The sequence below is a fragment of the Engystomops pustulosus genome, chromosome 8, assembly GCF_040894005.1.
Source record: "Engystomops pustulosus chromosome 8, aEngPut4.maternal, whole genome shotgun sequence".
Classification (NCBI taxonomy): domain Eukaryota; kingdom Metazoa; phylum Chordata; class Amphibia; order Anura; family Leptodactylidae; genus Engystomops; species Engystomops pustulosus.
Window position 1 is genome coordinate 36,006,303 of NC_092418.1, and position 121,896 is coordinate 36,128,198.

The 121,896-nt window shown below is 41.3% G+C and overlaps 2 protein-coding genes across 6 annotated transcripts; both read left to right on the top strand.

The window, feature by feature from the left end:
• Window positions 1–3,001: 3,001 nt before the first annotated feature.
• Window positions 3,002–10,965, top strand: CEP20 (centrosomal protein 20). Of its 4 annotated transcripts, none has more exons than XM_072120651.1 (5): window positions 3,009–3,164; window positions 4,751–4,948; window positions 7,101–7,185; window positions 8,310–8,416; window positions 10,749–10,965. In XM_072120651.1, exons 1-5 carry the CDS (start codon window positions 3,137–3,139, stop codon window positions 10,823–10,825), a joined length of 495 nt encoding a protein of 164 aa, XP_071976752.1. In that variant the 5' UTR covers window positions 3,009–3,136; the 3' UTR covers window positions 10,826–10,965. The 4 variants fall into 4 exon arrangements, with proteins under 4 accessions (XP_071976755.1, XP_071976752.1, XP_071976754.1 ...); XM_072120650.1 differs by lacking the exon at window positions 3,009–3,164 and adding an exon at window positions 3,319–3,441; XM_072120654.1 differs by lacking the exon at window positions 10,749–10,965 and having other exon boundaries at window positions 3,002–3,164; window positions 7,101–7,190.
• Window positions 10,966–56,668: 45,703 nt separating this feature from the next.
• On the top strand, window positions 56,669–121,687 carry MYH11 (myosin heavy chain 11). 2 transcript variants are annotated; one of them, XM_072120655.1, is made up of 42 exons: window positions 56,669–56,822; window positions 59,204–59,559; window positions 66,646–66,802; window positions 82,347–82,374; window positions 89,262–89,364; window positions 90,886–90,906; window positions 93,803–93,895; window positions 95,133–95,196; window positions 96,352–96,450; window positions 97,026–97,169; window positions 98,055–98,150; window positions 98,654–98,772; window positions 102,199–102,351; window positions 102,702–102,875; window positions 102,966–103,139; window positions 103,241–103,355; window positions 103,479–103,672; window positions 105,340–105,461; window positions 105,636–105,705; window positions 105,868–106,028; window positions 106,527–106,635; window positions 106,765–106,896; window positions 106,978–107,184; window positions 107,308–107,445; window positions 107,977–108,100; window positions 108,392–108,563; window positions 108,774–108,986; window positions 109,572–109,716; window positions 109,992–110,198; window positions 110,278–110,382; window positions 110,485–110,637; window positions 110,791–111,039; window positions 111,122–111,334; window positions 111,507–111,719; window positions 111,913–112,074; window positions 112,163–112,291; window positions 112,376–112,464; window positions 112,919–113,042; window positions 113,120–113,328; window positions 113,605–113,713; window positions 114,432–114,604; window positions 120,734–121,687. In XM_072120655.1, exons 2-42 carry the CDS (start codon window positions 59,221–59,223, stop codon window positions 120,873–120,875), a joined length of 5,943 nt encoding a protein of 1,980 aa, XP_071976756.1. In that variant the 5' UTR covers window positions 56,669–56,822; window positions 59,204–59,220; the 3' UTR covers window positions 120,876–121,687. The 2 variants fall into 2 exon arrangements, with proteins under 2 accessions (XP_071976756.1, XP_071976757.1); XM_072120656.1 differs by lacking the exon at window positions 90,886–90,906.
• The last annotated feature ends 209 nt before the right edge of the window (window positions 121,688–121,896 follow it).

Sequence of the window (121,896 nt, forward strand, 5' to 3'; positions counted from 1 at the left end):
AGGCAGGGGGAGGAGATAAACTGTGACATCATCTATTGTCAGTAGTGATGTAATGATGGGTCAGTGTTATCTATATAGAGGTCATTGTACATGGAGGGGGAGGAGATAAGCTGTGACATCATCTATTGTCAGTAGTGATGTAATGATGGGTCAGTGTTATCTATATAGAGGTCATTGTACAGGGAGGGGGAGGAGATAAGCTGTGACATCATCTATTGTCAGTAGTGATGTAATGATGGGTCAGTGTTATCTATATAGAGGTCATTGTACAGGGAGGGGAGGAGATAAGCTGTGACATCATCTATTGTCAGTAGTGATGTAATGATGGGTCACTGTTATCTATATTGAGGTCATTGTACAGGGAGGGGGATGAGATGCCGCTTGGTTCCGACCCCTGGTGGCAGATGAACCAGCCACCTGTCGGCGCTAACTCTTCCCTAGATCATTAGCACTGCCCATAATTTACAGAGGCCACACGAATATGAAGCTTTGAGATTTGAGGAGTAAGCCTGCATACAGGATTTGACAAAAATATAAACGTATAGACAGCACGATATACAGTAGTCATTTCACATAGCTGCAAAAGCCTAGTAAAAGGTTAGTACAAGCTAAATGTATAGTGATCATTGCTATATTTGTGTAAACATCTCATTGGCATTAAATGGCACAATGAGGACATGGCTTGTATAAACGTTGCATAACGATAAATAACATAGTAGCAAAAGTAAGAAGGTACTTTTCCAGTAAAAGGAAAGCAAAGTATGCATTATAGCTATAATAGTCCTTTTTAACTACAAAGCAAACATTTTGACTAAAAGTCTTTTAGAGTTCTCTGCTACGTTAGAGTCCATTCTCTGGGTACAATCCTTGAAGAAACGCGGCGTTGCCTTGATTCATAGCATGGAAACAGGGGCGAACAATCTCCTCTGTGATGAGGGGCACAGTCCTTAGTAAAGAGTAGTTGCATTCAGCAGAGATGGGCGCTTTTAAGCACAACTGGGGAGAAGTCCAGCATTGTTTCTGGCTTAAGAATAAATAAATAAATAAATAAATAAATAAGAGTCTCAGGACAGTTTCTGGCTGACAGTTACTGGGAGAAAAGCAATATCATTTTTACACATCAAAGTGTACAAATTTAGGGCTACAGACCTTGCGCTGGTCTCCCTCTGAGATCTGCGAAGAACCTGCTGCATGGATACCTCTGGTTCTTCACTGTCGTTCTCACCAACAGGAACTGGAACAAAGAATTCAGGTACCTCATAATCAAGCAGGGCAACGGGTGAACACTGTCCATGAGCATCTTGTCTGGACATCCATATGGTAGAATGAAGCTTTTCCACAGGGCCGCTGCAGTGGTTCTGGTGGTAAGGTCCTTAACTGGCAATGCCACCACAAAGTTGGTGTGATGATTTATGATCATAGCGTAGCATAGACATGACTGGACCGCCTTGGCTCCAACTTCACCTGATCTAGGACCAATGGAGCCCATTGGTTATGTCGCTTGGGATACAATGACCAGACTTCCTGCCACCAAAATGGGTAGATCTTAATCGGCTGGTAAGGGTTCCACCAAGGCCTATAAGTCTTGACGCTGGACACCTATGCAGGCTCGGCACCATACCAACGTCTCAGTCCCGGGTTGCAGGCGGTCAGGCTTTGATTGCAAATTTCTCCGTCATGGCCGGCAACCTTTTGTTGCGCTACCAGGACTTGCATCGTTTCTTTAATTGCCTTCCAGGAGTTTCAGGTATCTCCAGTCTCGGGTATCGGCACTGCATCCAGCCGCAGGCCCTGGCAGAGGTGGTTGAAGGTGTCCTCCAGGCTCCATGCATAGTCCTACAGGGTGCAGCCCTGGGTAACACAGCAGCTGCCCAAGTCCGTGAAAGGTGATGAGGCTATTGTGGTCCCTGCGCTGGAAATCCGCCCTGAGTTCCTGCAGCCGTCACTCCACCTTCCTCCTCCCCCCAGATCTCCACGATGTGCACCAACCTGTACTAACACGAGGATCAAGGCCTGGGCATCGTCTTGTCGCACCATTGCAGAGCTGGGGTCCTGGGTTCAAATCCAATCCAGGGCAACATCTGCAAAGAGTTTGTATGTTCTCTCCGTGTTTGTGTGGGTTTCCTCCGGATCCTCCGGTTTCCTCCAACACTCGAAAATATACTGGTAAGTTGATTAGATTGTGAGCCCCATGGGGAAAAATATGTGTGTATCTGGTGTACCAATTTATATATGCTCCATGGGCGTATATGGTGTGCATATGATGTATGGTATTTACTGTATGTATGTTGTCTATATACTTTATGTATTTGTGTATATGCTATGTATATGGTGTGTTTATAATGAGAATAATTCTTTAGTTATATAGCGTAGCCCAAAACATCAAGGGACTTTGGCGTAGAAATAAATGCAGACAGCGACTTTTCACGTGTGAGAATTTGCCAGCTACAGAGAGTGCGCAGGCGTGGGGACAGTAACACTGACGTGAAGGTGGTGTATAGGGGAAAATAATCGCACTTGCTAGCAAGAAGCTAGCATTTGCGTTTATTCCAGGCGCAGAGGCCCTGATAAATACCCCATATGTGTTTATAATGTATATGTACTATACAGAATGTGTAGATGATGTGTATATACCATATGTGTGTTTGCAAGAAACCTGCAGTGGAGCCCCTGAGTTCAGGGTCCAAAAACTGGTAGTTTTGGCAGTCGGGGCTACTGACAGGTTCCCTTTAAGAAGACCTTAAGAATATTGAGTGTGATGTGCCTAAAGTAAAAAACTATACAAATCATATTAAAGAAATGATATTTCTTGCTTACTTTATAAAAAAAATTGTTATGAACTATTGGGTCCATAACATCTGTTATATGTTACATATTTGTTACATAACTATCTGTTATAAAACAAGTGTATAACTGTAAGGTCTTACGGTACTGTTCAATTTTTCATGTGCAAGTGAGCTCAGCAAATATGGCCGCCGCACCGGAATCACTGTTCCCTTTCTGGTTGTATCGGAACATCGCTCTAGTGTCAGCCTGAGATTACGCAGGGGGACGGGTTTGCACAAGTGCGCGTGCGCAGAGCTGTGGCGGTTGCCGTTTGACTGTTACTCACAGCTGTTACTAGAGAGAGAAAGCCATGGCGACTGTGTCTGAGCTGAAGGCTGGTGAGTTGTTATTGTTCACACGGGCGCGTTATACTGTTATTTTTCTAACAACTGGAGATAAAGCGCCCGGTGACTGCTCTGGTTCTGACGGTTCCTTATCTAGCTTATTCCCCACTGAATGCTGTAGTGATATATATATATATATATAATATATATTTATACACAATATTATTATTCCATGCAGTGGTCACTAGTATGGAGGTGCTGCCATGCTGCAGTGGGGCTTCTTCTGGATTCACATGAATGAGAGTAAATTTGGAGGCTATTTCCCCCATATGTAAGTGAAGCATATCCCAGATCAATGCTCCTCATGGTGTAAGAAGTGATGGAGTTACAATGCAAGATGCAGTAGTAATGCGTCGTTCGTGAACAAGCCGGCTCATCCATGCGAATGACGTGAGTCGGCTCACTAAACCTCACCCATAAATGTCTCGCCACGCCCCCTTTAACTCGATAAAATCAGGTTAGAAGTGGAGTGGTGTGGGGTGACTTACTGGCCTGCTGATCTCTATTTTATTTTTAATAGGGAGCAGGTCAGGAGCCAGAAGAACCGGCTCTTCTTAGTGAGTGGAGTCTAATGAGCCACCAAGAAGAGCCAGAATTCCCATCACTATTATGCAGTCACACTAGTGGGCACAGATGTCAACACTGTATCCCCACCTTCCTGTTTGTCCCCCCCACCCCATGCCACCCTAAATTCCCCTACATCTACACCCTTGATCCCATCAGTCACAACATCCCATCAGATGAAATAATGCCCCTTTTATTTTAGTAATAATCAGGCTGGTACCAGCACCAGTACCCCAGCAATGTAAGGACTTCGGGTGATGTCACACATGGCGTTTTGAACCCGTTTTTGGTCCGTTTTGAAGCAGTCCGTTGAAAAACTCATGCGTTTTTTGAAAACTCATCCGTTTTTGACAGGTTTTACGCATGCGTTTTTGGACGGATTGCTTAAAAACGGCCCAAAAACGGGTTCATAACGCCATGTATAGTCTTACTTCTTTACAAGTGATCTGGTGATTGAGTGTGCGCCCACAAGTTTGTTTTTTCAGATTCAGTTTTTTATAGCCAAAAACAGGCGTGGATCATTATGGGGAGACAAATTTTACTTTTACTCCATTCCTGATTTGGACATCAAAAGCTGCATCTGAAAAACTGAACTTGTGAATGCGCCCTGAGGGCGCGTTCACACGATGCACTGTGTCAGGTTTTTTTGATGGGTTTTTGATGCATTCTAAAGGCTTCAGCCTTGATCACATGCAGAAGATACATTGCGTTTCCATTGAATCTGCTGAAAAGCAATGTATCCTCAGCATGTGATCAAGGCTGAAGCCTTTAAAATGCATCAAAAACGTATCTAAAAAATTGACGCAACGCATCGTGTGAAAGCGCCCTTAATGTGGATGAAAAAAGCCCATCCTCTACGTCTCATATCTATGGATGCATTCAAGCTGTGTCTTCCTTTTGATGGTCCACCTTTGGCTGAGTCTTGATATTGGACAAAATGTTTGTGAATTTCCATAGTATTGTACAGTACAACACAGACATCGGAGGTTTTAAAAAAATCTTTTATTTTCTGGTAGTTTTGACAGAAACGCTGGATAAAAGAGGTGTGTTGGGACAGCTGAAGGCTCAGGTCCGTGCTGAGGTGTTTGCTGCGTTGGATGATCAAAGTGAACCTAGACCGGTTCTGTCCCATGAAAATCTTCTAATAAATGAAATGATCCGAGAGTATTTGGAGTTTAACAAATATAAATACACATCGTCCGTTCTAACAGCAGGTAAGCTCCTCACATCGGTCTCCAGTAACTGGTTGCCTTGGGATTAATATGTAGTATCATTAGGGCAGTGACTGTGGTGTCCTGCATCAAGATACCATCATATTATTACATTTGGCTTAGTTATTACCCTCATAGGGTCTCTTCCCTTTGGGCCTAAAACCTTCAAGGGGGCAGTTTTTGTGTGTGTAATATATATATATACACACATAAAAAATTCTGCTCAGTACACTGCTCAAACAAAGGGAACACATAAATGACACATCCTAGATCTGAATGAATTAAATATTCTCATCGAACACTTTGTTCTGTAAAAAGTTGAATGTGCTGACAACAAAATCACAAAGAAATCATCGATGGAAATCAAATTTATTTAACCAATGGAGGCCTGGATTTGGAGTCACCCACAAAATAAAAGTGTACAAACACACTACAGGCTGCTCCAACTTTGATGAAATCTCTTTAAAACAAGTCAAAATGAGGCTCAGTGTTATGTGTGGCCCCCACATGCCTCTATGACCTCCCTACAACACCTCGGCAACCCACACAAGTGGCTCAGGTAGTGCAGCTCATCCAGGATGACAGATTAATGTGAGCTGTGGCCAGAAGGTTTGCTGTGTTTCTCAGCATAGAGTCCAGGAGACAGGCCAATACACCAGGAGACGTGGAGGGGGCTGTAGGAGGGCAACAACCCAGCAGCAGGGAGGAATAGGAGAAGCACTGCCAGAGCCCTGCAAACTGACCTTTAGCAGCCACAAATGTGCAAATGTCTGCACAGTTGTTAGAAACTAACTCCATGAGGATGGTATGAGGGCCTGATGTCCACAGATGGGGGTTGTGCTCACAGCCCAACACCGTGCAGGACGCTTGGCATTTGCCAGAGAACCCCAGGATTCGCCATTGGTGCCCTGTTCTCTTCACAGAAGAGAGCAGGTTCATACTGAGCACATGTGACAGACATGACAGTCTGGGGATGCCGTGGAGCAGGAGGTCATACAGGCACGTGGAGGCCACACACAATACTCAGCCTCATTTTGACTTGATTTACGGACAAGACAAAGACATCAAAATTTGAGCAGCCTGTAATGTGTTTTTCCACTTTGTTTGGGTGACTCCAAATCTAGGCCTCCATGGGTTAATAAATTTGATTTCCATTGTTTTTCTTTTTTTTTTTTTCTGTGATTTTGTTTTTGAGACATTCAACTTTGTATGTTACAGAATATTCAATGAGTATATTTCATTGATTCAGATCTAGGATGTGTCATTTAAATCCCTGTGGATGCGTCCCTTTATTATTTTTTTTTATGCATTGTATATACATACTAAATTCTCTAGAACCTTCCTGGTCTCAGGGGCAGCCAGTGGGGGCCTCAGCAGTATCTTATGTGAATGAACAAATCATAACTATAATGTGCAAAATTACTGGGAATGCTAAATGCAGATATTGTGGATGCACCTTTCATAACCATATGTTCATAATCTTCATATAGCGCCATCATATTCCGTAGCGCTTTACGAATCGTAGAGGACATATACAAAAAAAATACTACATTATAAACAGTCATGGGGAACAATAAGAATGAGGGCCCTGCTCTAGAGCTTACAGTCTATGAACTTTATGTTAATGCTCTGGTTATTACATGAACTTGTGACCCAACCTCCCTGCTACAGTGCGATAATACTGTGCATCTTTTTAGGAAGGCATGTAATGGCCAGAGACCCCAGGAGCCCAGAGGGTGGCACTTGTTCTTTATTAACATACAAATAAAGTTTGTTTTTATACAGGAGCGTTTCTCCTAATAAACATTTTATTTCTAATCACTAATTGTTAAAAACACAAAAACTCATGGTAGTTTTTCTTTAAGGCATAACCAAACGTTCACACATTTATGAATATTGTGTTGGAAATTTTTAGTTCTTTTTTCCAATGCTTTAGTCATTTATTTTTCTTATTCTAAAACATTTACATTTCATTATTGATTTTCTAGCTTGGCCTTTATGGGGAAAATCTTTATTCAGTGTGTACTTCTCAGCCAGACTCTTATTGTATGAAATTGTCTTTGAGTCATTTATATGTACAACCATCTTTATGCTACAAATTTCTTTTCTGTTACTTTTTAGATATTGCTATAACAGAATTATTTTTGTTTTACAGAAACTGGTTTGTCTGATGTTCCACTGGACCGTTGTTTTCTATCAAGAGAGTTGAATCTTGTTGAAGACTCTAGTGCTCAGTCAGTGTAAGGTGCAAGAAATGATCTAGTGTGGCTCTCATCCCAATTTTCACACTTTGTCAATCAAAAGACAGCGTCTTAACCCTTTCACGACCATACAGCTGTATATGTATATTTACACATATGAGGATAGGATAAAATGATTCCAGCATCGAAAAATAATATCACTTCCTTTATTGGTTACATCTTTAAATAACAGACAAAGGGTTACTGCCACCCGAAGCGGCTGACCTGCTTCTGGTAAAAAAAAAAAAAAGTATTGATGCTCTCAATCATACCAAGACTATGGGGATCCAATACCTTTTTTTTTTTGCCTAGAACGTGTAGGGTGCTTGGCGTGGCAGTAATCCTTTGTCTGTCATTTTAAGATGTAACCAATAAAGAAAGTCATTTTTTTAATTTTTTCGGTGCTGGAACCATTTTTTTGGAAAAGGATCGACACTGTACATATTTATAACCATATGTTGGTAAAAAAAAAAACTAAAAGTTTAATGGGGGAAAAATGTCAAGGAAGCACATCTTCACATTTTTAGATATCTTCTAATGTCATAGAAAAAAAAAGCTGAGTAAAAATTATTACGATATGTAAAGCTGTTCAAAAGATGGCGTCATTACGGGGGCAGACCTTGGCCCAATCGCATATGCTTTTCTATGGAAACGTATGCAGCCGGTAACCAGAACCCGGTGTCTTGCATTATAACAATGCAAGACACCGGCTTCTAGTTACCGATCGCTTATGTTTCCATAGAAAAGCATATGCGATTGGGCCAAGGCCTGCCCCTGTACATTAGTGCTAGGTACACGTGACCTCGCCCTTAAAGAAAAACAGAACTGCAAAATTTGACCTGGACATTCAGGCATCATGAAGGGGTTAAGTGGGTTGTAGGGAATTTGCAACTATCATAAGAAATGTTTGTGCTTACCCCTGCGCCAGCCTCAATGGGATTTTCCAGGATTCTTGGAAAACCCCTTAAAGGTTGTATAAGAATCCCAGTAATGATGTTGCTGAGCTGCACATGCCAGGGCAAGGTTGTTATAAGCAGCAAATGTTGACTGTTGCCCAATACTCCTTAGGAACGCTCTGCATGCTCTCCCATGTATTCTGCTGACACGTATTCTTGCTTTTACAGACCGGTCCTGTATGGAATGCTGGCACATTTCTTACACGGACACAAAGAGGTGCCTTGTCCCTCCTCACAGAGGCGCGCGGAGAGCTCTGCAGACAGAATATCAAAAGGTAAATCATAAAGTCCATTTTATTTTCTAGCAGTGATAACAATGCACTTCCAAACAGACAGGATCTCTGCTCTTATGGGTCAGATTATAGCCGGATTTGGAAAAGGTAATGGTAAGCTGAAGGCCATAACCCTTGTCTTTGTATAGCATATATTCCTGTTGGTCTGAATGCTGTATTAAAGTTCATCCATCTTATAACAGAATGGCCTACTGCTAAATTAGGACATCGCTTTATAATCACTACAAGGTGCACCCCTGGGGCCCACACTAGTCCTAAGAATTAAATGGGCACAGTGCTGCCTTCCTTTCTAAGTTATCCCTGCACAGCTCTGCTCACAGACACATGGTGGTGGGGGAAACTTTAGCCATGCTGCAGTTCAATGTCATTTTCTGGGATGCCATAGTGCAGTTAAAAAAAACAAAGTAAAAAAAAGTAAAAAATGTTTCCCCTCCTAATTGCCGCCCCATGACTGACCACTAAGTGATGGAATGTCCTAGCAATATGTCATCACTTCATAAGATGGAAAGCTCTGTAAGTAAATCTTTCTTAAACATAAACGTCTTCCTGGCACCTGCTTTACTGTTTCCTTTACCATCAAAAGCCATCATAATAAACCCGGGCCACTTACTCATTACCAGACACACTGACTGTGGTTATCTTCTTATACTTGTCATCTATGGCCTCCTTCCTTCTAAAAACAAATTATGCTAATGAGTCTGAAGGGCTGTTGGGGTAGTTACCAGAGCCCCTCTGTGCTGCAGCTTCACATGCCATTATACTGTTTAACTTTACCCTCTGCATAATGTAAGTCTGAGGAAATACTGTTCTAGTTTCTCACGGAAACCAATCAAAGCACAGCTTTAACTTTTTTAAACAAAAGCTCAGCTGGTTGGTTTCCTTAGGCAAATGGAGCAATTCCGCTTTAAGAAACTTCTGATAAATCTCCCCCAATATGCGCATGTGGCAGGATATTAGAGGAATTCAGACACCTTTATCTTTAATACCTGGAGAACACAGGAAAAGTAAAAATGTTTGGACCCTAAACCATAGCTAAATATAGGCATTCTTTCAAAATATTAAAAAAAAAAAAAGTTTCCAGTGCATCTCCTGGAACATTATGTGGCGCCATTATGGAGCACAGCTTGTCCCGCAAAACTCATTTACTGAATTGCATTTAAGTGGCTCATGGTTCTCTACATATTAATGAACACACTTCTGTTCTCAGTGTTTTGGAAGACCTGTAATGATTTTTGCTTCAGTTACCAGTAGGGGGAGCTACTGATCTGTTTATATTAAACCTTTGCACTATAGAGCAGACTTGCAACTTTCCTGCAGGATTTTTCTTTTACTTTTCAGATTTTTGCTTTAGGAGTAGAATGTAGAAAGTCCAAACATCTCTGCCCTGTCGTGTGTAAACTTGTCAAATCAATGTATAGGTCTTTGTTTAGGCTACTAACCCCAGAGAGGCGAGGGGTGGAATGTGCTGCCCAGATTTCTCATTCTTTTCCCTTGGCATTCCTTGTTATGACTTCTGTGCTTGGGCTGTGGAGACATCCATGTCCTATAACCAGGGACAAGTCTGGCGTCTCGTTTAACATCTTAAAAAGTTAATAGTAGCAACAGGTTAATGTAAAATTTTCTTAAATTGTAAAAATTTTATAGTCTGATATTTAAAAAAACAAAAAACAACTAGTTGTTATTTAGACAAGGTGCTAGATGCACACAGGAAGATTTCGGAAGACTTGTGCTGCCATTAGACCTGTTGTGGGGTGAAGTTTTGCAGGGTACAGCCAGGGCGTAACTACAGTGGTAGCAGCTGCTATGGGGCCCACAGTGTCAGGTGGCCCCATCATCCAACCTGATAATAAAGAATGGAGGATGTGAACCATTATAAATATCTATATCCACATCTGCACATTGTACAGCATAATGTGCATATAACATATGTAATGTATATATGCAGTATATGTGTGTGTACATGGTCTATTTGTGTGGGTACAAGAGTGTGTAAATACACATAAATATAATTTGTGTGTGTATGAGTAAAGAACTGTATGCTTATGTATATAGGTAGATAAATGTATGTGTATATATGTGAGTTTAACATGCATATTTGGAAGGGGGGCCGCATTCAGAAGTCTGCTATGGGGCCTTGCCTCTCCTACTAACCCCGCTGGATACAGCAGTTATTGTGATGAAAGCATAGGTTACTTTCTAAATAATTTGTGCACTCATTTTAAATATTAATGTACCGTATTCTAATTTATACATTTTTCTTTTGAGTCTTACCCTTCCACTACTTTTTTTTTTCTTTTTGTTTTGTTTTTTTTAGGTAATCTTCTAGAACCAACAAAATATATGGAGCCAAGCACTTCGCAATCCTACCTACTCCAGGGCTCACACAGATAATGCATTGCTCTTTATAGCTTGGAATCCGTTTTGGTGAAAAACGGGAATTTGTATATATTTTAATAATTTTGTTGTCATATTTAGCATTCTGCTATTGTTTATTATTATTATGCAATAAATTATTTTGAGTATCTGTAACATCCATGTATTCAGCACATTGATTTGTAAATGTAATTTAACATTATGTAATTGTAATATTTACTATTCCTTGTTGTCATATATGCATTTATTTTAGCTTCTGTAGGTCTACCAATAACTGATATTGTTTGTCTAATTAAAATGTATACAATTTTCTAAAAATACTTCCTGTATCAACTCCTTGTGGTTTTTCTAGATCTCTGCTTTCTGTCACTCTAAAGCAGGGGTCTCAAACTCAATTTACCTGGGGGCCGTTGGAGGTAGATTCTGGGTAAGGCTGGGCCGCATCAAGTTTTCCACACAAAATGCGCTTACAAAATATCATTATTCAGATTCAAATGTCATGGCGTCTCCCAGTGCAAGGAAAGCCCCAAGCTGGGAGACGTGTTTTCTCTATGAACGCGTCCTGTGTACCGAGGGGTCCCTTTAGGACTGTGCGACCTTTTGATCACCTTTTATAGATTTTTTTAAATGTTTTCAAAATGGCAAAAAAGTGCTATTTTCAATTTTGGGCACTATTTTCCGTTACGGCTTAAGCGCAGTGAAAAACCGTTAATATATTTCGATAGATCGGGCATTTTCGGATGCGGTGATACCTAATGTGTATATGATTTTTACTGTTTATTTATATTTATATCAGTTCTAGGGAAAGCGAGGTGATTAGAATTTTTAGGGTTTTTTATTATAATTTTTTTAAAACTTTTTTTATTTTTACTATTTTTCAAACTCCCTAGGGTACTTTAACCCTAGGTTGTCTGATCAATCCTATCATATACTGCCATAGGTGGGGTTTTCCCTCCTCATTCATTACAATGTGCTATCAGCACATTGCAATGAAGGGGTTAAAACGAAACAGCCTCTTCATTCTTCGGAAGACCCGAGGCTGGCGACGGATCGCCGCTCCTCGATGACGGGGAGCGACGATCCTAGGCATGGGCGCCAACATCTTTTTGAAGCTGCTGGTTGCTTTGCCGGCAGCGATCACTGTGAAAACACCCGCGATTGGTGTTAGCACAGATTGCGGGTGTTACTTTGAAGGGTGATGTCAGACGTGGCGCTTTGTCTGCGCTTGCAAATGCAGACAAAGCCGTGCCCCCCGGGGCGGCCTGCGGCCCAATCGCATCTGCGTTTCTATTAAATTAACGCAAACCACCGGCGACTCATTCCCGATCGCAGGTGTTTCCATAGAAACGCCAATGCGATTGGTCCGCAGGCCGCCCCGGGGGGCGCGGCTTTGTCTGCTTTTGCAAGCGCAGACAAAGCGCCACGTCTGACATCACCCTAAGTCTTTGCTGCAATATGCAGCAAAGACTTACCGGCTATGGAGAGGGTTCAGCCCGTGGGCCCTCTCCATGCAGTAGGACCCGCTGCGCGCCGTGAACCAGTTAATTATTTCATATGCTTCCCCCCCCACAATGAATTATATTATATCCTCCCCAACAATGAATTATATAATATGCTGCCCCCCACAATGAATTATATTATATCCTCCCCAACAATGAATTATATAATATGCTGCCCCCCACAATGAATTATATTACATCCCCCCACAATGAATTATATTACACCCCCCCCCCCCACAATGAATTATATGATATCCTCCCCCACAATGAATTATATGATATCCTCCCCCACAATGAATTATATGATACCCTCCCCCACAATGAATTATATGATACCCTCCCCCACAATGAATTATATAATATCCCCCCCACAATGAATTATATAATATGCTGCCCCCCACAATAAATTACTTCATGTTCTGCCCACCGATCCCCTCTCTCCACCAATGAATGATTTTATACAATAAGCCCCCACCATGTTTTTACTGCTGTTTGATGAAAAAAGAAAAAACCCTCATACTCACCTCTGGCTCCCGCGGCTTCTTTCCTCGTCCTGCGTCCGGACAGGAAAGGGTGCGCGGCCGCGTGATGACGTCATCGCGCGGTCGCGCATCCCAGTTCATGGAGCGATGTGCGCCGGGGTGGTTTTCCGGCCACATCGCTCCAGTAATAGTGCTCGAGCGGCCGTTTCCGGCCGCACCGAGCACTATACAGTGACGGGCAGGAGCTTCCTGTCCGGACGGACGGAGGCTCCTGCCCGACTGCCAAGGCGAGCCCTCTCCATGCTGCGCGACCAGGTGGGGGCCACAAAATATTGTCCCGCGGGCCGCGAGTTTGAGACCCCTGCTCTAAAGGAAGCTTCATTGTTTTCTTCCCGTAGATAAAACCCAGTCCAGAGTCATGTGATGTACTAGCGCTTGACTCGTTATATCCCTGGTCATGTGATGTCACACAGGTGCACGGCACATTATAGAACACCGGTTATGTGAATTCACGCCGGTGTACCTGTGTGACATCATATGACCAGGGTCCGGCGTTTATCCACTGGAAGGATCAATGAAGCTTCCTATAGGATGACAACAAGCAGAGATCTTGGAAATGGTGAAGAATTGATACAGAAAGTATATTGGAAATATGTTTGTCTTTTCATTACACAAACAATATCTATTATTTGCTTACAACAAGTGGACAGGACCTTTTTAAGTTTACAACTGCTTAATATCTATGTCCCTTGGACCTAAGCCACTCTTTTCCTATTCCAACTTCGCAAGTTAAACGGAGGAAATTCATACACACATCGTAGTTTTCATAAATCTTATAGCTTTTATTCAATTATACTCGCAAATAAAAACTTCAATTGCGGAGATAAAATTCCATGAGGACGCCAGTCCAATGGGGCCAACCCTGGGTTTTCGGTTCAGTAGCTTCTTCTGGGTCATGACTGACATCTGTCCTCATACCACATTTATACCTCATACTTATTTTTAATAAAATACAAAATAACATTTCATATTTGCTTCATATATTTAAATTATATCTGTCCAGTTACTAACAATTAACACTTCTCCCACTCATGTCCTTAGCCCATAGAACCCAAATGATTCATAAAACCCACTGATGAATTTTAAAAACCTTGTTGTTTCTCGTACCCTATCACAGTCCATACAGGCAGTACAGACTTACAGACAACCTCAAGTTACAAACGGATCTCTCGATGTTGGTAATTTACTTTAGCCCCAGGCCACAATGATCAGCTGTAACAGTAATCAAAGGTGTCTGTAATTAAGATTTACTATTAACCCCTTCATGCTCTGCGACGGATATATCCCCCGCAGAGCTATGAAGGCTGAGCCCTCTTCATACAGAGATGGGCTTTGCTGCATATAGCAGCGAAGACTCATCGCTAACACCCACGGTCGGTGCTTTCACCGATTGCGGGTGTTAACCTCTTGTATGCCGCCGGCAAAGAACGCCACTTCCCCGTACGTCATCGGGGGCGGCAATTGGTTGCCATGACAGCCTCAGGTCTTCGCCAGAGCCGAGGCTGCATGGTTTCTGAAAATTCGTTACAATGAGCCAGAGCCTGAGTGCCTAAGTGCTGCAGAATCGCAGGCTGTTACAATGAGCAATGTCTACACCTCTCCCTGCTCCCTCTGCCTGTGTAAACTTGCAGCAGCAGGAAATTGTAACAACCAGTGAAAAGACATCTCTGACATCACAAATAAGCTTTTAAAATTATGCTAATGACCCCGAGGGGCTCTGGGGCTCAGAGCCCCTCGGGCTCATTAGTATATTTTAGAAATAAGAAGTCCCTGGATAACAGATATAAGCAGATTACCACAGTCACGGTGCCTGGATCTATGAGTAAGTGTCCCTGGTTTATCATGATGGATTTTGAAGGCAGATTTTCTTTAATGCATGCTATAACATCACATTAACAGCAACTTAATTAGGAAAATTTCCTCTCCTCAGCTACAAACCATGTAAATGCCACATATGAACACAGTCTGATGTTCTGAGTGACATCTTTATTATAGATAGATCTACAACCATTGGCAGGCGTCTTTGGACACCACCCTGTATACGCTATACTGAATAGTTTTCTTCTTCCTCTGCTCTCTACTCCTGTTGTCTATTATATCCTCTAAGTAATTGCAGCCTTGTCTTTATAAATTCTTGTAATTTATACAACTACATTTTACTACATGCTCCCACACTACACCAAAAGCAGTAGCTGGAGTCGGTAGCTCTGTTACCATCATTCTTGACATGTTAGCTGTTCTATCATACTCCTGTAGATAACACAAGGTTTTCCCTGCAATTTTATTAAACAGTGGCAAGAATTGGGTTCCTGAAAACACACACAGTTAAAAAAAAAAAAAAAAAAAGACACAACACGTTACTAAATAGATCTGTCAGTGATTAGGAACATTCATGTTTACAATCCATAACGCTTCTATGGGTATAATATTTCTTCTGTACTCATATTATGTAATATCCCGAAGTTCAGAGCATTAATCTGCAAAGAGTTTGTATGTGCTGGGGACCTGGGTGCAAGTCCCAGGGTCAACATCTTCAGAGAGTTTGTATGTTCTCTCCGTGTTTGCATGGGTTTCCTCCGGGTCGGTTGTTAAGATTGTGAGCCCCATGGGGACAGGGAATAATCTGGTAAGCTCTGTGCAGCGCTGCATAATCTGTGTGCGCTATATAAATCAAGAATTATTATTGCCTAGACTATATAATATTTGTAACTCAATAGTGAGACATGTTGATGCTTTTTGGATTTTTAGTATGTGAATGCAGACATACACTCTCACTGGCCACTTTATTGGGTACACCATGCTAGTAACGGGTTGGACCCCCTTTTGCCTTCAGAACTGCCTCAATTCTTCGTGGCATAGATTCAACAAGGTGCTGGAAGCTCCTCAGTTGCCGCAGATTTGTCGGCTGCACATCCATGATGCGAATCTCCCGTTCCACCACATCCCAAAGATACTCTATTGGATTGAGATCTGGTGACTGTGGAGGCCATTTGAGTACAGTGACCTCATTGTCATGTTCAAGAAACCAGTCTGAGATGATTTCAGCTTTATGACATGGCGCATTATCCTACTGAAAGTAGCCATCAGATGTTGGGTTTATTGTGGTCATAAAGAGATGGACATGGTCAGCAACAATACTCAGGTAGGCTGTGGCATTGCAACAATGCTCAATTGGTACCAAGGGGCCCAAAGAGTGCCAAGAAAATATTCCCTACACCATGACACCACCACCACCAGCCTGAACCGTTAATACAAGGCAGGATGGATCCATGCTTTCATGTTGTTGACGCCAAATTCTGACCCTACCATCCGAATGTCGCAGCAGAAATCGAGACTCATCAGCCCAGGCAACGTTTTTCCAATCTTCTACTGTCCAATTTCGATGAGCTTGTGCAAATTGTAGCCTCAGTTTCCTGTTCTTAGCTGAAAGGAGTGGCACCCGGTGTGGTCTTCTGCTGCTGTAGCCCATTTGCCTCAAAGTTCGACGTACTGTGCGTTCAGAGATGCTCTTCTGCCTACCTTGGTTGTAACGGGTGGTGATTTGAGTCACTGCTGCCTTTCTATCAGCTCAAACCAGTCTGCCCATTCTCCTCTGACCTCTGGCATCAACAAGGCATTTCCACCCACAGAACTGCCGCTCACTGGATGTTTTTTCTTTTTCGGACCATTCTCTGTAAACCCTAGAGATGGTTGTGTGTGAAAATCCCAGTAGATCAGCAGTTTCTGAAATACTCAGACCAGCCCTTCTGGCACCAACAACCATGCCATGATCAAAGGCACTCAAATCACCTTTCTTCCCCATACTGATGCTCGGTTTGAACTGCAGGAGATTGTCTTGACCATGTCTACATGCCTAAATGCACTGAGTTGCCGCCATGTGATTGGCTGATTAGAAATTAAGTGTTAACGAGCAGTTCGACAGGTGTACCTAATAAAGTGGCCGGTGAGTGTATGTGTTCCCTTCACAGACAGCAAGCAGACGACTGAGAAATGGCTGGGCTGCACCATCGCAGTGGTCATGGGTTGACCACAACATTTATAATGCTTTTTTTATTATACAATCCTTTAATAGATGAGACCAAAATCTGAGGCCCGAAATGTTTCAACTGGACCAAACAAGCATAAGTTAGTTTACAAAAAATAAATTTTTTATGTAGGCGTTCATTGGGAAAACATTTTATTGTAAAAAATAGGTTTTCGTACAATAAAAATAAAGTTTTGCTGTTAGCCTCCGCAGGTCCAGCTTCTTAAAATGTTGACAGTTGTAGGGTGGAATTCTTTACGGCAGCATCATCGCCGTAAACAATAAAATGGAGACGACTTATTGAGGTCTATGGGTGAGTTTTACTCTTTGGAGGGATAGGTAGTGGGAGGAGATAAGCTGTGACATCATCTATTGTAAGTAGTGATGTAATGATGGGTCAGTGTTATCTATATAAAGGTCATTGTACAGGGAGGAGGAGGAGATGAGCTGTGACATCATCTATTGTCAGTAGTGATGTAATGATGGGTCAGTGTTATCTATATAGAGGTCATTGTACAGGGAGGAGGAGGAGATAAGCTGTGACATCATCTATTGTCAGTAGTGATGTAATGATGGGTCAGTGTTCTCTATATAGAGGTCATTGTACAGGTAGGGGGAGGGGATAAGCTGTGACATCATCTATTGTCAGTAGTGATGTAATGATGGGTCAGTGTTATCTATGTAGAGGTCATTGTACAGGGAGGGGGAGGAGATAAGTTGTGACATCATCTATTGTCAGTAGTGATGTAATGATGGGTCAATGTTATCTATATAGAGGTCATTGTACAGGGAGGGGAGGAGATAAGCTGTGACATCATCTATTGTAAGTAGTGATGTAATGATGGGTCAATGTTATCTATATAGAGGTCACTGTACAGGGAGGGGAGGAGATAAGCTGTGACATCATCTATTGTAAGTAGTGATGTAATGATGGGTCAGTGTTATCTATATAGAGGTCATTGTACACGGAGGGGAGGAGATAAGCTGTGACATCATCTATTGTCAGTAGTGATGTAATGATGGGTCAGTGTTCTCTATTTAGAGGTTATTGTACAGGGAGGGGGAGGAGATAAGATGTGACATCATCTATTGTCAGTAGTGATGTAATGATGGGTCAGTTATCTATATAGAGGTCATTGTACAGGGAGGAGGAGTTAAGCTGTGACATCATCTATTGTCAGTAGTGAAGAAATTATGGGTCAGTGTTATCTATATAGAGGTCATTGTACAGGGAGGGGGAGGAGATAAGCTGTGACATCATCTATTGTCAGTAGTAATGTAATGATGGGTCAGTGTTATCTATATAGAGGTCATTGTGCAGGGAGAGGGAGGAGATAAGCTGTGACATCATCTATTGTCAGTAGTGATGTAATGATGGGTCAGTGTTATCTATATAGAGGACATTGTACAGGGAGGGGGAGGAGATAAGCTGTGACATCATCTATTGTCAGTAGTAAACGTAATGATGGGTCAGTGTTATCTATATAGAGATCATTGTGCAGGGAGGGGGAGGAGATAAGCTGTGACATCATCTATTGTCAGTAGTGATGTAATGATTGGTCAGTGTTATCTATATAGAGGTAATTGTACAGGGAGGGGGAGGAGATAAGCTGTGACATCATCTATTGTCAGTAGTGATGTAATGATGGGTCAGTGTTATCTATATAGAATAATAGAAGAAAATAATTGATTTATCGTATTAATATATGCTTAATATTTGGACTTTATTTAAAAATAGGTCGCTTGTCCCCTTTTTTGTTATGGCTACATATTTTTACTTAGTTTACATGAAGTTGATTATTATAATTCGGCATATTCTTTTGTTATACTGTACATGGCTTTTCCTTTGACCCATCATCCGTCATCCTTTCTTCAGCACCTCTGAGGAGTGACTCTCCTAAGAGATATCATCTTAACACAAATTGAAGTACATTGTGTTTCTAAACTCTTGTAACTTTCTGGATTAACAAAACTTTGAGGTTTTGCCAATTTTACATCAATCTGTGGAACACTGAAGAGGTTAACTGCTGACATTAAAGTATTGGGATGTAAGTTCACCAACCTGTTTCTTTCCTGAGTGTAAGCCAAAACTTTGAGAGTGACCATGTATGGGGAAAATACAACAACAATTTATACGTTGCAGTATATGCTTCCCTCCAGCAGACTTCTCTCTTCCATCAAGTTCTCTGCTCCACATTCCTGAGACTTCTCTGAAACATTTTCCATTCAATGGAGCATTAAAATGTTTGCGTCTTGTAGGGAAAAGAAAATGCACCTGTCTTCTTCGTGCGCTGTGATTTGTTCATATAGATTATGGTTTGCTACATGTGTATACATAACGGCAGCTTGTTTTATTCCCATGTTCCTCATTTACAGGAGAAGACATCACCAAGTGCCTGTGTAGATATATATAATATATAGAGAGAGAGATAGATATAGATAAAGAGATAGGTATAGATAGATAAAGTTAGAGAGATAGATATATAGAGAGAGATAGATATAGCTAGATATAGAGAGAGATAAAGATAGAGATATAGATAGATAGATATAGAGAGATATAAAGAGATATAGATAGAGATAAAGAGAGATATAGACATAGAGACATATAGATATAGATATATATATATATATATATATATATATATATATATATCGCTAATAGGTACATTACTATAAGCCTGTGCATTTTTTGTTCTAGAGAACCTGCCAACATTAACATGTAGTCCTAGCTCAAAGAATGTTATCGAGCAGAAGGAGCTGTGTCGATTGTTTATAATGTCCTATCTGCAGGTAACATCCCAAACAATAGGAGAAGCGGAGCACATTGTACACAGAGTCCAATTTGCAGGCCGGATGTTATATAGTTGCAGGAGCTGAGCAGATTGTACATAGTGGGGCACATTTACTTAAAACAGTGCAGTCTGTACTATGTGCAGTTGCCGGTGTAGTGTACAGTGAGCGCCAGATTCACGATTTCTGGCGCACGTTTTTCTTGAATCTGGTGCCCCCTGCACTGCCCCGACAGAGTGCACCTTTACCATGGAGTGTGCGACACACTTCAGTGCAGGAATTTGTGTGGTGTGAAGAATAGTGCAGCCATGACACAATTTTGGTGCAGACACTTCTTAAATACATGTGCATGCAGTTTGCATTGAAATGAACGTGCTAAGTCTGACAGAAAACTGGCGGAAAGAGCTTAGTAAATATGCCCCAGTGTCTTAATCTTCAGGCGGCATGTTATAGAGGAGGAAGACCTTGGCAGATTGTACACAGTGGCTCACATTTATCATTAACCAGTGCAGTCTGTACTATGTGCAGTTTGCATGTGTATAGTGCAGAATACGGCAGATTCAGGAATTGTGGCGCCCGTTCTTCATGAATCTGGTGCCCCCTGCATTGCAACTTTCCTTTTTTGCGCCCTTAACAGAGGGCATGTGACACACTTCTGTCAGACACTGCATGTTAAATGTGGTGCACGGTCCGACTAAGCACCTGAACACCCCTTTTAGTGCAAAATTTTGTATTGCATTGAGTATTCTGCAGCCGCGACACATATGTATCATGGACACTTTATAAATAGAAAAACTGGTGCAGGGGCTTTAATACATGTGGGCAAGTGTCTTATCTGCAGACAGCATGGTATACAGCATGAGTAGCTGAGTCAATTGATATATAGCTTTATGGGGGAAAATCTGTATAACTAGTCATTTATTAATTTATATATTTTTATATATGGTTTTAATCAGTACTGTAAGTGGAATAAATGTGAAGGGAATACATATCTACTGCTCTATAACATGCTGCCCACAGATAGGACACTGTGTACAATTTGCTCAGCTACTCCTGCCATATAACATGCTGCCTGCAGATAGGACACTGTACAATCTGCTCTGCTTCTCCTGCTTCATAACATGCCAGCCTTCACACAGGGAACTAGGCTCCATGTTATAGAACCAACTAAGTAGAAGATTCAGTATAAATTGCATTGTTCAAACACTCTGCTCATTCATTTTCTTCTATTTGGAAATTGACAGACTTCCCTAAATAAAGACATTGTTAAAGGGAACCTGACACCAGAACACTGTTTTTAGCTTCTCCCATGTGCCCACAGTCCATACCAAGCATATCCGAAACCAGTTTTCCGCAGATTTCTGGCTCGTTTTTTTCAAAGAATAACTTTTATAAAACTTTACCTGGGCGTGGGCATTGTTTCTCAAAGTAAGTGCCCCCTCCACAAACAGCTCGTCCTCCTTGATTTTGAATTAAACCCCTCCCACCTCCCTCCGCTACATTCCTCCGCCTCCCTGCATACTCTTGCGGACCGAGCAAGCGATTCGAAGGCTTACACTGTTCGCATCAGATCGCGGACATGCACTTTATCTGCACATGCGCCTGGTTCAGCACAGGGTTGGTAGTCAGTGAGGCGGACTCAGCCGCTCAATGAATTGAATGAACAGGTATGTAAGAATATGCAGGGAGGCGGAGCAAGAAGCAATGTAGCGGAGGGAGGTGGGAGGGTTTTTTTTAATTCAAAATCAAGGAAGATGAGCTGTTTGTGGAGGGGGCACTTACTTTGAGAAACAATGACCACGCCCAGGAGGCAACTAGGCAGGGAGCCAGGTAAAGTTTTATAAAAGTTATTGTTTGAAAGAAACAAGCCAGAAATCTGATGAAAACTGTTTATGGATTTGCTTGGTATTGACCGTGGGCACATGGAAGAACCTAAACACAGTGTTCTGGTGACAGGTTCCCTTTTAATAACATAGTACTTTACTTTACTTTACTCTTCAGCATAAGGCAGATATTTACACCAATAAACTACAAGTTATAGTGAAATTCATATCCCTTAAAATGAATTTATCTGCTCATTCATCTCCATAAAATTCTGATCATGCATAAGCTCCCATATTACATACATGAATAATCCCCAAGAATTGGGCATAAGATTAGTAAACAATTCAAGCATAAAGTCTGGGCATATAAGCAAAATGTTACGTTTACGAAATGCCCTTCTATGACAAGAGAGACGTCTCTTATTTCAAGATCTAAAGCCTCCTTATTAGGCACTGTGAGCACATTTGTGCAGTCTAATAATCTTATGGAAACCATATGTCACTTTATAAGCACGTTTACCAGTGTTTACCAGTGTTGTTACTTGTTTTTTTTTGACAAAACAGGAAACTAATGGGTAAAGGTCCCTATAATTGTTTCTTGTAAAGTGAAAAAAAAACTACTCCCACATGAGTAAAATGAACATAACCAGGAAAACAACATAATAACATAGCAGTCTAATACAGTCTATGGAAGATGTTCATAGGCTGCAGGGTGACTTGGACAAACTGAGTGTTTGGTCGTCCCCTTGGCAAATGAGGTTCAATGTAGATAAACGTAAGGTTATGCACCTGGGGGCTTATAATCCACAGGCAACCTATGTCCTTGGGGGAGTAAATCTGGGAGAGTCCCTTGTTGAGAAGGACCTGGGGTTACTAGTAGATCATAAACTGAATAACAGCATGCAATGTCAATCAGCTGCCTCTAAAGCCAGCAAGATCTTGTCATATATCAAAAGTGGTATAGACTCTCGTGATAGGGATGTAATATTACCACTGTACAAGGCATTGGTTCACCTCACCTGGAATATGCTGTCCAGTTCTGGGCACCGGTCCATAAAAAGGAGGCCCTGGAGCTGAAGGGGTTCAACGAAGAGCCACAAAAATGACAAGGGGTATGGAGGGTCTCAGTTATGCGGAAAGATTAAAACAACTAGATTTATTTAGTCTGGAAAAGAGACGACTACGATTAATTTATATAAATATATGAATGGTCCATACAAAATATGGTGATAAATTGTTTCAGATTAAATCAAGGCAAAAGACAAGGGGGCGCTGTCTTCATCTGGATAAATCAAGGTTTAATCACCAGAGGCAACAGGGATTTTTTACTGAGAACTGTCAATCTGTGGAATAGCCTGCCTCAGGCGCTGGTCACAGCAGGGACAGCAGAGAGCTTCAAGAAGGGTCTAGATGACTTTTTACACATAAATAATGGTTATGTTATATAGAATTGTTTTCCATAAATCCCTTCCTCATCCAATCCCTTCCCTTCCTTGGTTGAACTTTTTTCAACCATATAAACTATGATATAATTGTATGTTGTTTTGCAGCAGTTGTGGTTAATCTTTCAATTAAGACATTTTCCCATAAATTAAATTTGATGGAAAATGTGACAATACAGATAAAGCGTCACTCTGCGTAAGTTGACAGTTGACCTGGAGGTCCCCCACCAATCAACTTAATCAAATTCACTCCTCTGTGCCCTATGCCAAGCACTCAACAATGCAGTGGAGAGTGGCCTCTGTTGCACTTACTTGAGTGTTTTTGGCTCGGCTCCTACCCTAAACTGTGACTGGTCTCTCCTGCTGTATTCAGTGCCCTGTGCAGGAATGTACAGGGTGGTGTGGGCCAGTAAGCACAAGAGGGGCCATGCTACACATAATTCTATAATAGTACAAAGATGCTCGTCACCCCTCCTCCCTCCACGGGCACACCGTGTGCTCACCGCGCCGCCACCATATAGGTCTATGGGGGCAGTGATCTGGTCACGGCCGTGTGAATTGAGCGTGTTGTTTTTGTTACATCATATTCTTCTACATTCTTTTACAAATGACTCATGAACTGTTTGCCAGTTTTATTTATTTTGATGAGTGTAGCAGATCCCTTGAACTGTTGGCATGCCGCTATTGCCTATAGTGCTTATGTATGTTATACATATTTATATCCCTGTAATATCTCCCCTTGTACTAATCCACAGCTGTGCTCCGAATCTAAGCCTCAACCAACCCTTGTAGCCCTGGAACAAGTTTTGTTTTTGTTTAAACTGACTAAAATAAAGCAATGATTTAATTTTATCCTTAAAGGGAAGTTTTACCAACCATCTTGACAGAAAAAAACTGAAATGTAGATATTTTTGCTAATTTACTAAACAAGAAAAACTGAAAAATCACATGGTTATAATTATTCAGCCCCTTTGCTGTGACACTCAAATGTTGTCCATGGTGTTTCTACTCTGTCATTGGAGTCCAGCTGTGCTTAGTTAAACTGATTGGATTTGTCTACAGACCTCACAGCTCACTGTGCATGTCAGAGCACATGAGAATCATGAGGTTTAAGGAACCGCCCAAGTAGCTTAAAGACAGAAATGTGGCAAGGGACAGATCTGGCCACGGTTACAAAAGAATTTCTTCAGCACTCAAGGTTCCTAAGAGCACAGTGACCTCCATAATCCTTAATTAAATGTCCTTGACCTGGACATCCAGCCAAAAGTAATAGTTGGAGAAAGCCTTGGTGATATAGGTATATAGGACTCCCAAGATCACTGTGGCTGAGCTCCAGAGATGAAGTAGGGGGATGGGAGAAAGTCTATCACTTTAGCCCTCCACCAGTTGGGGCTTTATGGCAGAGTCTGCTGATGGAAGCCTCTCCTCAGTGCACGACATAGGAAAGCCGCATATAGTTTTCAAAAAAACACATGAAGGACTCCCAGACTATGAGAAATAAGATTCTCTGGTCCAATGAGATGAAGATGGAACTTTCTGGTGTTTATTCTAAGCGGTATATGTGGAGAAAACCAGGCACTTCTCATCACCCGCCAAATACAATTCCAACAGTGACACATGGTGGTGGTAGCATCATGCTATGGGGGCAGGAACAGGACGGCTGGTTGCAATTGAAGGAAAGATGAATGCACCCAAGTACAGATAGCTCTTGTAGGAAAACCACAGACTGGGCAGAAGGTTCACCTTCCAACAAGACAATACCCCTAAGCACACAGCTAAAATAACAACTATGGGGGTCATTTACTAAGGGCCCTATTCGCGTTTTCCCGACATGTAACCCGAATATTTCCGAATTGTGCCGATTGTACCTGAACTGCCCCGGGATTTTGGCGCACGCGATCAGATTGTGGCGCATCGGCGCCGGCATGCACGCAACGGAAATCGGGGGGCGTGGCCGAACGAAAACCCGACGTATTTGGAAAAACCGCCGCATTTAAAAACGGAAAATGTGTCGCTCGGGACACGCTTACCTTCACTCAGCCAGCCTCTGTGAATTCCGTGAGTTCAGATGCTTTTCAGTGCAGCAGCGCCACCGGATGGACGGCGGAGGAACTACCTTATTAAATCCCGGCCGGACCCGAATCCAGCGCAGAGAACGCGCCGCTGGATCGCGAATGGACCGGGTAAGTAAACCTGATTGACCCAACCCGAGCCCTGACCTAAACCCAATTTAGCATCTCTGGAGAGACAAGAAAATGACTTCCACCAATGTCACTATCCAACCTGAGGTAACCGGAGAAGATCTGCAAGGAAGAGGATTGCAGGTGTTAGAGGCGGTGTCAGCTGTAATATACTCTGTATATGCTCTGTAGTAGTACGTTGAGGGAAGTCCTTGCTGTCCTTGACGTACTACTATGTCAAATGTCGGGAAGGGGTTAAAGAGTTTATTCACTAGACACTTTATCAGGTTCCTTTATCTTTCAGCTGTGAGTGGATACAGGACAAAAAACTACTTATATAAGGAAGAATGGCAGGGGAAAAAGGACACAGGAACATGTTTCTTTAACCCCTCAGTGACCACCCATACAGATTTCTCTGTCTAAGGGGCCTTAGGCTAGGCCGACAGGTTTCTCTGTTGGCTTAACCTAAGTTCTGCACAGTAATATGATACTATTTTGAAAATAAAAAAGTAAAAAAGAAACATAAAAAATTAATAAAAATGGAAAATAAAATTCATAAAAATGTCCCAAAAGCCCCTAACACATATAAAACAATAGATAGTAAAAAAAAAAGTAGAAAAAAGTAAAAAAAAAAAAAAAAAAACAAAGAGTTAGGTATCACCGTGTCCCAAAATGTCAAATCTATAAAGATATAAAAAAGCTTATTCCTGACGATGAACCCCGTAACGGAAAAATGCGGTCAAATGTCCGAATCAACACTTTTTTGCTGTTTTGCAACACATAAAAAAACATAATAAAAAGGGATCTAAAGGTTGCATAGTCCCCAAAATGGTAGCCATGAAAACGTCAGCTTGAAAAAGTTATTTGAGTCAGAATATGGTAAAAGTAATATATTTTTTGGGTACATAAATTTTCAATTTTTGGTAAAATCTATTAACACCTAATAAAACCTATATAAATTTGGTATCTCAAACCAAAGAATATATTAGAAATGCCATTTGGAATGTAAAGTGAAAGATGTAAAAACAGAGCCCACAAGAAAATGGCGCAATCAATTTTACCGCATTTTGAATTGTATTCCCACTTCCCAGTACAAGGGATGGAATATAAAATACCGTCAATAGGAAGTAAAATTTGTCATGCAGAAAACAAGCCCTCATACAGCTCTGTACACGGAAACATAAAGTTATTGATTTTTGAAAACAGGGAGCGATAAACAGAAAGTAAAATGGAAAAAAAAACATCAGTGGCAAGGGGTTAATATGCCCCCTATACCTCATGATAAAAAGTTTACAAATTCTCTGGGATAAAGGTTTGTGGTGCCCGAGGCCATGTTCACACGTGGCATTTTGGTTTCGTTTGGAAACGCAATCCAAAAGCTCTACTCGTGATCACATATTTTGGTAACATTGTGTTTCCAACCTGTTAACTAAACACAAAGTAAGTGCAATCTTACCTCAACGTGTGATCACAGGTGGAGCCTCTGGATTGTGTTTCGAAAAGCAAACAAAATGCCACGTGTGAACGTGGCCTCAGGGGCTCTACAAACACGTCATGGAATCTGACAACCATTCTGCCCTACAAAAGCTCAATGGCTCCTTCCGTTCCATGCTTCACCATGTGCCCTGATAGTGGGTTACATCTACATGTGGGGTGTCCTCTTACTCTGAAAAAGCTGCACAATATATTCTTTTCTACTTGTATTCAGTGTATGTGGGTGCATTTTGTGGCTAAATGAATGTATTAATGATAAATATTAGTGAATTCCAAATCAAACCTTTATTTTGTCTGAATTTCTGTAAAATACATAAAGTTAACAAGCTTCCTACCTGGTGTTTTAAATAGTTTGAGGGGTGAAGTTAATAGAAAGAGGTGATATGCGGGGGGCTTCTATTAACAGAAATTCCAAAACCTTTCCAGGAATGATATGGTCCGTAAAATAATTGATTCTAAAATTTTCTTGAAAATTTGAGAGATTGCTGATCTTTCTCGTGTCGTAATAAAACAAAAGGACACTTGTAAAATGACGCCAACACAAAGCTGAGATATGGTAAATGTTCGTTAGTTACTAATTTGGGTAGTAAGACTACCAGGCTGAAAAACAGAACATTTTGAAGTTCTAAAATGGCAACATTTTTCAAAATGTTTAACAAATTCACCTTTTTTCCTAAATAAATGTTAAATATATCAAACAAAACAAACTCAAAAACACTTGGGTAAGTTAAAGGGGTATTCCTATCCAAGCAATTACATTTAATTTAATTCATTTGCCATATGTAAACATTTCTGCAATTGGATGTTATTAAAAAAAATGTTCCTGTGTGAAGATAATTCCTCATAAATGTAGCCATATTGTCCCTTAGAAACGGGATGGCTTCCTCGGATACGACCACCCCGCACTCTGGCAGCAGTGGGCAGACATGTGCTATTGAGTCCTGCCGGACCACCAGGATTCAGCAATCATTACCACAGGACGGCTGTGCGACATGTAGTAACTCCCGGACATTTCATATACAAAAACCTTTTGTTCCTTTGTGCAATCACTCCAGCAGAGGTGGCCGTATCCAAGGACACAGTCTTGTTTCTAAGGGACCATATCACTGCATTTATGAGAAATTATCTTCACATATGAACATTTTTTTTAAATAACATCTAATTGAAGAAATGTTTATATATGGCAGATTAATGAAATTGAATGTGAATGCCCAGAAGAAAATACCCCTTTAAAGCCTTCTAAAGTTATTACCGGATAAAGTGACACATGCTGGTTTTGAAAAGGCCTTGACCATCAAGGTGCAAAAGAGCTTGGTCACTATGGGGTTAATAAAGTGTATTTCAAAGTTTTCTATTATTATCTTCAGTGATGATGTGCCATTCAGTAAGAACACGGGGGCTTATTTACTAAAAGTCTGCGGACGCACTTTCGTCAGACTTACCGACATTTTCGTGTTTTGCACGGCTGTGACAGGTATTTAACAGGGGATTGTGTCGCACGTGAACAGATTGTGGCGCCGCTGCGCTGGCTTTCATGTGACAGAAATCGGCAGAATTTAACTTTCCAATTGTGTTGCAAGACCAAGCACTTACATGGACCGGGAAGAAGAAGGTGAACTTCGGCGGACCTGAGCAGGGGACCGTCACATGCAGGATATCAGGTGCACGATTTTAGTGAATCGTGGCACAGTGTATGATCGTCGGACAATGCACTTTCTGGGAACTCCTCCGGATGGGTAAGTAAATGTGCCCCATGGTTCTGGTTTTGTGACCTAAGGTATGGCGCAAAGTCGGTGAACTTCTTGTACAGGGGGCTGGATATACTAGAATGCTCCGTTTCAGCAACAGTGAGCTGTTTCATGCATGATCTAGAACAGAATGTTGTGACGATAATATAACAAGGAGAGACGCAGCTGTAGTTTTTATCATCACTGTAAATGAACTAAAGAGCTGGAGATGACTGCTCTATGTAACATCTTTACGTGTGTAAAACCAATTATGTAAGAACTATACACACAGTCAGTATATGATGCACATACCCAGAGGTATCTGATATTTGCTATGTGATAATGGCACAGACACCACATGAAATGCCGCTGCTTGTTTCACAAAAAAATGAAAAAATAAACTACGTTTACAATGAGCATTTTGTGTTCATTGTTGTTCTGTTTAAAAATAAAAAGTTAAATTCGGATCACTTCACATAGTTGTGACCTCAGCACTGTAAATTACATCTGTTCTTACGTTTCTGAATATTTCTTAACATAGATGTTAAAATACACAGGGCAGCAGGAGGGCTCGAGGAAAGCATCCTGGCTATTTTTAATGTCATGAGAACTTAAGGGTCGATCTACCAGGGTTTGTTGTTTCATGATTCGTGCTGTTTTCCAGTTAGTTAGTGGCAAGTTCCTGGTGAATCTGCAGTGTTATGGTGACCTATCTACATTGGGACAGTTTAACTAACCCTGTCTGAGAAGTAGACATAACTTAGACTAATAGTAAAGACAAAATGTACAGTGCAGCACACTTTCATACCACGAGAGCTACACCACAGTCCGAGACCGATCCAATAAGTCCCACATTAAACAGCAAAAAAAGGAGTTAAAAACTCAGACCGGAGCTCCCAATGCTTCCAATACGTCTGCTTTCCAGTAATTCTTCTGTAAATCTTCACTGATGGAAAGATCTTTTTCCAACAAGATGTAGGTTACTATTCAGAACATCTTTGTGGTGCGATTTTTTCTTTTGAATCCACCCAATAATATGGTAGAGAAAACTAGAAAAAATGCAAGCACCAAATAGTATAGTATGATCATAAAATCTTGAAATTTATTCTTAAAAGTTCTACTCACAAGAGCATGTTAAAAATGCGCATAAAATACTATACAAATGGGACGCCAGCTCACTCGCTCGCCCGACCCTGGATTTCATCGTTGTCAGCTTCTTCCGGCGAAACCCAGGGTCGGGCGAGCGAGTGAGCTGGCGTCCCATTTGTATAGTATTTTATGCGCATTTTTAACATGCTCTTGTGAGTAGAACTTTTAAGAATAAATTTCAAGATTTTATGATCATACTGTACTATTTGGTGCTTACATTTTTCCTAGTTTTCTCTACCATATTATTGGGTGGATTCAAAAGAAAAAAATCGCACCACAAAGATGTTCTGAATAGTAACCTACATCTTGTTGGAAAAAGATCTTTCCATCGGTAGAATACAAGTGAAGATTTACCGAAGGATTACTGGAAAGCAGACATATTGGAAGCATTGGGAGCTCCGGTCAGCGTTTTTAACTCCTTTTTTATAACTTAGACTAAAGCTGCATTCATGCCCACCGGGCCGTAGCTGGGTGGGCATACGTCCTCCATGATGTAAAGGAGTAGGGGTGACCCCTCCACTCTCCATAGAAATACATGCGTACGGGCCATAACACAGGGATAGATAGGACATGTCCTATCTTTTTCCTGTGTACGGAGTGGTGCGGTGCTGCACGTCTGGCCATTGCCGTCTATGGGGGGGCGTATATACTGCCACAAGCTTGCGGCCGTACATATGTCCCCCATACAGTAGTGTGAATGTAGCCTAAGTTTGAACTTAATTCAGATGTGGGATGACTCTCTTAACTAAGTTTCCACCATCTATTAGTTGCCCTACTTTGCTCCAGTCCACTTTGCCAACTGGCTCAATTATTCTGAAAAAAAATACTCAATTAAACATAAGCAATAATTAAATAGTTAGATATTTTTTATATATTATTGCATACATTAAAGGAAATCTACCATCAAAATTAGTTAAGATAAACCAGGGACACTTACTCATAGATCCAAGCAGTGTGACTTTGGTGAGCTTCTTATATTTGTGGTCTCCTTCCCTCTATAATTAACTTTTAAAATTATGCTAATGATGTCTGATGGGCTTCTGGGGGTGTTAACAGAGCCCCTTGGTGCTGTAGCTTCACATGGTGTTACACAGTCTTGTCTCTCCCTGTCCCCTCATCACTTCCCCCTCCCTCCACCTTCTGTAATCTTACTCATTAGGAGGGTGGGAAAGTGCTTCTGCATAGTTTAACAGCTGTGGAAGCCAGAGCACAGAGGGGCTTTGGTAACACCCCCAGAGCCCTTCTGACACATTAGCATAATTGTAAAAGTTGATTTTAGAAAGAAGGAGGCCATGGATAACAAATATAAGAAGATTACCACAGTCACAGTGGGTGGATCTATGCGTATCCCTGGTTTATCAATCATTCAGGATTAAACTTCAAAGTGAGAAGCCATTTTGCAAATAATATTGTGTGTCCCGTAAATGTAAATAAATCATTAAGGTTATATGACTTCCGCCTGATGTAATCTGCAGATTCCACATATACTGACTCACCTATACTGATGACATTACTGTCTGGTAAGAAGACAATACATACGTGTACTACCCCATAGTCATCTCATTGTATACAATTGTTTTGGGATTGTACTATATTATAACACAAGGATTTCCTATGCAGCCCTGGTATTGCCCAACAACTTCCAGTCTCCAGCTCTTGTAGTTATAACTCAGACTGATAGAATCCAGTGACATACAAGCATAGCTCCCGAGATTTACCTTTCCATGACTTCAGTGACAGGGTGGCTCTCGCTACTAGTTTGGCTGCATCTTTCACACTGGGGGGTGAAGATGGATGAGCGGGTGGTGGCAATGCCTCTTTTAGGGTATGTTCACACATGGCAGACGAACTGTGGATTTATTTTCCATTTGTATTTACAGGGGTAAAATTCATAGCCTATTACAGTAACAAGAAAATCAAATGAGGATCAATGTGTGCAGAATGAAATTAGCCTTTGCAAGGCCAGTCCAACACAATTTATTCTGGACATAAACCTTGTCTTCAGGCAGGAGATATTGGGTTAACGCGAAGATGATACTAAATTTGAGCTTGGGAAGCTACCCACTGCAATCGCTATAGGTTGGCCGTCATGAATTTGCTGGCAGCCAACCCATTGCAATGTGGATGAGCTTTGACCTCCAAGAACATCTTCACCAACTACAGTATTCAGTTTCAGATTAAGAAAATACTTAGTGCGAATCACCCCCTCATCCTAAAGCTAAGTCACTTATGCCCAGTTACATTTACTAAAGGGCATTTTTTTTTTTTAATGGAAATGTCTTAATTTTTGAAAATAAAGGGGGTAAAACTCAACTTGTGAATAGGAAAACCAGCTCACCGTCCTCATTTCCACCAGATTCCTCCTATGGCACAGGAAGCTCTGCTGACTGAGCCAAACGCATAAAAATCCAAGGAAGAATTTTCCAGCCTGGAGATGTCTGGTGTGAATATCTGGTGTGAATATCTGGTGTGGATATCTGGTGTGAATGTGTAGTGTGAATGTCTGGTGTGGAACATCATACAAATCATCCGAAGTTACAAACACTTAAAAGGTCCATGCATTTCTGGCCTTCCTCAGCCCTTTCTCAGGTCTCACGTCTCATTACTCTTGTCAGGAGAAAGGGCTGAGGAAGGCCTGAAATGCGTGGACATTTTAAGTGTTTGTAACTTCGGATGTTTTGTATGATGTTCCACACCAGATATTCACACCAGACATTCACACCAGATATTCACACCATACATATCCGGGCTGGAAAATTCTTCCTTGGATTTTTATGCGTTTGGCTCAGTCAGCAAAGCTTCCTGTGCCATAGGAGGAATCTGGTGGAAATGAGGACAGCAACAGAGGAAGGAGCCACAATATCAAAGGCAAGGTAGACAGGGGCCACAATGTGAGGGGAGGGAAAAGAGCGGAGAAGACACAATGTGAAGTGGAATATGAGGAGACGGGTCACAATGTGAGGTAGGGTGGGGGGGTTAGGAGTACAGAAAGCTTTCCAACTCAATATTGGGGTAAAATTTAATCTTTACATAAAATTCCCACATCTGTGACACATCAAAAATTACACACAAAAAGCATTGGAAAAATTACTTTATTCAGTTATTTAACAAATTCAAAACAATAAAAAAACAATGCAATATTGGGTAAAAAAACAGAATCCCCCCCCCAAACTCCTGAGCAGGGCTTTATATGCAGAAGTGCATGATATTATATTTATCATACATTGTATATATATATATATATATATATATATATATATATATATATATTATGATATTATATTGAATTACCAATTGTATAATTTAGTAAATCTCCAATAAAGCAAGGAATAATGTAGCCAGTATTAATCAGTACCACAATTATACCATGTGCTCCCAGTATAATTACACAAGTAACTTATGGCAACGCCCATAAAGTACAGAATATGACAGTGATATATTCGAGGCAGCCAGAGCTCACCTTCTTCTTCCCGGTGCATGTAAGTGCTGATCTTGCGACACAAATTCTTTTTTAAATTCCACGGGTTTTCCGAATCCGTCAGGTTGTCCAACGGTCACACCCCCGATTTCTGTCGTGTGAAAGCCGGCGCCAATGAGACACAATCCAATCGTGTGCCCCAAAATCCCGGGGGAATTCGGCGGAAATATTCGGGAAACCCGACAAAAGTGCGACGTTCGGACCCTTAGTAAATGAGCCCCTATGTGTAGATTAAAAGGTGTTACTATTATGGGCACTGAACATCTGTGCTGTTGATATAGATTAAGGCCCAAAATTTGGACTTAGCGTTTAGGTAACTTTTACATGCTGCAATGTGTATATAGAGGTGGTCAGGTGATCTTTAACTGTAATTTGTATCACACAGATCCATGGAATGTGTGTGTGTCTTCAAAGCAGTACACACATATGGCGAATGCTCTGTATGTGGGTTCACATGGGTTAAGTCATAATGAAAGGGGCCGCTTCTGAAACAAGATCCTGCTTTCATCTCAAGGAAATTCGGCTTTTCACAGTTAATTGTTTTGCCCTGTAGGCAGATCCTGATAAGATGGATTGGAAACACCAACACATCCTTAGAATTGAACCTTTACCATTAACTCTTTACTCTCACATCCACGTATGCATTTTTGTTTTTTATCCTTCAAAAGTAAAGAACATCCTTGTTCCTGTGTAGTACATTTTTTTATGGAAGCTTCATGGACATTTATACTGTCCAGCCGAGCCGTTATGTCAGATGCCAGGTATATCACACTACAAAATCTGTATGTTTCAATACAGGTAAAAGTAGACTTCTTCTATTGGAGATTCATCCTGATGTATTTAGGAAACAGGATTACAAGGTGACAAGTGCATACAAGATTGTTATAGCAGTGGACCAATGGTATATTCTTTTGGGCTCTCCTGTTGTTGACACCAGCCTTCTCACAAGTCAATGACAGATTGTGGCTCATTTACTAAGGGCCCGAATCGCTCTTTTTCGTCGGGTTTCCCGAAAATTACCGGTTTGCGCCAAATTGTCCCAGGTTTTTGGCGCACGCGATCGGATTGAGGTGCATCGGCGCCGGCATGCATGCGATGGAAATCGGGGGGCTGTCGGAAAACCCAACGGATTCGGAAAAACCGCGGTATTTAAAAAATAAATGTGTCGCTTGACACGCGCTTACCTGCACCAAGCATACCATGGTGAACTCCGGTGAACTCCAGCGGACTTCAGCGCAGCAGCGACACCTGGTGGACATCGGGCGCACTACCTTAGTGGATCGCTTGAAGACCCGAATCCTCGACGGAGAAAGCGCCGCTGGATCGCGACCGGACCGAGTAAGTAAATGTGCCCCATTGAGCTCTGTTTTATGTTAAAGAAGCCTCTATTAGTGAGACATTGTAGCATTATATAGGGGTTCTACTTTTCAATGGTGCATGTTAACATACTCAATGCATGTAGCTGGGACAAGAATGTGTTTACTTTTCTTAAAAATGTAAGAAAATCTGCTTCTGTGTACTAAGGGTCTATAACCGTTGAGGTCCCAAACAAGTAACTTTGTTTCTTAACTATAACCTTGTATTTTTCATTGTTAGAGGGTATAGATACTGTATATTCACATTTTAAAAGGAACCTGCCATCAAGAACAGACACCATAACCCTTACTCAGACCCCCCCCCCTCCCCGCACACCCACTGCACACCCACTGTGCCTTTGTTGAAATCTGCCTCTTCCCCAAACCTTTTCTTCCTTTGTATATTTTGGCTCCACCCAGCAAAATTGACAGCCATTACCTACCATTTGATTTGATGCATTATGAAGCAAATATACCTTGAGAATGCTGTAGCTACACTGATGCAGGATCATATCTTGGTTAATCCCTGTGCTGAGTGGTGTTGCTGATAAAACAATTATAAAATTATGATAATGAAGCTCTGTCGCTTCTATGGCTGGCTCAGCACTTCCTAGTTATTCACTGCTTCACAGGAAGATGTAATCCCTGGCTTGTGAAGGCAGAATAATTAATTGCTGCACCATCCCCGAGCTGCTGTGTATGAGTCAACCAGCTCAGGTTGATTAGTCATGTCTTGACTAAGCTTCATGTGTAATGACAAACTCCATGTGTAATGTGTTTATGTAGGCAGCCAACTTCACCCAGCTTCTCCCAAGGTCCTAAATATTATAATTGTTTTTTCAGTAAAACCACTCAGCACAGGGATTAACCAAGATATGATCCTGCATCAGTGTAGCTACAGCATTCTTAAGGTATGTTTGCTTCATAATGACGGAAATCAAATGGTAGATTTCCTTTAAGGGTTTACACACTCATGGTCTTCCAGATTTGCAGGATAAAAAATTGCAGTTTTAAGCATTAAAATGAAAGTACTGCTCATCATATCAGCTCAGTTTTTACACATACAAGCTACAACTACCAGGGCACAGCAAGGTCATTATAATAATGGATTTTAACCCAAAGATTATAAAAAATTTAAATTGAACAGATTTTACCATCAAAATCCAGCATGATTAAAAGGGTTTACACATGAAATAAAGTTAAAAATAAACTCTCTAAGCAGACACTTCATGATTCCTCTGTGCTATGAGGTGCTGTGTGATGACACTATGCTTAGATTATCAGGGTACAGGTTTATTTACATTTAGCTTATGAACATTCACTATTTGACAGAGAACACTGCAGTGTGAAGACAAGAGAAGCTGTTCATAAGAAGAATCCGACCATAGACAGAAGATTGAGGGTTGTATCCAAGGACAACCAAAATTGTAAACACCAGGCCTCCTCGAGGCTGGAATTAGAGAATGTGTTATTTTATTATCCTAAGCATATTTAAGAATCATGTCTTCAGGGGAATACACTTTTAACCAGGCACACTTACTCATAGATCCAGGCACTGTGACTGTAAACTTCTTTTATTTGTTTTCGATGGCCTCCTTCCTTCCAAATTTTAACTTTTAAAATTATGCTAATGATCCTGAAGTGTTATGGGGGGTGGCATACCAGAGCCTCTCCGTGCTGTAGTTTCACAGACTGTTACACTGTCTCCCCTCCCTCTGGTCCCTCTGATGTAATTTCACACAGTGGAAGGGGGAAGTGCTCATGCACAGTGTAACAGCCTGTGAATCTGCTCAAAGACAGGCTCTGGTACACTTCAGGAGCCTTTTAGACTCATTAGATTAATTTTAAAAGTTAAGTTAAGTAGGAAGGTCATGGATAACAAATATAAGAAAACTGCCACAGTCACAGTGCCTGGATCTATGAGTGCAAGTGCAAGTGGACGTGACCTGTAAGGGGATCCCTTTAATTTGGGAAGGCTGCAGCTTTTAAGCACAGTTGTAATTTTTGACATTTTCTTGTAATGAGGGGCATCTTAGCTTTGAAGATGAAATGTACCCATAATATTGCCCACTTTTCTACTTGTAAGTTAATTTCATGGATTGATAAGTGCTCCTCATTGGCCCTTTAAAAGTAGCACAAACGCTGTTAATAGCACAGCACTAAACAAGCAGTTTACAAGCCTCTTCAAAATGAGTGGTTTAAAGTCGGCCCCAGTATCCTTCCTAAAGAGCTCCTTCTTGTTCAGTCCATGTTTACTAGTTAACCCAATGCAGCCTATTTTAGTCAACCACAGCCATCTGACGGAGGATTGTGCCGTAGCCCTTTGGGTTTTAACTTGACACCATATTTAGTATGTTACAATGTGGCTGGCCTTTATATTTCATATCCGGTATGTTGATGGGATTCCTAGAGGATCCTTGCTTTCCTTTTTGGGATGTCTCAGAGTCCCCTTGGATCAGAGGGTTGTCATAGGTTGTTTTACTGGGAAGGCTTGGAAAGCTGAAAGTTGCAGTCTCTTTCTAAATTCACTTGGCATTGATGAGGAGCAGAGATGTGCAGCGCCGCTGAATTCTCTCCAGTGTCAGAGAGGTCGGATCTCAGCTCCCTCCAGCACCGGTGCCCCTCATCTGCTTACTATTACCAAGAGAACACGGATTGCTTTTGTTAAACTAGATATTAACATTTAGTATAACATTTTTAAAAAACGCATTCTCGCATGTTTTTTCATGTGAGGCAGCATTTATTAACCCTTAGATGACAGCTGCACAGTGGGTTTTGTTGCACAACAGAAACTTAGTGCACAATGTGTGCGAGTAGTAACTATTCCGCACTTCCTGATTTATACGTATAGATTGTGCAAAAGTTTAAGGCAGGTGTTGAAAAAATGCTGCTTTAAAAAAAAAGTGTTATAAGCTTATTCTACAGAAGCACAATGTACCCAAACGTCCACCCAATGTCATTAAGAGTCACCAGCGTAAAGATAGACAAGGGGGCAGATTTACTTACCCGGTCCTGTCTGCGATCCCGCGGTGCATTGTCAGACGAGGATTTGGGTCTGCCGCAATTCACTAAGCTTGTGTGCCTGAGTTCCTGCATCTGTTGCTTCCCCGCCGAGGTCCGCCGGAGTTCACCTGCGTCTTCCCGATGCTTGTAAGTGCGACACAATTCTAATTGTTAAATCCTGTGCGTTGTCCGAATCCCTCTGTTTGTCCGATGCGCCAAAATCCGATCGCATGCGCCAGAATCCCTGGGCAATTCACGCAAAATGGAAATCGCCGGGAGACCTGACAAAAAATGTGCTCGACGGACCCTTAGTAAATGATCCCCAAGGAGTCCTTGAAGTGATGATATGGACCCATGAAGATCTGATGTCAACATCATTCAGTCCGCCTAAGATTATATGGAGGAACAGAAGGATTTACTTAAGCCTGTAGTGATTCTTCAAGATGTATGGAACAACATTGCTTAAAAAACTGTATAAATGTTTACCTAGAAGAAGGGTGGTCACACTCAATACTGATTAGGTTTAGATTTCTCTTCCGTTTATTCACTTTAATTGATAAAAGTAAAATATTAACAATTCTATTTTTTAAAGTATTCTCTTTTTGATGTCTTCTACATTTATCAGTCATAACATTGAAAGTACCTGATTGATATTTTTTAGACCCCACATTGGCCGCATAAGCAGCTCTGATTGGCACTAAGATATTCAACATATCGCTCTGATGCTCAATTAGAGTTTTTTGGAAATCTGGAAGTACAGTATAGTCAACACAAACTTATCATTGTCATGTTCCTCAAACCATTCCTGGAAGTTTTTGCAGTGTGGCAGGCCACCACCAAATCCTTACATCTTTTATGCAATGTGGCTCCTACTAGGTTTGGTGCTACCTGTCCTGAGAAATAAGTGCTGTTAGAGCTGGGTAATGGTGGACCATAGAAGAAAGCCTGGCACCCATATGATTGTAGCGAGCCTCATAAGCCATCTTGCAGTAATGGCCAACCTTTTGGGCTTGGTATAGCAAAATTTGTTAAAGGAACAAGCATAACTTGGAAGGTGTGTAACTTCTACAAGAACAGTGATGCCTTGTCAGGGTTAACTGTCTCTAATTGGGTTTTGTCTTCCCCCAGAATTCTTGAGTGGTAACTGTGGTGGGTACAATGGCAGCAGGATGGGATTTTGGTAGCTGCTTTAAGAGAATGGTCAGGGTCTAAGGAGCACACACGCCTAAGATGACTCTCTTATCCCCTCGTAAATATTTGAATGGACCAAGGGTTGGTGGGTCCGTCATCTGCCAGGGTGATTGTGGGCCACATCTCTAGTGCAGGTGGGAGCTCTGGCTTGACTTCTTAACAAACTGCCTTCACTTACGGAGGCCATCATCCGGAGCTGGGACAACTCTCCTGCTAAAAGCTCTACCGCCTCTGGGTGATGTAAGCATGCTGAGCAGGGGCTTAACTTGACGGGGTGCAGAGGTTGGGATCGCACCCGGGCCCAAGAGGTTTAGGGGGCCCCTATGGTGTCACTTTCCCATATGAGAAGATTAGTACTATAAACCATACATTATAGTCTGTGCCTGGCACAGACTTTGCACTTGGGCCCATCAGCTTTTAGTTACGCCACTGATGTTGAGTGTCAGCAAAAACGTCTTGGCGTGTCACCTCTGACACGCATATCATAGGTTAGCCATCACTGGCCTTCTGCAATGCAAAATTAATTGGACTGATTGTTTAGGAATAGTGAAGGCCAAAGAAAAAATTCCAATTGTGCTGAAATCTGTGGAGCAAAATTAAGTTCTCTTTACCTAATGCATCAGACCAGGAAACCTTGTTCCATTTCACTGTGGCCCAGTTCTGATCCACATGTGCACATTGTAGGTGTTTTTAGTGGTGGACAGAGGTCAGCTGGGGCAATCTGAGCACGCTGCAGCTACAACCCCCTTATAAAACAAGTTGTGGTGTTTAGACACATTTCTATTATAGCCAGTATTATATTTTACAGTAATCTGTGATAAAATTGCACTTGTACATAAAACAAAGTTGGTCTTTAAGTTATGGACTTCCTTACTAATGTATACAGTACTGGAAACACCCAGAAGACCTAAATGAATATCACCATCAGGGCCAGACTATGGGGAGGGCTCCTGGGGCGCGTGCCCCTGGACCCCCACAAATTTATTCCTAAAGGGGTGCCCCCATAAACCCATGGTGAATTATAGTGAGATTTGGGTGGCCGGGATTGAATCTGGGCAGTAGGGCCAGCGGCATACCTTGCACCTTGCGTCAGGGTGCTAACTATACCATGGTTCTCTGACTCACCACTAACAAAAAATACTTTGCTGCTCCAGGCACAGAGGTCAAGGCTGCGTGCTCTCCAGCCTCCTGTCAGAGAGACCACACTCTCAGCTCTGCTCAGCGGCTTTATGCAGACTGATTAGGCTGCTCCCACCACCTGTGTCCAAGGTGCTGGACAACACAACCTCAGCACTAAGGCCTTGCATAATAGGAAAACCTAGGGGAAACATACCGCCCATCCACAGTTAACCCCTTCAGTGTCTCACATACCCTCCCCCTCTGTTTGACCCTGTGGGGGCGAACACCTTTGGCCATCAGACAGTGGGTACGAAACAGGGCATCGGCATTCCCATGCAGCTTTCCTGCTTGATGTTCTACCGTGAACTTGAAATTCTGCAACATTAGGAACCACCTTGTGACCCTGGCGTTCCTCTCTTTGGCCTGACTCATCCAGGTGAGGGGAGAGTGATCGGTCACTAGTGTAAACTGTCGCCCTATCAAGTAATATCTCAGGGATTCCAGAGCCCATTTAATCGCCAAGCACTCCCTCTCAACTATGCTATAGTTCTTCTCAGGGGGTGTGAGCTTGCGGCTCAGGAATGTCATGGGATGTTCCTCACCCTCCACTACTTGGGACAGGACAGCCCCTAAGCCCACGTCAGAAGCATCAGTCTGCACAATAAAGGTCTTGGTGAAGTTAGGGGTGATCAGTACCGGTCTCTCGCACAAAACCGTCTTAAGTCACTGAAACGCCCCCTCAGCCTCTTCACTCCACTTTACCATTACCGACCTGCTACCCTTGGTCAGGTCAGTCAGGGGTGCCACTATTGTCACAAAATCGGGAATAAATCAGCGATAATAGCCCACTATGCCTAGGAAAGCCCTGACTTGCTTCTTGCTCATAGGTCGTGGCCACTGCTGTATCGCCTCCACTTTATTTACTTGGGGTTTGATGACACCTCGCCCAATACGGTACCCCAGGTAACAGGCCTCTTCCAGACAAAGTGCACACTTTTGGGGGTTCGCTGTCAACCCTGCTGCCCTCAGAGAGTCTACCACTGCTTGTACCTTGGCTAGATGACTCTCCCAATCGTTACTATAGACCAGTGATGGCGAACCTTTTAGAGGCCGAGTGCCCAAAATGCAACTCAAACCCAACTTACTTGTAGCAAAGTGCCAAGACAAAAATTGAAAAAAAAAACAACTTATGGGTGTTTAATATAGGGACTTCTGTAATAAACGTTAAAAAATCCTGGCAGTGTACTGTTGTCCGCTGCTCGCCTAAAACTGTTGTATACTGTTCAGGGGAAGGATTGGGGCAGAGCTCAGGTACACCTGCAGCTGATAACCAGCATTATAGAGAGAATTGCCCCATTTTAATATAGATGTATTTTATTTATAGCTATGTCATATGTCACACATAGGGGTCTGCTGACCTTTATATGTGATCTCAATCCAAGTGGTGTAACAAGACACCAGTGGGCCCTGATTGATAGATAGATAGATAGGAGATAGATAGATGGAAAGATAGATACATAGATAGATAGATAGATAGATAGATAGATAGATAGATGGAAAGATAGATACATAGATAGATACATACATAGATAGATACATACATAGATAGATACATACATACATAGATAGATACATACATACATAGATAGATACATACATAGATAGATACATAGATACATAGATAGATACATAGATAGATACATAGATATGAGATGATAGATAGATAGATAGATAGATAGATAGATAGATAGATACATAGATAGATACATAGATACATAGATAAATAGATAGATAGATAGATAGATAGATAGATACATAGATAGATAGATTGATAGATACATAGATACATACATACATAGATAGATAGATTGATAGATACATAGATAAATAGATAGATAGATAGGAGATAGATAGATGGAAAGATACATAGATAGATAGATAGATAGATAGATGATAGATACATAGATAGATACATAGATAGATACATAGATAGATAGATAGATAGATACATAGATTGATAGATAGATGCATAGATTGATAGATACATAGATACATACATAGATAGATAGATAGATACATAGATACATACATAGATAGATAGATACATAGATAGATAGATAGATAGATAGATAGATAGATAGATAGATAGATAGATAGATACATAGATAGATACATAGATAGATACATAGATAGATAGATACATAGATAGATAGATAGATAGATAGATAGATAGATACATACATACATACATAGATACATACATAGATAGATAGGATAGATACATAGATATGAGATAATAGATAGATAGATAGATAGATAGATATGAGAGAGACAGAGAGACAGACAGACAGATAGATAGATAGATAGATAGATAGATAGATAGATAGATACATACATACATAGATACATACATACATACATAGATGCATACATACATAGATAGATACATACATAGATAGATAGATACATACATAGATAGATAGGATAGATACATAGATATGAGATAATAGATAGATAGATAGATAGATATGAGAGAGACAGAGAGACAGATACATAGATAGATAGATAGATACATAGATAGATATGAGAGAGACAGAGAGATAGATAGATGTGAGGGTGCTGGAAAGATATGAAATAGCTGCATGATGTAGTTTATATTTACAGGATAGCAGGGGAGAATGAGCTTATGCTATACTTTATGTATGTCATTTATTACCTTTCTATACTGCAGCTGCTACATGCTGGTGATTCCTCCCCCCTCCTCTCCTCTCCTATTGGCTGGTTGGGTCAGGTGACCAGCCCTCTGTGTGAGTCCCGGCTTTAGCAGGGGGGAAGGCAGAGCAATGCCTTCCTGCCGACATTACTGTGCTCAGGGGTCCCAAAAGAGCACATTGAACAGTGACAGCCGCTGGACCCCTGTATCTAAGGGCCAGATCCTTATGCCCCTGCCCAATTCTATTATGTGGGAGCAGCTGTATCATGCTGCTCTCTTCTCCCCACAGTGGTTTCTATGGGAACCACAATAACATTCAGCGCTCCCGACAGCAGGAGGTGCGTGCCCACAGGAACAGCTCTGCGTGCCGCATGTGGCACGCGTGCCATAGGTTCGCCATCGCTGCTATAGACTATGATGTCATCCAGGTAGGCCGAGGCATATCTCCGGTGAGGTTTTAGCACGAGATCCATTAACCTCTGGAATGTGGCGGGAGCCCCATGTAGCCCAAAGGGGAGTACCACATACTGAAAAAGCCCATCAGGAGTAACAAAAGCGGTCTTCTCTTTGGCCCTGTCAGTAAGGGGTACCGGCCAATACCCTTTCGTCAGGTCAAGGGTGGAGAAGAACCTAGCCTGTCCAAGTCGTTCTATCAACTCGTCAACTCTGGGCATAGGATAAGAATCAAATTTGGACACCTCGTTCAACTTCCTAAAGTCATTGCAGAACCGTAGGGAACCATCAGGTTTGGGAATCAACACAATAGGACTCGACCAGTCACTTTTAGACTCCTCGATAACCCCCAGGTCTAACATCTGCCTGACTTCTTCGGATATGGCAAGCCGGCGTGCTTCAGAGACCGGGTAGGGTTTTTGGTGTACCCGGATGTGGGGTTCGGTTATGATGTCATGCTTGATGACTGAAGTACGACCCGGTAACTTAGAGAACACATCAACGTTTCGGAGCACAAACTCCTTTGCTTCCTGAATCTGGGCCCTGGAGAGGGACTCCGAGATCCGTACTTCAGGCACCTTGGCATCGAGTACACCTACCTCCGGTGTCACCTTCTTGGGGACAGGTGCCTTTTCTACTCCCACGGCCATCAGGGACTCTCTTTCCCTCCATGGCTTTAGGAGGTTCACGTGGTATATCTGTTCGGGTTTCCTCCTCCCCGGCTGAGATACCTTGTAGTTAACCTCCCCCACTTTCCCCATGACCTCATATGGACCTTGCCATTTTGCCAAGAACTTACTCTCAACGGTGGGCACCAGAACTAGCACTCTATCGCCTGGGTTAAAGGTCCTGAGTCTGGCTGATCTATTGTAGACCCTAGACTGGGCCTCTTGTGCCCTTGTCATGTGCTCCTTCACAAGGGGCATTACCGCCGCTCCAGGTCTCCTTAGCTACATCCAAAAGCCCACGTGGGGAACGGCCATATAACAGCTCAAAGGGTGAGAAACCCGGGGAGGACTGGGGAACTTCACGTATGGCAAACATCAAATAAGGCAACAAACAATCCCAGTCCTTCCCATCTTTGCTGACCACCTTTAGCATCCCCATCAAGGTCTTGTTAAACCTCTCGACCAGGCCATCTGTCTGAGGATGATATACAGAGGTGCGGAGCTGTTTAACCTGGAGTAATTTACACATCTCCTTCATTACTCTAGACATGAATGGGGTTCCCTGGTCAGTCAATATTTCCTTGGGAAGGCCTGTGCGGGAGAATACCTGGAACAGCTCCCTAGCAATATTTTTGGAGGAGGTGTTCCTTAACGGGATTGCCTCTGGATATTGCGTAGCGTAGTCCAGGATAACCAGGATGTACTGTTGCCCCCTTGTGAACTTGACTATGGGGCCAACCAAATCCATTGCAATCCGTTCAAACGGCACCTCTATGATTGGTAACGGGACCAGAGGACTCCCGAAGTGGGACACCAGGGCAGTAAGTTGGCACTCAGGGCAGGAGCTACAATACTGGTTTACCTCCTCCCACACCCCGGGCCAGAAAAATCTCTGCAGGATCCTCTCTCGGGTCTTCTCAGCTCCTAAGTGCCCTCCCAGCACATGTTTATGTGCCAAATCTAGCACCAGCCTACGGTGAGATTGGGGTACTACAAGTTGCTCAACCTCCTCACCCCGTACCTGGTCAACCCTGTACAACAGTTCCCCAACAATCACCATTCGGGGGTATATTTTGTCAGCCCCTGGTATTTGGAGTACCCCATTTATCACTTTAACATTCTCCCGAGCTTTAAACAAGGTAGGGTCCTGTAACTGTGCAGCCCCAAAATTTTCACGGGAAATCTCAAGTTCCGGCAGGTCGGCTACCTCCTCGTGGCCCTCGACCTCACCAGGACCTCTAGGGGAGAGAATTCATCACATGGGGTCACCCCTACTGCTGGCGTGGGAACATTGGCCTCCATTATCTGCAATAGCACCTGAGGTGATTTCTTCGTCTCCAGAGGTCCCAAAACACTGGTAAGTCTCTGCCGATAATAGCCTCATGAAACAGGGTCCCCACCACCCCCACTTCATGGGTAATAGTACCACAAGGGGTATGTAGGTTGATGACAGCAGTGGGATATTCGCAAGTGTCCCCATGTATACACAACACTCCCACTTTCCGCCCACTGTACAGTACAGGATCAACCAAAGTTCCCCGCACCAGGGTGACCAGACTCCCTGAGTCTAGCAAGGCTTCCACTGTGTGACCCCCGATTGTGACCATACACACTTGGGGTTCTGCATCCGTGACCGACTCGGCTGTCAGAACCGGCCGGGCAAACAGTGACACTCGCCGGGTCTGGTTCCAGTCCATTGGCTTCACTGACAGTGGACAGTTGGCAACAATATGGCCCATTTCATGGCATCGCCAGCACTGGATACGGCTATGACCTCTGTCACGAGCCTCACTGGGTTTCTGGGTATCCACGCCCCTCAATGATCCCAACCTGACCTGTCTCCCCTTTTCCTCAGTAGCAGTCTTGCCAGATGGTTTGGTGACCTTGTCACTGGCACTGCTTCATGTGGGAGAGGTAAGTAGAAGATCCTCTGTAGCCCGATATCTCTCTACTAGGGACATGAGTTCCTCAGCATTTGTGGGACCGGCCTGTCCAACCCATCGCTGGAGCCGAGAGGGCAGAGAACGGGTGAACTTGTCAAGAACCACTCTCTCTACCATCTGTGCTGGGGTGCAGTCCTCTGGTTGTAGCCACTTCCGGACAAGATGGATCAGGTCATGCATTTGGGAGAGTGGGGGTAGTTTTTCTGAGTATGCCCACTGGTGGACCCGGCTGGAACAAACTTGAACAGTGACCCCAAGACGAGCCAGAATCTCCGCCTTTAGCTGGGGGTACTCACGGGCCTCCGTTTCACTCAGGTCGTAGTAAGCCTTCTGCGCTTTGCCCGTCAGGAACGGTGCCAGGACATCCGCCCACTGCTCAGTTGGTAACTCCTCTCGCTCAGCTACTCGCTCGAACACAGTGAGATATGCCTCCACGTCGTCGGTCGCCGTCATTTTTTGTAAAGCCTTTTGTACTGCAGCCCGTGCGGAATGCTGGACAACCGGGTACCCTTGCAAACCAGTATGGGACCCCTCAGTAGTCGTCGCTTGCGGTGCTGCCATAATGCCAGAAAACTTTTCCATCATCAGCTGGAACATGGCTCGGGACTCTTCCTGCTGCTGGCGGGACCTCTCCTCCTGCAGCTGGAACATTGCTTGCTGCTGGCGGGACCTCTCCTCCTGCCGCTGGAGCATGGCTTGCTGCAGCTGCCGATTAGCCTGGGACTCTTCCTGCTGCTGCTGCCGATTAGCTCTGGCCTCCTCCTGCTGCTGGCGTGACCTCTCCTTCTGCTGCTGGAGCATGGCCTGCTGCTGCTGCTGATTTGCTCTGGCCTCCTCTTGCAGGTATTTAATAAAGTCCTCCATCTTGGCTGTATCCTGCAATTTGCCTGCTGCTTTCACCCAGGCCATGCAATGTTGCAGGATATAGCGAGCTTTTCAGGTGTGTGTCTTTTTGAACTGCCCGCAATCCGAAGCACCATATGTGGGAGATTTGGCCCAGTAGAGACCGTGGTAGCGGGGTGCTGTGATGCAGTTCAAGACAGGGACACCAAGGTACAGTCCAAAACAGGTCTAGCCTGCGTTTATTGCAGCAGGAACAAAATAAAAGAGCCTTCACATTCAGGCAACAAAACAAAATAATATCCTACCCGTCAGGGTGCTAACTATACAATGGTTCTCTGATTCACCACTAACAAAAAATACTTTGCTGCTCCAGGCACAGAGGTCAAGGCTGCGTGCTCTCCAGCCTCCTGTCAGAGAGACCACACTCTCAGCTCTGCTCAGCGGCTTTATGCAGACTGATTAGGCTGCTCCCACCACCTGTGTCCAAGGTGCTGGACAACACAACCTCAGCACTAAGGCCTTGCATAATAGGAAAACCTAGGGGAAACATACCGCCCATCCACAGTTAACCCCTTCAGTGTCTCACAATATATACATACTTATACATACATATACATATATACATACATACACATATATATATATATATATATATATATATATATATATATATATATATATATGTACACATCTATGCATACATACATATATATATACATACTTATATACACTCACCGGCCACTTTATTAGGTACACCATGCTAGTAACGGGTTGGACCCCCTTTTGCCTTCAGAACTGCCTCAATTCTTCGTGGCATAGATTCAACAAGGTGCTGGAAGCATTCCTACGAGATTTTGGTCCATATTGACATGATGGCATCACACAGTTGCTGCAGATTTGTCGGCTGCACATCCATGATGCGAATCTCCCGTTCCACCACATCCCAAAGATGCTCTATTGGATTGAGATCTGGTGACTGTGGAGGCCATTTGAGTACAGTGAACTCATTGTCATGTTCAAGAAACCAATCTGAGATTATTCCAGCTTTATGACATGGCGCATTATCCTGCTGAAAGTAGCCATCAGATGTTGGGTACATTGTGGTCATAAAGGATGGACATGGTCAGCAACAATACTCAGGTAGGCTGTGGCGTTGCAACGATGCTCAATTGGTACCAAGGGGCCCAAAGAGTGCCAAGAAAATATTCCCCACACCATGACACCACCACCACCAGCCTGAACCATTGATACAAGGCAGGATGGATCCATGCTTTCATGTTGTTGACGCCAAATTCTGACCCTACCATCCGAATGTCGCAGCAGAAATCGAGACTCATCAGACCAGGCAACGTTTTTCCAATCTTCTACTGTCCAATTTTGATGAGCTTGTGCAAATTGTAGCCTCAGTTTCCTGTTCTTAGCTGAAAGGAGTGGCACCCGGTGTGGTCTTCTGCTGCTGTAGCCCATCTGCCTCAAAGTTCGACGTACTGTGCGTTCAGAGATGCTCTTCTGCCTACCTTGGTTGTAACGGGTGGCGATTTGAGTCACTGTTGCCTTTCTATCAGCTCGAACCAGTCTGCCCATTCTCCTCTGACCTCTGGCATCAACAAGGCATTTCCGCTCACAGAACTGCCGCTCACTGGATGTTTTTTCTTTTTCGGACCATTCTCTGTAAACCCTAGAGATGGTTGTTCGTGAAAATCCCAGTAGATCAGCAGTTTCTGAAATACTCAGACCAGCCCTTCTGGCATTAACAACCATGCCACGTTCAAAGGCACTCAAATCACCTTTCTTCCCCATACTGATGCTCGGTTTGAACTGCAGGAGATTGTCTTGACCATGTCTACATGCCTAAATGCACTGAGTTGCCGCCATGTGATTGGCTGATTAGAAATTAAGTGTTAACGAGCAGTTGGACAGGTGTACCTAATAAAGTGGCCAGTGAGTGTATATACATACATATACATAGAAGTTACCTTACTTTTTTCTTCTTTTACGGTCCTGGCAGGTTCGGCCCTTTACTCCTGGGGGGGCCGAGGAACCCAGGACTGGATGGGATGGGAATGTGTGGGGAGTGGGGGAACCCAGAGCGGACAGGTGGGGCTGTGGTTGGGGGGAAGTGCCGGCCAGCGGGAGGGCGAATGTGCCGGACCAGTGGAGGGTGATGTCATGGGGAAGTGCCGGGCGGGGGGTGTGGTGGGGGGGGGGTGCCAGCGGGCGGGGAAGATGTGCTGGCGGGCGGGAGCTTGTGCCGGGCGGCGCTTGGAGCCTGACGTCGCCCCCAAATCCAGCAGGAGGCGCACCGCCTGAGGCGAGATTCTCAACTCGCTTCATGGCAGGTGTGCCCTGCTTGGGGGCATGGCCAGATAGTGCGGCCTTGGGCATGCCTTGTTCAAGAAATATGGGGGGGAGAGGCTGATGCAATGGTTTCTCCCTGGGGTAACCCCTGAGGTGTCTGTAGGATGAGTCCCTGGGTGATGGTTGGGGAAGCCCGTGGTGGTAAGCAGCTTGATCCAGGGATCAGACGGAGGCAACGTTGTGCAAATCAACTTACAGTTATTTATTCAACAGCAGGCAGTGGCTAAAATGATAACAAGAAATAACAACGATTCTCAAGCTGGAAGAGTCATGGAGAACCCGTCCACAGGAAGGTTACAGAGTTACAGAGTTGGTGCAGATGGAACTGAGTCCGGGTGGTGGAGCTCAGTTCTGGGCCTCAGTCTCCAGACTTGCCCTGGGTGCTAGGCTGTAGGCCTGAGGCACTTGAAGTACCTGGGAGTAGGACAGTGGCGGTGGTAGACAGACCATGAGGTCTGGTTCGGTCTGCAGACTCTAGCAGGAGACTAACTCCAAGGTGGAGTCTTTCACTATGACCATATGCTTCCGCCCAGCAGGGGTTTATATACTCCCCTAGTCAGGTGGTAGCACCTCTCCAATCACCTTCCAACTTGCATTACAGAGACATCATTGGACATCACATATCACAATGTTAACTGTTGCCTTACCAGACAGTAGCTACAGCTACAATTACACAATATTCCAAGGGAACCTGTTTTAAAAATATATATTATACAAATATATACATATTTTAAAATATAATTCTGTGGGAGCCATACAATGGGGCACATTTACTTACCCGGTCCAGTCGCGATCCAGCGGCGGGTTCTCCGACGCTGATTCGGGTTCTGCCGGGATTCACTAAGGTCCGTGCGCCGATATTCACCAGGTGTTGCTGCTGCGCCGAGGTCCGCCGAATTTCAACTGCTTTTTTCTGGTGTATGTGAGTGCTTGATCTTGCGACACAAATGGCTTTTTAAATTCTGCGGTTTTTCCGAATCCTTCGGGTTATCCGGTGGCCACGCCCCCCGATTTCTGTCGCGCGAAAGTCGGCGCGATTGCGCCAAAAATCGATCGCGTGCGCCACAATCCCGTGAAATACAGTGCAAAGCGGAAATATTCGGGAAAAACCCGACGGATCCGCGGCTATATACAGTATATAGCTCACCAGCCCCCCAGTATATAGCCAGCCAGCCCCCCCCAGTATACAGCCTAAAGCCCTCTGTATATAGCCAGCCAGCTCCCTAGTATATAGCCAGCAAACCCCCCAGTATATAGCCAGCCAAAGAGTATATAGCCAGCCCCCCAGTATACAGTCAGCCAGTCCCCCTAGTTTACAGCCAGCCAGCCCCCTGTATGTTGCCAGCCAGCCCCTTCCCATTATACAGACAGCCTAACCCCCTTGTATATAGCTAGACAACCCCCCAGTATACATACAGCTCTCCCAGTTTACAACCAGCCCCCACTGTATATAGCCTACGCCCCCAGTATACAGCCAGACAGTCCCCCTGTATACAGCCAGCCCCCCCCAGTATATAGCCAACCCAGTATATAGCCATCCCCCTATATATTGGCAGACAGCCCTCCAGTATATATTCAGCATGCCCCCAGTATATATCCAGCATCCCCCCAGTATATAGCCAGCCCAACCAGTATGTAGCCGGCCTGCCCACCCCCAGTATATACCCATCCAGTCACCCAATATATATCCAGCTCCCCTATACATAGCCAGCCAGCCCTCCCAGTATATCGCCAGCCAGTCACCCAGTATATAGCCAGCCCCCCTATACATAGCCATACAGCCGACCCAGTATATAACAATGTTTTTTTATTTTTCAACCGGACCCATCAGTCAGCCCACAGGGATTTCTCCTGTGTCTTCTGGCCAGTCTGTGAGCCAGATGCGGCCATCAAAAAAGCCAAATCTAGCTCTTGAGCCATAGGTTCCCGACCCCTGTCCTAGAGGGTTCATGGCTCAACCTAACAGCTCCTGACCTGGAGAGGTCGCTATTTGGAACTACCAGCCTTCCTATACATTGGCAGAGGTGTTGCATGAGCCTATATAACTACTATCACGCATGAATCTAAAGTCTCAGCTGCCTGAGGCAAGCTATAGAACAGCGCCCCCTCCATCCCATCCAGAAGTAATATATCTAGTTATTTTATTTTAGTAAATGGGTTCTCCGTGCTGTATCTAACACCCATGTTGACATGAATAGGTATGAATAGACACTAATTTTAGTTGCCAGGTTCTGCTTCATAGCTTGTGACTGCACCTCTGATGCTGCCCCCCATCTTGCTGTAGGTGGTTCTGCTTGATTCAAGAGGCTCAACTTGCCTCATTGTTGGTGCACCTCTGTCTACTATATCTGTGTCAGGAATCAGGGGTAGTGGACCCACTGGACCACCGCGGACGATGATGTAAGCCGACACCTGGGAGTGGAGACTAAGTGGCACCAGGTTTTCACCAGAGCCCTCCGCAAAATGGGTTGGACTTGCTGCGGCATGGTATGACCAGGTTGCTCCACAGGCGCAACTTTGTCTGCGGTAGTGGCCAAGGCAAGGTACAGGATCAGAAGGCAGAGACAGAGTCGTGGACAGGCAGAAGATCAGGACAGGCAGCAGAGGAACAGAGTCAGGGACATAGCAGAAGGTCAGGGCTGGCAGCAAAGGAGCGAAGTCAGGAACGGAGCCAAGGTCACAACAAAAACAACATAAACACAAGTGACATCAGGAACAAGCTTCCTCTAAGGCATAAGGCACGAAGATCCGGCAGGAGGCACAGGAAGAGGTCGGGAATCTGGGAAGGCGGTCGGAGGCGGGGACGTGCGCACCAGAGCGAGGAGATCGCCGAGACCGTTGAGGTGAGTGAATCTGCAGTGCTCCGGGGGCACATGGAGGCACACAGAATATGTGCTGCAGGGGCACCCGAGACAATCTGTACAGGCAGTCCCCGGGTTACATACAAAATAGGTTCTGCAGATTTGTTCTTAAGTTGAATTTGTATCTAAGTCGGAACTGTATACTTTATAATTGTAACCCCAGTCAAAAAATTGACTATTGGATTTTAAAAATGTTGGATTGTCATAAGATCTAGTATTAACAATAAAGCTTAACTGCAGACACCTGTGATAACTGTTACAGCTGTTTATTGCAACCTAGGGATAAAGTACAATAAATTACCAACATCCAGAGGTCCGTTTGTAACTAGGGGTCGTCTGTAAGTCGGATGTTTTTAAGTAGGGGACTGCCTGTACTGCCAACTGCCAATGTTAAGTTTCTCATTTACAGTCTGTATGCCCATTGCTATTATCTGCTTACTACATATTGTCACTGTCACAATGTAAATGTATACATTTTATAACCTATATGTGTACAATATCCAGGACTACTATTATTGTTATAACCAAAACGTCTACTAAAGCTGTTGTTTATAAATGTGCTAATTTATATGTGTATTGATATTCATATAGTTCCTGCAGCAGAGGTAGTTTCTGCAGACAATGGAAAGGGGGGGGGGGGGGATAAGTGCTTCAGCCCATTACAGTCTGTGAATATGCAGCAACAGGGAGGGGCTCCGGTAACACCCTTCTGGCTCATTAGCATAATTTTAGATGTTGATTTTACAAAGAAGGAGGCCATAGATAACAAATATAAAAAGATAACCATGATCATGGTGCCTGGATTTATGAGTAAGTGTCCCCGGTTTATCATGAGGAATCTTGCTGGTAGATTTCCTATAAATACATGAAGTTTGCAATAGCAGTTTCTTAAAATTTTTGAAAGTCGCCTGAAGTGACCTGTATGGTATAGAGCGCTGGTTTGTATGCTCAGCCTGTGCTCTTTACACTTATATTAGACGTCTAGGACATCTTACAGGACATCATAACCCCTTTGTCGTAAATTTTTTTTTAAAAACTAAGGTTGACATTATTATAGCTGGCATCAGCTATAATAATACTAAATAAACTGAACATCTTCTTCCGGTGTCTCTAAAAAAAATTTTTCAATCCATCATTGCAGATTGGAGCGTTTGGGCCAATGCTGGATAGTGGTATGTGCTCTTACTATTAGCATTTTAGTGCACTAGGGGCGGGGTAAATGCAACTTTTTATTATACTGTCCATCATATTATTGCCCATATTATTACCCTTCACACAATGGTTGTCATCTCCCATAGAAATAAAATGTAAAAAGGAAAGAAAAAAGTGCACCAGCAGGTAAAGTCATACCTCCAGTGCATAAAGATAATAATCATATTTCCTCTGAAAGATCACTGGGAAACAGAAAAGGCTTGTCTGGAAAGCTTATACAGCATCCTATACAATGATTTTGGAGCTGGGGGACTCGCTTTTCAGTTCACTTTTACATGTGTCTGAACTGTATTTTCTAGAGTATCTAAGCAGACACGCTGCCCAGAAGGGACTGATACACACTATAAAGCAAGTCAATATTTACTTTACAATTATTTTGTCTGGTTGCATTACTCTTATTATTGTTTTTATACCTTATTTATGTAGTACTGTGTAGACATGTCAAGCTGCACAGAGATTTCATTCCTTCTCAATCTAAGGCAACATTCACATAGCATCTTTTGGACACGTTTAGCGCATATGTCAGGAAAACACCAGGCATAAGCGCTTGATGTGCTTGATACTCAGTATACCTTGCATCTATCAGGAAACACAGAATGAAGAAACGCAGCAGACTGATTTTTTTGTAACTGCTTTCTGCTGGATAACAAAGTAAATGCTCAGCGGAGGCCTTATGGAGGACGGATGCAATAATATGTCCTCCAGCCCTGGCCTCTGCTGATCCTACACTGTGGGTTGTTCCACTGTGATAGAACTGTCCAAATATGTCACTTGGGTGACACATTCGGATTTGCTACTTTGAACATTGTTGGCAAGTTATAGCTTAGATAATATTTGCATGATGTGTACAGTGGTGGGTCCCAAGAACACATCCACGCCTAGCTTTGGCTCACAATAACTGATGCAAAAAACTGCTCAAACAATTATGGTGTGAACTGAAGCTAACTTTATAGAGTGAAAACAGAGCTATGTGTTTCCTTAATGGAACTCTACCATGAAAATCACTTACTCATAGATCCAATCATCGTGACTGTGGATTATTCATAACCGCCTTCCTTCTAAAATAAAATATTAAAATGATGCTAATGAGCCAGGAGGGCCCTGGAGGGTGTTACCAGAGCCTCTCTGTGTGATGTAACTGTACAGGCTGTTAAAGTGTTCAAACAGCACTTCACTCTCCCACTGTGGGAGATTACAGCAAGCAGAGGGAGGGGGAAGTGCTGAAACTTTCTGTGCAGTGAGATTAAAGCAGACAGAGGGAGAGGGGAAGTAGTGATGGGAATAATGGCTCTTCTGAGTGATCTGGCTCATTAGGCTCAGCTCACTAATGGGAGCCGGCTCTTCTGGCTCCTGAATGGCTCCCTAACTAAAATATAATAGGGAGCCGCACGCCAGTCACCGGACACCACACCACTTTTAACCAGATTTTATTGGGTTAAAGGAGGCATGGTGAGCCGGTTAGGGGCAGGGTTTAGTGAGCTATCGGCTCACTGACTGGAGCCGACTCAGGTAATCATGAACAAGAGTCGACTCTTTGTGATGGCTCATTTGCTAACGACCCATCACTAAGGGGAAGTGCTGAGGGAGCAGGGAGGAGACATTGCAACAGCACACAAGGTGGTTTTTGACCTCTTATTAGGCTTCTGAACTCCTCCATGTTCTCCAAATTGTTTACTCCAATTTAAATTGACTGCTAGATCTGTCAACAGATAAAACAAGGATTATTAGCAATACAAGCAAGAGGAAGAAGAGACTATTAAGCTGATAAAAGAAGACTCATGTACAGCTTCCAATTAGTGTATTTACTCCATCCAGTTAGTGCTATACTGCTCATAACTGTTGTGTAATGTCCTCCATGTTGCTTCTTCTTATGTGAAGGGGTAGGGTCTCTAATTCTATATGTGCAATGTATGGGAAATATCATAGAAGCTTTTGTCCATCCACCAGCCTTGGTGCAACTGCGAATTGGAGATAGAGCCTTCAAAGGGAAAAACTGCACCAAAATTATACACAAAGTAACCTGAAATTGTGTTTTTCATCATATACAGAGATTTGACAGCTCCTTCTGAAAGGTTACTTAAAACAACAGGTACACATTAGGCTCCTTTGGTCTAATATGACGTTCCATGAATTGATCATGTATTACTTACCATTACCGACACACAACAACACAGCTGATATTTTTTCAGTCCTTTTGAAGAAAAGCCCAAAAATGACATCATCCAGCATGTATAAACAGGATACAAAGTGCTCTTTATCTTATAAAGCTGGTGTAGCCTCCTACAACTACTATGTTCTGCCAGATATACAAAAACAGAATCCCTTGTAAGTATGAAACAAGAGATTGCTGCAATATGCTGACTTGGAAGAAATGCTCAAGGTAGTCGGGGATTTGCATGTTTACACAGGGGAATACAACTACTTTTAAGGGCTGTTAAGCATTAAAGGGGTTAAATGGAGGAGCTTTCCTTATTTATGGCATTATAAGTTTAAAAGACTCCCCTTTCCTTCAAAACATCCCTCATCCTCTCTCCCTACCCTGAGAACAGACAGCCCCTAACATAGAAGAACACAGCGCAGAAAGAGTTCCCGTCTCCTTATTTGGGAAGATGGAGTCATATCACCACAGAGTTTTTTTTTTCCTTTCTCAGGAACATGCATGGGAAGCCCCCAGCTATAGCCGCCCTCTCAGTGAGGCTGGGAATCATACACTCCCCACTAGGGAGTAGGACGTCTTCAATCCAGATGTGGATGACAGACAGCATCCCATGTGTTCCAATATATTACAGTGACATGTTTAACATTGATATACTTATATACAGTGGTAGCATTATAGGTGCACTTAAAGGGATTGTCCAGCAACTCACATGAAAATTAAGTTTTCCCCTATCTACAGGATATGTTGCTGATCCGTACGGACCCCAGTTTGTGAGGATCAAGAGAATGGGGGTCTGGTCTGTACCCCAAATGAACAGAGCTTCTGGTCACGCATTTGCCCTGCTGCTCTATAGACTTGTATTCTATCTCCCTTTAAAGTTACTCATGTATGTATATCCTAAATTCCTACATAAACTATGCAAATTCTATCTACTATTTGACAGAAATCAATGGATAAAATCTAAAGTAAAAAGTTACTATGTAGTGCCCAACTATGTTTCTTTAAATTGAATGAATATTATATTAATGAGATAAGGGGAGATTAATCAGGGCTGGTACGCCAGTTTTCTGGCATACAAGCCCGGAAATAATCAGAATTGATAGTGAACCACCAGTAATTTAGATTATTTCCGCCTTTATGCCACCTCCATGCCAAGAGGGCAGGCCCCACACCTGGGCGCTCACTATGGCCTGCAAACCCATAGCCGAAAGTTCACAGGTTAGGGAGCAATTCTACGCTCAGCCAAGCCGCCGAATATATCAGAAGGCCAGAGCCACCAACATATGATAATTCCCCCCTTATGATAAATATTCAGTCATATAGACTTGGCAATGAATACAATAATTTATCAGAAGTATCTGAGAGCAACCAATCAGAGCTCAGCTTTCATTTTCCCACAGCTGGTTATAAAATAAAAGCTGAGCTCTGATTGGTTTCTGTGAGCAACTAGAACAGTATTGCTTTTAAACACTTCTGATAAATCTCCCCCATTTCCTATAACTACAATATGGTACATCTGCCTAGATGGCAAGGCATAGCTGCAGTCTGTATTTAGTCTGTTTAAATAAACTGGAAAACTTTACATATTTTCCTATATAAACTTCAGAAAAGTTCCCTGAACTTTTTCCAATACACGTGTTGTAGAAATAAAATAAAAAATTTAAAAAAAAAGTTTGCATTGATTAAGTAGAACACATTTTACAAAATGGGGAATTTTCAGCCAATAGCATAGCAATGGTTAAACCCCATTCTGGTAGCTGAAAGGTTAATGGGAAATCTGCACTGTACTAAGGTGCCCTAGACAGCTCCTACCTAAGAGCAGAGGATGAGCTCCCAACCCCTCCCTCCATCTCTCCCTAGACTCCATCCCTCCCACTGTCTATATAGAGGGACTGCATACTGAAGGGGAATTTGGACTGTCCCAGCTGTGAGCTGTACAGGTTCCAGTCTCTGTCTTCAATTCAACCTCTGCTTAAGTAATTGGATATCTGTAAGTAAGCACCATTGTTATTACCGTGGGATAGTGGCATTGTTGTTACAAATTATTATAATGTACAATACATAGAGAGTATGGAGGGGTGACGCTGTGGCTGAGAATGGGTTAATTGTCAGGCCGTCACCTGGGCTTGTAGTTGAATGTGTCATATGTCAAAGGGTTATGCTTTGGTTATCATATTCTGTGTTAGGATAACCTTGCAGGGAAAACAGTTCAATGCATCATGTGAAAGAGTCAGATTTTGAGCACAATGACGGCTTCTGTCACAGAGGTCAAAGTGCAGCGAGTGAGATATCTAGGAGCAGGTACATCCTGTATAGGTGCTACAGCAAGCCAATACATGTAAACCTTTAAATAATGTTCCTCTTTGTTGTGAACTTTGTCAGAACTATAGGATACAATAGACATAAGAGGATGTACTTGTTACAATGTATCTGTGTTTATAACAAAATATACTCAATAGAACATTGCATCAATGTGCGGATGTATCTAACCTACAAAATAGTTTATGCGACTGTCCTGTTTCTGTGCATTAACCCTTCCAAATTTGATAGACCCTTTCATTGCCGCAGCTGATGCTGGGAATTCCATGGCTATAATGTAGCATCATCCAATCATCCAATAGGAGAGGATGCATCAGGAATGTATAGCAAGCATCTCTTTCCATCTCACTTTTACCCATTGACGTTTTTACTTTAGTTTCCTGAGACAGGCTTTTTTTTCCCTAAAAGGTATTTGTTTTGAATGAGTTATCGTGTCTTCTGGGTAACATGTCCTTATATGGGTCCGTGCACCAGCATCAGCAAGGACCACTGCTGGCAAATGCCTCTTAGTTCAAGTCTTCAATGTTTTAACTATTTATATGCACCAACTTTATGGTTTAATTAGAGAATTTTAGGAAATTCATCGCTAATTTTCTGTATATTTAATACTTTTTGAAGATGGTTATACCCCTTTAAGGAAAAATGGGTATGCTTATGTCATGACCATGTAGATATAGACCATGTAGATATAGAAACATGTCTGTAATGTGAGACCATTCCATTATGTTGTATACCTTTAGGCCATTTATTCCATTATATAGTGCCAACATATTCTGGAGTAATGTACAGCAATCACTGATCTTCTCATCGGTTACACTTGTCATTGGGGGCTCACAATCTAAATTCTAAGTTAACTTAATATGTCCGTAGTGTGTGGGAGAATACACACTTCTTACTACTTTTGCACGTATAGTGGCAACATATTCTGCAGGGTTGTACAGAGATTGTGAATAAAGGGGGCACACAGTTTATATTCCCAATTTCTTAGAAAGCCATTTATCTGCTTTTGAGATGTGGAAAGGAAATTAGATACTCAGAGCTTATGTTTTTGATCATTGTAAAAGTTAAATTCAACTTTACTACCTCTGTTTTTGTAAAGGTGGATACAACATTGTAAAAATTCAGATTTCGATGGCCACCAGAAAGGCCAGTGACACTTTATTGGTTATCACCAGGGTTAATAACTTGTCTTTCAACCATGTTTGTGTTTGGGCCAGACAACATACTGATATGTTTTACATTCCCCCTGTGCAGATCTCCTGCAGATAACAATCTCACTGTCACAGTATAGAGAGAGCTGTGCTATGATGGGAACTTAGTGCAATTCAAAGGGGCTTTCCACTTATGAGTTCCTTCCTTGCACTAATGAACCTAATTACTGGGAAAAAAAGTTGAAACATACAAAGGATACGGGTGTCTTTCTGGTTATCTGTTTTCCTTTGTCTTTGTGGTCTACTTAGTTTATCCAGTTACATTGGGTCATATGAAGAAAGGCCTGAGCAGTAATGACCACTTGTAATAATAACTGATTTCTTCATGTACCTAAAACCCGCACTTTTCAGAATTTTGTTAGACACATAAGTCTTGCGATGTGTCTAACACTTGAAGAGTTTGGAATGGTCAGTGGTGAATAGATATTTCTCATGTCCACAGATCTCAGAAAATATCATACCTGCCCTACATACCCTATAGCCTGTCTATAAACATTAGGACCAGGAGTTTTGTGTAGGCCAAATCTTTACCCATGTCTTTGTCATCGCCTGGTCCTCTAGCTAATTGTTTCCTTATCACAAGAACAAGGCGCTAGCTACTTCTAATCACCTCCCCACTTCTAATCTTGAGTCTTCATCCTTCCTTCAACTGTCCCTTTTCCTTCCTAACCACAAACCAGAATAATACACCCAAAAATTCAGGACCCCAAGTCCATAATATGGAAATCAGCAATGTTTTTTATGAGAAGAAACTAAAAAACCTAGTTACTCCTATAATCTTCATTGGGTTCTACTTATGGGCCAACTTGCATTAACAAGCTTTTTCTATTATTCCTCTTAGGTGACCTTTAAGTCAAAATGTCGCAAAAACCACTGACTGAGGATGAGAAATTCCTATTTTTGGACAAAAACTTCATAAACAGCCCTGCAGCCCAGGCGGATTGGACGGCCAAAAAGCAGGTGTGGGTCCCTTCCGAGAAAAATGGATTCGAAGCTGCAAGTATCAAGGAAGAGAAAGGTGATGAGGTTCTGGTGGAATTGGAGAACGGAAAGAAATTAACCCTAAGCAAGGATGATATCCAAAAGATGAACCCCCCCAAATTCTCCAAGGTGGAGGATATGGCAGAGCTGACCTGCCTAAATGAAGCATCTGTGCTGCACAATTTAAGAGAAAGATATTTCTCCGGCCTCATCTATGTAAGTTGTTGTATTCCATGACTTTTTTTGTTCTGTTCATTGATGGGGTTGAGTGCAGTATAAAGGGAACATCTCCTTTTAAAAGCTGCATACCAAGGCATTATAGAAGACAGTGGGGCACATTTACTAAGGTGCTTGCACCAGTTTTTTGTCAGACTTTGCACGTTCTTTTCAGTGCAAACTGCTTGCACAGGTATTTAAGAAGTGTCAGCGCCAAATATGTGTCACACTCAACCCTTTCGTCACTGAAATTGGCATTCTGGTGCTCAGTCGGACCGTGTCCCACATTTAACAGAGGTGTGGTGCACGTCCCATGTCAAAGGTGCACCAATAAAAAAAGTTGATGAACGGGCGATACAAATGATGAATCTGGCGCCCCCTGCACACTACACAGGTAATCTGTGCATAGTGCACTTTGCACTGTTTTTAGTAAATAGCCCCAGTATCTTCATCAGTTTGTACTTCCATAAAAAAGATCAATGAGATGGTGTTTATGTGCAGCTATCCTCCATCATCGTATGTAAGCCAACATGAGCTAGCAGAGCTTGTAGTGCCATATTAGGAGAGGGGCACAGTAAGCGGGCGAATATAGATTTCCTTCAAAGTGGCCAGATTTTCATTATACTGAAAGGAGGTGACCTTGAATCACTAGGTTGATGGTCAGGGTGCCCACAGAGTTGGCGCTGAGTGCCCCCTCTGGCACCTTTGTCATTGGTTTGTCACCACTGATCCTATGTTGATAAGTTGTAAGCTTGGCCAATCCCTTTAAATTTGCTTTTACAGTGAGTGGACAGTACAATATAGAACTGCAGAAATCACATATTTTAGTGATTCCTTTCCTTAGAAATCTGCCGTTTAAGGGAATGATGTACCAGTGACTGCTTTTATGTATACAAAGAACAAGGAACAATATTATATTTTCAATGTGCTTAGTTTCTGCTGCCCTGTAACACACTGCCTGCAGATAGGACACTATGTACAATCTGCAAAGCTGCTCTTGCTCTATAATATGCCGCCTGCTGAAACGACCCTATGTATAATCTACTCATCTCCTCCTGCTCTATAACATGCTGCCTTCAGAGTGGACACTATGGGGCACATTTACTTAGCCGGTCCTGCGCGTTATCCTGCATTTGTCACTCTCCGCTCAGGCCCGCCGGAGTTCTCCATCTTCTTCCCTGACGGTCCGCCCCGCCCCCCCCCCCCTCCCCGATTTTTGTCGCATGAAAGCCGGTGCCGATGCACCAAAATCTGATCGCGTGCGACACAATCCCCTTCTGTCCCAGTGGCGCGATCCCTGAAAATGTTGGAAAACCCGACGGAAATGAGGCCGCGGGACCCTTAGTAAATAAGCCCCTATGTGCTATCTGCTTTCCTCCTCCAGCTTTATAACATTCTGCGTGCAGGTAGGACCCTACGTACAGTCTGCTTAGCTCCTCCTGCTCTATAACTACTCAGCTGCCCCTAATCTATAACATGCTGCCTTCAGATAGGACTCTACATATAATCTGCTTTGCTCCTACTGCTCATAACATGCTGCCTGCAGATATAACACTGAATACAATATGCTCAGCTCCTCCTGCTATATAACCTGTCACATGTAGATAGGACACTGTGTATAATTTGCTCAGCTCCTCCTGCTCTATAAAATGATGCCCGCATACATTATATAATATTCAATCTACTCAGACCCTCCTGCTCTATAACATGCTGCCTGCAAAGAGGATGCTATATACAATCTGCTCATCTCCTCCTGCTCTATAGCATGCTGCCTCTAGGTATAACACTATATACAATCTGCTCAGCTCCTTCTGCTTTATAACATGCTGCCTGGAGGACACTATATACAATCTGCTGAGCTCCCCCTGCTCTATAACATGCTGCCTGCAGCTAGGACACTATATACAATCTGCTCAGCTCCTTCTGTTCTATAACATGCTGCCTGCAGATAGGACACTATGTACAATCTGCTCAGCTCCTTCTGCTCTATAACATGCTGCCTGGAGGACTCTATATACAATCTGCTCAGCTACTGTAGAATAAAATAAAGGGATCCCTATCCTCCAACATCAGATAAATAGACTTACTGTTCTATGGCCCATTTATGGGTTCCTGGACTGTGTTAACGTAAATTACTTAATCTTACTGATAACATTGTATAAACGTTTATAATGATATGAAATAAGACTTGAGGCCAGGGGGATGAATACTTGCTCCTGTCTACATAATGATATTTTGGTGAATCATCCTCACTTAACTGCACAACAGGCCCTTTATTTGTAAGTTGCCAAGTGGGCTCCTTCCCAAGACTTTATTTTTATGCTAACAATTAGTAATAAAACCCCCTTCCCCACTTCATCCTTAACTGTTCGTATTGCATAATATCACGCTACTGTTATACTCACTCTTAAAGGGAACCTACCACCAGCTTTTACCCTAGAAAACTACCAGCCCCCCTGGGTGGGGCATGAAATGTTCTTTCTAGAATTACTTCTGATATTTAAAATCTCCCACGTTTAACTCTAAAATATCACTTCCAAAGTCATATGCAAATGAGAAGAGTAGAGTCACTTTTTGCTTAGTATGGAAGGGGACTGAAGGTGGAGTGTCACCTCAAATGTCCATATTTTTGGATCTGTATTAGCTAGAACCATGCTTTTGGTATCCTAATAAAGACAAGAATCCAAATATTCAACCAGTTATTGTACTATAAGCCACAGCACCAGAGACACAGGCAATTTAAAAAGAAAAAAGGAATGTGATCTGCAGAAGAAAATCTAATACAGACCTTTTTCTTTAATTGTGGGTATCTCTGGTTCTGTAGTTCACAATCTTATTGCAATTTTAAAGGGGAGATTTTAACCATTGGTGTGATACCAAATGACCAAGATATGGTCCTCTGAAGTAATGCACCCCCATCACCCTCTCAATGTGACTCATTCCCGGCAAAAAGTGACTCTTCTCAGGCTCACTTTCAGCCCACTTGAAAATGACTTTCGAGATGAATTTTTTTGTAATAAGTAAATGGGTGAGTTATTTTTATCTACACTGACTCGAGAATAGTCCAGTTTAATCTAGTATCTTACTTGTTAGATAATTCATAAAGAAGATTGATCATTCCAAATTTCACCAATTAAAATTTGCACTTGCACAATCTCCCCCATATTGGGCACTTTTTGGGGTTGTGTTGGCCAAAAATGTTGAAATCGTCAAAATTTAAACATTTTTATCTAAAGTGTTTGGGGGCGTTACGTTAAAAAATTGCAGTCCTATGTAAGCAACTCATCCCAATGTCAGAGAGCGGTCTCTGAGCTGAAGACCTACATTTTGCAGCTCATGAACAGACAGACAGTCTGATTATTTAGCAATGTTTTCACATTTGTAGCAATGTCACATCAATTATATAGCATTATCAGCCATACCTTTACATTTTCAACAAGTCCTGCTTATGTATACTATTCAATACCATTGGCACCTATGAACACCATTTGATGACATGAGGGTGTCCTATTATGTTTTTTAAAGTTTGGCTTCAGGGATTATAGTAATTCTGATTTCATTAGGTAATCTAGTGTGCATAACAATGATCATCCTATATAGCGAGGCCATAGCGTGTCTATATAACAAGGACTATAACAAGGACTATTGTCTGAGTCTGGAGGCTATACATGCTGTAAACCCATATAATGAGGACTTTCTGTTCCAAATACCCCATTCCCAGAAGGGGCACAGCTAGTCTGCCAATTCATCTAGGCACAGACTTAGCAATGGTGACATGCCCGGCACTTCATCAACCACAATATTACGTCCAAGTGGGAAATTAAATCCAAGAAATATCTTCCCACACTTAAGACAAGCTTAATTGGCCATGAAATGAGTTTTGTTCCTTTCTTTGATCAGTACAAGAGGTATGAAGGGTTCCTGTAGGAAGGTCCTAGCTGCAGTACTAAGGATGACATATAGTAGTACATGATATATATGGGGGATAAGGATCAGGTAATGAGCAATTCATCTGACTATTGATATACAATCTAAGAAAATGATTACACAGAGAAACTGTACAATGCAGAGATGTTTTATAAAAAGATATTCTAGTATTTAGTTAAATAGTCATGTCATGGGAGGTGACAGGTCCCCATACAATAACCCCATCAATGGTATTCATCATTACACATATACCATGACAGCAAACAAGGGAGAACCCCTTTTGGTGGCTACATGTCTCCATAATTCTTTATCATGGTTTTTGTTAGTGTAGTTTTATTATCACAAGGTCAAACTTCTGATACTCTCTGGGTTACCTATTACCTATAGTATGTATTCTATATTTATGCCACCACATTTCGTCTCCAAATGGCCTTTCACTACAGTACCTGCTGGTATTAAGTGAATTCATCCCCCAAGACTGTTAACACCCTTATAGTATGCCATGAATCCCTGGCCTAACTTGTATTTCCTGATAAAGGAGATAAGGACTGAGTTCTTTGCTCTAAGTAAACGGTAGGAAAGACAAAGGCTCATTGTTATGAGGCGAGACAAGACTTGATAGATGCACGTGTCTATGAGCATAGGGAGAGTATGTTATAGGGTAGATAGGATCTAGACTATAGATGGAGATGATATACCACTATATAATCACAGAGGTGCTACTAGTGGTCTACAATCCTCTCTCCTAGCCTCATTGTCCCATTGACTAATTCTGCCCAGATGTCCAATAAATAAGTGGGAACCAGGCGCCATATAGTTTCCCTTAGACCTTTAATGATAAGACATACTTATGGTAACACACAGACAATTTCCAAAGGTTTTCACATTCCAATTTCCTAATTATTCCCATGTGGTTTGGGGACAGACCCAAGTCTTACATCCTGTCATCTTCGCTGGAATATCTGCCCATTTACACAACTCAGAAGCTGACCATAGACGTACGATTTGTAAGCAATAATCACAGACTGTCCCCCAGAACCTAGTATTGGAAAAATTGGGTATTGACTGAGCTGATCCTATTGTTTCCACCTGCAGAGGCGTCTGGATGTCTCTGCTAATGGTGGAGATTGGAGAAACCACCATGACATATTAATAATAATTCTTTATTTATATAGCTCACACAGGTTACGCAGCGCTGCACAGACCTTTCCAAATCGGTCCCTGCCCCCATATGGACTTACAATCTAATTAACCTAACAGTATGTTTTGGAGTGTGGGAGGAAACCGGAGGACTCAGAGGAAACCCACGCAAACACTGAGAGAACATACAAACTCTTTGCAGATGTTGACCTTGGGACTTGAACCTAGGTCCCCAGCGCTGCAAGGCTGTAATGTGAACCACTGAGCCACCATGCCGCCCTAACATATTGCCCCGATACACATTGTAACACTGTGGAGATAGCCTGATCATTACTAATTTTGTGGCCATGTTCACACCTGCCTTTGGACCCTGTCACTAAAAAGATAATAACAGAGGTGTAACAGATCTTTTATAATGTCCATCGATTTAATTGCTCTCTGGGGTCTATTTGCTGCACTTCTGTGTTTCTGTATATCTGTCTTAGAAAATAATTGCATAATATAACAATTCTGTATCATCTCAGATTAGTTGTGTTAAAAAATGAATTAAGGAATAAAGTGACAACTGGGCGTTACCAGTCAGGGGTGTTTGTCTGCACAGTCAGGTTAGGTTCACTGTGCAGACAGTTCTGCCGGCCTCTGTAGGGAAACACCCACTTGTCAATGTATTCATAAAATAAGCTAGAAGGAAGAATTGCATAGGATTTTAAACAGACATGTCATGAAAGGTGACAGATCCTCTCTAAAAAGCTGTTTGCATTGGACAGACCTTTGCAAATATTTCACTGGTTGTAAGACTATTGTAATCCCCAGGGATTATCTATAAAATGTAGCAGTAAATTACAAAATTCCTTTCAGCGCCACCACAGGGGAAATAAACCATTACACAGTTTGTACAATGGTTTGGTCTCTGTAATGCATGGACGTGCTGGCTCGTCCTATTTAATAACTAATGGTCCTGAAGAAGATCCTCTCTCTATTCATTCACAATTCCTTAATATTATAGTTAATCATTTGTCTGCTAGGATTTCACCACATTATATGTAGTTATGTTACTACTACACAGATGCATTGTCTAGGGGACCGATTTGGCAAGCTCTGTGTAGTGCTGTGTAATCTGCGCGCGCTATATAAATAAATAAATTATTATTATTAATTACTACTAATTATTGCTCAGCCCTTAATACTATAGAATTAGAGTTTTTTTTACCTGGAGTAATGTTGTAGTTATTGGAGTCCAGAAGTTGAAGGCACATTGAGCCCTGGTGTCTAATATGACCCCAATATTGCTTTGTTACATAAGGAAGGTCAAAAATACTACAAGTTGTGATATCACATAACTGATTTACATCTCAGACTATAATATTTTGGGAGAGAACTTAGGAATCAGAAAGGTTACAACTACTATTTCTCCATCCTTAAATGAACTGTCATGGTTTGAACCTGCATATTCATAATACAATGAGGAATACAACCCTATATTCTGGAACAACCCAACAGAATGCAGTATTCTATACCGGATAATGGGAGTAGTATGTGCGTCTTATATTAACACTGTGGTCTTGCCGTAATTCTGCAACAAACATATTCCCATTTATGTTCTTTCTCTTTTAAATACCAAGCAAACCAAACATACCAGCACTTTAAACAAGACGTTCATTGTGCTCCTTATATGGCCATGCAATTAGACATCTCCGTACCCTTATGTAAAGGATTGTTTAATGCAGGTGCCAGAAGAAGTAATAACCAAGTGCTATAACATTTAACATGCAAACAAGCAACATGATCAAACTGAATCGATACAGTAAAATTCTATCACATTCTGTAACATAAAATCTACATCTCACTTTAAAGGACCAGCCTTGGAGTGGTCTCAGTGGACGTAGATCTATGTTTTTTTTTTTTACTATAAACCTGAGCTTATATAATGACAGAAGGGGCAGTTTTGTAAATCCTGGAGTAATATTACTTATAAATTCATCCTGTTAACTGAATATGCCTTATGTTTGTGTTTCGCAGACATATTCCGGTCTATTTTGTGTTGTCGTCAACCCTTACAAAGCGCTTCCAATTTATTCCGAGAAGATCATTGACATGTACAAAGGAAAGAAAAGACATGAAATGCCCCCTCATATCTATGCCATAGCAGACAATGCATACAGGAGTATGTTACAAGGTAAGCCTATTGGATATATACTTCCATATACATATAACAAAAACTACTACCATATACATATAGGTCCATGAGATAAAAGATTCAGTTTATTCTGAGGCTCTGTGTACATCACTACCATGGATTACATCCATATCAAACCTTTTTGGGAAAATCTCAACAAATCTGAGTGCACCTCATTGACCTATGATATGGTCCATGAGATGTCTGGGATTTCTGGCAGCAAGTTTAAAGCTGTGTGAGCTCCCTGATTCTTCCATCAACATGGAAATATGAAAAGAACTTACTTTTTAGCTGTAATGTAACCTTGAATGCTTTTTAAACTCCTACTTTGAGATCTTTTAGCCTTTTGTCCTGGAAGAAGAAATTTAGAGCCTGTTGTTGTATAGCTACAAGCAGTGGCATAACTAGAAGCTGATGGGCCCCGGTGCAAAGTCTGTGCCAGGCCCGACTATAATGTATGGTTTATAGTAATAGTCGTCTCATATGGGAAAATGACACCATAAGGGCCCCCTAAACCTCTTGGGCCCGGGTGTGACCGCAACCTTTGCACCCCCTCAAGTTACGCCCCTGGCTACAAGTACAACACATAAATACTCCTGTTGAGTTAAACTGAATGTTCCTCATAAGGTATACATCAAAAATTTTACTTAGTTATATTGTACATTTGAGTATATGGACTGCACGCCATCTTTGCTCAAATCTAACAAACTCAACAACTAATTCACATTCATTTCTTTTTGTGGAGGTCTTAGATGAGTTAGGTGGGATTCTGTTCTTTCTCTCCACTAAAATTTGGAAAGACCGAATTTGGGCTCCTTTGTTTGACATCTAAATATAGACATTTTTGGGAATGTTTGTGAGGATTGATGAGAATCAGGCTTTTTCCATTGTCCAGTCTCTATATTAGGTCCTTGGTGGCTTCCAAAGTATTGGTATCATAGGATGAGTTAAACAATAATCATATGTAACTATTTATATATATATATATATATATATATATATATATATATATATATATATGTAAAAAAAAAAAATATATATAAAAATATATAAATATATATATATGTACACACATATATAGTAAGGTATCTATGCTAGATCTGGGACTTGTTCCCAGTGTCTTTGCTCCAAGTGTCACACAAAGCTATGGAGATATCAAGAAAACTATGACCTACATATATAAAAGGCAAACAGCGTGAAGCCAGATATGGTTGTAAAGCGTTGTTGCCTTTTTTGGTGGGGAGCAGACGATAATACAGACATAATAAATCCTTGGGAGCGTTTTCTGTGGATTGTCTATGAGAAGATAGCATTCTTGGTTTTATTGGGGAGGGGGGGGGGGGCGATGCACATGTAAACCATAGTCCCATTAGACCCATAAGATAAATTACTGTACTATGAGAGGCACTTGTTTATACTTTATACTTCTGGTATATATTAATGGTTTTAGTGTTAGTTTAGTGATATAAATACATCGTGGTGCATCTTCCAATACAGAGTACACCAGTTGTCCCATATTAGAGGAAAGCTTCCCCCCCCCCATCTCCAAAAGTGGCTCTCTTAATATACCAGAGTAATCCCTGGATGAAACTAAGATTTCAGATATCATATTCTGTCATACCCAACATAAATTGTTAGATTAATTAGTCATTACTGCCATTGCCATTTGTCATTATATCCAGTCATTTTGTAAATGTTGCCTTAGCTCTTATCTTTACTACCTCCTGGGACAATCCATAGTGTGACTACTCTTACTGTAAAGAATCCTTTCCTAGATAGATAACTAAATCACATTCACTCCTAATGTCACCTGGCCCTATACAGTTTTGGCATTTGACAACAATTGAATATTTATAGTGAATATGAGTGCTAGATTATCCTCTCTCCCAAACTTAATATTCTCATTCGAATGACTACTTTCATCTATCTACTGAAATAACAAGAATGCTATACATATATATATATATATATATATTATAAGTAAAGAATGTGAGCTCTTCATCACAGTCAGTTTATTCTATGTGGAAATTGATTTGTAAAGCGCTACGGAATTTGATGGCGCTATTGAAATAAAGATAATTATTATTATTATTAGTATTATTAATTAACACTAAATTCGTCAAATAAATGTTACTCTTTGTATAATGAAAAAAATAGAGTGTATAAGGTTTGTGCCAGTAAGGTTATTTCCATGTTGTACATATCTGTTTTGGATCTTCTTGCATTAAATTGTGGATAGAAAAGAGTTGCACAGTAGCTGTCATTTAAAGGGGATGTCCAAGATCAAGTTTTATTTTCATATGGACCACAGGAGGAGTAAAAATAAGAAAAATTCAGTTATCTCTCTCTCTCCGGTGACCCAGTCCAGTCTTGTTCAGACCCTGCAGCCTCTAGTGGGAGTGCGCTGATGGCGTGACGCCAATCCTGAGCCTCTGTATAAGAATAGAGGCCTGGGGTGACAGGAGGTGCCACACTGGATTGGAGTGAGAGACGTATGTATAGGGAGTTTGTTACTTTTACACTGCCCTGGGGCCCATGTTTAAAAAAGACTACCTCATCTATGTTGCCCATCACATCATGTGCCCCTCTACTGGCATTATGGATTAGCATGAATTGCTTTTGTTAGTAAGCATTGCACGGAGAGGCCACAGATTTACCGTGGCCATAACCTCATTGGTTTTAGAAAGTTAGTGTTTTTGTTAAAATTGCAGCTTTTTATTAATTTATGTATTGCTGGTAAACCCCTTTAATTATAGGGATCTAGTTATAAAATTAAAGGAAACCTACCACTACGGATCTACCTATTAAGGTAGATCCAGTGGTAGGTGCATCTAACGTATGTAAGGATAGCCCATTTTAGGGCTAATCCTTTACTCCCCTCTATCTTTATAATCTTTAATCAGAGTAATATGCAAATTTTCTAAAGAGGCTACTGGGGCGTGGAGTAGCTGGAGCTGAGGCTACACGGCGCGGCTATTCCATGCCCCAACAGCCTCTTTGATCCTCCTACCCAGATATCTTTAGTGCGCAGCAGAACACAGGCCAGTGGCTGGACGATCTTAGCTCCAAAGCCGGAGCTACTGCGTATGTGCAGAACTCCAGCTTCACGGATGAGTGTGCACAGCTCCTTGTAGCCGCGCACTGAAGATATCTGGTAGGAGGACCAAAGAGGCTACTGTGGCGTGGAGTAGCCGCACCCTGTAGCCTCAGCCCCGGCTACTCCACGCCCCAGTAGCCTCTTTAGAAAATTTGCATATTACCCTGATTAAAGATTAGAAAAGATAGAGGGGAGTAAAGGATTAGCCCTAAATAGGCCTTTCCTTACATACCTTAGATGCACCTACCACCGCATCAATCTTAATAGGTAAATCCGTAGTGGTAGGTTTCCTTTAAAAATAACACAGTGCCAAAACTCTTATTAAACTACTATAAACCAATCTAACCTTTTACTTTATGCATTCATTTGAACTTTATAATGATAGTTTTGTGATGACTATACTCTGCTTTCAATTGTAATCTTCAACTATAATAAGTGTAGTGGTCATAAAAATAATAGTACAGGCGGTCCCCTACTTAAGAACACCCGACTTACAGACGACCCCTAGTTACAAACGGACCACTAGATTTTAGTAATTTACTGTACTATAGCCCTAGGCTACAATAAACAGCTATAACTGTTATTAAAGGTGTCTGCACTGAAGCTTCATGGTTAATACTGGATCTTATGACAACCCAATCCAATTGTCACAGAGACCAAAAAAATTCTGGCTGGAGTTTCAATTATAAAATATACAGTTCCGACTTACATACAAATTCAACTTAAGAACAAACCTTCAGACCCTATCTTGTACGTAACCCAGGGGCTGCCTGTAGTTCATTTTGGTTATTTTTGTAGCTCAGGAGCTGGATATGACCAAAACAGATAATAATGTAGTTTTTATTGACTGTATTTTTTACTTGTGCCTATTTTTACTATTACTTCTACTATAAGTGCTGTCGTTTTGCTGAGTAACTGCTGAAAACTCCATTAAGTTTTCCTGTTAACAAACCACTTGAGTGGCTTGTTCTAGTGTTATGGGGAGATAAGATAGATAAAAGCCACAAGGAACTCTCTGCTCAACATGATAGTACCAAAACCGATGTGGATTAAGTAGAGACATGGCTTGAGTTTTTCTTTCGGGGGAAGATACAACTTATAAGCCACCTAAGGCTGTCGGACTCCGGGTTGCCCATACCCTCTTTACCACCTCAGTAAATCCAGGTCTACATAATATGAGTGAGACACAGTTTTTGGCATAGATAACTAAGTAGCCATGCCATCCGCCACTGTATTCCATTACTTCTTAATAGATTGTATATAAAGTGTTCTCATTTATTAGGCATGAGGTTTTGTGGGTTAAAACCTGGTCCTTACCCAAAAGAAGAAAAAAGGAAGAACAGAATAGACTCAATGTAAATCAGATTATCAAATTCAGATGTATGCTCATCTTGTATGTGATACCGGATTAAGGTTGGTGGAGGCCCCCACTGAATGTAGCATACATAAATGCCCTCCCGCCTGATTACTATCCACTAGTCATATGACCCTAGAAGTATGATGTCACGGGTGGGGAGGGACCTCCTGTTCACTATCCACTAGTCATGTAACCCTGGGAGTGTAATGTCACTGAAAAAACGGGGCCTCTAGCTCACTATCCACTAATCATGAGACCCAAGGAGTATGATGTCACTGAAGGGTGGGACCTCCAGCTCACTATCCACTAGTCATATGACCCTGGGAGTGTAATGTCACTGAAGGGGCGGGACCTCCTGCTCACTAACCACTAGTCATGTGATCAAAGGAGTATGATGTCATGGATGGGGAGGGACCTCCTGTTCACTATCCACTAGTCATGTTAACCTGGGAGTGCGATGTCACAGAAAAGACGTGGCCTCCAGCTCACTATCCACTAGTCATGTGACCCTAGGAGTATGATGTCACTGAAGGGGTGGGACCTCATGCTCACTATCCACTAGTCGTATTTCCCTGGGAGCATAATGTCACTGAGTTTGGCTTGCAGATACAGTGAGTGAGCTGACTATTACCCCCCCGGGGGGTGCTTCTTATGGAGGCCCCCCCTTTGTAGCAAATTGGTGTGGGCCCCAGGGCGTGATTAGGAAGCCCACCCAATAATCTGGCTCTGGTCACAACCCCACTTTAAGCATGTAGCTTAGATCAATCCTCAATCTTAATGGCTGTGGCCTGTGGTGCTCCAAAGATGGCAGACTCCAAACTGAGTTGTGTAAATGGATGTTTTTCTGTAGCAAAAATTTCCGCCGAAAGAATATACCAGTTAATGAGTAAAAAATCGTTTTTCATATACTATTAAAATCTATACTAAAACATTCACTTGTAAAATAATTCAAAAATCTATTTAGATATATTTTATTTCATTGGATACATCCCATGAGAATGTGTCTACAGGCTAATTCTGATTCTGAGTCTATAGGTAATGTTTCTGTTTTTTTTAAATGTTCACAAGAAAAGAGGAAGATAATCGCTTAGAGACATTTTTATGAGTTATCTACAGTCACTGTGACTCTGCATTGTGTGTAGTAGAGCTGCATTCAGAAGTCCAATTAGTGGTGGTCCCGGGTGTTGCACCCCCACCAATCAAGTATCAATGACCTATGCAAAAGCCATAACCTTTAAACGTTGTTATGTTCTTGAATGCCCCCATCTGGTGGGTGTGACCTGATGTCTCTTAAATATCAACTAAACCCAAAAAACCACCCACATCTGACATAGAGTAATGGCTAGGAACTGATCTATCTATGGCTGCCATCTCCATCCCCTGATAGCTCATTCTCCAGCTGATGACTTGAAAGAAAAAACACAGGGAATATGTTTTTTCCCAAATCTGGTAATGTCCTAAGGCAGACACAGCTGGCAACAATGCCGTGGTTCTTTATCGGTGAGCTGGAATGACAGAAACCTCTATACAATTGGAAACATCTGCCCCATCGTGCGGCACTTTTCTGAATGGCTCTGAATCACTGTATACACATTTCCCTTCAAATCTGATAACAAATCTGATTTGTTGTATACAAAGTTTTCTCCAGATCTGATAACTTCTGAGGGAAGAATGTTCTCTGATAGTATATCAGACTACAATACACTTTGTTTCAGATCTAAAGATACAGAAATCTGTTAACCACACGTCCTGGATTAGAGGTAAAGGCCCTTTAAGATGGGTGATTATGGTGATAATTATCCAAACAGCTCACTATTCCAAGGAATGTTCATAATAGCTGTTGTTTATTTGTGAAACAGGCAATGATCTGGAATGAGTTGGTTATTGGCGCATATTGGGGCACATTTACTTACCCCGTTCCTGGAGTTCATAGAAACTGCATTGTCCGACGATAATGCACTGTGCCGCGATTCACTAAGATCCTGCGCCCGATATCCTGCATGCGTCGCTTCCCCGCTCAGGTCCGACAGAGTTCACCTTTTTTTAGATGTGCATGTTAGGGTTAGGGCTTGCGACACAATTTGAAAGTTAAATCCCGCACTCAGTCCGAATCAGTCGGATCGCCCGATGGCACGCCGTCTAATTTGTTTGTCGCATGGAAGCAGCGCAGCCGCGGCAAGAAGGGGTCACGTGCGACACAATCGCAGTGCACCTTCTACTTACATACCTGTGCAAGCCATTTTCCCATTGAAAAAAGTGCACAGCCCGAAAAAAGTGCGTTGCAAAGCGGTGCAAAGCCTTAGTAAATGTGCCCCATTATCTGGAGATGGTAATAGACATAACATCACTTTTCCTTATGAAAAGAGTTTTTATAACTATTATTTTTGAGAGAAGACATGTTACCAGGTATTGATACAGATAATAAATTTTCTAGGTATATACACTGTCAATAGGGCGATAGTTAAAGGGGTTGTACCAACTATTTAAGTTATCCATTATACAAAGAATAGAGGATAACAAACTGATTGGTGAGGCTCCAACTGTAAGGACTCCCACCAATCAAGAAAAGGGGAACTCCAGTGATCCTGAAAATGGAGGTCTCCTTCTCAGTTATTATTGATGGAGTGGCAGGTGGAGCATTCATCCTGCCAAACCATTCGTATGGTGCTGAGCTAGCCGCTCCAGCCGCTGGAGTCCCATTCTCATAGTCAGACCCTCACCAATAAGCTTGCTAAAATTTGGTAAAACCCTTAAAGGAGTTCTCCCAAGGTGAAAAATATGGCTGTTTTCTCCTAAAAACAGCGCCACACCTGACCATGGGTAGCGTGTGGTATTGCAACTAAGCTCCATTCATTTCTATACAGCTGAGCTGTAATACCTGCACAGACCATAGTCAGGTTATGGCACTGTTTTTGGAAGAAAGCAGCCATGTTTTTCAACCTCGGGAGAACCCCTTTAAAGAGTATTTATACATTTAACAATGTATAAATATATCTCAACGTAGCATTATGAAAGAAATTGTGAAAATGGCTATATATTAGTTGAGGATGCATTCCCTGTATTTTAGGACTGTCACCAAAAAATCAAAAAGTAAAGAAAAAAGTGAGATGTTTACAGATTATTTAGACATAGTGGATTTACACTCTATATTCACAAACAAGTTATCCTAAAATATACATGTAGGACACGCACGGCTCTGCTTACACAAGACCAAGGAAAATAAACCATTCCAGCTCACATCCTTGTTTGCTTCTTCCTCTTACATACAATTTACACACAAGACGCCCACACACAAGATTATATCTTCAGCTGAGGGAACTGTCTTTCATTACCGCCGGTCATTAACATTCTTCTCACTATTTGGCAATTTTTTTAAATCTGTTTCATATTATTAGATTTCTGGAATATTTGTATGTGACTTCATGTGGATATTATGCTATTGTGGTGGTATAGGTATGCTCATATATAATACTTAAGACTTGAGAAATCAATAATGTAATTGCAACCTCTTGATTTTACTCATGGGCGGGGCTACGAGAAGTCCAACCTCCACGGATCAAACATTACTGGATTAAGAATTTTAGACTGATTTTATAATCTAATTTTTATGATTATAATCTTAATACAGGCGGTCTCCTACTTAAGAACACCCGACTTACAGACGACCCCTAGTTACAAATGGACCTCTAGTAATTGGTAATTTACTGTACTTTAACCCTAGGCTACGATAAACAGCTGTAACAGTTATCACAGGTGTCTGTAATGAAGCTTTATTGTTAATCCTGGTTCTTAGGACAACCCAACATTTTTAAAATCCAATTGTCACAGAGGTCAAAAAATGTTTTCTGGAATTACAATTATAAAATATACATGTGGTTTCGACTTACATACAAATTTAACTTAAGAACAAACCTACAGAACCTATCTTGTATGTAACCTGGGGACTGCCTGTAGTATGTTATATATTATAATCTTAATAGTCAATATTATTATAATCTTGATAGTATGTTCTATATATTATAATCTTAATAATCTTTATAGTCTTATTGTATAAAGAACCTTAAATTGCAATTTTCTATAATCAATATATAATCAAGTTAAGAGTCATCAATAGTTGATAACTTTAAAAGGTATCCCTTTAAAAAAGGAGCGTTCTATATAGGTTTTCACTGTTTACTTGTAGAGTGTGAATATCACGCCTAGTTTTGAAGAATAAGGGGCAGTCAAACAAGTATCTTTAGAAGGTGAATGCCGACCTAAGTCAGAACAGGATTTTTGTGTTTTTTTAATGAAAAGTCAACAATATTTGACATGTATAATGAGTTTGTCAAGATCAAATATTAACACGCCTAACAGTAACTTGGATCTATGGGATCATCAAGATGTTAAATCAGATCTCCTATAGTTAACCACAGGGGGATAAAATATTCTCTAATTTTCTGGCTATGCTCTCTGAATGCATCCATCTGCAGTGATTTAGAGTTGCAGGTTGTGGTTTGCAGTTGATGTTGTTGATGAGTTGATGTAATTGTCAGATATAAAGGAGATATGGATTTAATTAGTTATCACTCCGGGGAGGGGAGCCACTGACGTGTGCCTTAGGAGCACTTATATCAGGCAGGGACTGTCCTTCTGCCAAAGAACACACATGGGCAGTGGCGTAACTTGAAGCTGATGGGCCACAGTGCAAAGTCTGTGCCAGGCCCTCGACTTTAATGTATTGTTTATAGTACTAGTCTTCTCATATGGGAAAGTGAAACTTTAAGGGCCCCTTAAGCCACTTGGGCATGGTTGCAACCGCACTCTCTGCACCCCCTGAAGTTACGACCCTGCACATGGGTATAAACAAAAGACATGTGGTCTCTCCTGTCAGGGATCCACAGCACACGTAACAAACCCACAAGCTCCATATATGATCTGTATATATGGCATGGATCCATAGTGCAATATATGACTGATTGACAACGGCATCAGTGGCCGGGGTTTTTACCCTGCGTTCTATCCGGAGAATGATACAGACAGTCCCTGATCAGTGTTATTTATCTCCTTTTATGGTAAAAAGCCAATGTCCTTGTGATAAAATGTCAGATTATACTTGAGTTCCTCCAGAAGGGGATGTTCTGAAAGATAAATCAGATAAAAGATAACAGCATAGCCGTACTGGTGTAAATGAAATAGGCAGGAAGCCTTGTTATTAACACTGTGACTTTCTGGGGACTGCTTTGGTGTAGGAAGGAGGTGGCCGTGATTGATTTATACATTTCAGATCAAGAACAGAGATACAAGTACTTTGAACATACAAATGTGCTCCAAGACTAAGCCTTATATGGTATGAGATGTCGGGAAGGAGGAGGGAGGACACTGCTTTTCCTAGTGGAGACCACTAAGTTGTCTAATACATCTCAGAGCATTGATACAGCCCCATAAAACTGTTATGGATAATGCTGTATTCCTTTACTTTTGTCCTGAGATATATGGAAGTATTTTTTTTATAGAGGAGAACATGTACAGATGTGGCAAAGCTCAAAGTGTAACTAATACTTTTTTATTTCATAAATGAATAAAGCAGGTGATATACACCAAACATTGTAATATACAGGATATTGCAAACTTTGTAATATACATCAGTAAGGAAGCAGCTTCCTTGCTTTTCTGTTCCTTTTTTCCGCTCTTCTTCTTGTAGTGAGCAGTGTATCTGAAAGCTTTCTGAGGTCCGTCCATTACTGACAGATGAGGAGGCTAATGATTAACTCTTACCATACCTAGAAAATACTTCCCTTGATTATTAGGATTATTTAGATTATTAATGAGATTAGAATGAATGGTTCCAAAATAGTAATTCAGTGTGAAAAATTTGGGACTTTTGTGCACTTGCAAAACATTCGTCTCTTTAATGCTTAAAAAGTAGGGAAAAATAGTATAAGACAATGCATTTACACTTCATCAGGTCATTGATTACACCATGCAAGGACTGTCTGTGACGCGATACGTCATTACACACTTTATCAGGCTTCATTATCTCTCAGCTGTCAGTGGATACAGGACAGGAAGCTGATATACACAATGGGGCAGATTTACTTACCCGGCCCATTCGCGATCCAGCGGTGCGTTCTCTGAACAGGATTCGGGTCCGGACAGGATTTATGAAGGTAGTTGCTCCGCCGTCCACCAGGTGGCGCTGCTGCGCTGAAAATCAACTGAACGCGCCAGAATACACCGAGCCGGACCAGGTGAAGGTAAGCGCGTCCCAAGCGACACAATTTCGGTTTTTAAATGCGGCGGTTTTTCCGAATACGTCGGCCACGCCCCCCCCATTTCCGTCGCGTGCATGCCAGCGCCGATGCGCCACAATCCGATCGCGTGCGGCAAAATCCCGGGGCAATTCAGGTACAATCGGCGCAAATATTCGGGTAACACGTCGGGAAAACGCGAATCGGGCCCTTAGTGAATGACCCCCAATGTGTAATGTTTAAATAATGAAGGAAGGCAGAGGGAAAAAGAAGTATTCAGGAACACATTCTATTAATAAAGCATATCACAAAATGTCCTGCTATTTGTTTATGCTATTTTGTCAAAAGTTTAGTTCCCTTTAACTTGACTTAAGTTATCATCCTGCAGAAAGTCATGTTAATCTTTGCTACAACTGTAATACAGACCTGCAGGGAGCAAATGTGCAGCTCTACACTATCTGTGGTCTGAATTAAGCCTAAATCTGACACATGGATTGGAAGATTGTTGGTTCTCCCAGTTCTTCATTGACAACAGATGTATGGTGGGGAGCAAAGATCAGACAACTCTATTTTATCTTCTTGACAGGTAGAAATAACCGGTTACTCTCCTCCTGTTAGTACACATGTATTGTACAGCTGATGAGAGTGTGCAGCTAAATGGGGGGATTGGTTAGGATAGTTGTTTCCCTCATTTTTGGCCATTAAAAATCTCTACATTCACACGAACATGTGATTTCTTTAGTACTGTATTTCTGTGCTGTATGAATCCTAAAGTATCCGTATTTACGCGACATTTTTCATCCTTATGTGCACGTATGGCACCGTATCCTTACAAAATCTATATAAAAAATGGTGGTCGGCAAATGATGGATGGCTGACTATTGGCTGGCTGACAAAATGCACCTCCCACTGGATAGCAGGATAGGGTGCACAACCATATGCAGCCCGTATGCGACCCGTATTTTAAACGTTCCCATTGACTTCTATGAGGCATATGGACGCAAATACATAAGAAAATAGGACATGCCTCATATTTTTATACGGCTCAACAATGGTACGGTGCACAATATGGCCATTTAATGGAAGCCTGTATTGCCCATGGAAAAGAATGAAGACGTATGGTACCTTTATATACAGCCTTATTTACATGTTCGTGTGAATACAGCCTGAGGCTTCATGTACACGACCGCATAAAAAACGGCTGTATATACGGCCCCATGCATTCCAATGGGCAATATGGCCATCCATGTACATAACTGTACTGTACCATACCGTGAGCGGGACATATAAAAATGTAGAGCATGTCCTATTTTCCACTGTCTTTCAGTTCTGTACGGCCCATAGAAGTCATGCCATATATACGTGCAGTATTCAGAACCAAGGGGAGGTGCATTCTGTCAGCCAGCCAATAGTCAGCCATACATCATATGCCAGCCCACCGTATTTTATACGGATACGGTACAATAGGATGCCATATGGTGCAATACGTTGCCATACTGTTGCAATACATCGCATATTTACGGCCAGAATACAGCCCTAAATACAGAACAGAAAAGACCATACAGTCGTATGCATGAGGCCTTAAGGAGTATTACTGTATTTGGATCTTTATGAATTTAGCCAAAATAAACTCAACAATATTAGCAATGCTGCAGGTACGCAGTTCTATACAGGAGGCCTACAACATGGCTTATTATGAAACTTTATGCATTCACATCATTCTTCAGAGGTTTTCTTTCTGGCTAGTGGTACCTGTACAACTCCTAGGCATGGTGCCACATTACAACATGATCGAATGCACATATATGGTGTGCTGGCCTCAAGCCCATCATCTTGGATACACTACACAGACACCTGGAGATCAGAAAGTAATTTCTTAAAAAAATAAAGAAATTAATTATGGAACGTATTACAATTTTTATTTAAAAACAGTTTCTAAAGCATCTTTTTAGTAACTGACTTGGTTCCCGGTATGCCCTTGCCAGCTTCATGTCAAAGAACATGTGCCTATGGGAGAATCATTATTTTACAGGGGCAGTAGGCTCAGGAAAAGGGAGACCAGCTGAAAAACAAGCCCTTGAATTCAGAATTGTAACTGAAGCTTATCCAAAATCTTTACCGGTTCCCCAACTAGAAAATATACTGTATCCTATAGCATTTCTCTCTGCGTATTGGGAAGATTTACCTTTAGGCACCTTGGCTTGGTTGTAACCACAACTTCTGCACCCCCCTAAGTTACTTCTCTACCTTCACGTTAGTGGTGCCTCTATTCAGGGTACATGATACATGCCAAATACAGAGATTGCTTATCTACTTTAAGGGGCTACTTTAGAGGCTGAACTTGATGATCTACAATGGAGACGTCACCACTTAGGACCTCTTCTCTTAGCTATGGCAGAAAGTTATTTATATACAGCTCTTTTCATAAGGCATGGCCAGACATTGCAATAAACTTAAGTGCGTAAAATGCACTGGGATAAAACTAGATTTCACAGTACCTTCCTCCAATGAACGAAAGAAATGCAAATACTTTGCGTGTTCTCCTGGTGAGGCAGACACTCACGCACCGACTATCAGCCGCTATCCGGGTGCCTTATCCAGCAAAACCGGAGGAACGCTGATCAGGAGAGCACGCAAAGTATTTGCATTTCTTTCGTTCATTGGAGGAAGGTACTGTGAAATCTAGTTTTATCCCAGTGCATTTTACGCACTTGAGATTAATTATAAAGCGGGCAAGGACGTTGATGCAGTGATCACTTGACTTTTTCTGTTGGACTTTTTGGTGTTTTCTGGACTTTCTCACCCGTGTTCCCCTGCGCCGTCCCCTTAGCCAGCTTGCCTGACACGGTACTTACTGACTAGTAGAGTGTTTGAGCCTTGTGAAATTTTGAATATTCTCATTGCAATAAACTTGTATCACCCAATCCTTGGGCGACAATACCTGTTGAAGGTAATACCTTGGTGTCAAATTTCATGCTGTGATTGGATACTGCAGATGACTGTGGATTGCCACATGCAGTTGTCACAATGTACGGCAAAAGTGCTCTCCGAAGGATAATGTGTGGTCCTATCAATTCTTTATACAAATAGATTTTTTTCAAGGCACCCTTTTTCGGGTGTGTCATAGATGTGTTCTCATGATTTCTTAATTTTTTTCTGGAAAGCACTTCTTGTATTTGGTCTTTAAATACAAACCACAATGGATCTGCGATGTGTTAACACGGCCTAAAACGTTCAGATTATCTGGAAGGAATATAGCGACTGAATTGAATGAAATAGTTGTGCAGTTCGTATCCCATCATTGTGAGAGTAAACAGTCCCAACCACATCTGCCATGTCCAAGAGAAACACTACATTTCTACATAGAAATGAACTGGAACTTTTCCATGTAAAAACAATTATCATCTGTGACAGTAAGAAAGTCATTTACAGACACAGCCCAACATGATGAGAAAACAATGCAGGATAAAAATAGAAGGAAGAAGAACATAGGATCTGATTCCCCATAGAGAAATAAACCTTCCATCCGGCTTGGCCAGTGCTCAAGTCATGGACCCCAGCGTAACCGGATTTGGCCTCCACATGTCTTAAAGAGTTATTCGATCTGATGTTTAGATGTACCATCACATCAAGTCTTTCTGTGAATATATACTTAAAGGAATCTTTAAGGTCTGTAATGTTGATGTCATCAATATCAAATTAGTGGGCTTCCAACACTCAGGAACCCCTCCGATCAGCTGATTCTAGGAAGTCTCCTGTTCCACAATAATAACTGAGAGAGGAGCCAGAAGTTTAGCTCTGATGACTATAAAAAAATGCAGCTGAATTAAAATTTAAAGGGATTGTCCCAAGGTTGAAAAAAATGGCTGCTTTCCTCCAAAAACAGCGCCACAGCTGACCATGGTTTGTTCTGGTATTGCAGCTCAGTTGTAAAGAGATGAATGGAGCCTCCTGACATACCCTTGTGTAATAGAGTGGGGCAAGAGAGGACATGGAGAGAGTACTAATAGTGTCACACCTTTAGATATGGGTTAAAAATGAGGGTGAATATTAAGCTCACCTTGTGTGGTTGTGCTAGGATAGGCACAACGCTATGAAATGTTTAGAATCGAGTTGGGATTGATCCGTTGCTGCCTCCTGGAGGAAAACTCCTGTGTGGTGTAGTCGTGCTACTTAGAATTTGTGGGAAGTAGTCTATATTTGTGATCCAATCAGGTGGCGCATTCAGAGTGGAAGTTTCTAACCAATTTATTATAGATCTTAAAAATACAGCGCGTTTCGGGGCTGAGAACACCTTTATCAAGTGGACAAAGACTATGCCGAGGATACAATGCAGGTCCTCCGGGGAATTGCATGCCCTGGAGGACCTGCTTTGTATCCTCAGAATAGTCTTTGTCCACTTGATAAAGGGGTTCTCAACCCCGAAACGCGTTGTGTTTTTAAGACCTATAATAAATTGGTTAGAAACTTTCACTCTGAGTGCACCACCTGATTGGATCACAAATATAAACCCTTTAAGAGAACAGGATCTCAGCTGTAGTTCTGAAGGACAGCCATAGAGAATAAATTAGGCCTTTCAGCTCCTTTCACTGTTTTATTCCAATACTGGAGGCTTCCTGTCATCTGCTGATCTGTCAGGTCTTGAGTGCCGGGATCCAGTGATCTGATATGTCCAATGGATCAGTCATCAGCATCACAAACCTGTAAAGGTGATACATAGTTATCTGCCATCAGTATAGAAACCTATGAAAAATGTCACCCCAACCTCTTATATAGACTGGTATTGGTTTTAAGCACAAGATGACAATAGTCAATGTATACTGTCACATCTAATAACAAACGCTTCTTATTTTTTTGCAGATCGTGAAGATCAGTCCATTCTTTGCACGTAAGTACAATTCATATACTCGTCATATGATTGATCATTTACATAGAATGCTATGAGTATTCCTAAGATTGTGTCCTTTTCCTCTTCATTGATTCATTATCCTTAGGAAAGTTGGTTAACGTCACACCAGCATGTGTCTGACATCCTGCACACCAACTGATAGCAGCATTCCAAAAAGAGCTGCGCCATCCTCATAGTCTATCAGACATCTTACATTGTATCACAGCTGTGATTGGTATTTCAGCTGTGCCCAATTCATTCTAATGGGCCCCCCTGGCGTCCATTCCCACATTGATACATAACATTGTATACAGAATTTTTTTTGACCAAAACATTGTTAAGCCGTGACAAGCTGGACTTTTTTGACAGGACCCTACATTACAGGGGCTTTCTATATACTGTACTGAGTGGGCACATGCTGGGGCTATCTATATACAGTAGTAAGTGGGAATGTGCAGGGGCTATCTATATACTGAGTGGGCACGTGCAGGGGCTATCTATATACTGAGTGGGCAAGTGCAGGGGCTATCTATATACTGAGTGGGCATGTGGAGGGGCTATCTATATACAGTAGTGAGTGGGTATGTGCAGGGGCTATCTATATACTGAGTGGGCATGCCCACTCCACATGCCCACTCAGTATATAGATAGCCCCTGCACATGCCCACTCACTACTGTATATTGATAGCCCCTCCACATGCCCACTCAGTATATAGATAGCCCCTGCACATACCCACTCACTACTGTATATAGATAGCCCCTCCACATGCCCACTCAGTATATAGATAGCCCCCGCACTTGCCCAATCAGTATATAGATAGCCCCTGCACGTGCCCACTCAGTATATAGATAGCCCCTGCACATTCCCACTTACTACTGTATATAGATAGCCCCAGCATGTGCCCACTCAGTATATAGATAGCCCTTGCACTTGCCCACTCAGTATATAGATAGCCCCTGCACTTGCCCACTCAGTATATAGATAGCCCCTTCATTTGCCCTCTCAGTATATAGATAGCACCTGCACATGCCCACTCGGTATATAGATATCCCCTGCATGTGCCCACTCAGTTTATAGATAGCTCCTGCAAGTAACCACTAAGTATATAAACAGCCCCAGCATGTTCCCATTCAGTATATTGATAGCCCCTGCACGTGCCCACTCAGTATATAAAAAACCCCTGCACGTGCCCACTCAGTATATAAACAGCCTCAATACGTGCCCACTCAGTATATAGACACACCCCATTAGTCCATATTCAACCCCCCCCCCCAGTTCACAGTCAGCTCCCCCCAGGACATAGTCGCCCCCCTGCCCCTTTAATGAAATGTCCACCCCAGATGCCCCCCTTTAATGAAATGTCTGCACTCATTAGCATAATTATAAAAGTGGATTTTAGAAGGAAGGAGGTCGTGGATAACAAATAAAATATATATAATATTAATATATATAAAATTACACTGGCACCTGGATGTATGAGTAAGTTCCCTGGTTTATCATGATGGATTTTGATGATGGCTTTCTTTTAAGGTACTGCCCAATAAGCAGCCATGCTTAAGTACCTGCTGACAGCTTCCCTAAAAAGGACACTGCAAACAGACATCACAGACTTATATCAAACACTGGGAAACCTCAACTGTGCCATTTGTCTAATGTAAAGTCACTTGGCAATGTTACTAAATATCTATGACATGAGATACCTGATGCTGAAATGACATAGGAATTATGTTTATAAACTAAAACCTCTTTCTTAAGATGGATCCCTCCTAATTCATAGTTTACTAAATAATGAGGTAGATAAGCACGTTTTTAGGAGTCTAATATTATCTACGCTCCATGTCTTTCATAAATCCTACATATAACAACTGTATATTAGTAGATAATAAGATATGGAAACTAATTACTTTTTTAGTAGAATGCAAAAGTGGTCCATTAATCTATAAGCAGAAAGCCCACACCCCATGATTTCTAATTTGCTACCATCACTGAATAGCTTTTAGAACTATAGTACTTAAAGGCGTATTCCAGGAATATGAACGTCTGTTAAAAAAAACCATAATGCTATAGATAAGTGAATACAAAAAAATCAATGTCATTAATCCCAAAATGGAGCTTAAATAGTTTGCTTTTATGATTCAAAAAATGTTATTGGCTTTCTAAAGTAGGGGGAGTTATCTCCAAGATGGCCGCCACAGAAAACTACAACTCCCATGATGTAGCAGTCATCACTGCACATCACCACAACCATGGCCACACTGGATGCACTACAACCAACCGAATGCAGCCAAAAAGGCGCTAATCAGATGAGCCAGTAGCATTTTAATTCTTCATTACAGTGTATGTTCAGTGTATGTACAGTTAATTTTCTCCACTCTGAGCAGACATAGGACAGAAGATGGCTGCTGGTCACATGTCCACATCATATGTCCTGCAGGTCATGTGATCACCACTGTGTTTGGCTGTAGTGGGTTGGTTGAGGTGCATCCAGTATGGCCAGTGTTGTGGTTAGACGTCATCTCAGTGAGGTAATGCGCAGTGACTATGGTAACAGAGCAGGGCATTCTGTTACATCTTCACTGGGAGCAGAGCATAAGAGGGAGGAGGGATTACAGAATCATGGGAGTTGTAGTTTCTAATGGCTGCCATCTTGGTGATTACTCTGCCTTCTTTAGAAACCCCATGACATTTTGTGAGTCATAAAATAAAACTATTTAAGCTCCATTTTGTGACTTATGACATTGAGTTTTGTTATATTCATTTATTTATAGAATTATGTTTTTTTTGTATCAGATGTTGCTTTTCCCAGAACACCCTTTTAAGGGTACAGCTGTGTACATAGGATTTTCAGACTTTCAGAGCCCCTCAGGGCTAGCTTTTGCCTTGTACAATCAGAACTGATGAGGTCATAGATGTTGTATATCCCTGGCCTCAGTGGTAATGAAATAGTGATACATGAATGTTGATGCTGTTATATCTGTTATATACACAATATACATACAACGGGAGTGGCAGCTATGGAGACGGTCATAACCAGTTTGGAATGGGTGTAGGCCATACCGAGGTGACTCTCATTGGCTTTCCATGAGAGGGATAGTGTCCTGCCCCTGCAGCAACACAGAACAGCAGAACAGTGCGGAAAACCTATGTAAGAAAAAGTGACCCTGGTAGTTGCACAGATTTTTTAGTAATATTGCACATTGCAATTCATTGGATAAGTCATTAATATCTAATTGGTGGGGGAAGGGCGTAACTACAGTGGTAGCAGCCATAGCAGCCGCTATGGGGTCCACAGTGTCAGGGGGCCCCGTCATCCGACCTGACACAATAAAGAATGGAGGATGTGCACCATTATATCTATATTGTACTTCACATGTCCAGCATAATATGTATATAATATAACCTATACTTTTATGTATATATGCAGTATCTGTGATGTGTACATGGTGTCTGTATACACTGTATGTAAGTATGTTGCATATGGCACTGTATGTGTGTGTATATGCTCTATATGTGTGCGCATGAGTGTATTTATATGTGATTGTAACTCGCATGTGTGAGTATAATGTGTATATTTTTTAAGTAGGAAGGGGGGCCCATGCAGTAGCCTGCTAGGGGGCTCTGTCTCTCCTAGTTACGCCACTGGGTGGGGGCCTTACACTTGGAAACTGCTTATTCCGCCAGCTGGATTGTAGCTGAGCTGCAGTTCCCAGGGTCAGCCACTACGTGGAGAATAGAGCTGTATCTCCATTCTCTGTGTTAATTTTAGGACTGGAGGCACTTTTCGTTTGCTTTTCTGATCCTCCATCACACGCAGTGCAGAAAACTTTTGGAACTGTTATAGAGTGTGAGAGCATTTAGCAAATAATGCCTGGGAGCTTGGTATGACAATTAGGAAGATATCCTGCCATATATGGTCAGAGAGTTGGGGATTTTTGAGAAATGCCAAGAGATAGGCACTTTTAGCCTGGGAGAAAGGAAATGCAAATGAAAGTTATTATGACCACACTACAACCTTTCAACCGGAGAAACCGATCCATACAATCCTCCGTTAAAAGGTTTCGGTTTTCCAAAACAGAGAATGTTTAGAAGTAATGTAATTGTATCGGGTTCCCAAAGGATTTTATTTATATCTGTGCAAAATAAAACTACACACAAGGATATACTGTATACAATGTGTATATTCTCCATATTATGTCCTACAGATATTGTAAACTCTTCTAAACTATCATGTCTGCAGGGTAGACTGCAGCTGGCATTGTCATTCTTAAAGGGAACCTGTCATCAGGAGCTCTTTTTACCTGGCTTTCCCTGCAGAGAATAGTGTGCACATTGCCAAAGAGTTTTTATAGTAAAACTGTCTTTTTCCGAAAAAAAGATAAGTTTACCTTTTTGTATGGGGGAGCCAGAAAAAGTGCTGCTGATGACAGGTTCCCTATAAAGAGGAACAACTCTTTGGGTGAGGTTGGACGTGAGGATAGCCCTTTTTAGAGCTAATCCTCACGTCCCTGCTATCTTTTTAAAACTTTAATACCCTAATATGTAAATTTTGTAAGTTACTACTGGGGCGTGGAGTAGCCGGACATGAGGCTAGACATTGCAGCTACTCCACGCCCCAGTAGCCTCTTTTCTCCTCCTACCCTGACATCTTCGGCTTGCAGCCCTCGTCCATGCGTAGAACGGCTGGCCCACGACTGAGCGGCCACTGCTCCGAAGCCGGAGCTACTGCGCATGCGCAGAACGCCGGCTTCTCGGAAGAGGGCGCGCAGCTACGAGAAGCTCTAAAATATATTGTTGTGAGCTTATGGGCAGTCTTACTAATGCTGACAAAACAGACCATAGATGCAACAAATTTATCACATTGAAATTATCACAAGAAATAATGGATGTGGTGCATGGCATGTACTGTACACCCGTTTGTAGAGCCAGAGTTCTGGCATATTTAAAGATGTTGTCCATGCACAAATATTGCTAACATATCCATAGAATAGATCCCCAAGATCACAATGGTGGGGGTCCAACTTTCAACACTCCCACACAGAATAGATCAGGAAGCAGACAGCTCCAGTCTCTGTTTAGTGGTCAGACCCAGTTACTGCAGATTAGCTCCCATTTATTTTCCTTAGTTCGGCCTACTGGGACAGAGCATGCCCCTAGCCAAAGATAGCAGTACTTCTCCGAATCCCCTGGGTGTACATTATCCCATGATTCCTGTATTCCTTTAATTCTCATTATTGAAATATAACATCAGTTAAATAATAATTATGCTATGTGACATTATTGGCAGTGGCTTTTAGCTATGAATAGGTCACTTTGGGTTATTAGTGGCGTTATAAGTTTGCTTGGAGCAGAAGACTTCCATATTTCATCTATTCAATTTGACAGGGAGACTAGAAGAAATTGAGGATAATAATTATTGTAATAATTAGTAGATAACCCATATTAATCCGTATGACTCAGACATCACTAGAATTTCTAAGAATCTAGTTTAAGTATTAAACCATTTGTCAGGTTTTAGAGACTGCTAAATAAAATGAATATATGGAGCTGCAAGCAATGATTCAATTACATGGGAAGCAATTACATTCTGGGTATTATTTCCATACCACTTAGTATAATAAGTGCATATTAAAACTCTTCTAGATAGATATAGGGTTGAATAGTTTCAATTTATATTATTTTAAATGTGGGAAAATTACAACACTCTGGTTTCCATTAAATGTCAGTATGCTTGTACATAGTAAGTCCTGCTCACAGCTGAGAAATGAATGGACTAGTATACTATCCAGACAATGCTCTGTGAGCTAAATTTATCAGCAGCACCACAGATCTCTCAGGTTATTTGCTACAATGGGGCACATTTACTTACCCGTTCCATCGCGATCCCCGAGGTGCGTTGTCCGACGAGGATTCGGAGCTGCTGTGATTCACTAAGATTGTGCATCCAATTTCCTGCATGTGTCACTCCCCCGCTCAGGTCCACCATTGTTCACCTTCTTCTTCCCGGTGCATGTAAGTCCGGGTCTTACGAATTTTAATTTCCGAATCAGTCGGGTTGTCAGATGGCCCACCCCCCGATTTGTGTTTTATTAAAGCCGGCGCTGAAGCGACACAATCTGAACGTGTGCACCAAAAACCCCTGTGCAATTCATGGCAAAAAGGAAATATTCGGGAAACCCGACGGAAATGCGTCCGACGGACCCTTAGTAAATGTGCCCCAATGTATCCGTCTAAAGTCCATGCAGTTTTGCTTGTAGAGCATTGCCAAGGCCTGTACCGAGGGATCCACTTCTCAGGATTGAAATTCTGAGCTATTCAGCATCATGTTCCTCACCACTTCACATATCATGGGGGACATATACAAATAAATTAAGACATTACAGAGCACTAATATCATCAGATGATGCAATAGGAATGAGGGCCCTGCTCGCAAGAGCTTACACTTCATGGGATATATCACCAATAGTTAAAAAGAATTTCAACATTAAATAGGATAATTATTTTAGAGTTATTTGACCACACTAGAAGCAGTAGCCTCAAAAATATAAGTTCTGGAGATGAGAATGAACATGGAAGGAGACACAAGCATTTTTATTGCTTAGGGACCATCATTTGTCTATGTCCATCCCTGGTTATCAGTCAATGATAATAATCTTCAAAATGGAACGCAAAATAATTAGGAAAATTGAATTTACAGAGATAGAAAATGTTAAGTTGATAGTTAATATTAAATATTTTACATATCATTAAAGTTCAAGATAGATGTTGTTTTTACATTTGCAACATTTGTATAATGAGCCAATTATAATATGGTGCCAAATTATGAGCGTAGTACTTTGCACCTCCCGCGGCTACTGTTAAAACCTGATTTTTTCTTTTTTTAATTAAGAGGTGAATCTGGTGCCGGGAAGACAGAGAATACCAAGAAGGTCATCCAGTACCTGGCTGTGGTGGCATCGTCACACAAGGGAAAGAAAGACACCACCATCACAGTAAGTACAGTCCATGAATAATGTATCACAACATCACAAAGCGACTCATATACTGATGTATTGTAACACTCAACAAACCCTTCACAAGGGTGGAGCCAGTAAAGACAACATAGCAGCTCCAGTCATTTGTTCTCCTGCCAAGTATGTGACATATTAAGAATACACAGCTACATTTCCATGCTGGTGTTTATGCATAGCTTAGACTTTGTTTAATATACTCTGTGTAGTGACCCGTCATAATCTCCAGCGTATCCCTTGTCACTTCAAGCACCCAGTGAAATATTCTCTGCAGAAATGTCATCATTTTCTCTAAATTGTTTATGGAGAGGCTTAGCAGTGTGCAGATAGAGGATTTTCCTTTGGCCCGATATATCGAAATTGTGTCATTTGATATTTAATTTTGTTTGTAAAAGATAATAAATATTCTTGGTCATTTTTAAAAAAACTCTGCATCATTGTGTTCTACTTATAAATTTATGGTGAAATTGACAGCTGGGTTGTTACCAGGTAGGAGAGGGGTGTTCCTACACACCTGACCAATCACAGCTGCCGGTACTAGACTGTGTAGGACACACCTCTTTTTGAAAGCAGACAACACCCAGTGGTCAACTTAACTGGAGTAAAAGATTATGAGAAAAGATTATCCAGATGGTATTTAATACAGAATATAAGTATTATATATACTACAACTAAAATGGCAGGAGAGGGATGTTTTTTTAAGAAGCTCATCAGGCCATCTACTATAATCATTCCAGCAACATGTTTTTTTATATGCCAGTCATTTAAGTGAAAGCCCAACCATGTGATATTTGGATAATAGATCACTGACTTCCCGAAAGAGCAGTGTCCTGAGTCACCAGCCCCCTTTTATGACATCGATATAGCTTGATGAGACAATCCCATTGTCCATGATCCTTCAGACATGGCAGACTTTTTATAGATCTATCAGTTATAAACTTTTACCTAAAAGTAGACTATAATTCACAATTAATTCCCACAGATTGGGGGACACATTGAGACCTCAAACGTTTTACCTGCACAGGATTGTACTTATCTTAATAAGAGGTGTAGACCTCCTGATGATTTAGAAGCTGGTATAGATACAAGCTATCATTTATATAAGGGTACATTCAGACGCCCGTCTATGGGGACATATATTCGGCCGCAAGTTTGTGGCCCCATGTACGTCCCCATGGACGTCAATGACGGTTCGGCTGTGGTACGGTGCTGCACCATACACCGGAAAAAGATGGAGCCTGGTGGGCATACCGCAGAACGACTGCACCCTGCATTAAACACAAACCCAACATAATGAGTTGCAAAATTTGGTGCAAAAACAGCCAGTTTTTAACTTTTATCTTGTATATTACACCGGAATTCTCTTCTCTATGATGGGATTTGTAGCTCTTGTGTGCAGCCTCCTTGTATTCTTTCTGTTAATTTGTGATAAAAATAGGGACAAAATGTATGTTATGCCATTTCTGTTTCTGACATTTGTTTTACCACATTATTCAACTACAGCAAGGCCCGTCTTTTGCCTACGTGAGTAAATAGATTGTGCAGTGTGTTGTGTGTGTGTTTTTTAGCACTGGGTAGACCTTTTCATGCTATTGTTGCTCACTCAGATACAGCGGTGGTAATATCATGTTGTATCACACAGTGAACTGCAACAATTGCACTTGTGATTGACACAAATTAGTTCCATGAGTGAGCTTTGACTCGGATCTGTGGTTGTCATCCAAACTGGCAGGGTTGTAAAAAAAAAAAAACATAAAAGATGATCGAGATGAGTTACATTTTATAATGGGTACAAATCTAAAGGAAAATATGACCATCCTAGTAAAAAACTTTGTTTTCAAAACTTTATGGCTGACTATCATTGATCGGAAGTCAAATCTCACACCATCCTTTGTTTGTTTTTGATACTTTTTGATAACTTTTTCGACAATGCTGACAGAACCAGCAGCCTGAACATTAAGTCAACGAACTGAAGAAAAAAAAAGACTTAACGGATTTGCTGTGAACTTATAATGGGATTGCAATATTGTGTGCACCTTCCATATTAATCCTTTGACGTGTGCCTTGCATGACTGCATGTTTCTTTGCTTGCTGATACTTTGATTTTTGATTATTACGGTAATCTGTATTTAGCCCTGTAGACTACAATCGAATATATCCTCAGGGATGATCACAGGAAGGAAGGGCACCACACATGCTGACTGTAACTTCTTCATTTTGGCTCAAGTAGACTTCCCAGGGGGTTGATGTACAGTATTACTCTGAATCTCTCAAAGATTAGTCCACAATAAACTGCAGGATCTGCTCAAGTTAATGGAATGTAATTTTTTGCAGTTAGCTCATGCTTGGTGTAGGTTAACATATGGATTACTTTATTCTAGTTACATCTGACTTTAGTAGAACTGTGTCATAATTTAAAGGGATTTTTTGGCATTATTATATTTTTGACACTGATACAGGATAAGTCATTAGTATTCGAAGGGTGTCTAACACCAATCACTGCTGGAACAATGGATGGAGCTAGAGGTGGAAGGCTCCATTTCAACTCATATGGACACCCACCAATCCTCAGGATAGGTCTTCATTATTTTATGCCATAATAGGTACTATGATCCCAACCAGTGACCCATGGCCATATGTTACCATGGCACGGATTATTGACGACTATGAGACACTCAGTTATCTGCTAATCAATCTAAATGTGATATCATTGACTCAGTGTCAATCCTTGATGTATCATTAGATGCAGAAAAAATTCACAGTATACAGTGCCATAGCCAAATTAGAAAAAGAGTCCCCCATAATATTCTATTCTTATTGTTATGCGGCAGCACACAATCCAGATGTGACCCCGACCTCTGCACCCCTATAGATCCTATAGCCAATACTCGGCTGCATAGATTGCATAATGAGACTAATTTCATTCCTCAGTAAAGACAGTGAACAGATGTAACTATTCAGTGAGTTTATATGAAGATGAGAAGATAAAGAGTAATGGAAACTATTTAGTTGCCTTTTGGCCGATAGAGTATTGTGCAGCAGGTATTCAGGATCCTCAATCATAAAAGCAACAAAGCATGTGCTACAGCACCATATTAACCGCACCCCTTATTATACTGCCTAAACTTCCTAAATTAGTTATAATGTTAAAGGGTTTTTCTATGATGTTGATATGGATGAACTATCCTTAAGATAGGTCTTTAATATTAGATAGATGGAGATCCGACACCTGGCACTCCCATCAACTAATATTAGTACCATGGCTCTAGTAAAAAACCGCATAAAGAGCTGGACATTTACCGCTACATACGCTATATAGTGGCCGAGATGCTTAATTGCAGAAGCATTTTCCTGGCTCGGTCACTACTTACTGTAGTATTAGGAGCCTCTGTTTCAGACTTCATAGACTGTTCTTGTCAGGGCTGTTTTATATCCATGGGGATACCAGGTGTCAATGCACAAAAATTAGATATTGATGACTTATCACATATCAAATTCCTGGCAAATCCCATTTAGGCATAGTCTGCGAGACATGATGCTAAATACCATGCCGCTGTATTGTTTCACATAGCCGTGCTTACACCAGAATCCCAAACTAGAGCCACTTACCTAAGTAGTTGTGCCCCCCTCTAGTAGTGCCATGGAGTAGCATATTCTGAAAAGTAGTGTCAGCAAAATCGTAACATACCAGCCCATGCCATTGTGTCCACTGTGGTGGGGAAGGTACAGCCAATTCAGTTTTTCGGCTAGTGGTCAATACTATTCTTCTCAGAGTGCATGGCGTGCTGTGTACACATTCATCTTCTTACTACACTGCTTGTGGATCTGTGCATGCAAAATCAATGATGTGACACGAAGGCATTGATTTTTTTTCCAGTTGCAGGCTAAGTATCTCTGCATTCGGCATCATTGTGTTCCAGTAATGCGGAATGCATTAGCGACCACTCAGGCATAGGAAGGGTTAAGCAGGGCTGCTTTAAAGCTTGGTGATGTGCATTACTTCATAACATGGCCCAATGCTATGTATAGATCACGAGATAAGAAGATCCAGGATGTTTCTTGTCTGATATTAGCTTTTGCCAAGAATACCAATCATTCATCTGTGGGCTTGTGCCAAGTCCAATCAGGGCATCTCAGTAATGATACTTAGCAGATGCGATGCTTGGTCTTTGATCTATGAACATTACAGTACTTACTGTATTATAGCGGCTGCTCCAGACTTCATGCTACAATAGCGTTCTTAATTGCAATCCACCAGCACATCAAGCAATCCCCTCAAAGGAGTAAGTGCTTTGATCGCCCATTAAAGTTCATATATTTTAGGTATTTCAGGCCATAACCCTAAGTTGCATCCATGTACACATACTATCCTTTTCATTGGATGATTTCTGTGCATAACACCGGTTGCTATGAATTCTAGGGAGAGCTGGAAAAGCAGCTTCTTCAAGCTAATCCCATCCTTGAAGCTTTCGGTAATGCCAAAACTGTGAAAAATGACAACTCATCCCGATTTGTAAGTATCAACACGAATCTTTATTCATAAACTGAGACTGTTTTAGTTGAAAACTATGAAACACACTAGAAAGAAAGGATCATCCCAAAATTCCCAGTGCATGGGGATAATCTGATATTTTTAGGTGTGTATTTCGTTAAAACTTTCCATGGCCAATCCCATCCCTGCGTGTCCTGCCGGTATTTTCGTTCTTGCTCTAAGCTTGGGTACGAAGACAGTGTTACACCAGGGATGGAATTTGATGCACAGATTGGACTTTTCATAGATCTAGTGGTTAAACCCAACAAATGGATCATTCATAGATCCATTTCTGAAGACTAAAGTACAGACAGAAAGAAGGAATTCTTCATCATTTATTGATATAGCCAAAAAGAACAATGAAAAAGGGGTAACCCAGAGGTAGATTCAGTACTAGAACCTTCATATAATGCATCATAGACCCAGTGCTATACCCCAACATATAGATACATGTAGTAATGTCACCCAAAATACAGACACATTGAAAAAACTCTATAAACTGCAGTATCACAAACTGATATACAGAAAACAAAGAACAAATCCTTCCTATAACCAAGATTAAAACCCAACAAATTCACACATAGAGGTAACCAGGGCCGGCGCCAGCCACTGGGCATACCTGGGCAAGTGCCAGGGCCCAGGGCTGCTGGGGAGGGGGTGTCCACATAAGGCTGTATATAAGGAATCCATGGGGTGACAGGGGATTTATCTTATGAATCCATAAGGGCTGAGGGGGGCTTTATATGAAATAACCATGAGGGGGCTGTTTGGTATGATAAACTAGCTACTTTGTGAAATTTTTAGCATAGGGGCCTACTGAGGCTCTGTCGCCCAGGAGCCTATTGAAACCTGGAGCCAACCCTGGAGGTAACCTTTCATATCCCGAGGCATAAAAAACACTTTAGGGCAAGGCTATGGAAGCGTTTACAACTGGGATGTCCAGGGCAAAACCGAATGAAGGAAGAAATAAGTACAAAAAAAATGAATTTTCTGGCTTTGGCCAGAGGAAGGACTATGCAGATTCTTCTGTCAAAGGTACCTCCTCAGCTCAACAAGAGCTAGAAGTCCCCTGACAGATTTTGAAGCATTGTGCTGAGGTGCCTCAGTAATATTCTGCCACTTTTGCTAGATACATAGATATTTGTTAGTAGCTCATTTGATAGGATCAGATAAAACTTAGTGTAACAACCATTTTGCTTTGCTTTTAATATTTATCTAGGGTAAATTTATTCGCATCAACTTTGATGTTTCTGGATTCATCGTTGGAGCAAACATCGAAACTTGTATCCTTTTCCAGTCTCCAAAAGAGAATTTTAACCACGGAGATAAAAACATAAGATTTCAATGTCTAATCAAGGCAAATTTCCACAAGAGAGATATAAACATGTAAAAATGTGGATGATATGTATAGACACTAGATGCTCAGTTTCATAATTTCCAAGATACTTATCCCCTCTATCGCCTGAGCCAATTGGTTCTTCACTGTGAATTAAATGATCCTGTGTCAGACATAATAAATCATTTTTAATCATTTAAATCTTTATTTAAAATCTTAAACAGAAACTAAATACAACATTAGGAAGTAAATTGGGGAGATTTATCAGAAGTGTTTGAAAGCGGAACTGTTATAGTTGCTCATGGCAACCAATCAGAGATCAGCTTTCATTTTCCTACAACTGTTTAAGATAAACTCTGATTGGTTTTCTTGGGCAACTGGAACAGATTTACCTATAATCTTCCCTTATATCGACCGTTCTGTTGGATTGGGGCTCAGTTGTCAAAATAAATGAACATCCTTCAATAGAATATGGGTGCAAGCATTAATTCATTAAAATGTGATTGTCATTGATTGATCCATTTGATATTAGTTCTATATAGCTCAAAATATATGGCTCCTGGAAGTTACCAAGGGGGAAACTCTCTCTCCCACATGAGTGTTCCCATCTTATGCTCATTGAATTAAATAACCATATGATCTCCAGGAGTTACAGACAAGTTAGGTGGTCAGGGGCATCATTGGGGTAGGAAACACCTTATTAGTAATTCAGTTCCTTAATTTGCAAAGTTGGGGGATTGAAGAGGGTTCCTAGAGATCTGGCATGTTCTAGCAATATGATATCACTTGCAATAGTCGGGAAATCCTAAACCCTAAAACAGCTCAAATAGTACAGGATAAAAGTGGTATATATAAGAATTTCAAACATAGAATAAATAAATCACTCATTCCTCAATGTTGGCTTCTACGATGGACAGATTGTACCGAAATGTTTGGTGCAGAGGTTAAATAGCATCAGGCCACTCCATATAAGGGCTAGTAAGATCTTGGCATATTATTTCACTGTATAAACAAGCACTTAATCTGAGCTTGTATTCCATCAAGTTATCTTTAAAAGTGCTTTTCTGTTAATGTAATGTTTGCTTCTTTAATAATGAAACAGATTTGCTTGAAAAATCTCGTGCTATCCGGCAAGCAAAAGACGAGAGAACTTTCCACATATTTTACTATTTGCTTCAAGGAGCAAAGCCTGCATGGAAGGGTATGTTGTATACATGAATAGCCGTTAGTCCTCAAAAATAGTATTGCATTCGTCAAGGGGTACATTCCTACCCCATAGCGGTGCCACAATGCTTAGTCTTTGCTTGCTGCTCTATATTTACTATCCCCTTATATGAGGAAAGGACTTGAAATAAATTTTATTTGCAAACATATTCAGAGAATTCTCTGCATGTTTAGATTTGCTGGAAGAGAAAGGGATAGGACCACACAACAATGACAACCAAGACCTACTCTATGTTATTGTACTCCCTTGATTTAAAGGGAGAGATGTTACCAGCTAGAGATGTTAATTAGCTGAAGATTTTGTTCACCTATGACCTGTTTAAGACATGATGTCTGTTTCAAACAACTGATACATGGAGCTGTTGGTTGCTTAAGACACCAATTATCTCAGCTTGATGGTCCATCATAAAGATGGGCAATTTAAATTGTTATCAATGAAAAGCACTGCTAAATGACATAATATAATATCTTCTACAGGATAGCTATCAAACAATGATTACCGGTACATATAATATATTATTTATTTATATATTGTTCTATTTTTCTTTGCAGAGGAATTACTACTGGAAGGCTTTTCAAATTACACCTTCTTTTCCCATGGTTATGTACCCGTCCCCTCACAGGATGATGGAGACATGTTCCAGGAGACTTTGGAGGCCATGGAAATCATGGGATTTGTCGAAGAAGAGCAAATAGGTACGATCTTGTTCCATCCTACTAACTTCGTTAGCTTCGTTGACTAATCTAATCTAATGACAGACTAGGTACTACACAAAAATAAGTATAAGAACCCATAATCTTGAAAAATGAGAATATATCTAAACATCACTGGAAATGACCACATGCAATGCAGTGGTCTAGTTCATAAAATGTCCAAGGCTAAACATAACTAAAGAATCTGTAGCAATTATAGTAAGTTGTTTGCCTTTGAAGTCTCCAAAATCGCCAATTAAACTAATCTGAATCACTTATCCTTAAAATCAAGGTTGGTTGTTTTCATACATTAACCCCTTTCTGGTACATAGCAAAAATCTTTTGATCTCTTATATTAACCCACAAGACGAATGTAATACATTTATGTGCTCAAAACTGTCCAAGTAGTTGACGAATGTACAGCTATATCTGACGAACTCTCCCATACACATGGATACTCTACTCGGCTATGTGAAAGGGAGAGAGGGAAAAAGTTACTGTCAGACATCTATGGCAGTAGTCTTAACATATGCTAAACAAAAGTTGGGTGAGCATTTCATGCGCCTTAGATGGTTAGCCTAACGGGACTTCACCAGGTTCTGACGGCTTTATTCCAAGTTGTATAGGAATGTTAAGTCTAGAATATATGTGTGTATTATGAAGCTTCCAGTCAGTCCAACACAATGTTATAATGTCGAGTTCCAAATTTTTTAAAAAATTGTCCGAAAGTTGTCTTTATGTGTAAACCATTCATCACTTGCATACTGAAGTTTCCATACTGATACTTACAGTTGTTTGCATATGCCTGAACGTGAACAAAAAAGAAAGTGTTGCTTTTTATTACAAGTGTACATTGAGCTAAACATCATTTTTTTTCCAATATGGCAGCAATGATGAAGGTGGTGTCATCTGTCCTCCAGCTTGGTAATATTGTCTTCAAGAAGGAAAGGAACACCGACCAGGCCTCCATGCCAGATGATACAGGTAGGGTATGACTCTTTATTTGGAGGAGTGTAAGAAGTACTCATATACATGACATGGGTCCATCTACGTTAGACGTGAACGATCTGATACACGTTTGATACAGATGTTGGTGATGCAAGATTTGGGGAGGATTTTTCATCAAAGCTTCTGCTCTAATATCTAGTTTATCAACCATGTCTCATTTTGTCCTTATTTTACTATCAAAGAGACAAACACAAATATTTGATCCAGTTTTTATTTAGGCTCATAATTCGACCAGTCACATTCATCAAGTTATGGTTAGTGTGGGCCCAGAGGGAAATGATTGAGAAACCCTGATGAATGTCGTACTTTAAGTGCTATTTTAGTTGAATTCCATGTTGGCAATACATGAAAAACAAATGAGCAAATAAGTTGACTGTAATATTAGATAGTAAATATCTAATAATCTTCTAATTTTCTACTATGTTGGTGACCTTCTGTGTCTCTTATCTTGTTGACCTTCTATGTCTCTTGATGTTCAGCTGCCCAGAAATGTTGTCATCTGATGGGAATCAATGTAACCGACTTTACAAGGTCCATACTTACCCCTCGCATTAAAGTGGGAAGGGACCTTGTGCAGAAGGCTCAGACCAAAGAACAGGTATGTTTGCCGTTATTTACACTTTGGCAACCACACATGCATTTCATATGGTCCTCCACAGAGTAAAAAACAAATATGTTGTGTATTGTTAAGAAAATTTGAAGCAAGGTTAAATGACTATTGAATCCTGAAGACACTGATCTATATATGTGGATGACTTACCGGTATTCCTTTAGATGTTCATTGACAAATGGTTGGTTCAAGGCGCCTGCCATTCTACACACCACTGTTTTCCATTCAAGGAGATCTTGAATAAAGATTAAGATATTTGGGCATCTTTACAGTATTTGTAATTTAGGATTAGACTTCCACGAAGTGACCTCAGAAGATCTGCAGGATCTTCAAACAACACTTGTCAAATCCTGGAACATACCTTCCTGGAGGGATGACACATAGTCAGAATGTTCTAAAAAAGATGACACTAAGGATTATCACCCTGAAAATAAAATATCTCAAATGGGCAGGTTGAGTTCATTTCACCCTATTAATCATGAAATCATAAATTACTACGTAAGTTCCCAACTTTTGGTACCTTGAGGACCGGATTGAGCTTTCAGTGATGCTCATAGGTTATATATATATTCAAAGGCACAGTCTTTCCTTCAAAACCAATTGAACTGTTTAACAAGGAAAATATATGGGAAGATTGTAACGGTGCATGAAGCGCTGTGGAAATAAAGTTTATCACTAGAGATGAGCGAGTATACTCGTCCGAGCTTGATGCTCGTTCGAGTATTAAGGTACTCGAAACGGCTCGTTGCTCGGACGAGTATTTCCCCTGCTCGAGATCGAGCATTTAATTAAAAAAACACAGTGAAGAACAATGAAGAATAGAATAAAAACAGTGAACACAGGATCATTTAAGTGAAAAACACAGTGAAAAACACAGTGAAGAATAGATTATAGATGTTCGGCACATCTGCTTACTTGTCGGAAGATACGCGCGGAACGGTGCGAACAAAATAGTATGTGAAGAACAATATATATGTGTGAAGAACACATTGAAGAACACGGTGAGCAGCACAGAGACATCGGGGAGCAGCGCAGGGACATCGGGGAGCAGCAGAACGGAGACATCGGGGAGCAGCAGAACGGAGACATCGGGGAGCAGCAGAACGGAGACATCGGGGAGCAGCAGAACGGAGACATGGGGCAGCAGAACGGAGACATCGGGGAGCAGCAGAACGGAGACATGGGGCGGCAGAACGGAGACATAGGGGAGCAGCAGAACGGAGACATAGGGGAGCAGCAGAACGGAGACATGGGGCGGCAGAACGGAGACATAGGGGAGCAGCAGAACGGAGACATAGGGGAGCAGCAGAACGGAGACATGGGGCGGCAGAACGGAGACATCGGGGAGCAGCAGAACGGAGACATCGGGGAGCAGCAGAACGGAGACATCGGGGAGCAGCAGAACAGAGACATCGGGGAGCAGCAGAACAGAGACATCGGGGAGCAGCAGAACGGAGACATAGGGGAGCAGCAGAACGGAGACATGGGGCGGCAGAACGGAGACATCGGGGAGCAGCAGAACGGAGACATAGGGGAGCAGCAGAACGGAGACATAGGGGAGCAGCAGAACTGAGACATAGGGGAGCAGCAGAACTGAGACATAGGGGAGCAGCAGAACGGAGACATAGGGGAGCAGCAGAACGGAGACATAGGGGAGCAGCAGAACGGAGACATAGGGGAGCAGCAGAACGGAGACATGGGGCGGCAGAACGGAGACATAGGGGAGCAGCAGAACGGAGACATCAGGGAGCAGCAGAACGGAGACATAGGGGAGCTGCAGAACGGAGACATAGGGGAGCAGCAGAACGGAGACATGGGGCGGCAGAACGGAGACATCGGGGAGCAGCAGAACGGAGACATAGGGGAGCAGCAGAACGGAGACATCGGGGAGCAGCAGAACGGAGACATAGGGGTGCCGAACGGAGATCAGGGAGACTTCAGTGAAAGAAGAGCAGCGGATCCCGGGACATCAAATCTCCCGACAAGTAAGCAGATGTGCCGAACATCTGCAATCTATTCTTCACTGTGTTTTTCACTTAAATGATCCTATGTTCACTGTTTTTATTCTATTCTTCACTGTTCTTCACATCTGCTAACTTGTCGGGAGATAATATACGCGCGGAACAGTGAAGAATAGATTGCAGATGTTTGTATACATCTGATAACTTATCAGAAGACATTCTTTTTCAATTAAATAACACATTTTATTCCCGAACCATGGTCCCTTTGAAAAATGCTCGAGTCTCCCATTGACTTCAATGGGGCTCGTTATTCGAGACGAGCACTCGAGCATCTGGAAAAGTTCGTCTCGAATAACGAGCACTCGAGCATTTTAGTGCTCACTCATCTCTATTTATCACTAAATGTACCTTCTATAAAAAAGGAGTTTGTCCTTTGCCCCTCTTCTAATTTTTCTGTAAATGGCTGTAAGGTACAAACCGATTTCCTACCGGATCAACGAATTGTTTCATATTACACAGAAAGTCATTGAGGACAATCACTTTACTGTATTTTAGACCTTAGTCTTACTGTCCACTTTACCCCATGATTACAATGTGTATTGGTTATGATGACATAACATACAGGTCCTTAGCACAGTACAACAATCTAACAACTCAGGGCTTTCCAATCCCTACCAAACCTGTGATGATACAGTGATACCTCGGTTCTCAAACATAATTCGTTCCGGGAGGTCGGTTGAGAACCAAATTGTTCGAGAACCGAAACAAAAAAACCCATAGGAAATAATGGAAACTGGATTAATTCGTTCCAAGCCCCAGGAAATGCCTATTTACTGGCCTAATTTGTATATAATATGTAGAAAAACATGAGTCTCAACAAGAAATAAGAAAGAAAAGTGTATTTATTAAAACAAAAAAAATTTAATGTACTGTACAGTACAGTAAATTGTGTTTCATTTACTGTACCTGTACCAACCTTTATGGCAGGAGGGAATGAATGTGGAGGGAGGAGGGAAGGGGGATGGTTATTGTTCTGATGGGAAGTCCTCTTCAATAACAACAGAGGGTAACTGCTCTTCGGGTGTTTCTGTTCTCGGTGTCTTTTGCTGAGGAGAATCAGAATCTTGCTCTGCAGTTGCTTGTCTGATTTCTTTACGGAAGAATTTGTCAATGGTTTGCTGTTTTTTTCGGCTTTGCAAAAAACGCCATTCGGCTCAACTCGGCTAATCTCGGACGTTCGGCTGTTCGAGTTCCAAATATTTGTTCGGAGTCCAAGACAAAAATTTCTCGAACTTCCTGTTCGAATACCGATTTGGTCGAAAGTCAAGGCGTTCGAGAACCGAGGTATCACTGTATTTCAAAGCTCACTTTGCTTTATCTGAATAATTTTAAATGCTGACATCTCATTACGATAATCGTCTCAGTAATTCCTCAACTTTCTTTCTATAATTAGGCTGATTTTGCAATTGAAGCTTTGGCAAAGGCAACTTATGAACGTCTCTTCCTGTGGCTGCTCAACCGGGTTAACAAAGCTCTTGATAAAACCAAGAGACAGGGAGCTTCTTTCTTGGGTATTCTTGATATTGCTGGCTTTGAAATATTTGAGGTAAGTCAAATAAGTTAAAATCCATATCTTGTTTATGAAATACAGAAGAGTGGTCAACAAGAAGACATTAAAGTGCAGTCAATGGGTAGTTTGAAGCACTATCCATACACCCCTATGCTAGAGAAATAACAATCTGTAGTTCATTCTACATGTGTTTTCCTAAAAAAAAAAAACATAGGTCCTGATAATGCTCATGCGAATCTGTTAAAGATCCACAGCTGAAATCTCCGGCACAAATTACTACCATAGATTCTCTTATAAATATATATATGGCTTGACCTTAAAGAGTAAATATTTGATTATTCCATGGCATATTGTATTTTTTTTCATTAGTTATAACTTTATTTTAGGTTAACTCATTTGAGCAGCTCTGCATCAACTACACCAACGAAAAACTGCAGCAGCTGTTCAACCACACTATGTTCATTCTGGAGCAAGAGGAATATCAAAGAGAAGGCATTGAATGGAACTTCATTGACTTTGGTCTAGATTTGCAACCTTGCATAGAGCTCATTGAAAGACCTGTAAGTCATTTGTAATCTGTAATGTAGTTTTTGAAAAAGATGAAAAGTATCATATAGTTTGTAATATTTTTTTATTTCTTGTATTCATAGAACAACCCACCTGGTGTGTTAGCTCTTCTGGATGAAGAATGCTGGTTCCCCAAAGCTACAGATGTCTCATTTGTCGAGAAACTGTTCACAGAACAAGGCAACCACATTAAATTTCAAAAACCCAAGCAACTGAAGGTTAAAACAATCTTCACCCTTGTTCACTATGCTGGAAAGGTATGACTAATATCTAGAATGATATGATGCACTGCAAACATCTTTTACTAATTTGGAAACAATGCAGGACATTTACCAAAATGTTGCATGGTCTTCTGTAGGTGGATTATGATGCCACGTCTTGGCTAACCAAGAACATGGACCCTCTGAATGACAATGTAACTTCATTATTGAACCAGTCATCGGATAAATTTGTTGCAGACCTATGGAAAGATGGTATGACATGGATTTTATCACAATTACGGTTATTCCAAACAGCAGTTAAACATAGTGGATGTTCTCCTATTTTTTCATTGTCAAGGAAATATAAGTGATGATATGAATTCCAATGTTTCTTAGTTGACCGTATTGTTGGGTTGGACCAGATGGCAAAAATGACTGAAAGTTCCCTACCAAGTGCTTCAAAGACCAAAAAAGGCATGTTCCGTACTGTCGGCCAACTTTACAAGGAGCAACTGGGCAAACTAATGACTACACTGAGAAACACCAATCCAAACTTTGTCCGTTGTATTATTCCAAATCACGAGAAACGGGTAAATACATTCTGGACCCTTACTTGATATGTATATTAACTGTATCATTATGTGTTAAATTGTCAAAATTAGGGTTATATAATTTAGAATAAAACTCTGCTGAGGGGTAACCTAAGAACTATGTATGAATATATCTTTAAAGGATATCTATTTTTTAACCATTTGTATTTTAATAAAAAAAAATCAAAAGTGCAGATGATAACAGTGGACAATGTACAGGCAGTCCCCGGGTTACATACAAGATAGGTTCTGTAGGTTTGTTCTTAAGTTGAATTTGTATTTAAGTCGAAACTGTATATTTTATAATTGTAGCCCCACATAAATTTTTTTAGGTCTTTATTACAACTGTGAATACCAAACAGAGATAACCCAATCCTCAATGTAAAACTCCTATTACTTTATTACAACTGGTATTTAAAAATGTTGGATTGTCATAAGAACCAGGATTAACAATAAAGCTTCATTGCTGACACCTTTGATAACTGTTATAGCTGATTATTGTAGTCTAAGGCTAAAGTCTGGTAAATTACCAACATCCAGAGGTCCGTTTGTAACTAGGGGTCGTTTATAAGTCGGGTTTTCTTAAGTAGGGCACTGCCTGTACTTTATAAAAGTAAAAAAACACTTCACTATCCTATTTTTCACTCCCTTCTAGTTAGCAGTGTACAATGGGTACATAAAGTATTTAGGCCCTTTACATTTTTAACTCTTTGTTTCATTGCAGCCAATTGGAAAGATCGAAAAGTTTTTTTTCTCTGTACCCCTCCTTGACAGAAAAAAACAGAAATGTAGATATTAATGTAGATAAATGTAAGGTTATGCACCTGGGGGGTAATAATCCACATACAACATATGTCCTTGGGGGAGTAAATCTGGGGGAATCCCTTGTTGACCTGGGTGACTATTAGATTATAGATAAAAAAATAGCATGCAATGTCAGTCAACTGCCTTTAAAGTTAGCAAGATTTTGTCATGTATCAAAAGTGTTCTGGACTCTCGGGATAGTTTGGTAATATTACCACCGTACAATACATTGCTTCAGCTTCACCTGGAATATGCCTTCCAATTCTGGGCATCAGCCCATAAATAGGAGGCCCCGGAGCTGGAGAGGGTACAACAAAGAGCCACAAAAATGTTTAAGGGTATGGAGGGTCTTAATTATAAGGAAAGATTACAATTATTAGATTTATTTAGTCTCAAAAATAGAAGGGGGACATGAGTTATAAAATATATAAATGGTGAAAAGTTGTTGAAGGTTAAATTACATCAAAAGACAAGGAGGGAGGGGGGGGGGGAAGGTTTAATCTCCAGAGACAACAAGGCTTCTTTCCTGTAAGAAGTGTAAATCTGTGGAATAGCCTGCCTTGAGAGCTGGACACAGCAGGAACAGCAGAGAGCTTCAAAAAGGGTCTTCTTACATCAAAATAATATTGCTGGTTATGTTGTAATATAGAATTCTGTTCCCTTACATCCCTTCCCATCCAATCCCATCACTTTCCCTCCTTGGTTGATATTGAAGGATATATGTCTTTTTTCAACTATACTAATTATGAAACATGTTCACAAGAAGACATTGATCCAGGGATCTATTGTTGAGGATTCATGGTCAAAATGGCTGTTTTGATTTCACTGCAGTAGTGTGTCTAATATTTTCACTGTCTTTTTAGTCAGGAAAGCTTGATGCCCATCTTGTTCTGGAACAGTTGAGGTGCAATGGTGTCTTAGAAGGCATCAGAATCTGTCGCCAAGGATTTCCCAACAGAATCGTCTTCCAGGAATTCCGTCAAAGGTAAATCCAATATGAACTCCATTGCTTAGAGCATGAGTAAATTATAGTAGAATCCAATATGATAGGTTATATGTGACAGTCTACTATATGGACTTTATGCAGGTTAATGGCACACTATTGTAACAAAAATAAAGATAATTTACAATATTTCTTCATGTATTATTTTTTTTAAAGATATGAAATCCTTGCTGCTGGCTCTATCCCTAAAGGCTTTATGGATGGAAAACAGGCCTGCGTACTCATGGTAAGTAAATGTGACACAGAGTAGTAAGTGAGTAAAGAAGTAGAATAGAATAAAAGTAGCTGGTAGCAACCAAACTGGGTTCATTTTTAATTTTCTAATTAGTTGCTAACAGTTACCATGGATTGTTCCCTTTAACCCGTTTCTATTTTTTTTCTCTATCAGATCAAAGCCTTAGAACTTGACCCCAATCTGTACAGAGTTGGTCAAAGTAAGATATTCTTCAGGACAGGTGTCCTTGCTCACCTAGAAGAAGAACGAGACTTGAAGATCACAGATATAATCATTTCTTTCCAGGCTCAAAGTCGTGGTTTCCTTGCAAGAAAGTAAGTAATAAGTAAACCAAACTCTAAACCTAGATAAGACATATAAAACGACATACACATAAGTAGGTATATTCAGATGCCAAAATCTTAGAACCATGAGAACTTGTCAAGCTACTATAGTACTTTGTCACACTAGTTATCTTAAAGGGCATATCCCATAGGCATCCTTATCAACTATAGACAAGATAGTTTATGGTGGCTGGAGTTCCCAACACTGAAGCCCCCACCAATTGTCCGCCATTTCCCATTTGAATGAATGTGCACCCCATTTACAGCCTACAGGACTGAAGAAGACAGCTAGCACTGTACTGGACTATGTACATTAGTTCCACTGACTGTGTTACTGTAGTCGCCCTTTCCTATGACCAGTAAGATACAAATATTGGGATTTTCAGCAGTCAGACACTTGTTACCCCGTGAATAGTGCTACCTACTTGCATTAGGTATGTATTTATATATGTTACATACCTGAATTTTTAATATGTTTCCCACCCACAGGGCGTTTGCAAAGAGACAACAACAACTTACGGCAATGAAGGTCATTCAGAGAAATTGTGCTGCTTACCTGAAGCTCAGAAACTGGCAATGGTGGAGACTGTTCACTAAGGTAATCTTCTAAAATCTTAACTTTGAAAAATATTTTATATTCTTGACTATTGTTATGTGGTCATTTGACAGAAGGTTTTCTGATTTAAGTACAAATTTGCTACAAGGCTTATCGTAACTATGCTTTCAGGTGAAACCTCTACTGCAAGTGACCCGTCAGGAAGAAGAGATGCAAGCCAAAGATGATGAGCTTCAGAGAGTCAATGAGAGGTACCACAAAACAGAGCTTGAATTGAAGGAGATTCAGATGAAGCATGTCCAGGTATATGGAAACCACAAAAAGTTTTAGATCACATTTAGTCTTTCATTATGGCTTTAACCATGGTTCTGTACTCTTGTCTAGTTGACAGAAGAGAAGAATCTACTCCAAGAGCAACTTCAGGCTGAGACTGAGCTGTATGCTGAGGCCGAAGAATTAAGGATAAGATTGCAAGCCAAGAAACAAGAACTGGAGGAGATTCTTCATGAAATGGAAGCCAGAATAGAAGAAGAAGAGGAACAAAACCAGCAACTACAAGGGGAGAAGAAGAAGATGTTGCAGCAGATGCAGGTAATGTAGCATTTGTCATCTTCTTTCATCCTCTCCTTGTTTTCGGAGGCACCTCAGGTGTTTTCCTCAAAATAGGTATATAATATATAGTTAAGTATCATGATATAATGGTTTCCACGGCAGGACCTGGAGGAACAATTAGAAGAAGAGGAAGCAGCCAGACAAAAACTACAGCTGGAGAAAGTGACAGCAGAAGCCAAGATCAAAAAATTGGAAGATGATGTTCTTTTAATGGACGATCATAACAACAAGTTAACTAAGGTAAAGATTTTTTAAAGTGATATCAACGTCACTTTTTACCAACATATCTTGTACAATAAGATAGAAGAAATCCAGAAAAGTTAAAAGTTCTTCATTCTTTTATTGCAAATCCATATTTAAATTAAGGTGCTTGATACAAAGTACTAATATCCATACAAAACAGCTCCATGCCAACATATATTAACAACATATATTAGTAAACATAATGGGGGTTATTTATTATTAGACTAACTCCATGGGGCGGTTCTATGTCTATTTTTGGGGCTCCGTTGCCAATCAGATTCATTAAAGTGGCTTTGGCCCTTTAATAAATGTTCTCTTTTATGAGACTCTTTGCAAAAGTCTCAAGTCATAAATGTGGCTTTGCTTGGTAGTTCTATGTTTATGCCAGATTAATGAAGAGGTGTATATAGTCCTGTGAGACTTTTTAGCAGTGAAAAGTCTCAAAAACCCTCAATGTGACTACTTTGAGACCTTTTTACTTCTAAAAAGCCCAGGAAAACCAATGATACCCCCAATGTTTGTATCTAGGAGAGAAAGTTGCTTGAGGAAAGAGTAAACGACCTGACATCTAACTTGGCAGAAGAGGAAGAAAAAGCGAAGAACTTGACAAAATTAAAAAATAAACATGAATCTATGATCTCAGAACTGGAAGGTCAGTATATTTATAAGTTATTGTAAATGCATATATGCTACTGGGTATATATAAAATATGGTTTATAGAGAATTCACATGACGTCTTGGGGATTTAAGGGACCTTACCTTTAAGTTACCGGTATATCCCTTGTTTGAATGAGAAGATGTGCTGCCAACAATGATTGGGGATGAATGTTATCGCTTGTGCTATGTAAAAGACCATTTAGGAATGCCGTAACAATCAAGATAATGAATGGAGAAGCAACTGAATGGCATCATCAACTATGATCTCTTTTTGTCCTTCTGACAGTGCGCCTGAAGAAGGAAGAGAAAAGCAGACAGGAGCTCGAGAAGGTTAAGAGAAAGCTGGAAGGAGATGCTAGTGACCTTAATGAACAAATTGCTGAGTTGCAAGCACAGATCGCGGAGCTCAAACAGCAATTGGCTAAGAAAGAAGAGGAGCTGCAGGCTGCCCTTGCCAGGTGACTAATTTAAATCAACTGGTCTTACAGTGTTGGAAAAATGAACTAGTGGTGTGGTGTTAGTAAAGAGTTAACTGTTATTACAAGTAGCTATAAAACCTTTTAGGTATCTAGGTTGTGTTCATTTGTAGCAAGATATTGTAATTTGCAGTGGTACCTTATTAACCACCTCGATAATCTCAATTTGACTCCATTTTTTATCACTTCAAGGTTGGAAGATGAACTTGCCCAGAAAAATAATGCTTTGAAAAAAATTAGAGAATTGGAAACTCATATCTCTGACCTTCAGGAAGATTTGGAATCGGAAAGATCAGCAAGAAACAAGGCCGAGAAGCAAAAGAGAGACTTAGGTGAAGAGTTGGAAGCACTGAAGACGGAGCTGGAAGATACACTCGACAGCACGGCAACACAACAAGAACTCCGGTGAGTGTGACCCAAAATCAGTTCATTTATTGTAGATGGCAGAAAAGTGATAAAGCAGTAAGACAATGAAACTAAACATTTGTGACATTTGCCTTGTGTTAACAAATTGCATTATCATGAATGAATGGAGCATTGAGCCCCTTTAGTAGGATCTCCATCTCTCAGACATTTAGTTTGTATCCTAGACATATATGTTGTAAAGGTCTTTTATTGGAATATGCCTTTAAGGAGTGGTGTAACTGCCTGGGGGGGGGGAGGGCATACCTCCATTTACCTTGAAGCCTCAACTTTTCTAATATATGAATGGCCAGTCCGCTCTAGGCAATTATATCAATTTAATTTACACATATAAGAAGCGATAGATGTAGTTATGTCACAATGTAAAATTCATGCAAAAATGCCCCTTGACTAATTTGCACATGAAAAACTTTTTCATGTAAATCTCATGGTCCATTTGATGTGGTGACATATGTGAGTTATTAGTTATGGTTGACTTATATCTATAATTGTAGATTTCAGAAGGCAGATTGATTGCAGACCTATGTTATGTGTATAATACTTCATAATGTATTCACTTCATCACAGAGCAAAGAGAGAACAGGAGGTAACAGTACTAAAGAGGGCATTGGAAGAGGAGACGAGATCACACGAAGCTCAGGTCCAAGAGATGAGACAGAAGCATACTCAAGCTGTCGAAGAGATAACAGAACAACTGGAACAAGTGAAGAGGGTAAGAATTCTGTATTATTATTTAATTTAGAAAAATCTATAATTGAAGATTATTTTGTAGGTTGATTCAGGTCTTTGACACTTCTTGTCAACCTTGTTTTATCATTGTTCCTTAAACTGTTCCATTATTGTCAGCATCACATCATCTATCACTATGGTGCTGACAGTGATGCATTTTAGGCCTCCTTAATAATAATTGATAATCCAACATGATTGTTTTGTAAGCTTTTTTGCAAAAAATACCCAAAAGAAACTCATATTTCATGTCTTTCCAAGGTCAAAGTCAACTTGGAAAAGAGCAAACAAGGTTTGGAGAAGGAGAACTCAGAGCTCACGATCGAGATCAGGACACTAAGTCAGGCCAGGCAAGATGTGGAGCATAAGAAGAAGAAGCTTGAAGTTCAATTGCAAGAACTGCAGTCTAAATATGCCGATGGAGAACGGGCCAGGAACGAGCTGACCGAAAAATCACATAGAGTACAGGTACTAAGCACTCTCATCTTTGGATATCAGTTTACAGTTACCTCTTTTGCTTTACTGAAGAGTTTTCTTAAACCTTTAGGTGGAATTGGAAAATGTCACTGTCCTATTAAGCGAAGCAGAAACAAAATCCATCAAACTTTCCAAAGATGTTGCAAGCTTGTCATCACAGCTCCAGGACAGCCAGGCAAGATTTGTTTATATATATCAGTTTAAAATATTACTCCCCAAGTACGTTACTTTTAGTGATCTTATATATGTACACAGATTAATAGACTTGACTTTGTAGGAGTTGCTCCAAGAAGAGACTCGTCAGAAGTTAAATGTGACCACCAAGCTCCGTCAAGTGGAGGATGAGAAGAACAGCCTTCAAGAACAACTAGATGAGGAAACAGAGGCCAAGCAGAACCTTGAACGCCACATTTCCACACTGAATATCCAGGTAATTGATCTGTAATTATGCTATAATTCATGAATAAGAAGATAGCATGGATCATTTGTCTGTGTTGTATGAGAAAATATTTGGTGTATGGAGAAGAGAATTTTCGTTTCTGAAAATTTGGGATGCAAAATTTGTTTTCTCTTCCTATTCCAGCTCTCAGACTCCAAGAGAAAACTTCAAGAATTTACCGCCACAATAGAATCAATGGAAGAAGGCAAGAAAAAATTCCAGAGAGATATTGAGTCCATGACCCAACAGTTTGAAGAGAAAGCTGCTGCTTATGACAAGTTGGAAAAGACCAAGACTCGCCTACAGCAAGAGCTTGATGACTTAATAGTTGACTTGGACAATCAACGACAACTTGTATCTAACCTGGAGAAGAAACAGAAGAAATTTGACCAGGTTTGTCACAGTTCATCATACTACCATTTGGACTATGTAATGACTTCAGATAGGTAGCTGACTATTCATAATATGTTTGCAGATGTTGGCAGAGGAGAAAAACATCTCATCAAAATATGCAGATGAGAGGGACAGAGCTGAGGCTGAAGCCAGAGAGAAAGAAACCAAAGCTCTATCCCTTGCCAGAGCTCTTGACGAAGCCTTACAGGCCAAGGAAGAACTTGAGAGAGTTAATAAACTACTTAAGACTGAGATGGAAGACTTGGTCAGCTCCAAGGATGATGTAGGCAAGAATGTAAGTAACATAGGAAATTGAACTAAAATTTACAAAAAAAAACAACAAATAACCAAATGGGCCAAAATACGATCGTGTGCTATACAATTCCCGGTGCGATCCCGGAAAACCCTACGGAAATGTGGCCGCGGAACCTTAGTAAATAAGCCCCTATGTGTTTTTTTCTATCCAGGTCCATGATTTGGAGAAATCCAAGCGAGCCCTTGAACAACAAGTTGAAGAGATGAAGACGCAGCTGGAGGAATTGGAGGACGAGCTTCAGGCAACAGAAGATGCCAAGCTTAGACTTGAAGTCAACATGCAGGCCCTTAAAGCCCAATTTGAAAGAGACTTACAAGCAAGAGATGAACAAAATGAGGAGAAGAGGAGGCAACTGGTCAAACAGGTAAAATATTATGTATAAAATGTATAAATATAATAGTAAAACATTTATAAGTTTTTTTTTAATGTAATGATTGATTGCTATCACAGCACTAGAGTAGTCATCAGTGATCACAACATTGTAGGATTTCAGGCCATATGAGATGGACATATATCTTTATTCAGCACTACAAACCATGTTATTGTCAATTTCTAAGGTCCATGAGTATGAAACAGAACTGGAAGATGAACGGAAACAGAGGACAGTGGCAGCTGCAGCCAAGAAGAAGTTAGAAGTTGACCTTAAAGACTTGGAAGGACAAGTTGACTTTGCCAACAAAGGCCGGGATGAAGCTATCAAACAACTTAGGAAGTTGCAGGTCAGCAGGAGGAATTACAACATTATTAACATTGCCAACACCAATAACATTCAAAAATCATTACAAATCCCCAATATATCCCTTTTAGGGTCAAATGAAAGATTTCCAGAGAGATTTGGATGATGCTCGTGCTGCACGAGAGGAGATCTTTGCAACGGCTAGAGAAAATGAGAAGAAGGCCAAGAACTTAGAAGCTGAACTCATGCAACTGCAAGAGGTAACAAATTGGTTGTTGTTTAGAAATGAAAATTTAATGGAGTGATATAGTCCCAGGACATCATAGATGATTTAACTCTTCTAGGATTTGGCTGCTGCTGAGAGAGCAAGAAAACAAGCTGAGTTGGAGAAAGAGGAACTTGCAGAAGAACTTGCAGGAAGTGCATCAGGAAAGTAAGTGGAAGCATTTAAAGAATTAAAATACAATAATATTAATAATAGTGTTTTCGGATTTTTTTGACTATGGACAGGTCGTCATATCGTATTGAGGAGGTTGCAACAAATCACAACTGCTTCCGGTGCTATAACTATTGAATGGAACAAGGATACACCTCCATTCTATTTGTAGTGGCCAAGTCAGGTTATTACAACTCAGCTTTTATTTAATGAAAAAAACAACAACTTTTATTAGTTTATTGTTAGTGTTCTTGTTAAAAGGATGTTCATCCAGGAAGTTTTGAGGCCACCATATTTGGATTCCTTATTATGGGCCAGTTGTTTTCATTTGCCTTCTTGTAGATAGGCACTGCAGGTTTATATCGGACATGATGGACCTTTGTCTTTGAATATTTTTCTAAATCAACAAAGTAACTTAGATTGAACAATGTCAATAATTTCATGCTTAAAGGTCCAGCCTCTTGGATGACAAGCGTCGTCTGGAAGCCAGAATCTCACAGCTGGAGGAGGAATTAGAAGAGGAACAGACCAACATCGAGGGCATGAGTGATCGAATGAGGAAAGCAGTGCAGCAGGTAGGTATAAGGACAATGGCTCTCATTATATGAGAATGGCGTTAGATTTATTAGGTATTGTGTATATTGGCTTGCAGGCAGAGCAACTTAACAATGAATTGGCAGCTGAACGTAGCACCGCACAGAAGAACGAGAGTGCGCGCCAACAGCTGGAGAGGCAGAACAAAGAACTCAAGAGCAAACTGCAAGAAATGGAGGGAAGCGTCAAGTCCAAATTCAAGTCCACTATCTCTGCATTGGAAGCTAAAATATCACAACTTGAGGAACAATTAGAACAGGAAGCCAGGTATACACTTTATAGACAATCTATTAAGGATATCTGTTTCCTCAGTTGATCTTCTATTATATGACTTCACATTTATGACAGTTGCACAAAGTAATCCCGTAGCATAAAGTTATAGTGTTGACCACCACAATCTCTCGATCATCTTCCATTCTAATGTACAAAAGTAGTTCATTTCACAACAGCACCCCCTACTGGGCTAAGCTGTAGTCTTTAGTGTTTCCTCTTCATATCGATGTCACTGATACTTACCATGGTTATTTAACTTATCGATTTCAGAGACAAACAAACATCATTGAAGACACTAAAACAAAAAGACAAAAAGCTTAAGGAAGCTCTGCTGCAAGTTGAAGATGAAAGGAAGCAGGCCGAGCAGTACAAGGAACAGGTGAACTCATGTCAACACCTTTAAGTGATTAGATATAACAATCCGGGGTTCCTTTATTGGCTTCTACCTAGGATACATGAATCTATCTCAAGCATCATTTTTTGCGGCAGTTTTTATAACAGGTTTACTTCAGAGCTGCAATTCTCCCAATCAAAATTTCAGAGTACTGCATTCCCTCTGTGTTAGTTTACAATCTTAGGCAGAGGTGGATTAAGGGTGCAATGGACCCTGGGCTGTATGAATTTTATAGCCTCTACAAGTCTAGAATTCACTTCCTACATATGCTACTAGAATCACGCTTCTTGTGGACCTTTGAGGGGCCTGAAATGACTCTTGTGTACATGTGTATTGAGAGTGTATGAGGATGTAAGAGGATTTCATGGGTAAAGGTCCGTCTCAGTTTAAAATTTGGTGGGTGGTTTCGGTGGCCATGGGCCCCAGGCTGCCGCCTAAACTGCCTATATTCCGCTAATCTGCTACTGACCTTAGGCTACCTGGATGTGCAGTTTTACGAAATGCAAACTACGCATGAGCCCATAGAAGTGAATGAGGACATGAGATAGCTGTAGATAATACGGTAACTCATGTTCTTCTTTCCTCTTCGTGTGCATGAGCTCAAAGCCACCACATCACGTGGATTCTTCAGTGTAGACTTTTTACTGAGCTCAAATATTCTCCAAAGCTGATATGTTTATGTCCCTATTTTTTCATATTTTAGGCCGAAAAGGGAAATGTAAAACAGAAGCAATTGAAACGGCAGCTGGAGGAGGCTGAGGAAGAAACACAACGTCTTAATGCTGCCCGCAGGAAATTGCAGAGGGAGTTGGATGAGGCCACAGAGAGCACTGATGCACTGACCAGGGAGCTCAGTGGACTCAAGAGCAAACTCAGGTAAGTTTGAGCAAAATTCTAGAAGTTGATTCTATATGTGAAATGTGAATTAGGTAGATCGATATGATCAGCTGTCGGGGCCGACCTGTGGTTTTACCGACACATCTGTAGCCCAGTCCGACCCTGGATATAACGGAGTTGTTGCCTCCAGCTATATCACTTCTTGGATTTTTGTGCATAGAAATATTAAAGCTGGTGTGAAGGGACATTGGCCAATGTTCTCTCTACTCAACATCATATGTAAACATAACCAGAAAACATAACAAGAAACTTTACCAGGGTAAGTACAATATGGGCCACCCTATTAGGGTCTTGTCCTTACCTTGAAGAAGTCTCTTATTATTAGTGACCAACCCCTTTAACTACAGATGCTACCTCAATAACATGGTTACATTTATTTAACCAAGTGCAGGTCCTGATCTCGGAGTTGTTCCAAATGCTCCTCTGCCACGTAAGAATAAACTAGTCTCATAAACGCAACGTGATCAGTAGGTCAACAATTTAGCATTAGAGTCCGATAGCTTCAAGGAGATATAATGAATTTGTGTTCCCTAGTTGATGCATAATAATGTGTATTTACATTATATTTGTCTTGATATGACCTAATTATGAGAAGATTGGGAGCAGACATAAGAGATTTCCCATATAAGATGATCAAGCCGCAGGGAATTTAAGGCCGTATTTGCTTGTTATTCCTTCAAATCCCTTATTAGAACACATTATCAGGGGAGTGGAGTCTGCCAGTAAGTTGTGCCAGAGTTATCTAACATCATATCATTTACATTACCTTGTATGGTCAAAGGCATTAAGCTTTAAACCAAGAAAAGAATGTCGGTCAGTAAAATTATACAAAAGCTTAAAAGGCAACTAGAAAGCTATTTCTCTGGTGTCACTGGGTGATTGACCTCATTAAACCCACAGTGTTAGTGTAGGGAGAGCTTCAGTAGCTGGAAAGTATTCAGGGACTTCTCTATGACATTAAAGGGGTTGTCCGAGAGCGTAAAAAAAGCCTTGGTGGCCTGGAGGGGGCTGGTTAAAAAAATAAACATTTACTTACCTCCACTGTCCCTCCCAGCGGCCCACAGGTGCACGAAACGAGTTGGCCAGCCATGCCTACCCGGCAGCTTCAGTGATGGCTTCCGTGGCCCTGCTTGTTTACAAGGGCACGGACCAGAGAGAGGACAGCGTGGGATGCAAGTAGGGACCGCAGAGGAGAAAATGTTAATTTTTTTAACCACCCACCTCCGGCCAACAATGTTTTTTTTTACGCTCTTGGACAACCCCTTTAACATAGTTCAGACCCATTGTGTCACTAAACATATTTGACTTGTTACTACTCCTAAGGGAGTTGTCCAAGTGGACCCCTGTTATTCACCCGTTAACTCCTGTACCCTGAACTTTACTGCAGGGAAACCACTAGGCCAGTATTCTCTGTTCATTGACATATGACCCAGGAGAGTAGAGAGACACCAAAACGTGCAACCAAAGGGACAGTCAGATAAGTGGTTAGAGGACAGTCCGAGGTCAGGGCAGACAATTGTGGTCAAAATCCAGTAGATGAAGCCAGTTAGAGTAGGACGACACTTAGGGGGTTATTAATCATTAGGCTGCTCCTTGTGACAGTTCTATGTCTGTTTTTGGAGCTCCCATGAGATTCATTAAAGTGGCTTTGGCCCCTAAATAAATGTTTGTTTGCTCAAAATGCTGTTTGGGATTTTTTTCTCAAAAATTCCTCCCTCAAAAAGTCCCAAAATGCATAAAAAGTTACTATGAGGCTTTTGGTAAAAGTCCCAAGTCATGAATCTGGTTTTGCACAGCGTTGCATTAGCAGCAGTTCTATGTTCTATATGGTGGAGATAGCCCTGTAAGACTTTTTAGCAGTGAAAAGTCCCAAAAAAAACCTCAATGCGATTTTTTTGAGACTTTTTTAAGCCAAAAAACCAATGATAAATAACCCCTTTAAAGTTTATAACCAAGAGTACACAACGTCTTCCGATTCAATTTTTGACATGTCACTACGATATATTAAAGGGGAGCGGCCTCTGAGTATAAAAAATACAGAATGACGCGACTCATAGGATTGCCCCTGAAGCCCTGATCAATTTAGTAGTTTCTTTTAAGTCCATCCACGTGTTATGGCGTCAGGAAATTTATATGTAAATTAGCTCATATTAGCCAAGGGGGAGGTGACCCTTAATAGGAGCTAATTCACATTTAAACTTTGGCGGGCCGTATCTTTTGAAAGGGTGGACGGATCTTTATGGATTATTGATCAGGGGAGCAGCAGCAATGAAATAAGTCATGTCATTCGTTATTTGTTCTTGGTGATTGGTCTAATTTAACGTTTTGAAGGGTTTATATTAGAAAAACAATGCTATATTATGTATTGTGATGTTGGTACCTTTGACATGAAGTGATTTTGTGTGGTGTGCCGGTATAACAGCTGCAGACTTTCTATTGCAGAGGGACACAGGATACTACGCAATGACTAAGCAGGTACCAACGCCTTCAATTTTGCAGCTCCTCCTAGATAGGCGTATTTCCTAACTTATCCTTTTTTAACTTTTTAAAGACACATTGAATGTCTCAGATGCAATTTGAGAGACCACATAATGTATGTCTGGACTAAAAACAAGAATTCATTAAAAAAAAAAAAACTGTAATGAAACAAAAACCAAAAATTTGGAACTATGAAACATGCAATGTGTCTTCAAACATCCACCCTTTTCCTGCAAAATCTGAAGGCTTGGACATCTATGTATGGAAACAATCTAATTGATATGAAACGATTCAGCAAATTTTAAAAAACTAACGTTCTCCACCTGTAAGGACGTATCGTAAGCAGTACATTGCACTTCACTAACTTAACACTTCTTCATTGTCATGTGGAATGTGTCCGTCATGCATGATAATGTGCACTACATGTCAGCATTAACTTGTATCCTCATTTACATGTTGACATTCTCAAAATACACCCTGGTACTGGAGTTCCTGATGACAGTCTTTTTAAAGGGTCGGAAACTGTTTCTTAAAGGGAACCCGTCATCAGAAATTGGCCTAAGAAACCATTAGTCTCTTTCATGGTGTGGCATCATCCTGAAAATCAACTTTGAAGTGAGATTAAAATTTGTTTTGCCAAGTCAAGGAGGTGGAGAGTTTAATACTGAAGTCAAGCTTTCCCTGTCCCATTTTACTGTAATTGATGGTCTTGCGTCCAAGGACATCATTGACCAGATCTCCTGAAGTCTGGTGCATGATGTCAATCACATAAGAGGAGGTGTTCAGAGGCAGGGAGAGCTTGACTTTTGTGTTAAACTCTCCGCCTCCCTGACTTTATGCATCTCACTTCAAAGTTGATTTTCTGGATGAAACCACCACACTGGGCCATGAAAGAAACATGATCTAGAATCTGTTCAACTGCTTCAAGACATACTCGTAGTGGTTTAATAGGTCAATTTATGATGACAGGTTCCCTTTAAAAGGGTTATCCTTTGAACCAGAATCTCCCACATTTCAACAAGTCCATCCTTTAGTCTCGTATAGTCTCTGACCTGTTTGCACAGCGTAGTAGGCAATCCAGCTGTCTTCTATGTCACAGCCGATGCCTGGATAGAGAAAAGGGCTTGATCAGAAACCTGATATAGGAACAAGGCAGGAATTTTAGAGTTCAAAAAAACCTAATAACTTACACATATAGAATAAAACAACTGTCATAAGGGAAGGTTTAGAAGGATCCTATGCCATGTTGGGCTGGGGTTCCTTGGGCCCACTAGATAAAATTATACTAGGGGCTCAATATCCATCAAGCTTTGGTAGTCTAATAGTGACAACTGCTGGAACTCTGGGATCCAGTATTGGGTAAGAGCCTGGGGCCACCAAAAGATCTCCTGGTACTCTGATGGGCCAGTCCAACACTGCTCCCAGGGCCGGCACCAGCACTAGGCATACCCAGTGCCCAGGGCTTCTGGGGGGAATACATAGGCTGTACATAAGGAATCTACAGGAGGTCCGCGGGTTTTATATAAAATAACCATGAGGGGGCTGTTTGATATGATAAACAAGGGAATATTTTGGGGAACACAATTCTGTTTTAGTCACTAAATTTTTAATGTCGCCAAGTGAGTTCACTGCAAAGGGGCCTACTGAGGCTCTGTCACCCAGGGGCCTTCTGAAACCTGGAGCTGACCCTAGATGGTCCCACAAGTTGTAATTTGCAGAGTAACCTCAGTTTTCCTGCAATTTTGTATAATAAACTGGGATTTTCGCAGGGAAAAATATATACAGTACTTATAACATCTTGGTACATTGGTATCAGTATAAGCCACAAAAATAGACCATCCTGCTAATATTGCATATTATTAACTGCATCAAGAGACTTTGCATGGTCAACGCAGTAACATGACTATTGTCAGAGACAAAATGCATGCCGAAAATAAACAAAGGAACCAAACTTACTGGACTAAAACATTATAACTTAAGGTCACAGTCCATCCTGCATTCAGTTGCTACTATTCCACTTCTTATTACAGGATAATGGCATCAGTGTTTCTGCAATGTATCTGTTTTCTTTTTCTCTATCACAGATACAGATATTTAAAGGAGATGTCAAACTTTATGTATCAAATGTATCAAATGTAGCAGCTTAAAGGAGTTGTCCGGGCTTTGCAAAAACTATATAACCGGCCAGGGGGAGGGGTTTTGGGGTTGTAAAAACTAGAAAAAAAAAAGTTATCCATGCCTTCTACATCACTCTTGTTTTCCGGCGTCCCTGTTTGTTTACAAAGACAGACACGATTGCACGCTAGGTACAGCAGTGAATATAATGCTGGAAGTAGTCGGACAGCAGCGTCTATCTCTGTAAACAGACAAGGGGCACGCGACGACAGAGGAGGTAAGCATAGCTTTTTTTTGTAGTTTTTTTACAGGCCAGTTACATCGTTTTTGAAAAGCCTGGACAACTCCTTTAAGGGTGGTTGGAAGTAAGAGGGTAAATGTTTAAAGATACAGTGCAAATTGTGCCCTCTACTGGATCAGACAGGATTGCAGTTCCCTTCTTGTTGGTCTCGTCCTTAGACTGACTTCCCAAATTGGACTTAAAGTTGGACTCCCACTTTAAACAAATACTTTTTTTTCTTTGCATTATAAAATGTACAACAACTTTGTTGTAAAACATTGAAAATACAACTTTTCAATATACTTTCTGCTCTATTCCTTATGGTTTGTAAGATGTGACTAAATCTGATCCTGTGATGGACACACCAGTGGTTAGAGTCACATCACATTTACCAGAGGTCTGTCCCTGTATCCCTATGTGTCTATCACATGACCAGGACAGATGTCACAATCCACCAGAACCCCCTAGAAGTAAATAATGAACACTTTTAAGCAGAAATCTTAAAAAACTTGAGTTATTGATACAGAAAGCATATAGGAAACTTTAATGATTTTTCGCAATTTTTAGAAATAATAATATTGCTTAAAATAAAATTAAAACTTAAACAGACAAATTTTTGACTATAGGGAGGAATTTACCATACGCTGGGGCTCATGGGCCGCTGTATGATAAAAGGCCACTACTCCGTGTCCCGGCCAGATACATCAAGAGGTTTAGACCACTCAAAATATGCCTCAGGCAGCGCCGGACCTGGAGTATTCTTGCATAAAAACCTGCGAATGAAACTGCAGGTTTTTAAAAAGTACCAGCCCATTCCTTCGGTGACCACACCCCTCTATTGCATAGTCCTGATAATAATTTTTAAATTCTGCGGTTTGTCCAAATCAGTCGGGTTGTCCAGCGGCCTTGTCCCCAGATTTGTGTTGCATGAAAGCCGGCGCCAATGCGCCACAATCCGATCTCGTGCGCCAAAAACCCGGGCCAATATAGCGCAAAATGAAAAAAAAAAAATCAGGAAACCCGACGGAAATGCATCCAACGGACCCTTAGTAAATGTGCCCCAATGTCTGCATTTGACCATTTTGATGATGATCTATGGACAGATTAGACATTCCTTTAAATATTCATGACTACGGGCCAGTAACTCAGATACAATCTTCTATTTCCTAGCAGCGATGGATAATATAAGCAGCTCAATATAAAACAGGTCTAATAGTTGTTCTTGCATCTGGCAGGAGGGGGAATGAACCGGCATCATTTGCCCCACCTCGACGATCCACAGGGAACAGAAGAGCTGTAGAAAACGCAGCCGACGGCTCCGAGGAAGACGCCGAATCGCGAGATGCAGATTACAACGGAACCAAAGCTAGTGAATAATCCTACTCCTTATCACGTCACGTGCCTTTGGACTGTATCACAACTTTATTTATCCCCCCCCTCTCCCTTCAATCCATGAGGCGTCTGCCATTGCTCCAGGCTGTCCTGGCAATGTGCACCAACACTGCGCCCATCTACCGCAGCACAGAAGCCATGCAGAAGGTCAAACCACTACTAAAATGAAGACATCTACTCTCCACACAGCAGCTGTCACAGTGCGACTGTCTCGAGACTGTCTCCAACACTGGCTTGCTCTAAGACGAAGGTTCAGCTTCCCAGTGTGTACTTCTAGTGGTGAAGGGCAGCTGAATTTCGTCGTCCACCCAGTCTAGAAAAGGGGAATGGGAATGTGAAACCCAAGAGGACTTGTTGAGATCTTACCATCGTTTCGACTCCCATGATTCACTGGTTGACACAAAGGAAATGTTCTTGCTTATTTTGTCAATCCTTTTCTGATCCAGTGTGCGACCTGTTGTTTATTCTCTCTTCTTTATGCACCAAGTGCCTTTCTGTTCACCAGTATTAAATATATTTGTTTTTTAAAAAATAAATAAATTCCGATGTATTACACTGTATACGTGTGCACCCTGATCGTGCTAACGCCACATCCACTCATAAAATTATACAGCACAAGATTACATAGTAGCGACCTTCTGTATTAGGTGCTTATATTCTAGGGGTAGGATTATCGAGAGTGACCTTGGTTTGAACAGCAGCAAACTCCTAATCCGCCCCGTTGTGTTACTAATGTCTATTTAAATGCAATAACTTTTTCATTTGGCTTCTCTAATAAAATTCAGTTTTATTGCAAATATTATTGTTTGGTCTATTTAATGAAATGACACTAAACGAAGGAAACAAAATAAGGAAGATTTCAGTGATATTTTTACTGAACCCATTTTGGTCTATGGACACAAACAGATTGGTCTCATTTCCTGGTCTCAATGATTTTTCAGTGATTTTTAATAATAATAATCTAGAGCCATCAAATTCTGTAGCGCTTTACAGATTCTGGGGAACA

Coding starts and splice junctions, on each gene's coding strand:
- CEP20 (XM_072120650.1), top strand. CDS start 3,408: ATGAGAGTAAATTTGGAGGCTATTTCCCCCATAT. Junction 4,949..7,100: donor ATCGTCCGTTCTAACAGCAG/GTAAGCTCCTCA, acceptor TTTGTTTTACAG/AAACTGGTTTGTCTGATGTT. Junction 8,417..10,748: donor TGCAGACAGAATATCAAAAG/GTAAATCATAAA, acceptor TGTTTTTTTTAG/GTAATCTTCTAGAACCAACA.
- MYH11 (XM_072120655.1), top strand. CDS start 59,221: ATGTCGCAAAAACCACTGACTGAGGATGAGAAATTCCTATTTTTGGAC. Junction 90,907..93,802: donor AAGGCCCGTCTTTTGCCTAC/GTGAGTAAATAG, acceptor TATGAATTCTAG/GGAGAGCTGGAAAAGCAGCT. Junction 111,040..111,121: donor AACAGAAGAAATTTGACCAG/GTTTGTCACAGT, acceptor ATATGTTTGCAG/ATGTTGGCAGAGGAGAAAAA.